The 144,179-nt window shown below is 36.1% G+C and overlaps 9 protein-coding genes and 3 long non-coding RNA genes across 26 annotated transcripts in view; 5 read left to right on the forward strand and 7 right to left on the reverse strand.

Moving 5' to 3' along the window:
* Positions 1-1,838: 1,838 nt before the first annotated feature.
* LOC143895335 (uncharacterized) lies at positions 1,839-8,999 on the reverse strand. The gene is made up of 8 exons (XM_077402389.1): positions 8,378-8,999; positions 7,850-8,262; positions 7,181-7,756; positions 6,784-7,039; positions 6,389-6,633; positions 6,049-6,313; positions 3,504-5,208; positions 1,839-3,420 (listed from the first exon to the last, which is right to left on the reverse strand). The coding sequence occupies exons 4-6, from the start codon at positions 6,814-6,816 to the stop codon at positions 6,307-6,309; spliced, it is 285 nt and encodes a 94-aa protein (XP_077258515.1). The 5' UTR covers positions 6,817-7,039; positions 7,181-7,756; positions 7,850-8,262; positions 8,378-8,999; the 3' UTR covers positions 1,839-3,420; positions 3,504-5,208; positions 6,049-6,306.
* Positions 9,000-9,068: 69 nt separating this feature from the next.
* Positions 9,069-10,952, reverse strand: LOC143895336 (uncharacterized). Its single transcript, XM_077402390.1, has 2 exons — positions 9,325-10,952; positions 9,069-9,208 (listed from the first exon to the last, which is right to left on the reverse strand). Exon 1 carries the CDS (start codon positions 10,446-10,448, stop codon positions 9,729-9,731), a length of 720 nt encoding a protein of 239 aa, XP_077258516.1. The 5' UTR covers positions 10,449-10,952; the 3' UTR covers positions 9,069-9,208; positions 9,325-9,728.
* Positions 10,953-22,745: 11,793 nt separating this feature from the next.
* Urm1 (Ubiquitin-related modifier 1) lies at positions 22,746-89,520 on the reverse strand. Of its 7 annotated transcripts, XM_077402367.1 has the most exons (6): positions 89,182-89,510; positions 89,025-89,089; positions 88,858-88,939; positions 71,031-71,079; positions 66,766-66,837; positions 66,594-66,667 (listed from the first exon to the last, which is right to left on the reverse strand). In XM_077402367.1, exons 1-5 carry the CDS (start codon positions 89,220-89,222, stop codon positions 66,769-66,771), a joined length of 306 nt encoding a protein of 101 aa, XP_077258493.1. In that variant the 5' UTR covers positions 89,223-89,510; the 3' UTR covers positions 66,594-66,667; positions 66,766-66,768. The 7 variants fall into 7 exon arrangements, with proteins under 7 accessions (XP_077258490.1, XP_077258491.1, XP_077258494.1 ...); XM_077402364.1 differs by lacking the exons at positions 66,594-66,667; positions 71,031-71,079 and adding an exon at positions 22,746-22,881 and having other exon boundaries at positions 89,182-89,520; XM_077402365.1 differs by lacking the exons at positions 66,594-66,667; positions 71,031-71,079 and adding an exon at positions 54,994-55,122 and having other exon boundaries at positions 89,182-89,519.
* On the forward strand, positions 32,350-34,746 carry LOC143895337 (uncharacterized). Its single transcript, XM_077402391.1, has 4 exons — positions 32,350-32,933; positions 33,019-33,210; positions 33,321-33,503; positions 33,615-34,746. Exons 1-4 carry the CDS (start codon positions 32,681-32,683, stop codon positions 33,797-33,799), a joined length of 813 nt encoding a protein of 270 aa, XP_077258517.1. The 5' UTR covers positions 32,350-32,680; the 3' UTR covers positions 33,800-34,746.
* On the forward strand, positions 72,331-74,388 carry LOC143895330 (uncharacterized). The gene is made up of 3 exons (XR_013256283.1): positions 72,331-73,498; positions 73,801-73,881; positions 74,150-74,388. It is a non-coding gene; the product is annotated as an uncharacterized LOC143895330 (long non-coding RNA).
* On the reverse strand, positions 81,676-84,166 carry LOC143895334 (uncharacterized). Of its 3 annotated transcripts, none has more exons than XR_013256286.1 (4): positions 83,176-84,166; positions 82,966-83,026; positions 81,876-82,053; positions 81,676-81,780 (listed from the first exon to the last, which is right to left on the reverse strand). It is a non-coding gene; the product is annotated as an uncharacterized LOC143895334 (long non-coding RNA). The 3 variants fall into 3 exon arrangements; XR_013256284.1 differs by having other exon boundaries at positions 81,697-81,776; XR_013256285.1 differs by lacking the exon at positions 81,676-81,780 and having other exon boundaries at positions 81,788-82,053.
* Positions 88,602-94,782, forward strand: LOC143895320 (uncharacterized). 3 transcript variants are annotated; one of them, XM_077402360.1, is made up of 6 exons: positions 88,602-89,036; positions 90,193-90,568; positions 90,717-93,019; positions 93,097-93,759; positions 93,843-94,060; positions 94,257-94,782. In XM_077402360.1, exons 2-6 carry the CDS (start codon positions 90,202-90,204, stop codon positions 94,387-94,389), a joined length of 3,684 nt encoding a protein of 1,227 aa, XP_077258486.1. In that variant the 5' UTR covers positions 88,602-89,036; positions 90,193-90,201; the 3' UTR covers positions 94,390-94,782. The 3 variants fall into 3 exon arrangements, with proteins under 3 accessions (XP_077258486.1, XP_077258488.1, XP_077258487.1); XM_077402362.1 differs by lacking the exon at positions 88,602-89,036 and adding an exon at positions 89,564-89,649; XM_077402361.1 differs by lacking the exon at positions 88,602-89,036 and adding an exon at positions 89,657-89,813 and having other exon boundaries at positions 89,918-90,568.
* Positions 94,783-94,793: 11 nt separating this feature from the next.
* LOC143895322 (uncharacterized) lies at positions 94,794-102,516 on the reverse strand (the record flags this gene model as incomplete). The annotated part of the gene is made up of 18 exons (XM_077402371.1): positions 94,794-95,200; positions 95,282-95,431; positions 95,495-95,677; positions 95,773-95,982; positions 96,078-96,179; positions 96,279-96,427; positions 96,508-96,736; positions 96,803-96,859; positions 97,193-97,426; positions 97,958-98,145; positions 98,279-98,610; positions 99,752-99,925; positions 100,017-100,147; positions 100,698-100,805; positions 100,887-101,044; positions 101,169-101,653; positions 101,727-101,872; positions 102,064-102,516. Coding segments are annotated over 18 exons (3,678 nt in total), but the record flags the coding sequence as incomplete, so codon positions are not given.
* A 7,106-nt stretch (positions 102,517-109,622) lies between these two features.
* LOC143895323 (uncharacterized) overlaps positions 109,623-144,179 on the forward strand; it is a 43,736-nt gene continuing 9,179 nt past the window's right edge. The window contains exons 1-2 of the mRNA XM_077402372.1: positions 109,623-109,752; positions 111,918-112,017. The gene's annotated coding sequence lies outside the window, so the exon portion shown is untranslated. The remainder of the gene's footprint in view (positions 109,753-111,917; positions 112,018-144,179) is intronic.
* LOC143895326 (uncharacterized) overlaps positions 117,252-144,179 on the forward strand; it is an 89,030-nt gene continuing 62,102 nt past the window's right edge. Inside the window, exon 1 of the long non-coding RNA XR_013256277.1 lies at positions 117,252-122,889. This is a non-coding gene — a long non-coding RNA (uncharacterized LOC143895326). The remainder of the gene's footprint in view (positions 122,890-144,179) is intronic.
* Positions 125,280-130,843, reverse strand: LOC143895331 (uncharacterized). Of its 4 annotated transcripts, none has more exons than XM_077402385.1 (11): positions 130,478-130,843; positions 129,812-130,135; positions 129,624-129,748; positions 129,002-129,223; positions 128,251-128,404; positions 127,124-127,287; positions 126,896-126,967; positions 126,577-126,750; positions 126,362-126,478; positions 126,053-126,266; positions 125,280-125,760 (listed from the first exon to the last, which is right to left on the reverse strand). In XM_077402385.1, exons 2-11 carry the CDS (start codon positions 130,098-130,100, stop codon positions 125,321-125,323), a joined length of 1,971 nt encoding a protein of 656 aa, XP_077258511.1. In that variant the 5' UTR covers positions 130,101-130,135; positions 130,478-130,843; the 3' UTR covers positions 125,280-125,320. The 4 variants fall into 4 exon arrangements, with proteins under 4 accessions (XP_077258511.1, XP_077258507.1, XP_077258508.1 ...); XM_077402381.1 differs by having other exon boundaries at positions 129,812-130,168; XM_077402382.1 differs by lacking the exon at positions 130,478-130,843 and adding an exon at positions 130,344-130,419 and having other exon boundaries at positions 129,812-130,168.
* The window catches only part of LOC143895324 (uncharacterized), a 5,655-nt gene continuing 2,476 nt past the window's right edge, over positions 141,001-144,179 (reverse strand). Inside the window, exons 2-4 of one of the 2 annotated variants that reach the window (XM_077402374.1) lie at positions 143,236-143,367; positions 142,810-143,006; positions 141,001-142,723 (exon numbers count right to left, since the gene is read on the reverse strand). In XM_077402374.1, coding sequence (XP_077258500.1) covers positions 141,638-142,723; positions 142,810-142,812 — 1,089 coding nt within the window. In that variant the 5' untranslated portion in view covers positions 142,813-143,006; positions 143,236-143,367 and the 3' untranslated portion in view covers positions 141,001-141,637. The remainder of the gene's footprint in view (positions 142,724-142,809; positions 143,007-143,235; positions 143,368-144,179) is intronic. The other variant, XM_077402375.1, reaches the window with a different exon arrangement.

Raw genomic sequence — 144,179 nt, forward strand, 5'->3', positions numbered from 1 at the left:
AAGAACAGAAAAAAGAGATAAATCGCAGAAATGTTCTTAATAAAAAAAATATTCAGATACAATTAATCTAAAAAAAGACACCGATAACTTGAATCCTATATACGATAACGTCATCTCGATGAGTGTATAATTGTTTTGTTTCTCTGCTGTTGGGTACTCTGATAACTTTGTAAGCGTTTAATATGTACGAAACTGTCAGTTCGCTTCTGACTTCCATTGCGTGAACATGTGTCGCCGCTGTGGCTCGAGAGAATTGCGATCCATATTGTAACTCATCAGCATGATACGCAATGCTAACTTTTTGGCGCCGTCGTTGGACATTCTCTGTGTAAATAAGTACTCTCCCTTAAATTTCTTGGACTTGAACATCACTTCTATTATTTATTAATTTTCTAGCCTCTCATTTGTGATGTTTCTGCCAAAATTTTCCTAAGCACTAGTATTGAGAATGTGCCGACGATGGTACTTGTTTTCTCATCAGGTATGAATTTTTGCGCCTTAAGAATTTTTCGCATTGACTTAAAAGGAATTTCTTTTATACTTTTGGAAAATTTTAACTTTCAACTCTTAAATTATTAATTTTTAATCTTATTGACTTTGTTATTTGACCTCGCGCTTGTTGTTTTTGTTTTGTCAGATCACTTGATAAGGACCCGAATCCTGGGTTGAAACGTCGTGAAGTATATGTATATTTTTACCAATTGCTGTCGATGGAATATATTATTTTTTGTAAAACATTATTGACTAAACAAACATTTATTTTTTAAATTACTAGACACTACAGACGCGCGCTTCGCGCGCGCTATTTAGCTTTAACATTATGCTATTACTATTACACTATTACCCCTTGATACACACAACTGTCAAAATATACAATGACAGCTGCAAATGAAGTAAGCGCAGCAAGAGAACCAATCGGCATCGCGGAAAAGTGACAACAATACCTATGACATGCCCTTTTTAGAAGAGGATAAATAAGGATAAAATAAGGATAAATAATGTGTTTTTTATTATGTGGATAGATAACCTCTCGAATGTGGACAGATATATAACCCCGCATATGAGGCTATCTGTCTACGCTTGACTTGCCTACTTTTAAAATGTATCTCTTTAATGGTAAAAGATTAACGATTTTAATTATGTTTTTTTTATAGCAAGGTTGAAAGTTTATATCATTAAAATTTTAGCCAAATATCTTTATTAATTTTTTAGTAAACTTGAAAAAAGCATAAAGTGTGGACACATAGCCCCGGTCTCCCCTAAATAAATTTACGAGATTGTGAGAATTTACTTCTATTAAAATAAGCAGTATACGGCGGTGTCATCTCGTCGGTATAATTGTTTATATTTGTCAATTCTCTTGGCAACCTTTTGACTCCTTGATTCTTTTCCTTTGTTAGTGTTCAGTCTCCTGAGTACTTCCACTCGTATAACATCGCATATCAAAGAGTCTCAAACTTAAGATGCTTATTAGTGGTGGAATTTTAATATTTAAGACACGTAAGAATTGATTGTCACTTTTTTTTCTCCGTATGTTGGTTTTATATAAGTGATTTCCCGTAGTTTGTGCTTTGTGACAATGCTGGGACATTCGCATGAACGCAAGGAGGTCTTGATTAACATATATGACGAGTCTTATTGATGATTAGGTAATGCTCTCTGTTTTTATGACTAATTTCTAATTTATATTTTTATGGTGTTACATCGCGATGTTCATATATTTCAGACGGCACTTGATAAGGGCTCTAAACGTGAGCCGAAACGTTGTGCACTTATGTATAATTTTAGCCAAGTAGTCGAGTAATAAAAAATTGAATTTGTTTTTAATCACTGGCGGATAAAGGTTTCTTTATATTTTTACTTTTATTATTCAAAATACATTTCAACGTCATCATTTCATAACAATTGCTCATAATAAAATGCAACTTAATATATCTCAAAGATGGTTTCGCACTTCTCACTTGCTTGATTCTGCAATTTGTAGAAAAAAAACAGCCAAAATATAAGCAATGTCAACTTACCCCTGTAGCCAATTTACCTCGGTCTTCCTTAATTAAATTTTGAGATAACAAGCAATTCGTACAAATCTACTTATGTGAGAGATCTCAACTTTATCGCAAAAATCTTAAAAAATGATAACTAACCCTGGTAGAAATTTTGACTGGGCGTTTGCATGGCACTGACCAGTGTGCCACACTGCCACTTCAGGAGCTGGCATGGCACGCTGGTAAGCGCCATCCGCGAAACGTCACGTTTTGCACGCTAGCGCCACAGATCTGATGTGGTGCTGGCATGGCGCTAACATGGCGGCAGTAAGGTATTATCATAATCTAGACATGGGACTAGCGAGTTTTTAACGAGGCACGTGTATGGCGCTAACATGGCGCCAATAAGGTACGATTTCTAAATCCATATTAAATATTATTTATTTAATTAGTTATTTTTAACAGACTGTCAATTAAACGAATAATAATTATTACTCCTAAATTGACTTACTATCTCATAAATTAGGAAACATGAAAATAAATATGTATACAATGACAAACGTGACTCTATATCAAGAGATAAAGGAAGTGGTATTAAGTTCAATAAGGTGATAAAATAACACCATTATAATTAAAAATAAAATACCTTAATATTTAGCAAATAATCGCAATCTTACACATCGACAGTTTTACAATTATTAATTTTTTATGTTCCAGATAAAAACAAAAACTTTGTACTTCTTTTCATTTAACACTATAACTATATAAAGCCTTTATTCGCGAGTACACCTAAATACATTCTAGCTCATCCTATCTTATTGTAAAAGTTCATGATGGAATTTCAGTGGTATACCCCAGTACAGAAATCAATAAAATTAAATTTTAATAAAAAATAAAAAATTGAGCAATTTATGAAATTAAAAGAAAAAAACGCAATTGAGCGCATCTCGCGTCTCCCTTTGTCTATAAATGGAAAAAAAGGCAGTCAAGTGTATGTGTCCGTCGACTATTAATTACTGATTGCAGTAAGTACGCAGAAGCAGCGAGAAGACTGTACTTTAAACTAAACGAAAATAGAACGCAGAAATAGTCTCTAAGGTGCAACTCTCCGTAAGTCCTTACCCCGCAGATTTACTACAGTTTGTTATATTATCATTTTGTCGAAGTCAAGTTAAGCTTGCTTGCGATATGATGCTCAGCTTCATTAGCTGAGTCATATAAATACTCATTGAACGGAATCTTACATTCAATAGCCCACAACCGTAGTTTTGATATTTCTTCAATTTCTTCTATACATCTATTATATTGTGCTCGTCCACATCACTCTGATCGCTATCGTTATTATCGATTTTTTCATTTACAATGTAAGTTTCTGAATCACTTCCATCGGAATCACTCAACACTTCTCCTACGTTTATATTGTCATTCGTATGATCTACATAACAAATAATAAAATATATTTCTTCATTATACATTTGCTTCGATATTATTCATTACATGATATATATGAATTATAACCTTCTGATGTTGTTTCTGAATCACTTCCATCGGAATCACTCAAACCTTCTCCTCCGTTTACATCATCCGTGTGATCTAATTGTGTGATTTTTCTTCGCACGTCGAGAAAGGGGGGTTTTATCTGTTACATTCCTCGGCTGAGGAAATAAGGTGCCTTGTACCCTAAGGTAATTAACACAAGCAATATAGACCCAGTTATTCTTTCACACTACCACCGTGATACACTTAAAATACCTTAATCTTTTTTTGATCCTTTACGAATCTTAAGCCTTGCAGATTGTGAATCCTTCCCGATTCCCAATCGTGCAGACCATTAATCCATAAAGATCTTAATCGGAAAAAATCTCTTAGCAGAGTATATATGGGACAAAGGCCGGGTGGGATTCGAACCACGGACCTTGGTGTTACTAATCATTCGCGTAGGCACTGAGCCACGCGTCATCCCCACGTCGAGAAAGGGGTTTTTCGGTCGCTCCCGGGTGGGAGCTATTTAGTGTCTTGCACCATCGGTGATTGACACATGGCCTCTTAATCTAGTTAAACACTTTGTACTTTGCATTTTGTATAACAATACTGTTTTACACTTAACCTATCTGGAATTTTTACTCGTACTATTTATATAATTCTCTTAATCGACTTAATAAATTGAAATATTATATTCAAAATTTTCCAATTTTTCCGTTTAATTAATTTAACTATATCAATCTCTTCCAAAAAAAACCAATTGCTCTCAAATCCTTATCCATCTTTATTCTCGGTTCATCATAGAGACTGCACTGTAGAATTACGTGGTTCAAATCTTCCCTCTGGTGACCACAGTCACATCTCTCACTTTCAACGTATCCCTTTCTCTTCAACGAAGAACCCAGATTATAAAAGTTATAAAGTTATAAAATATCTTTCCTTATCCAGCTTCGAAAACCATGGTTTTGTGGCCCGACGCTCATAGAAATTCGTGAAGTAGAAAATACCCTTGTACGCAGATTCTGCTACGATCGAGTTCTGCGTTGCATCCCACGTAGCTCCTTTAATACTAGTCATCATATCACCTACCGGTACGACTATAGAAGGGTCCGCTTCCTCAGTTGCAGCCTCCTTGGCTGTTGTATCCGCCAACTCATTACCGAGTATTCCCTTATGAGCGGGAATCCATACAAGTATAACTCTTTTTTCGTGTTTATAGCAAAGCTCATACAATATTCGTCTAGCTTCAATAATATATTGATTCCTATGAACATTTAATGTATTATTCCGGATACTCATCAACACTGACCTGCAGTCCGACAGTATAATCATATCTCTTGCTCTCTTCTCGATCTGGCAGAGCATCAGCTTCAACGCAGCCATCACTGCGAAGGCTTCCGCAGTGTACGACGAACACATGAAAGGAAGACTGATTTTATATGCAATCTCCTGATCACATATATAATCACGGAGGCGCCAGTAAGATCTCTTGTTATCGTCTTGAAATCCATCTGTGAAGATAATTTCTGGCAATTCCAAATCATATTGCATAGTAATCTCCCTGATCAAAATTTCATCTGAAAATTTTTTTAATTTCCTTTTCAAACCGATATCGAAATCAATTAAGGGAACGAATGTATGTTCTTCATAATTTCCCTGGAAGACCTCGAACTGCCGTGATGGGCCCAACCAGTCTCTTCTCTTCAAGGAAGACTTCCAAACTTCCGACATGAGGGAAAATCTGTATGTAAGAAGGAGAAACCGCGCATAACTTTCACAGTCACAGGAGCGCTGTAGTTTCTGACATAAGCCGTTTTGATTGTACACCATAGCCTTGTTGATAAACAATTAAAGTAATTTAAATCGACCTGACTGGCAATATATATAACGTCTTTCCGATATGAACATTGAAAAACTGTGAGCCAACTTGGTTTGTTGGATTCACACAGCAATTTTTTTCAGATCAATATCGAGACATTATTAATTTTGACCATAATTTTGGTCCGTTGATGTAATTTCTAAATTAAATAGTTTTTAATTTTATCGGAAAGACGTTATATATATTGCCAGTCAGGTCGATTTAAATTACTTTAATTGTTATTCTATGTATACTGGCGAAAGAAATTTATTATTCTGTTTATTATACACCGTCGACCTAGTAATCGGTGCTCCATCTTACAGTTGTTATTGCGATAAATATTACCACAGCCCCAGTGGTCGAATTGGCACGACACCCGCACGGTATACGGGAGGTTCCAGGTTCAAACCCTGGCTGGGGTAATATTTTTCGCAATAAAATTAAAAACTATTTAATTTAGAAATTACATCAACGGACCAAAATTATGGTCAAAATTAATAATGTCTCGATATTGATCTGAAAAAAATTGCTGTGTGAATCCGACAAACCAAGTTGGCCCACAGTTTTTCAATGTTCATATCGGAAAGACGTTATATATATTGCCAGTCAGGTCGATTTAAATTACTTTAATTGTTATTCTATATATACTGGCGAAAAAAATTTATTATTCTTGTTGATAAAGTTGCTGCCAAGCATAAAAGCCCGGTCTCAAAGAGATCTCACCTTTGCTTCTGCCACAATTACGTTGTTCGGGGTACTATTCCTGTATCCCAGTGCAGTGCGTATACCCATAAATTGAGCTCGTTCTAACTTAAGTGAATACGAGGCATCTCTGGGATAGTATATAAATAACCCGTAATCCACAACCCGTAACAGATCTAACGAGACTCTTATACAGCATCAGAGCTGTATTAGTCTCCATACCAGTAGAAACATGACAAATATATCTCATAATAGAATTGGCTCTGTTTACTTTTCCTCTTATTTCCTGTGTTTGGCGATGGAAAGTTAAACCGCTATCAAGCCAGATGCCAAGGAATTTAGCCTCACCTCTATTATATACCTTAGATCCTTGTATGTTGATAAACACGTTCTTATCCACGTATCCGCTTCTGGAAAATTCCACCAGTACTGTGTCTTCCTCGGTTCAAGGTCCAATCCAATCGTCGTGAGTCTTTCAGCGATAATGTTAACGGCACGCTCCAACAAATCTCTGTTCCTCCTTCTGCTAATCCCAGAAACGTATAGACCAATATCATCAGCAAACTCAACTGCCACCACTCCCTTGGGTAACTCCGCACATAAACCCTGCGTGAATAAAGAATACATGATAGAGCTAAGAACCGCGCCTTGCGGGAGCCCTCCGTAAACTAAGCGATCCACATTTTCTTGAGAATTAATGGTAAATCTCACTTTTCTGCAGTATAACCATTTACTGATGAATCTAACAATGTTTACCGGGCAATGAAGCGCAACCAGCTCATCCATCATGATCCAGTAATTTACACTGTCATATGCAGCGGAAACATCTAAAAAGGCTGCCAAGGTATATTCTTTTGAGCAGATAGAAGCCCGTATATCCGCCGTGATTCGCGCCAGAGGTTATCAGCGCAGGATTTACCTCGTCTGAATCCGCTCTGTGATTTGCTAAATTTTTCCTCGTTTTCCGCCCACCACATTAGTCTCTCATTAATGAGTCTCTCCATCAGTTTGCCTACACATGATGACAGTGATATAGGTCGCACCTTCTCTCGTCCTGGTTTATCAATAAATATGACCTGGTACAATTGTCAATCCTCCGGAATGATTCCCGTTCGCCATACAGAATTGTACAGGTGTAACAGGGCCTCCTTACCTGTATCCGGCAGTAGCCAAAGCATCTTGTATTCTACGCCATCCATCCCCGGCGCAGAGTCTCTTCTAGCCATGGTTATGGCCCTATCCAGTTCCGCCCTCGAGAAGGGGACATCAAACTCACAGGTGACTCTCTTGAAGTTGTCATAAGGCTTGTGAGCAGCAGTAGGGGGGGGGGACAAACTGTCCGTTGTCCTCCTAATTTCCGTTTCCCTGTCATTCGACTGCCAATTATTCCAGGAAATATTATTCCTGGCCTTCTTAAATATACGAATAGTCCTCCAAACATACCCAGGGTCCGTAAATCTATTAATTCCTTGGCAAAATTCCTTGAAATTTTTTTTCTTCTTCTCATTGAGAGTCTTTTTAACCAACGCACAACATTTTTTGTATTCAACCCAAGAGTGAATAGTTTTATGTTTCTTAAAAGCAGAAAGGGCAGATTTCCTATTTCTAATCATCTCGTCACATTGCGCATCCCACCATCTATGGGATCTCTTGTTTGTATTTGGCTTCTTATTTACCTCGGATGTTGATTTTCTTCCAGAAGCTCTAGCGATACCATTCTTGAAAATATCTATAAATGTCTTATAGTAAGAATCAATATTAAGATCAAGATTTTCCGTATTTGTTACTGAGAATGTTTCAAATTCACCAGTAATCAACTCACAATATCGCTCCCAATCCGTTATTTTAGTGGAAACACGATTGGTTAGCTTCCTGTAAATTCGTGTGTGTCGATCGATTCAAAAAGTCAATGGAAAGTGGTCACTACCCCAGTTATCGTCCTCCTGACTGCATTCCATCTCGTCAATTATGCCCATCGAACAAAACAAAAGATCCAGATTGGAGTCACGCTAGCCACTATAGCCCAGTCGTGACTTCGTATCAACGTTCACACACAGTAAATCCTTCTCGTGCATAATATCTAACAGAATATCCCCGCTCTCGTTAGTTGAGTCGCAGTTCCAGAGAGTGTTGTGTGCGTTGAAATCTCCCAGGATAATCACATCGTCCTCACCATTCCTCATAGACTTGAACACTGCTCGAAAATCCTGTCCAGCTATAGCCTTTCTCGGGTGTCTGTAAACAGCCACCAGATTAAAGTTATGATTTAGATTCTTAGTTTTAATAATAATTACGTCGTACCCAAACGGAAGAGCCGCGATGGGGACAACTTTAAAATCTATATGCGTACGGATTGAGATTGAAACTCCACCGCTGTTTAGTGGGTTGTCGCTATTCAATGTTCTAAATCCTGGGAAATAAACTTGACTGCGTGGCGATCGTTTCGTTTCTGTAAGGACCACTATATCGTAGTCCATGACTCTCTTAGTTAGCTCTTGCTTACGGCCTTTAAAACCTTGGCAATTCCATAATAATAAATTGAATTATTCCGTACCGTGGGAAAGCAAGGTTTCCCCCTCTCTGAACATCTGTGTACCATATTCCATATCGACAGTCTCTCTAGATTGCTGAGAACCTCTTTCAGATATTCCACGTACCTCTATTCTCTTGAGTGCCTCGAACAATAAATTTTTCACCTGAGGGTCTCTCTGTAACAGTAACAGGATTCCCTCGACGGTATCCCTGGCATTCGAAATCTCCGCGTCACACGTCCCGTCTTCCTTTCTCTCGCAGGATGTCGCCTCTTCGCAACTTCCTTCCTCTGATGCGTCACTGTGGCTGGCCCTAAGCGCCACACCTCTTCTATCTTTGGTAATTTCCTCTTCTCGGAGGTTAAATTGTTTATAATATGAGCGGGAGGGATTCTTCCTCCTTTTGTCCTTATGAGTAACTTCGCGGGGATATTCTACCCTGTAGTCGTTTTTTGATTCTTCACGGGGATATTCTACCCTCATTTTTTTATTTAGTGGTTTCTACCTCGTTCCGGGCGTTAGATTTGGCTTTTGCGGAGTATGTCATGCCTCCTTTGGGTTCCGGTAGGGTAGGCCATGCCCCCGGGTTCACGTATATATCATGGCTGGGCAACACAGGGGCTTCCTTGCCTTCCACTAATTTTCGTGCTCTGTAAAATGATATATTATTGTGTGCTTTCACAACATTAATATTCTAATTTTTATTAAAAATAGGGCATCCTCTAAACGTGGATCTATGAGAGCCTTCACAATTACAACACTTAACCGGTTTCGTGCATTGACCATGGGCCTTGTCGCCACATATAATGCATTTCGTCTCGCTCTTACATGCATTCTTTGTGTGTCCAAATCTGAAACAATTATAGCATTGTCTAACTTGCATAATGTAAGGCCGAACTCTCAGGCCAACCATATTATTAAATATTCTCAGTCCTCTCAGTTTATTATCTCTAAAAGTAATGATAATATTGTCAATTTCTGCCAAAGAGGCAGTCTTATTTGTAGCGTCCCACTTACGTCTATACATTCGTTCCAAACTAACTATGTTTGTTCTATCGCTAATAGCTGCCCACAAATCAGGGATCGTAGAGGGCCAATCTGTTATTACACCTTTACAAAAAATTTAGTGTTTTTCTATATTAGCAGTTATCTTTTTAATCTTAAGATTCTCTATTTTTTTTTCAGCGCAGAATTTGCCGATAATCCATTTTCAAAATCTGCTTCGGCCGAAAAATGATTTAACATAACAACGTTAATTGGACGGATCTTTAATTCAGTTAAAATCATCCATATCTTAATATGATTCCTACCTTTTTTCGTTAGTGTTTGCTCTGGGGGGAGCCGGAGGGTCAATGATACCTTACCCTCTTGATCGTCAGCGAATCTAGTTTGAATATGCTCCACTTCATTCACAGGTGTTGCACTCTCAATCAACTCCGATCCACGTACCCTGAATATCTTTCTTTCCACCGTTGTCTGTCTGTTAAGCCTTTCCGCATCTCCCATATTCATAGATGGCACTTGTGAGTTGAGCACACCCGCATCACGTGCACAGTCGGGCGGTGCCTCGTGGTCACTCGTGAACGCACTCGAACTTTCTGGGACTTGACTAGTCAAAACTTTATTGCCCCTTTCCCTTTTGTCGTCCGACACATCCTCCGATTTATTTGCGTCGCCCGTCTTTTGCCTCTTAGCACCTCCACGGACTCCTCGACGCACATCCTCTCTTGCTTCTTTCTCCTTTGATCTTACGGCGTTCACTCCCTCGACGAATTTGTTGAAGGCCCTCTCTGACACGCCGGGATTGACTAGATCGTTGGTTGCTTTATCCGAATCTGCGGGTAGATGCCCGACTTCCTCTCTCTCTTCGTCCGAGATCTCCATTTCCATTCGTCTCTTATTAAACGGAAAGAAAGAGAACGAACAGTATTTAATTGCTCCCCCTCCGAGAGGGGAGCCTACAGATTACTAGAACTTCTTTATTCCCTCCCAGAGATTCCGGCCCAAATAACACCGAAAACCTGATTTCAAAATCGCATTGACTAAAACTATCCTTATGCGCAACTACGACTATTCCAGAATAGGTTAAGTGCCAGCTCGCGCTAACACGTCCGTCTCGTACGGCCGCTCAACCGGAACTCCAGGTCGAGAAAGCTGACAGGTTAGGTTATGTTGTAACGCCAGACAAGCGTCGTAATTGTAAAGAGTTCAAGCTGAATCAACTCATACGATGAGCTTACTATAGCGATTACGACGAGCGTTACGACCGCTTACGATGAACATTACGATAGATGTAGTTGTTACAGTAAACATGTAAACATTACCGCACTGTTTCGACTCGTGTGTGGGACTGTGGAATCGGCCATCCATCGGGCACAGATGACGCGCACGCAATGGGCCACTTTGCACGCATTTGTGTAATATAAAATAAGGTGTGTAACACGTGCGGATAACTTCTCGCACTTGTTACACAAATAACTATTATATAGATATATATTTTGGCATAGATATACGCGGTTTACGACGACTTCATTGCTTACGATCACGATCAAAACATTACGATAGATGTAGTTGTAGCCAGCTATCAGTTCTTCTAAAACTGATTAGCGCCCAATTTAATTATTTATTATTTATTGCCAAACCAAATTATTTATTTACCATTTATTTATTATTATTTATTATCATTTATTATTATTTATTATTATTTATTATCATTTATTGCCAGATAAATTAATAGAGCCCTGCCAGCCGAAGGACCCCGGCCGCGGCAGAAGTAAAGGATAAAATAATCCTGTCTCAATTTTAACGTACAAATTTCTAAAACAATTAAGAAGTCGATCTAGAAGCCAAAGAGAAGAATCTCGACAGCACCTATAATGTGGCGCAAGTGTGGATCGCATTAGAAACTTAGTCAAATTCAGACTTGCGCCCGTTCAATTTTATGTAAATGCCATATTATGCGCGGACATCGCCCTGATATGGCTCTCTCTAGTTTTTTAAGATAAAGCTATGGCGTGGCAAACTTGCATGGCGCTGACAAGTGTCGTGGCGCTGGCAAGGCAATTTCTATCAGGGAAGCAGTAACACGAATTATTATCCCCTCGTTGAATTGAGTAGGTACTGCGTTGCCGTCCCCTCATTGATAAGATCTTAACAAAAGACGTTTTATAGTAAAGAGCGACACGGGTAGTTGCCTCACGAAGAGGCCGACCTCGTTTGTTTGAAACGTGCGCAAATAAAATTGGAGGGAAGAGTCGTCCCGCCGGTGGAAACGCGTGATTACGATAATTCCATCAAGGATCTTTGTCCTGTCGTTGAAACACTAGCCGTCGCCGACGGTCGTCAGCGGAAAGAGACTTTTAAAGGATAGTTTGTTTATTCCAGTCACAATGTGAGTCACTGCCAACCCTCCGCTCCTGCGACGTTGCATCCGACGACGTAGTGACGCTAATGCATATTCAATGTTACGCCCATGCCTGGAATTTCTAACGGAACTCTATCGAAGCGAGTCTTCTCGAAGAACGATGTCTCGCACTTATCGATTTATTCAAGAGCATTCATTAGTATGAAGTGTACATACGTTGTTGCGCATGTATATTGATGAATAGCTCCTCGTCGCAGTCGATCACAGATTTATGGATAAAAGAAATTAGGATTGACACTTTTGGCGTGACACAAAATTCCGTTGGTTTCAGAAATTCCTTCGTTTGCATATTTAATTAATATATATATATATATGGAGTGATTACTATAAATAAGTTACCAAACTTTGCGGGTGTATTTGTTGAGCGATTCGTTGGAGCCGACTTTTCTTTAGAAAAAATTTAATTAGATGCCACTTTTCACAACTTCTTAAGCTTCAATATTAAATATCTTAATAATTACGTTTTAAATTAAAACTGTTGAAATAAATTATACGTACATTTAAACAGAGAGAATAAGCTTTTGTTTTATTTATTTCGTCTCACTCATAATTTGCGAAAGAACCATTTTTGTGATGATACTTTTAATATAAAATATGAAATATTTCGTAAAGTATTCATTTTTCAATGATTTTACCTGAATACTTTTATACGTAGAATAATAAAAGGAATCGATTGTTGCAAAGAAAACATTTTTGATTATTAATTACAATACATTGATAATTTCTGAAAGAAAATCAATTCCAAATTAATAAAAATATATACTCGCAAAGTTTACTGATCTATTTTAAAATTTCTCTATAATTACATGATAGTATAAAACGTTTACTAAACTATAATAATAATTACTAATACACTGGACATTTTGGCGCATTAGCTTTAGCCCCAAAATTTGCTGCAACGAATAAACTAAAAATGCTCGTAAAAATGGTTGCAAGACATGTGACGTGGAACGTGTAAAATAGTTATTACTTATTATTTGTTTTATTTCATCACCATACATACGGAGTACTACAGCCTTCAGTAAAGAAATTCTTTGCATTTTCTCGATCGTATTATAACTGCGTGCGAAAGCTAGAAAGGTCTTTTTAATGAGTATTCTCACATAAAAATGCGCATACACATTCAATTACATTTACACATTTACACATTTACATTTACATTTACATTTTATGATTTTGAGAAATTTACGTCATCACAGACACCAGTGCAAAACTCTTTGTTATATTTAATCTAAAAATTAAACATGTTAACATTAATTGTAAAATTTATAAAATTAACTGATATTAATACATTTTTTATAAAAATATATATTAATCGACTAATAATGTAATAATGCTATTTGTTAGATTTAGATTTAAGACTTTAGATCAAATATAACGAAAATTTTGCACTAATATCTGTAATACGCAAACTTCTCAAAATTATGAAATGTAAATGCGATAGTAAAAATGTGATTGTAAATAAGAATAGGAATAGGATCATTTATTGCTCGACTACCTGGCTACAATATAATTCGGCGCACTACGTTTCGGCTCACGGTTAGAGCTCTTATCAAGTGCTGTCTGAAATGCATGAAACGTCACAATATGTATCAACTAAATAAATTATAAATTAGTCACTAAGTAAAAAATATTACCTAATAGTCAAGATGACTCGTCATACTTAATATAAGACCCCCTTGCATTTATGGGAATGTCCCCGCATTGTCACGAAGCGCAACTGTGAGTTTTGAATTATAAAACCTAAAATTACGGTAATTATGTACATGGAGAAGGTCACCTTGGATGACCTTAATTTTTAAGTATGTTGTCAAAGTCACCCTCCTGAGTGATCTTCAGAAGGTTTCAGCTCGTTGTTTATTGAAAAGTTATTAACAAATAAAATGTGAGAAATGTAGCAGTTATTTTTGAGTATTAAAAGGCATAAATGACTAATATGTCGAAATAGTACATGCATAAACAAAGAAAAGTTATTTAAAGCAGCAAATCGTTGTTTTTGGCCCCACCATCCACGAGTTCACGCGTTTTCGGGTTTATAACTTCCCACGCGTGGAAGTGGTCATATTTTATTCATTTATGCCTTTTAATACTCAAAATAACTGCTACATTTCTCAAATTCTTTTTGTCCTAATTCGTAAGATCACTTTATGTTATGTAACAAAGTAGCTCAAAGCGAGTAGTTACTCGCCAAATGCGTTTGTTTATTAATATATTTCAGCCTTCAAATCAAAACTGATGCCATTATCAGTATTAAATGCAACTGGCTGACCCGGCGAACTTCGTACCGCCTAACCTCCCTCCCTCCCTCCCTCCCTCCCTCCCTCCCTCCCTCCCTCCCGCCCTCTTTCTCCTGCTCTCTCTATCTCTCTCTCTCTCTCTCTCTCTCTCTCTCTCTCTCTCTCTCTCTCCCTCTCTCCCTCCCTCCCTCCCTCCCTCCCTCTCTCCCTCTCCCCCTCTCCCTCTCTCTCTCCCTCTTCCTCTCTCTCTCTCCCTCTCCCTCTCCCTCCCTCCTCCCCCCTCTCTCTCTCTCTCTCTCCCTCTCTCTCTTTCTCTCCCTCTCTCTCTTGACAGGAAGAACAACGGTACCTGCAAAAATGAGTCCGGCGGCAAGCAACGGGAATAAAGTAGCAGGCACGAGTGGAGCAAAAATGAGTCCGGCGGCAAGCAGCGGGAATAAAGTAGCAGGCACGAGTAGAGCAGGGGATATCGATAGAAAAATAGATATGCTGGTAAGAGCAGTGAAAGAATTAAAAGATGAGACAGCACGTAAAAAGGAGATCAAGTCAATGATAAAAGAAATAGTTTGTGAGGAGATGGAAGGCATTAAACAGGAATTAGAAGAATTAAGACAAATGTGGATGCAAAGGGCATATGGACCATCTGGTGGAGCGTCAAGAAAATATAGCGACGTGATTAAAGACAGGAAGGAGGAAAATATCTTGATTATAAAACCTAAAATACAACAAGACAGTGAAATTACGAAGAAAATAATTAACGATAAAATTGATATAACCAAAATGAAAATAGGAATTACTAAATTAAGAAAAGGAGGTAAAGGGACAGTGATCTTAGGATGTGAGACGGAAGAAGAGAAGGAAAAGCTAAAGGCGACGGTACAAGCGGCAATGGGTGAGAAGGTCAAGGTCTCGGAGCCACAGAAGAGAAAACCTAAGATCAAAATAATTAATGTTGGTGGAGAGGAAATGAACATGGAGGATGATGAATTGTTAGATATAATCAAGAAGCAGAATAGAATTGGCGAGGAATGCTGTATGCAATCAGTGAAGAAAATTTTAAGAGGAAAAAATAAGGATATTGAGCAAGGATCCGTAATAATCGAAGTGGATGAAAGCACTCATAAATAACTAATAAGCAGAGGAAAGATAAATTTAGGATGGCGAAAGTATCCGATCTTTAATTACATTAGTGTTAAAAAATGTTTTAAATGTTGGGGATATTATCATATTGCCAAGAATTGCACGAGACAGGAAACATGCTATAAATGTGCAGGAAATCATATGGCGAACGAATGTACAACGGCAAAGAAGACATGTGTGAACTGTACCTTTTAAGAATCAGACATACAACTTGAAGATAAATGTTGAACACGAGACGCTGGATTCGGAATGTCCGACATTTAAGAAAGTATTGGGGGAGGAGAAAAAAAGAGCCGGCTGGGAAGCTACAATATAGCAATCACAGGAAAAAGCTGACTTACTCTGGTATACGAAGGCACAAGGCTGTCTGGCGCATAAGGATAAAATTCGACATCAGGTTATGAAGAGGGTGAATCCAGCGATTCGAGAGTTATCCGAGACTAGATTGACTATAGAAAGTAATGATAGTGAAGTCAAAGCGTTTGATACAATAGATAGAGTAAGGCTAGCGGAAAAATTATATCAGTTTTGTACCGGGGTATAGTGGTGTAAAGGTGTGACAGCAGTAGAGTATCATTCGCCGAGTGCGTCAAATGGCGATTTTGTGAGATTTTTGGAACATATGGTCGAAGATTTAATAATAAAGTATGACTGTATAGTGATAGGGAACTTTAATATAGGTATAGTAGAGCGATGATAGAATTAATTTTTTCGAATAAGGAAATAAAGGGACAAGTGAATGAGTAACTTATAATAACGAACTATGCATGGCTAAAGGTGGAATTTAAAATATGAATAAAAAGAGAAATAAATATAAAAAATTTAACGTCGATAATTTTGTAATATTAGAAGACAGGGTAGAACATTTATGTGATAGGATAGAAATGTGTTTTAATATGAATAAAAAAAGAGAGATAAATATAAAGAAGTTAATTGTACCTCATGTAGAGGATTTAATTTAAGGAAAAACGTAGGTTAAGAGAATTTATTGTACCTCATGTAGAGGACTTAATTTTAGGAAAAACCAAGTTATGTAAATAGCCGAGAAGGCTAATAAAGCTCAATCAATCAATCTCTGGAAAATTTCGTCTCTCTCTCCCTCTCTCTCCCCTCCCTCTCCCTCCCTATTTCCCGAAAAATTGAAGAAATTAGAAAAACCGGTTTCCAGAATATCAGTAACGAAAAACTATACAGCCTATAGCACTCCCCGGGAAATTCTACCTCTACTTCATATACAATACTTTCAAAATCTGTCCAGCCGTTCTTGAGTTATAAATGGTGTAACTAACCCGACTTTGTTTTATATATATAAATATTGCCTTTAGATTTTAATATTGAAGTCAATAAAAAATGAAATTGTGCAATTAATTCATTGTTTTGGTTACAACTTTAACATTTATCAAAATCCCACAGTTTCTTTTTCGAAAATAATTATTGGACTTAATTTAATTCTTTATGCCCTAAATATCGCATACAAATTAACAAATATATGCATGAGCAGCAAAAATTCACTTTTAAAAAATAACTATTATCTATATTAGAACATGTATTAAATCTATTAGAACATAAATATTGTATCTGTAAATATTCTCTATTAGAACACACTCTTCGTAAGAGTTTAAAACAACTTAAAATTATATTAATTTAAATTTCTTTTTAAACTATATATATATATATATATATACAAGAAGAAAAGAGTAAAATAAAAAAAATTAAACAAATATTAACTGATGCAATAGTTTAACAACATATACCATATACAATTTGTCTATGCATTTTCTTGAAGCTTTCATGTATACATGAATATTTAAAAAAATTGGAGTATATATTATTAAAATAACATATTCTTGAGACGAAATTAAGTCAAAAAGTCCTGGTACCACTTTTCCCTCTGACAAACAATTATTGAGATATCGTAAGCTAAATATTGAAAAATTTATCAAGTTTTCCTTGAATATCTCAAAAGGTATTAGGCAAATAGAAAATTGTTTAAGACAAAAGTTGTTCAAATTAATTAGTAGAAAAATATGATACAATAAAAAATTGGGGTTTCTACTAAAGAAAATCAAATTGGGTCTTATTGGGTCTAAAGTAGGCGCCAGACCCAAAAGTTAGTCAGTTTATTTGATGGCCTCCTCCAAACTATATAATTTTTGTCTGAAATATTTTTGTCTGCCCCCTGCACCCTGTAATACAGGGAGTCCCATTTTAAAGAACCCAGTCCAATATCTCGAAAACTGAGCCCGGCAGACAAAAATGTTTCAGACAAAAGTTGCATGGTTTGGAGGGGGCCACATGATAAAAATATGGATTTGACCTTGAGTGACTTTTTCAAGGCCAGGTCAATGTGATCAATGTTTTCTTAAATAGAACTTTTTATTTTTGCTTCTTCATAGAGAAAGTTTTGTTTTTGTAAAAAAATTTTTTTTTGTTTTTCCGAACGTGTTCAGAATGTTCTAAAATGTCGAAAAATTGTAATTTTAAAAAATGTCTGTATGTATGTATGTGTGTGTATGTGTGTGGTATGTGTATGTATGTATGTGTATGTGTGTGTGTATGTGTGTATGTTCCAAATTTACCGAAATTTCTATAACTCTAGAACTAATCAACCAAATCTTAACGAATTATATATGAAATAGGGGTAGAAAAAACTGAAGAATATAATAGAATTAATAAAAATTGCTAATAATCAAGGGGTTCTTTTTTAATAAAATTTTAAATTTGCAGAAATGTTTGTTTATGCTTTAATTTCCGCAAATTTGGAGATATCGATCTATTTCTAATTTTATTATATTTTTCAGTCTTTTTTCTACCCCTATATGTTTCATATATAATTCTTTAAGATTTGGTTGATTAAACTCAGCTTTATACGCGATTAAAGGTCCCTAATTTTTAGAAAATGTCTGTAATAGCTCTAACTTCCGCAAATTTTAAAATATCGGTCTATTTTTAATTTTATTATATTTTTCAGTCTTTTTTATTTTTATTTCATATATAATTCTTTAAGGCCGACATTCATAGTCGGGTCTTATATCCAAGATCGTCTTATAAGGCGTCATTAGCCAATCAGAGGGCCGTATTAGCATCTTAAGACATCACTTCCTCTATGAGGAAGCCAAGTGCAAATTTCTAATTTGCACAATTTTTTAAAAAATGTCTGTATATATGTATGTGTGTGTGTGTATGTGTGTATTTTATTGCATATTTTTGTAGCCCTTGTCAAGACGTTTTTAAAACACCATAGTAAAGATCTGTTTCGTTAAGACTTTCTTGAGATATATTTCAAATTTTGTCATGATATTTTTAATACAAAATATGAAATATCTCGTAAAATATTTATTTTTTGATGATATCACTTGATACATTTATACATAGAATAATAAAAAATTTGATTACATGTTGTAGACGCATTCAATTTTACAAAATTGCAAATGTAAAAATTAATATCAAGAGTCAAGAGACACGGTAGTGTCTCGCGCCAAATACACGCGGAGCGAGACCGATCGTGATTCTTTTACGCGACGCGACGGGTTGCGAGTACCCAAGATGTTGAGATCTCGATAACGAGTGAACGGATCAAGTTCTAAGTACCTCAAGCAACGGTGTTCTTAGTAATTGTCGTTTTGACCGCCATTGTCGTCCAAAGTGAGTATATCAAATTGTGTATTTCACATATATATTTATCAGATTTATCTGTTCTTTTTAGCTAAACTTCTTGCACAGTTTAGCTTTTCTCTTTTTCTTTCTAACGTGAATAGAATATCATTAAATGAAGGTTGGTATTGAATTTGGCGATAATCGGGAAAGGGGTTCTTTTTTATAAAATTTTGAATTTTATGATTCCCGGCGATTCTATATAGATATGCCACTGGAATCCTTTCCTCCCTCAAATTACATGACGTATAATATCCTTTTCTCTTTACGATATGATTGACAATGAGACTTAAAGAAAGTACAACCCAAAAGCATATAATTATTTACCTTTATAATATAATTTCTAAAATTTTTGCAAAAGTTATATAAAAATAAAAAACGTGTGCAAATTATGAATTTGCACATTGTTTTATCAACATTTTATTTTGCTCATAAAGCTTCCTGTAAGGAAGCCAAACTAATCTATATCATATATATCATATATACCTATAAGTGTCTGATTTCTGTCTGTATGTCTGACCGCAAACTACTCATTCATTAATGAATCAATTCTTAAAAAATTTATATAAAATAAGGGTAGAAATTTCCGGGAATAGTGGGGTTAATTTTTCGTTACCAATTTTTTTTAAACCGGTTGCGTAATTTTTCCAATTTTTCGGGAATTAATTGACCGAATCTTAAAGAATTATATATGACAGAACTAAAGAATGTAATAGAATTAGAAAAATTGCTAATAATAAAGGGGTTTCTGATTTCTGTTTAAAAAAATGTACGTGATTGCTCTAATTTCTGCAAATTTTGAGATATTAAGCTGAATTTTTTTAATGGATAATTTTTTGCTACCGATTTTTTTGAAACTAATTTCGAAATTTTTCGAGAAATAACAACCATTAATAGACCAATTTTCTTGCCAAAATTTTTTAAATTTTTTGAGGATATGTTTAATTTTTTATTAATGGATCGATTTTCTTGAAACCGGTGCCAAAGTTTTTCTAATTTTTGGAGGATGGCGATTATGTGTACAATTTTCATATGGGTTTAATTTTTCATTAATGTACCGATTTTTTGGAAATTACAAGTACTATTAATTAAAAATTTTTTGACTGCGAACTATTCATCATTCAATTAATAGACCGATTTTCTTCAAAACGGTGCCCAAATTTTTCTAATTTTTCGGGGATGGCAATGATGTGTGTAATTTTTCATATTTTTCATTAATGTACTGATTTTTTGGAAACTGCATTATATGTACTATCAAATTATTTTATTTCTAAATATTTTCTCTCGCAAATATTTTTTTTAACGAAGAACTTATCAAGAGACACGGTAGTGTCTCGCGCCAATATTATTTACAGTAAAATACGTGAAATGCGTGATGCTATGGAGAAACAGTGGACTGAAATAGAGACTGAAACCGTCGATGACTGACGAAGAAAAACGGCGAGGTGAGATCGTTGTCTACGACTACCACATCCTCCGCCGACAAATCACTGCCGAAAATGAATCCAGTTAAATGGACGGTAATGAGAGATGTTTTTGAGATTTTTTCATTAAAAAAAATATTTGAATATCTTCACACGAGCGAAATTTCATGAAAAATTATATGTGTTTCACGTAGGTGGGTGGTGGGTGAAGTGTGCGACTTCATACGTGGTCTACCGGGATGCGCCGATTACGCGGAAAACTTCGCTATCCAGGAGCAGATTGATGGCCAAGCTCTTATGCTGCTGAAAGAAGATCATCTCTTGTCGGCGATGAGTATCAAATTAGGCCCGGCATTAAAAATCGTCGCGAGAATCGATTCGATGCACGTAGAATCGAATTCGAATCCTTAGAATAATTCATCGACTTCTCTGATGTATCTCTAGAACAATTTATATAATTTAATTGTATAATTTTAATTATACATATAATTTAGTTTAGTTTTCATAAGTAAATTACGAAAGAAACAAAACAATATCTATCCATTTTTTTATTTCGAATGTATGGATAAAAGTAAAAAAAAAACAATATGCCTAAAATATTAATTGTTATTTTATTTTACGGTGAAAAGTGAGAATACTTATATACTGTACGCATGGCGGATACTCGTAAATATAATGATTCTAAAGGTCAAATTTTGTTTGGATAAACAGTTCTTTAAAATTTCCAAAAAAATTAGCGTTATTCAAGAGTATCATCCGTACGTTATTTATAATCGAATTCAAGGTATTAATACACGTAGACACCGAAAACTACGGAGCGCACTATGAGGACCTTGTCATCGGCAACCTGGGACACGTAGACATCGAATTCAACGTATTATTACACCTGGACACCGAAAACTATGAAGCGCACTATCTGGACCTCGTCATCGGCAACCTGGGATACCTAGACATCGAATTCAAGCTTGATTCATAAGAATCGACTTAAAAATTCCCTAGCGGCACTTTCTGCCAAGCGTAGAGAACCTTCTTTTCCGTTGATTCAATATATATTATTACCTAATTTACCTAAATAGAAATCTTCCTCCTGACCGATAAGTCTATCGACCTAATTTCGAAATACGCGCGCGATATCGAAACTGGCGATACCTGCGCCGCCAGCGTCGAAAAAGTGAAAGGGACGTTTCTCTGATAATCATAATAATATTGAGACGTCGGCGTTAGGAGGAGAAGAAGGAGGAGGAGGAGGAGGAGGAGGAGGAGGAGGAGGAAAAGTATCTTAAAAATAAATTTTCACATTTGGACTTTGCGTCGCAATATCTCCGCTCGTAGGGCATGTAGCGGAATATTATGAGAAAAACCTCCCCCCTAATTGGACCCCAAACTATCGATCAAGCCTACTTAGAACTTGATTCGTTTACTCGTTATCGAGATCTCAACATCTCGGGTACTCGCAACCCGTCGCGTCGCGTAAAAGAGTCACGGTCGGTCTCGCTCCGCGTGTACTTGGCGCGAGACACTACCGTGTCTCTTGATTTGATTTTTAATATATTTAATTGCGGTATGATAACGATTTAAACAAATTAAGGATATTCGTATTCTTTTTTTCTTTTAGGATTACATTATCGAGTATACGTTTATTTTACGCACAAAAATCGAATTCAGGTGGAAACATAATTGTACTCTCAAGATAGTAATACTATGTTAAATGCGTGAAATTTGTTCAATTGTATTGTATTCTGGGCTCGGGACTGATTGAGCGAATATAATTTTTCTAGCTCTACCGGGAATCGAACCCGAGACTTTTGGCTCAATAGACCAGTGCGCTGTCTATTAGGCCACGCACGTCCTCAGTTTTCTTCGAAACAGAATAGACGCTATAGATGGTATGCATAAAGCTTCTAGAACATTCTCACACATGTCTTAAAGATGTCATAAACATGTTCAAAAAACGTGAAAAGTAGGAATTTTAAAATTTCTTTATCATTAAAAAAACGTTTCTATAATAGTTTTTTAAATGTTATTTTATCGGAAAAGAAACGTTCCATCAAACGTTTTTCGAATGGACATTTTTACTCATGAAAAACTTTTCTAGAAATCGGTTATAAAACGTTTCGAAAAACGCTTATAAAACATTTCTGAAACGTGTATGTGCTACCTGGATCTTTCTTTGCTTCTCTTTCCCAACGGCTCGTTCCTCCTGCTTATCGTACAGTTCTTTCATTGTTTTGTGTTTTCTCATTCTATCTTATTCATTTCTCTTCTACGCTCTTCTAGTATCGCGTCTTCTGACTCATTCTTTATTTTGTCTTGTGTGTGATACTTTATTGCTCTCCTTCCTGCTTCCAGGCTTATTTTTTCTATTGTTGCTTCCTCTCTAACTATGTATCCTGGAGTACACTTGTCGCATCCTAAGATCCATCTTATGTATTTTTCCTGCAGACCTGTGAAGTTAGCACCCAATTTTTAAAATTCTAAAAGTTGTTCCGGGTTGTTCTAGACTTGTTCTAGACTTGTTCTAAATTGTTCCAGAAAATCAAATTATTAAAATAAAAATGTTCGCAAAAAATTAATAAAAACGATTTTCTGACCTAAAACACCATTTTTCGAAAATCAAACTTTTCAAGATTGTTCCAGGTTGTTCTAGTTGTTCTAAACATTGTTCCTGAATATTAGTTTGATTGGTCAAAACTTGAAATATTGAAAAAAGAAAAATTTTGGAAATAACAGGTTTTGGCTATTTATTTGTAAATAAAATGACTTACAAAACTGTTGATTTAAAACATCTTTATAACCGGGTAGAACAACTCAAAACAAAATTTTTAAGACCAAAACAAGAACTTAAAGAGTAATTTACTCTTCATCGGAAATATTATTTTTCGATTTTCTTGGTTAAAAATCTTGTTCCAGGCTTCCCGTGCTAAAACTATCATGTTTTCCACTAGAACAACTCGTTCCACTTCTATTGATAATTTTTTATAACAAAAAGATGTTTACGAGAATAAATTTTGATAAAATTTGAATTTGATTCAATGTGTACATTGAGATTCTTTCTTCCTTAATTTCATGGTTTCTATTCGCCCTTGGAATGCTCCGTTAAGTCCGAAACATTTAAAAATTCACAGAGAAATTCGAAAGAAATATCTTCTTGTATATAATAAGTATATGCATGTTTTTTTCTCCAACGTAAAAAGAAAAAGAGGAAAGATAAACCGTGCAAGGAGTACAGCTAAATAGAACAGGCCTTACATTTCCATAATTTTTCTATTATTATTATTTCTATCGATATTTTTTTAAGTATCTCTTGATATATTCAATTTCTGTCGTTACTACAATTGGTGTTGTTTCAATATTTCTTCTTGTCTAAAATTGATGCTTCTCAAACTCATTTATTTCACTTTTATAAAATCTATGAAATAAAGTACTACTAGTTAATTTGTATTAATGCATTAATTAATTTTGAAGTGAAAAGCACCTCTAAAGATGTGCTTGGCAGTTACGGTTGTTAAAAAAAAAGTTGCATAACTTTTAACTTTTTGGCAACAGCAACTGGCAATTGGCAATCAGAAATAACACTGTAACGATGCACCCCCGAACATGCATCGTTCCGGCGCAAACACCTCGCCGAAACCACACCGTCGACCACCCGCGGGGTAAAGACCGGGCACGGTGTGCCCATATTTTTAATCGTTTAAACACGTAATATTAGGAAGTCCGCGAACAGACTTAACGCGGCAACCGCCTCACCGCGCCGAGCGGTGCCGAAGGCGGCCGAACGCCGCCAAACGCGATCGCAGCATCGGGACGCCGTAACCACCGAACGTTTCGCCGCACCGTCCCGGCACTCGCAACCGCCGTCGCTACCCCCACCACGCCGCGACGCCGCAGCAACGCCGCCGCGACGCGTATATAAGCCCGGCGTTGCTGGCACAGAACGCGATTCCCGATCACCCGTCTTTCCGACAACACCGATCCTAAATTCCTGCACCAAGCCAGTCCGAACGTAAGGTAGAGCGCCTCTGGCATTCTCTGTCTTCGCCGAGTGTGTCTCGGCAAAGGACCAGCTTCTCTCTATTAGACAAAACCTCCTGGATTCCTGCACTAAGCCAGTCCAAACGTAAAGTAGAGCGCCTCTGGCATTCTCTGTTTTCGCCGAGTGTGTCTCGGCTAAACGACCAGCTTTGCGCAGTTATCCGAATCACCCGAAGCCTGTCCGGACAAGAGGATAGAGCGCCCCCGGCATTCTCTGTCTTCGCCGAGTGTGTCTCGGCCGGCGACCCGCTTCAACCGCGTTACCCACGCTTCACGATCCATATCGCCGCCGCGTCTCGCGCCATTTTTCCGCGCTCCGGGCCACGCCGACCGGGAAACCGGCACCACCCGGACCAATACCTACCACTATGCAATCCGGCCCACGCAACGAACGACAAGCGCCGGCTCCGCCCCGCACCTACCGCGGGTTTCCCCGCGCCACCCGCGGCCGAACCAACGACGCCTCACACGCACGCCCAACCGTCGAAAACCGCGCGGACATACGCGAGCGAACCCAGCCTAAGCAATACACGCGTGCCGACCCCTTGCAAATGTCGCGAGGGTATATTGTGAAATAATAAACGTTACTATTGTCAGTTAACCGAGACACGCCTTCATTTCGCTAACTTTGCCACCCGTCTGCTTCTCCGCACCTCCTTCGAACCCAGGCCCGCCGCGAGCTAGATCCGCGCTTCGAAGACAGGTTGTTTTATGGCGCCCGAACAGGGACCCGACCGTAAGAAGTAGACCCGGGAGAACGGCAAGATGAAGGAGTTTTACTACCGGCTTAGTAAGAGCGATCTCGCGCACGAAATGGAAATACTCGGACTCGACACCGAGGGCAGCCTCGACGACCTCCGGAAACGATTGAGTAAATTCATCGATGAAAAGCCCGAGATGTTCGAAGCACGGGACACCCTCCACCTCCCGCCCCCAGCTATAACCCTAAATCAAGACTTTCCGCTCACCCCGGTAACAGTGATACACACCGACTCCCCGAGTAATCCGTCCACAGAAATCATGAACCAAATGCGAAAGTGGGGGTTGCACTTCGAAGGGAAAGACCCGTGGGCATTCATGGAGCGAATCGACGAACTGCGGGCCGTTTACGAGTTTTCCGACGCGCACTGGCTACGCGGGCTGCCCGAATTACTCCGGGGGGACGCCTTACTGTGGTATCGAAATAACCGCGACAACTGGACCCGCTGGGCGGAATTCATAACCGATTTTAAGGATATATTCCTGCCGCGACGATACCGACTGCAGCTAACAAACAAAATCCGCGACCGCGTACAAAAAGAGGGGGAACCGTACGTAAAATACGCGACGCAAATACTGACCCTTATGCGTAAGGCGGGGGGCTACTCGACTGAAGAACAAGTCGAGCAGCTCTACAAAAATATGCACCCCGACTATCAAAACCGCATCTGGCGGAGCGATGTGCGCAGTCCCCGGGAGCTGCAGCAGCGGGCAGGGGAATTCGAGCGATTGCAGCAAAATCGCAGGAAACACAGCGCCGCGAAAAGCACCGTCGCCGACCCACCGACCACCGCCGCCGTATACAACCGAAGCGAGTGCTGCTGGCGCTGCAAACAGCGCGGGCACACGCGCTTCGACTGCCGGCGCCCCGCCCGTAGTTCTGCTCGCAATGCGGCAAAGACGGCGTCCTGACAAAGGAGTGCCACTCGCCTCCGGGAAACGACACCGGGACCGCGGAAACTCCGGCCACCCTCCGGTCCTCCCCGTAAAGTTCACGCCCCGGCCGCACCTAAAGACGCGCATCCGAGACCGTCCGCTGGACGCCCTGCTCGACACCGGATCAGACATCTCCTTCGTCAACGAGCACACCGCCCAACTCGCGCAGAGCCTCGGCTTCCCCGTGACCCCGGAGGAAGGGCAAGTCCAGCTCGCCAACGGACAGCATATCACGTTACCAGGCCGCGTCCGGCTACCAATTCAGACCACCGGCAAAACAATCTGGCATTCGTTTACAATTATGCCAAACCTGAGAAGCGCGGTACTACTCGGGGTCGATTTCTGAGCGAAGTTAGGACGCGCCATCCCCGCGCCCGTCGATTCGGGACCCCGCGACCAGACCCCCGCCATCGCAATGACCGAGGGCATCGCGCCACACACCCCAGCCGAAGTTAAGGAACTCCGGGAATTCCTCGCGGAAGAACTCCCGCTCTTCGACTAAGTATGCGGGCCAACTGACAAAACGGCCCACCACATCCGAGTCAAAGAAAACGTCGAGCCGATTAAACAACGGTACCGACCGCGCAATCCAGCCATGCAGGCCATCATTAACGCCGAGGTCGAAAAAATGGAACGGGAAGGAATAATAGAGCGATCGAATAGTGCGTGGAGCTCCCCGGTGGTCGTGGTACGGAAAAAAGACGGGAGCCACCGATTCTGCATCGATTTTAGACGGGTTAACGACGCGACCGAAACCGACGCCTACCCCCTCCCTCAAATCACCGCGACGCTCGACAAATTACGCGGGGCGAAATACCTGACTACGCTCGACCTCAAGAGCGGGTACTGGCAGGTGCCGCTCACCCCACCCAGCCGACCGATCACTGCGTTTACCGTACCGGGGAAGGGGCTCTACCACTTTAAAGTAATGCCGTTCGGCCTACACTCCGCTCCCGCGACATTCCAGCGGCTGCTAGATACCGTGCTCGGGCCGGAACTCGAACCTCACGTCTTCGTATACCTCGACGATATTATCATTATCACGGAAACATTCGAAGAACACCTCCGGATTTTACGCGAAGTATTCCGGCGCTTCCGCACAGCAAGTTTACGACTCAACCCAGACAAATGCAGATTTTGCGTCGACCGCCTACAATATCTCGGCCATATAGTCGATTGCGAAGGGATCCGTACCGACCCGGAGAAAGTGCGGGCAGTCGCCCAGTGGCCGCGGCCGAAAACCGTAAAACAAATCCGGCAATTCCTGGGGGTAGCATCGTGGTACCGACGGTTCATCTAAGACTTCGCGACCATCGCCGCGCCGCTCACCGCCCTGACGCAAAAGCACGCCCGCTGGAGCTGGGGAGAGGCAGAGGATACCGCGTTCGAGAAATTAAAAGATACCTTGACCTCCGCGCCGGTCCTCACGTGCCCAGATTTCACGCGCCGCTTCATCCTACAAACCGACGCAAGCACGACCGGCCTCGGGGCCGTGCTCACGCAAAACTTTCCGGAGGGGGAGAAAGTTATCGCATACGCCAGCCGCACATTGAATCAGGCCGAACGGAATTACAGCGCGACCGAGCTCGAATGCCTTGCCGTAATCTGGGGAATCCGGAGAATGCGCGAATATCTAAAAGGATACTCATTCACAGTAATTACCGACCACCAATCTCTCTGCTGGCTGCAAAAATTAGATGCACCCACCGGCAGGTTGGGACGCTGGGCATTCGAGCTCCAACAATACAATATGGACATCAAGTACCGCAAGGGAGCCCTCACCCTGGTCGCGGACGCCCTGAGGAAACGCCGATACTCAGGAAACGGGCCAAGACTGGCACGAGTTTCGGCTTGCCGACGTTTAATGCCCAAGCCTGGCCCAACTACTACCCGAATTTGGGTAGCCGAGGCTCGGCAAGCAAGTGCCGCCCAATATTGGGCCAAAGCTTGATAGCCAGTCCTTATTCTTTATTATTATTATTATTATTAAATTTACAATTAAATTTTTTTTTAAATAATTAAAAATATATATAATTTTTAATAATATAAAATATATAATTTTAAAAAAATATTTTTTTGAACTTATATTGAAATAGGTCATAACACTGAATCCTTGTCATAAATAAGAAAAGACTTTGGACGAAAGTTTGTAAGTGTTTCGTGCGCGACCGAGGTACCCTCGGGACACGAAGTATGCCGAGACCACCCTGTCCAGGGCGCGGGGCAAGAACCAAGGAGGTAGCGAAAAGAGGGTTCAAAAAACGCTCGCCGGGTTATTCTGACAAACACACTTTATTGCACATAGAGTACTTCTCGCACTCACGCACCCGAGCACCCGGAGCATTCGCGGGATGGCGGGACGGAAATCTTGAGTCGCTCCTTCTGTCTGCGTGGCTCGCGAAACGGAAATCTTGTAGAGCGGTAGATGACCGCCCTCGCGTTCGGAGATCTTGCTCTCGGTCGACGGATATCTTGGCGCGAAGCAGACGAGCGACCGCGGTCACGAGGTGCGAGATGCTCAGGCTTTCCTTTTGGCTCGGGTACGCGATAGTGAGTTCGCGTTTTACACAATCACTATACGCTTTATTCACGCTGATGGTCCGTGTTCACGAACGGCGCGGCACGACAAAATGGCCGCGAGAGAGGGGTCGATATCGGGATCGAACTCCCTGCGCTGAGTTATTGAGAAGTGCTCGCTTGCACTGACGCTCGGTTATCACAACACTTGTTGCGATTCGAGATATTTCACGCGGCGATCTCACGGATGCGGCTCGCGATGAAACTTGATTACGGACTTCACGCACTGGCGGTCGAGACCACTCCCGATAGGCACAATGTCGCGAACGCCCGGCTCGATGTATCTCTTTTCGCGGCAGAGAACAGAAGAGAGCGCGGATCGATATCGATTATCCTTCGTCCCGAGAGGAGACCCTCGGCGGGAGTATGGGCCTCACGAAGGGCGAATCACATGGATCCGCGATGTAACGCGTTGCGCGGTATACATATTTAGGAATACGCGTGCGCGTTTTGCAATCGCGCTGTCGAAACGGTAGCGCGATACTCGGGTGATCTCGGATAAAGTCGAGTCAAGCCCGAGGGTTGTTTGTGCTTGCGCCAGGAGCGATTACTTTCGCGACAGCGCCCTGCCACCTGATTTTACCTTAATCCTAAACAGTAAGCTAATGTATAAAAAGAAAAATGTGCGTACGTATGCGTGTGTGCATGCGCGTGTGTAGATGTGTGAATCGAAAATTTTTATCTTGTTGGAAAGCTCCCACTGTGTAGTCTTGACAAAAATCACTGCTATATATACAGTAAAAAACACGCGAAAAACACTTAGCTTTTTATTATGTCGTCAAATTCATATAAGCGTGTGAAAAAATGGCGATATATGCAGCAGAAGAAAAAATCAAAATCAGTACCAAGTGATAATGAGTGCAATGATGAACCAAATGATGGTGAGATAAACAGAACACCAAATGTTGAAAGTGAGGTTAGGATTGAGTCCGGGCAACGTGAGTTGAATATCAGTAGGCAATCTTTAAGTTCTCAAGATTTAGAAATTCCATCAGAAATCAATTTTGATCCGAATTCAATAATCAGCGATTGTGACATGATCAGTGATCATGATATTATTGTCTCTACTGATTCGTCAATTGTTAATGAACCACCTGTGCTAATTGGAATAAAGCAAAAAATTCGTGACTGGGCACTACGTAATCGAACTAATGTAACGCTCACTGCAGTGACCGATTTGCTAAACGTATTAAGAAGTATAGGCCACATGTCATTGCCGAAGACTGCCGAGACTTTATTGGGGACAATGCATTGCAGGACACTTCAGGAAATGCCAGGCATCAACAATATTGTTGAAGAGTATACATATTTAGGCATCAAAAAAGGCCTTATACGTATTATTTCCCCGAATGTATACACCGAAGAACATATTTCTCTCTTAATACATGTTGACGGAATGCAAATTTACCACAACTCTCCGAAACAAGTTTGGCCTATTGCTGTCAAGGTTTATCATCCAAATTATATTGCTAAACCTTTTGTAGCAGCAATTTATTGCGGAGATTCTAAACCTCTTTCTGCTGAAAATTATTTTTCTGATTTTGTAGAAGAAGCAAATGACTTGATTGAAAATGGAATAGAATTACACGGAAAAAAATACTCAATTGAAATAATGGCCATAGTAGCTGATTCTCCTGCCAGAGCATTTTTGAAGTGTTGTAAAGCACCTGGAACATTTTATGCCTGTGAAAGATGTACAACAAAAGGCATATCAGTAGGAATTGGAAGATCTAAAAAACGAGTGTATCCTCAAACTGATGCTGAATTGCGCACGTGACAATCATTTGAAGAAAAACTTCAACGCGAGCATCACCATGAAGATTGTAATTCACCGATAGTTTTGATGAAGAATATTGATCCAATCAAGCAGGTAGTTCTAGAAGTAATGCATTTATTTTATTTAAATAATATGAAATGGCTATTAGATAAGTGGACATCAAGAAATGAAGCAACACGCATGAAATTGGCTGATCTTAAACGTCTTCAAACTATAATGACACAATTGGCTAATGATATTCCGCGTGAATTTCAGAGGAAGAAATTTGATGTGCATCATATTTGTCGATGGAAGGCATCACAGTTTAAGTTTATACTCAATTATTGTGGAGCTGTAGTATTGAAAAATATCTTACCAAGTCATTATTATCGTCATTTTTTGCTCCTCGTGTTTGCAAGTCGCATCTTAAACAATAAAGAACTCATTGCGGATTCAACTAATTATGCCAATGACTTGCTGAAAAAATTTTTTGATCTGTTACCTTCTCTGTATGGAATAGGTAGCCAAGTTTTGAGTTGGCATAATATTATTCACGTTGCTGATGATGCCAAGCATTTTAAAATACCACTGAATGATCTTTCGGGTTTTTGGGGCGAAAGTTACATAGGTTTATTCAAAAAACTCATTAAATCAACGAATAAACCACTTACACAAATTGTGAACCGACTTGATGAGCTAGAATCTAGTGAACGGATGATAATTAAAAAAAAAATACTTATGTAGTGATTGGATCATCTCCAAGAATCCTGAAATAATTTTTTTTCGTAACAAAGAATATGTAACAGCAAGCCAAATCAACATACGTTGTATTACTCTAAAAACTAGGCATCCAGATAATACTGTGCAGTTACATAGTGGTAAAGTCTTTACTATCTCAAAAATATTTCTCGGAGTAGGAACACCAAAATATTTCAATAATCTTGACAATATCTATATTATGGGACAGGAAGAATGTGACACAGGAGAAGTTTTTGATTTTCCGGATTCTTCAATAAATGCGGGAATAACTTTAGTCAACGAATTTTCAACTACAATAAAATACGAAGTTGCAACAAACATCAAATACAAATGTGCTTTGTTACATGTCGAAGGAAAAAAATATTAATTTACTCTTCTTCATGAATAAACTGTACTAGTGCCGCTACTAAAGAGAAGACCGAGGGGAGGGATGTCATTGCGGGAAAACTAGCTTAACATGTAGCTAGAGTGATAATTCAACAATCATAGTTAATAATTGATTTTACGGTAAAATTAATGTAAACGATTTTCCGCGGCCCCACGATGAGTTCGAATTTTCCGCTAAATTTCCCGAGACGCCGGCGCCACAGCCAACGCACCGCAACCAATGAGGAGACAGGCCCGCGGACAGGCCAATGAGAGACTCTGCACTTACGCAAGAAGAAGGCGGGAACGGTTGTTGAGCTACGAGCACGCGACCCTCCCGACCGGTATATTACATCGAAAGTATTCGGGTGAATAAAAGGCACTTATTGTGATTGCGAGCGATCGAGCGATTGAGTACGCGTGGTAACGACTCACGACATTGCACAATTCAACTCTTGCAGATTCGCGCGGTGCGGCGCGACGCGGCGTGGTCCGCACGTTGTGTACAAGTGTATCTCGATTCTCGCGTCGTTGCTTCGTCTCCGTCCCTCGGTCCCGCGATTGAGTTGTTATATCGTGTTCCCGAGCAGAGTTGCTTACATTAATAATAGTTAATACTCGTCAATATAATTGGTGTATGTGGTAAATAGACATTAAATAGCTTTTATAATTATAACGTAAACCTAACCTCAAAGATTCGTGCATGCCAATTATTTACATAATTACATATATATATAGAGGGAAAGAGAAACAGAGAAAGAGAGGCGGCTCGCTCGCGTGGAACCCGGAGGAGCGTGTAAGCGGTCCGGCGACGGGATTATATTAAAAAAGATCGAGAGCGAAAGAGCGTGAGTCACGCGACAACGTCGGCAACGGCAGGACGACGGGAGTGTATTATCTCTCGTCCCGTCACCGCTCTTTTCCCGTTTGTTTATCTATCGATTTCGCTCGTGTATCAGAAAACGCCGGTAGCCAGCCACCCGGTGGCTCATCGCTCCAATAGGAAGTGGCCTTGCCCGCCTCGCCTCACGTTCGGAGACGTTCTCAAGTCACCAAAAATGGCAAATTCATCATTGGATCCACAAAATCCCAAAGAACCGTATGCAATAGTTCAATTCGATGACATAGACGAGGAGGGAAAATTATGCATCGATTTAGTATTAAAAAAGTGGTTCATAACGCGTGGCAATAAAAACATGTGCAAATATCCACCTGAAGCTCAGTACCATTTACGAGATCAATTCCTTGAAGAGTTCAGAACGCCAGAAAAATTGTGGCCCTGCGTTCCCTACACATTCATTGTTGGTGCAGGTAAATCTTGCTTAATTAATCATGCTTTTTTATTTATTTGTTCAATAAACAGATATAAAAAATTCAATTTGTCTTTTATTGCTAGAAAACGTGGCACAGGGTCATAGACGATTACAAAGAGCACACTTTACCAAAGATTGTCAAACCACTGATATGGAAGGCAAAAAATCTGCTAAAGCACCACTACTATTATCTAAATCTCAGATTAGTGAAACTCTTCATGACAGACTCCCAATGCGTTCTAACTCTGCACTTCAAAGGAAAAATACACCCACTGGTAATTTCTTCTTATAATGCAAATAAATTTTAATTACTATCGATAATTTCCCAAACTTTTTATTTGAAAATCATTAACAAATATGTACTTATTAATTAAATTTTCTTTAGGCACACGATCAAAGTCAGAGTCACGATTCAACAGAATAAACGTAATTGCAAGTGATTCTGACAGTGAACATGAGGAGCATAGATCCACTTATTCCTCACATTTATCACCATTGAGAAAGTCGCACAATACTGATAAGGCATATCAGACAAAGCAATCTTCATCAAATTCTAAGAAGATTAATGGTAAAATTTATTTACAGCTTCTCACTATTTTTCACATAATAAATCATGAATTTAATTAATTCCAATTTATGTAACAATAATGAAAAATGACATACATTTTTGTATTGATAGCAAGCAATCCAAGGAAGCAATTATTTAAAAGCGTAGAGTCAAAACAGAGTGAAGATGACAGTACGTTAAATGTATTAACTCCTAATAAAAGACCGACATCAATGTCGCAACAGTTACTAACACTATCAATAAAAGAAAAATCCAAAGGAGGTGAAAAAGTATCCAATGGTAAGAAACAAAATTAAAAGTCCACTTTTGAATAATTCTTAACATATTTTTTTTGAAAATCTAGATTGTCGACTGCTGATAATATCGAACCATTCGAAGACTTAAAAAACTATATTGAGAAGAAAATTGAAAATCTAAGAGAAAGAATTGGATACGATTTAAGGACGAAAATAAATGAGTTGAAAAATACGATTATTGGTGCGGATTTGACTTCTGCAGCTGGACCTAATTTAACTTCAACGAAAACACGTCTGTCTGTCAAAGTTCCAATTGAAACGTTGAATGAATTTTTGAACTATGAGAATGTGCTGAAAAACGATAAAGATGAGATTGAGGCATTGGTATATATATAACGTATTTAACATCTTTAATAAATATTCTTATTTTTTTATTTTTTTCTCAATTTTACTTCTTCTTTATACAGCAAATGTTCTTCAGAGTACTAATTAACTCACAAACTAAGGCGAATTCATGCATTGCGACAATAATGGTGACTACTTTGCATAAAGCAGTGGAATTAGAATATTCTGGCTTTGGTCGAAGCGTTGCTGGAAATTCAAAACGAAATTTCAATACTACTAAAACGTGTATTATTATGAAAGAAGCAATAATGGATAAATTGGGGGAAGGATTAGAGACAGCAAATTTGCAATCAAAGATTAGCAAATGGTTGTCAGGTGCTAAGGATCGTCAGGGCGGCAGGAAATTTCGTTAATCTAAAGCCAAAAAAGATCGCAATTTTAAGTAGAAACATTGCTTTAAGTTTAAAGATGTTAAAAGGTAAAGTTTAATGGGACTCTGTTAAGACTAACAGAATTATTATTTTTTGTTTCAGCTTTGTGCTTTGTGTTTATTTTATTGTATTAGAAAATCTTTATAAATGCGTCTTTTAAGAAATGTGAACATACTTATACTAATAATATTAAAATATCTATACTTTAATAAGTTTCGGATTTAAAAATATATATATTAAAAAATTGATTGATTAATTTTGAAAAATTAATAAAAAAATAACTGTAGCGGAGTTTTATCATTTAAATTCTAAACCTCTTTCTGCTGAAAATTATTTTTCTGATTATGGGCCAATTATGGAGCACGTAAGTATATAGGGTATGCCGGTTCTGGATCAAGGCGTGGTGCTCGCGCGGAGTGCGGGGCGAGGAGATCTCGGCGGCGCGGGGATCTCGGTGTGGAGAGGGGATGACGTCATCGGCGTGGAGGGGATGACGGCGTGTTTGCATTATTAATTAAATTAAGTAATAAAAAATTATATTAATTTATATAGGTTATAAATAATTAAATTAATTGAGTTAGGTTATGATTAATTATAACTTAATTTAATTAATTTAATTATTTATAACCTATAAGTTAATATAATTTTTTATAACCTAATTTAATTAATGATGCAAACACGCCGTCATCCCCTCCACGCCAATGACGTCATCTCCTCTCCGCACCGAAATCCCCGCGCCGCCGAGATCTCCTCGCCCCACACCCCGCGCGAGCACCTAGCCTTGATCTAGAACCGGCATAGTATCTACTCACGTAAACGCCGTTGTATGGCCCAAGACTGGTGGCCCAAGGTTTGGCCGAAGCTTGTAGCCAGTGTCGGGCCGATGTTATCATCCCGTCATACAACCAAAACTGGGCCAGTCGAGGCTAAGAAACGGCGCCCAAGATTGGCAACCTGGGTGCCCAGGCTTGGGCCAAAGCTGGCCCATTTTCGAATTCCTACCTGATGTCGCGTCAAAACACCGCCGCCGTCGTCACGACCCCGCCTCGCTGCTCGTGGTACCGCCGGACGCTACGAGCAGTGCAAAACACTCCCCGGGAATACCCCGATTACGAGGTGAGGAACGGGAAACTGTACCGGCACATACTGCACAACCTCGACTTTAACGAAACCCCGCCCGAAGCCCAATGGAAAGAATGCGTGGCTAAGGAACTGCGCCCCGAGATCCTCCACCAAAATTACGACGCCCCCACCGCCGGACATCTCGGCATCGCGAAAACGATCGCTCGCGTCGCCCAGTTATATTACTGGCCCGGCATGTTCCGGGAAATCGCACAATATGTACAAAACTGCCCTCGGTGTCTAAAGCACAAAGTCGCGCAAACCCGACCGGCGGAAACACTGCACGCCACGTCCGTCACCCGCCCGTAGCAACAAGTCACCCTCGACCTAATCGGACCGCTGCCGCGATCGAAGCAAGGCCACACATGGCTCCTGACAATGCAGGACCGCTTCTCCAAGTGGTTGGAGATGCGCCACCTGCGTCGCGCCACCGCCACCGCCGTAACCACGCACATCGCCGAAGCGATTATATTCCGCCACGGTTGCCCCGACACGATATTATCGGACAACGGCACGCAGCTCCGTTCCAGTAAACTCGCAAAAATGCTCGCCGCCCATGACGTCCGACACGTATACGCACCGGTTCACGCGCCGCATTGCAACCCGGTCGAGCGAACAAACCGGGTTGTAAAAACAATGATTTCGCAATACGTCGACCAAAACCACCGTAATTTGGATGAGCGCATCCCCGAACTCCAATTCGCGTACAATACAGCCCGCCACGAAGCCACCGGCTACACCCCCGCGTATCTCATATTCGGCCGAGAACCAATCTTCCCTCTCAACCGGGAGACCGCTCCAAGCACCGCGGCCGCTCCACCGGACGAAACGAGCCGACACCTCGAGGAGGCCTACGAGCTCGTACGAATACATTTGGCGCGAGCGTTTTAGAGACAGAAAAAATACTATAATTTACAACGCCGACAATGGGCACCGAAAGTCGGGGAGTGGGTATGGAAACGCGAATACCCACTCTCCAATAAAGCCGCCGCATTTAACGCCAAACTAGCGCCAAAGTTCCGCGGCCCCCTCGAGGTGCGCCGAATTGTATCACCGGTAATCGTCAATCTCCGCGACAGAAGCAGCAAGTGGAGCCGCCACATCCACGTACAAGATTTAAAACCCGCGCCCACCGCCCCCGCGCCTAACGACAACGAAGAAGGCAATGACACCAAAACCGACGCCGGCGAAAACAACGAACCTGACATCGAGGAGGACAGCAATACCGAAACAGAAACCGACAACGATGACAACACGGAACCGGGGGATAACGGCAATAACAATAACAACGAAACAAATTCGAAGGACGACGACGAAGCAGAAGATTAGGCAAAAAACAAATCGCCCCACTCCCAAAAAGGAAAATAAATACTGGCGCCGAAAACGAAAAAGCTCACAGACGAGCCATGGCATCCGTCCAGAGTGAAACGTCGATCGAGAGAGATATCCTCGAGGAAATCAACAAGATCCTCGCCGAGCCAGAGGAGTATGACCCGGCCCACCCGGACATCGGGCATACCTGGTCGAGGCTCTTTAACCGAGGGTCCGCCGCCGCCGCCGCCCTCGCCAAGAGTACCGAACCCGCAGGCGTACCGCTGACACGGAAAAACGTGCCAACGATCGGCTGCACGATCCAGCGGTCCGACGAGCAGCAACGGCGGAAATTAGAGTGGCTCACCACCCCGCCACCTCCACTGAGCCAGCCGAAACCGCGAGCCGTGCCGAAAATAACTAGGGTGGAGAGGACGAAAGTCGACCTGAAGGCCATACGGGGCCGTCCAAGACCCCTGGCACCGCCACCGACACCGGCCAACAACCCGCCGGCGCCGGCGAGACCTCCGCCGATACCGACCACCGGCCCGACGGCACCTCCAGAGGCAGCCACAACAAAGATTCTTGCGCCGCCGCCGCCGCAACCAGCACCAGTCGAGGTCCGACCACTACGGGCGGAAGGGACCCAGCCACCACCCCCGATCCCGGTAGCCGTAGAGGACGGGCACGTCATATGGGTGCCCCACTACCACGCGCACGTCTCCCGGCAGCACAAAACGCGGTCGGGAGGCAAGCGATGGCACATCCGGTTTAATGCGACCGGCTCCGTCCGCAGCATTCGGGAAATCAGGTCGAAAACGTAGAGCGCCGAATTCGCGCTTTCCAAGAAGGGAGGTGATGTAACAATGCACCCCCGAACATGCATCGTTCCGGCGCAAACACCTCGCCGAAGCCACCCCGCCGACCACCCGCGGGGTGAAAACCGGTCACGGTGTGCCCATATTTTTAATCGTTTAAACACGTAATATTAGGAAGTCCGCGAACGGACTTAACGCGGCAACCGCCTCACCGCGCCGAGCGGTGCCGAAGGCGGCCGAACGCCGCCGAACGCGATCGCAGCGTCGGGACGCCGTAACCACCGATCGTTCCGCCGCACCGTCCCGGCGCTCGCGACCGCCGTCGCTACCCCCACCACGCCGCGACGCCGCAGCGACGCCGCCGCGACGCGTATATAAGCCCGGCGTCGCTGGCACAGAACGCGATTCCCGATCACCCGTCTTTCCGACGACACCGATCCTGAATTCCTGCACCAAGCCAGTCCGAACGTAAGGTAGAGCGCCTCTGGCATTCTCTGTCTTCGCCGAGTGTGTCTCGGCAAAGGACCAGCTTCTCTCTATTAGCAAAAGCCTCCTGGATTCCTGCACTAAGCCAGTCCGAACGTAAGGTAGAGCGCCTCTGGCATTCTCTGTCTTCGCCGAGTGTATTTCGGCTAAACGACCAGCTTTGCGCAGTTATCCGAATCACCCGAAGCCTGTCCGGACAAGAGGATAGAGCGCCTCCGGCATTCTCTATCTTCGCCGAGTGTGTCTCGGCCGGCGACCCGCTTCAACCGCGTTACCCACGCTTCACGATCCATATCGCCGCCGCGCCTCGCGCCATTTTTCCGCGCTCCGGGCCACGCCGACCGGGAAACCGGCACCACCCGGGCCGATACCTACCACTACGCAATCCGGCCCACGCGACGAACGACAAGCGCCGGCTCCGCCCCGCACCTACCGCGGGTTTCCCCGCGCCACCCGCGGCCGAACCAACGACGCCTCACACGCACGCCCAACCGTCGAAAACCGTGCGGACACACGCGAGCAAACCCAGCCTAAGCAGTACACGCGTGCCGACCCCTTGCGCATGTCGCGAGGGTATATTGTGAAATAATAAACGTTACTATTGTCAGTTAACCGAGACACGCCTTCATTTCGCTAACCTCGCCACCCGTCTACTTCTCCGCACCTCCTTCGAACCCAGGCCCGCCGCGAGCTAGATCCGCGCTTCGAAGTCAGGTCGTTTTAACACTTTTCAACTTGCAGTTGCCAACCTTCGCAAATGGCGACGGAACGTCATTGCGACGTATTGTAGAATAGCACTAAATTGTTTTGTTTATGTATTGTAGAATAGCACTTAAGATGATAATTTATGGGACCAGAGAGAAACTTGAGAACAGCTGTCCCTTTGTACCCTCTTTCTCAGAACGCATTTCCCGACGCTACCTGAGAAAGTGCAACTCATCTACGTCGTTTCGCTTGGTAACGGTACATGGTTTGTGTTTATGCTATCATGTTCGAACTACTCACAATCAGAAGAGAATCGAGATAAGAGTCAGATGAAATTGATACATAACTGAATATTTGTTTTCGATTTCGACCAAAATTGAAAAAGATTGTTTCTCTCAGTTGAACTTTCTCAAGTAGCGTCGGAAACTGGATTTTCAGAAAAAATAAAAGGTACAAAGGGATAGCTATTCTACGGTTCTTTCTGGTCCCATAAATTATCATCTTTAGTGCCATTTTACAATATGTCGCAATGATGTTCCGTCGCTAGTCGCGAAGGATGGCAACTGCTAGTTGAAAAATGTTATTTCCGATTGCCGATTGCCAGTTGCTGTTGCCAAAAAATTAAAAGTTATGCAACTTTTTTTTTAACAACCGTAACTGCCAAGCACATCTTTAGAGGTGCTTTTCACTTCAAAATTAATGCAAATGCGACCTAAAATACATTACATCTTGTTAGATATTATTTTGGATGTGCGCAGGTGTCGAAAAATTGGAATTAGCCGAATGATAAAAAACACAACTTTAATTTAATATAACTGTAATCAGTATTACAATGTCACGCTCGCATGTCTTCTCACGAACGCTACCAAAAGACGAGTGTAATAGTCGGGTGTTTTTGACGCGCGCTAAAAAGAATACCAACCGAAAAATACTACTACGAGACGTGCGCGTGTGGTTGTGAGCGCCGCTGTGCCCAAACGAATCTTATTGGATAAAATCACTAGAGACGCGCGCTTATTTAAACACGAAAACTAAAATCTATAGGAACTTAACACATCTGATAACATTATATCTGTCAAAATATAAATCGAACTGAGGTTGTGTTTGATTGAAAACTGTTCAGGTTTAACGATATTCTGGCCATGTTTAATATAATGGAGTTCGATGATAATGTGATATTTAAATACACGTCTCACAAAAATTAAAGAAACACTAAATTTTTTTTAAAAATAGGCAAAATTCAAGCAGCTGTAACTTTGTTAAAAATGAACAAAATTTAAATTTAAACAAGATAAAAATAGTGCAAATTAAAAATTTGCACTTGGTTTCCTCATAGAGGAAGTGATGTCTTAAAATCACGGTCTTACATACAGGTCTCTTAACTCTGATGTGTGTATGTGCCAAATTTACCGAAATTTCTATTACTCCAGAACTAATTAACCAAATCTTAACGAATTGTATATGAAATAGGGGTAAAATTTTCCGGGGAGTACTACAGAGTGTATAGTTTTTTGTTACCGATTTTCTGGAAACTGTTTTTTTTTTATTTTTCTAATTCTTAAGTAAAAAAATTTGACGAATCAAAAAGAACCCCTTGATTATTAGCAATTTTTATTAATTCTATATATTCTTCAGTTTTTTCTACCCTTATTTCATATATAATTTGTTAAGATTTGGTTGCTTAGTTCTGGAGTTATAGAAATTTCGGTAAATTTGACACATACATACACACATACACATACACACATACACACATACACACATACATACACACATACCGACATTTTTTAAAATAGCGATTTTTCAACGTTTTAGAACATTCTGAACACATTGGCAAAAGCAACTTAAAAAAATTTTTTTTTACGAAAACAAAGCTTCCTCTATGAGGAAGCAAAAAAGAATTTAAAGTTTAAAATTCTACTTTTGGAAAATTACTATTATTTTTTAGTTTCTGTGAGTTTAGTAATTTTTACATATAGAAAACTACAAGCTGGACAAAATAGAAAATTTTCCTCTTACTTTGTGGGCCTGTCGCGTGCACAAAAAAAATATGCGAAAATTTTCGACTTCCTAACGTGACAGCTTAAAGTTTTCCTTGCAAAATCTTTTTTTTTAATGTTTCTACAATTTTTTGTTACTGAGATATTGTGAATTAAATAAAAAATAAGCATTTTGTCTTTGATTGCTCATAACTCCCTTAAAAATCATCGTATCACAATTCAAAAAACAGATTCTTAAAGATGAAACTTTGTTCTATTGAACGATATAATTGCCAAATTATTTTAAATAACATGTAGACATGATACAAATGGATAAAAATAATGTAAAAATTAGCGATTTTTCTCTTTTTCATTTTGACCAAGAAAACAATTCTGCAGAACAACAACACAAATTTATTCTTTACGTTTTTTTGTACTTTTAAGTACCTTGTATTTAAAAAAAATTTGCCAAATAGCTATGAGATTTTTTTCATGGTGGCCACTATGATTTTATGGAGCAAAAACGTACAAAAGATTGTAAAATTGCTTAAGGTATTCCTTTCACGAAGGAGCGTATTTTGTAGGCGCTTAAGCAGGGTCTCAGCAAACTCTTGTATATTGCATTGAACCTATATAAAATCAAGTTATAATTGATTATTATGTTTAATTATAAGAAAAAGTGAAAATATTATATGTATTTAGAAATTTTTCATTTTTCGGTAAATTTTACTGTCAGAACAATATGGCAACGCTGCGCTTTTCAGGGCGCTGATTGTAAAATGTGAAATGGACTCGCTAGAACTCGACAAATGATGATTTTAAGTTAGGGTCTTCAGGAAATGAATTGTAGGGCTTTAAAAGAGCTACAAAATGAGAGGTTAGTAAATCATGTACGGTCAAAATTCGCCGAGTTATTGCAAAAAAAACAAAATTTTTCATTCCTCCTTCCTTCCTTAAAAACCCATCGGTCCGATTAACCCGACAACTCAGAAATAAGCTCTTCTACATCTCCCCAACAACCCTAAAAAGGTTTCATTGATACCGCTTCACTTCCGAGCAAAAGCCTTTTTTTTTGTCTAATTTGACTGGACTATATAGCGCACTCCACACTCGCGCACGTATTTCGCGGAACTCGCAAAAAGAAAGGGAACTCAAAAGAACTTAAGAAATGCGTTTATTCCAAGCTCGTAAAACAGAACGCGTGCGGATTCCAAAAATCCGCCAGACAAAAAATCAATAAATCCATCAACAAACTCCCGTTGTCAAGGAGCGCGCTTCACAGCTTTCCGCGACTTCTCTACTCAGTGTCCAGCACGGGCGTAACAATATTCTTACGTATTTTAAGTCGTAGAATCCAAAAATGGCCATAAAAATTGGCAACTTTTCTAAATCCATTATATTCTTCAGTTTTTTCTACTCCTATTTCATATATAATACTTCAAGATTTGGTTGATTAGACCCAGCTTTATTAGGCTTCTATGTATGCACGTATTCCTAGCAAATAACGTATGTAACTCAAGAACTAATCAACCAAATTTTAAAGTATTATATATAAAATAGGAGTAGAAAAGATTGAAGAATATAATAGGAATAAAAAAAAATTGTCAATATAATAAAAAAATGTACAAATTAGAAATTACGGCTACGCCAACTGTCCTTCGTTGAATACTTGAACATGAAATAGTGACAACTGACGTAGCCTTACGTCAACTGTCCTTTGCTGAATACTTTAACATCAACTAGTGACAGTAGACAGTAGACAGTAGACGTAGTTCTACGTTGTTGGTTGCCTTGTTACTGTCCCTTATAAAAAAATGTGCCCTTCATTGCCATTAAAAAATGCCATTAAATTCCCATTGTTTCAGTCGCAATGGAAATGAAGGCATTTTTGCCAAAGATAAAAAGTTCCACACAAAATCCCATTGGTGTTGCTATTGGTATTGCCACTGGTTTTGCGGTTGGTATTGCCATTGGTATTGCCATTATTATTGCCATTGGTATTAACACTGGCAATACCAATGGGATTTTGTGTGGAAATTTTTATCTTTGGCAAAAATGCCTTTATTTTCATTGCGCCTGGAACAATAAGAATTCAATAGCATTTTAATAAATGGTATTATTTTGTCTTTAATATAAATGCCTTCATTTCCCATTGCTTTTGGTTCAACGGACAATCTAATAAGAGCTCTTGCCTTAGGCGACTAGAGCCTGAAAATATCTGCCTCGGTCCCGTAGGGGCCTTATACATATACCAGTCCGTGCCGAACCTTGAATTTGAGAGGATGCATAAACGATGCGACGCTTAACGGCGTCGATGCGAACTGCCGGTAATACAGTTACCGTGCGGGCGTGATGATGATGCTGTGCTCGTTTTTTTTCGGGTTTACTCTTATTTCACGGTCAGACTGCAGATCAATTTATAAAATTTCATTAAATATGTAGTGTATATATTATATTCCTTTACACTGCTTTATTTCACAATACAAGTATACAAATTTATAAAAATTACTAATTGAAAAAAACAAGGACAAAATATTTTCGAAAAGAGTAGGATTTTATTCTAAGACGTACCATTAAGTTGTATAATTTTATAACGGAAATAAAATATTACAAAAAAATAATTTTGTGCTGTTCATTTAAAATATGCAGTTAATTATAGTGTAAAAAATAAAAAAGTTTATATAAAATATGGAAGCCTTTAAGGGCCGGTTGTTCCAACCAGTTGGTAAACTAACTAATTGTTAAATCATATATATGTATTTGTATATCTTTTACATTAGACAAAAATAGACATATAATTAGTTAGCTTACCAACAGGTTGGAACAACCCCTAAATGACTGTTATATAATGTGCTAGATATATAATAAAAACAAATTAATTTGAGAGGTCAAATATCTGAATGTATTTTAGATGTATCAGTTTATTGCATGTCCCCGTAGGGTTCCCTGGTAACCATCTCCGATAGAAAACGATAAAAAAATTTCTTATCGTTTTTAATACGGTTAGTGAATCGTTTATTTACGGTACTCTATCAGAAACTCACGTTACAAAATACTTGGGATCCTATCGTAAATGTCTTATCAGCTATACATCAGTTTTTATCGTTTTTAATATGGTTAGTGAATCGTTTATTTACGGTATTCTATCAGAAACTCACGTTACAAAATACTTGGAATCTTATCGTAAATGTCTTCTCAGCTGCACATCAGTTTCTATCGTTTTTAATATGGTTAGTGAATCGTTTATTTACGGTACTCTATCAGAAACTCACGTTACAAAATACTTGGAATCCTATTGTAAATATCTTATCAGCTATATATCAGTTTCTATCGTTTTTAATATAATTAGTGAATCATTTATTTACGGTATTTTATCAAAAACTCACGTTGCAAAATACTTGGGATTCTATCGGAAATTTCTTATTACCTTTATATCGGTCTCAATCAGTTTTTAACATAATTGAAGTTTCGTTTATTCACGATACTCTATAAGAAATTCTCGATACAATACACATGGGCTTGCATCCTAAATTTCTTATTAGTGGTGCATCGGTTTCTATAATTTTTAATGGTATTAAAGTAGCTATAATTGTCTTTTTAATATGGTTAATAGTGAACCGTTTATTTACGATGCCCTGTCAGAAAAAAATTGGAAAAATTTGAAATTTCTCAGCTATATATCAAATCAGTCAGAACATTTTTAGATGTTTGCTACTCTGCATGCCACCGGATTATAACCGTGTAAAAGAAAAATAAACCGTATCAGAGATCTTTAAGAAAGAACTGCATTTTTTTGAAATAATTAAGCTTCCACCTTTGCGACAACAGCACCAGGAAGCCAAAGGCCAAAATTTTCACGGTTATTAGAGAAATAAAAACAACATTTACATTAGAAACGTCTTATTTAAAATTGCACTAAAATACAAATAAAATATTTTATTATTTTAATCTTAATAACAAATCACACACACACACACACACACACATAAAAATACTTCGACGAACTTTGTTTTCGAAGATGATAAGTTGTATGTCGGAAAATCCTGATAAGAAACGATAGATGTATCGGTTCGGTTAAGTCGTATAAATATCGACGAGATGTCTATCGTTTTAACTTTATACAAACATATACAAAGTAGAAGGTTTTCAAACGATTCAATTTATATCATTAATATACGATAGAAAACGAACCGATTTGCTGCCATAAAGAAGATGATAAGTTGTATGTCAGAAAATCCCGATAGGAAACGATAGATGTATCGGTTCGGTTAAGTCATATAAATATCGATAAGATGTCTATCATTTTATTCTTATATATCCGTATTAATGCATACGGTAAAATTATTACCATAAATAACGATACATATTATATCGTGTATATACGATTGATTCAGATGGGCAATAATTGTACATATAGAAAACAATTTATAACTATAAAATTTGTATAGTTATTTTCTTATTCGGACCTAAAACGATAGAAACCGATTCGATTCGATTAATGTTTTATCTGTCTTCTAAATATGCAACGATAGAACCGATAAGATACGATTAAAAACGATACAGATATAGCCGTTTTTAATCGTTTTCTATCGGATATGGTTACCAGGGTTTACAAGGCGTTTTTTCTGAGGAACGTACCTGTTCGAGATTCCGTTAACGTTGCGCCGTTGGCTCAGAGGGCAGCATCGATCGGGTAACGACGTTCGATCACCGCGATAGCTCGCGCCCGCACGAGCGCGCTCATCGCCAACGTCTTCTTCACTTTGTGCAAAATGGCCGCGCGGAGACTAGTCGCGTAACGTGTGCTTTGTACGTTTCGCATTGTAACTCCGGTTAATCGTGCACATCGCAGTAACCACACTGATTAGATAGTCTCGTATAGTGTGAAATAGAACGCTCATCAACTCTGGTGCCTCAACACGACAGCTCAAGCTCACACGGGCGCGAGTGCCGACCGCCACGTGTCCCAAGGCTCACGGGCGACTCACCACACGAAGAGGACGGCAATTAATATAATTGTCTCTCGCTTATAAGGACAAGCAAAACATCTTATTTGTTCACCGTTCATCCATCTCAGGTCAGATTGTATTAATTTTGACGCATTAAAGACGGCTCAGACTGTGGTCTGAGTTACACAAAAAATAAGTAAAGAATTAGTGACCACCTTCCACGCGCGTCCTTCTCATCCCGCTTCCATCGTCGGGATTAATCAGCGATTTCGCGAACAGTACCCAAACCTCTTATACAAGAATTCCTCTTCGTTCATACCCTGGCCATGTGCGACCTCACATTTAATCTTTTTCCCTTCCCTTAACCCTCTCCTCTTCTTTCACGTCTTCGTTCGTCTCCCTCCTCCTCATTCTGTCTCAGTTCTTCCTTCCTGTCTACTTCCTGCCCTGGTTCTGTTGATCCTCTTCCACGCTCCTGCGGAGATTTTCCTCCAACTCTCTCATGATCTCCTCCTCCTCCAACCTCCTCTCACTCCTGCTCTCCTCCTCTCCACCACTCTCTCTCCTAATCTCTCTTCCCACTCCGCTCTCTCTCTTATCCTCGCCTCCACCAATCCGTCCTCAACTATCTTTACCCTTAACCAATTTCTCGCTTTCCTTCTTGCCTCTAGAACCCTTCCCTTCTCCTCCTCATTCCCGCGCCTAGCCATCACCGTTATCCAATCCCACTTAGCCCTCCTCCCATTTTCCTTCATCCTCCTTCCCTTCTATCTCCCTTCCGTCCACCCACAATCTCCTGTTTTCCACCCTCTCCTCCAACTCTTTCGTGATCTCCTCCTTCTCCGACCTCCTCTCACCCCTACTCTCCTCCCCTCTCTCTCCTAATCTCCCTTCCCACTCCGCTCTCTCTCTTATCGTCTCCTCCACCGATCTCCACTATCTTTACCCTTAACCTATTTCCCGCTTTTCTTCTTGCCTCTCGATCCCTCCACTTCTCCTCCTCATTCCCCAGCCTAACCAGCAACGTTATCAAATCCCACTCAGACCTCCTCCCCTTTTCCTTCATCCCCCTTCCATTCCATCTCCCTTTCATCTCCCTCACTCTCCTCTACCCCCTAAGTGCGTTATCCGTGTGTGTGTGTGTGTGTGCGCCCGTCCAACCTTTGTCCTCCCCCTTCTTCTCCCCAGCTTACTTTACTCTCTCTTTGACTCCACCTGCTCTTACTTTCCCTCTCTTCTGCTTTCTTCTACGCCTTTCTGCAATTCTCCGGAATTCCCTCTTCCCTTTTCTGCTTTTCGCTTTCTGGCCTCTCCGTCATACGTTCTCTTCGCCATCGGCCATACCGCTACCTGCAATACCTGCATGCCATCTACGGACTTTGGCCGTTCACCTCCTCGATCAACTCATCCTCTCGATTCATCGATTTCACCCGCTCCATCTCATTGGCCGTCGTGTTGAGTTCTTGTGCGCTCGCCTTAAACCGTTCGTCTCTTGCGCCATCTCCTCCGTCGCCGATATCACCTCTCTCTTCCTTACCGGCCTGCTCTGCCCGCCGCGCACTCCAGCGTATCGCGTCCTACCGCCCCGCGGTGGTGCCAACGTACTCTTTCGGAGCCGTCGACTCCCCGCGCCGGCTCTGACCGATGCCTCCCCTGCACTTCCTTCTCGCCGACAGCCAACCCGCGTGTCCCACGATATCCTCTTCCGTCCGCCGCCTCTCACCTCTTCCGTCTCTGGCGTCCTCCCCCCACTTCCTCATCGTCATCTTAACCTCACTTTCAGCACTCTTCTTCCTTCTCGATTTCCGACCGCATTTCCTCGAATCCGCCCTCACTTCCAATGCCTTCGCTTTTTCTCAACCTCCTTCACCTTTTCCTTTATTCCTGCCCTCCACCCCTTCACACACCCACGTCCACAGCACTCTTTCCGCCTCCTCCAACTTTCCACCTGTTCACCCGCCGAGAGCTAACGGGTGACCTCTGAATGTATTTTAGATTATATTTTTTATATTTATTACTTGGTATTATTTTCAGCTTTATTTAAACTTGTCTTTTTATTATCTTACTTTTTAAATAACGTTTTATTTTACATGTATCAAATTTTTTACCTTTTCATATTTTTATTATTTCAACTTTTTAAACCTCTCTTTTATTTACCAATTATTATTTTTAAGTTTTCGTTTTTTTAATTATATATATGTATATGTATATACAGGGTGCTCCATTTTAATCGATCACTCCCAAAAACTTTTTTAATTTGTAATTCTAGAAAGAAATATTTCAGACGAAAGTTGTTTGGTTTGAAAGAAGATTTTAATGTAAGTCGTGTCACACATGTCGTCATTTTCAAGAAATTTTAATTGTGTGTGTGCGTGTGTGGCGTGTGGGCGTGTGTGCGTGTGTGCGTGTGTGCGTGTGTGCGTGCGTGTGCGCGTGTGCGCGTGCGCGTGCGCGTGCGCGTGCGTGTGCGTGTGCGTGTGCGTGTGCGTGTGCGTGTGCGTGTGCGTGTGCGTGTGCGTGTGCGTGTGCGTGTGCGTGTGCGTGTGCGTGTGCGTGTGCGTGTGCGTGTGCGTGTGCGTGTGCGTGTGCGTGTGCGTGTGCGTGTGTGTGTGTGTGTGTGTGTGTGTGTGTGTGTGTGTGTGTGTGTGAACACGTCAAAAATATTATCCTTTCTCAGCCTATATCTCCGAAGCTATTTGAGTCCGTCCGGGAAGACTCCTTTAACGACATATTTAAAAATGAACCAAATCGGAGAGCTGCCCCTTTTACGCATAATTACCAATATGTTTCTTCCAAGATAGGTTAGACATAAAAATTGCGCCCAGATTTTTCGCTTTACTCACAAAAGTAGAGGCCTTTGGTTTACTATAATGGGTGGTAGAAAGTTAATCTATATCATCAAATAGATATTAATCTATGTCATTAACATAAGTTTGGTTAGCGAATATAAGTACTTTCGATTTGGTAAGATTGAGTTTAAGTCCATTTAAGTTAGCATAATCGAAAATAGCTTTCGGATCCCGTGAGAGAGAGAGAGAGAGAGAGAGAGAGAGAGAGAGAGAGAGAGAGAGAAAGAGAGAGAGAGAGAGGCAGAGAAGGACAGACAAAATTGGATAGAGTGAGAGAGGATACCTTTGTGTTTGGAAATACGTTCTCTGAAATAATGTGTTTTACTTGCTCTTTTTACCATCGCAAACATGAATCTTTTCAAAATTAGATTTTAATATTGAAAACTACATTAAATAAAATTATATAATTTAATCGTCCTTTTTGCTATAATTTTAACATTTATTAAAATATTACAATTTTTCTTAAATAATTATTAGGATTAATTAGATCAAGTTTAGCCAAAATAAATAAATAAATAAATATGATAAACGTGTACGAGAAGTATGTGTCATGTTTAGGTCTAAATTAAAAATATTATTTGTTTTTTTAATCTTATTATATTCCGAGATCTATCAGCGGCAAGTTTATTTTTTTAATTCAACTAAATATTAGATATATACACTTAAATATCTCTTGGTGAGTTAAAAATATTTAATTTTTTTAAAATGTTTATCATATTTTTTTCTTCTTTGTATTTGCGTAATTTTACAATTTTTATACTTTTTTTGAAAAACATTTTTAACATTTTTTAAGTTATAAAATGTTGAACAACACTTATTTTTCACCTAAACATTTTTCTTATAGAAATCAACACCAATTTATATGTTGTAATGCATAATTATTTTATATTTTTGAGTGGATATATTAAAATAATTTTGGATGCTGTTTGGATGCTGTACAACATTGCAGTTTTTTATACTACCTACATGCATTTGGCGACTTTTTTTACATTTTTTTAGAAAGATAATTGTTTAATAATATAATTCTTTTTTTTAGTATGTTAAACATTTTTAAGCAATATATTATTTCAAAACAGTATAATATTTTTATTATATGTAGTCTGCAATACCTATTTTATTTGTTTTAAGACTACGTTATTATCCATCCATGTGATCACGATATCTTTAATAATTATTTCATTCATATAATTACAAAAATAATTTTGCTGTCTCTTTTTCCAAAACCCTTTTCTTTCTATCGCTCACGTACTCTCGCTCTCGCTTCCTCACACACGTTCCCTCATTTTCGCTCCTTCGTTCATGCTTTCTCGCTCTCACTCCTTCACTTTAGCTCGAATATCTTTTCTTTTTCTACGAAACGCTACATGGTCTGACAATGAGTCATCTAGTGATAGAAAGAAATATAAAATAATCTTTCTCCCAGCCTGACTTATTGGCCTGATTTATCTGCAGGGTCAATAATAACGCTCGCGCATGCCGTGCATCGGAAATATTGCTTCTCACAATCAATCAGTTTTATACGTGCATATATATGGATACGATAGAGACATTAGATAGAGTCATAGAGACGCTGGCAATATTTTGTCAACAATTTTTTTTAATGCAGCGCTATATAGCAAAAAACCTTGCTTGCATAGTATCTAAAAGGTGAAAAGGACAACGAAAAATGGTAACGACGTATCGGACTTTGCATGGTAATATCTCTGCTCGTAGGACAAGTAGACAAAAAATGAAAAAAATTTTATTACATAAACATAATTCAAACCCAAGCTATCGATTGGGTCTACTCGGAACTTGATCGCGGTTCAACCGTTAAAGAGATTCGATAATGTAAGGCTTTCTCAATCGTCGGTTCGCGTATAGATATACGGTCTATCTCGCTGTGCGTGCACTAAAAAAATTTTTTTTAACCCAAATAATATTAATTAGATGGCTACTAACAGTTTATTTACTTAATACACATATTTATGTAGAATTATATATTTTTATTTAAATAGAATAAATGCTTACTTCAATTAAAAAATAATAATAATTTTAAGTAAATGTATATTTACTTCGTTATAAAATTGTTTCTTTCAGTATACACTTAACATGAAACATCACTGTACCTCTTAATATCTTAGATCGAGAAGAAGAAATGGCGTTTTGTCTAGAAGCTGAAGAAAGGAAATGTCTGTGATATATCATTTATGCTCATAGTCGCACAATAAAGAAATCAAAGAGTCAACATTATTTAGGCTGTGTTCCGTTACTCACTGCCAGTACTGAAAATCTATAATATGACGTAAACTACACATTTTTAGTACTGCAGGCAGTGAATATCGGAACGCAGCCTTAGTGTTTAATAATAAAAGTATACTTGTGCACAAATAGTGTCCAAAACTGTTTACTGTAGCGTTTATTACCGATGTGTTGCTTTAATTTTAAAAATATATTAGTGCGTGAACTGTTTCTTAGCTTTTCAAAAATGACTCTTTACTCTTGAGGCAATTTCATTCGTGAGTGGCCATATCGCGTCGTATTATTCGAAACGAGCGTCGTAGCTTGTCGAATAAATATCGTCGAAAAATAAATAAGGAGGCAATAAAGATCTACGACGTCAACTTGAAGCCGTTCGAGCGGATGCAGTTAAGCGTTAAATCCTTAGTATGTGCCAGGAATTGACAATTTCGTTTGCCATCATAAATATCGTAACTGAGCATGTATTATGGTACTTTTCGGAATGGATTCCGACCGGAATTGCTTAGTTATTTCTTAGATTTCTATTGTGTTTTCTAGGGAAAACGGAACATATCCGATCGGAATCCATTCCAAACAATTTCATAATACGTGCCCTCTGATTACAGCTGATTGCTATTCTAATAATGCTTAATGCTTCTGTATTCGTATCTTCTGTATATCTCTTTTTTCCTGGTGATAATTCAATAATAATAAATGTTTTAAAAGGTATATAAAAAAATTTTGTTTTGTATTATTGCCCTATTTTATTTATATTGCATTAACTCAATAACCGTATAAATGACGAATCTATAATCTTCAAGTTATTATTGTGAGAATTTGACTATTATCGAAATATGAGAAGTTATTCATGACTTATCGATCCTAATCGATGCTTAGAAGCTTCTTAGAACTCTCTTGCTAATCACTTTCCGTTCTGACATTAATACGAAACGTTGCCCGCAATTGAGTCACATAAATCTGCTTATCAAATTACAAGTAGAACGTCCCCACTAACTACATAATTAGACGAAAAAAAACATCCCAGTAAGCATAACTTCTGCATGTCTTTCAAATTTTTCCTACAGCTCTCCAATAGGAAGTTATATACATCTATGGCTGCGGTAAACTTGATGCTACAAATGCTTCAAAGCATTCCTCTTCTCCTTTCTTTCAACGAAGAAAGAAGAAGAAGAAGAACGCTTCAAAGTATTGGTAGCGTCAAGTTGACCGTAGCCTATGTCGACGGATCAAATAGAGATGTTCTTACCATAAAACTTTTGTATTAAACATTTTTTGATATCTCGAATATATACTTTTCAAGATATATCGAAAAAATAAAAAAAACCACTCTACATATGAGAGGTAGTTTCACCCCTTAGAATCATGAAGTTCCTTTTTAGTAATCGTCATGACATTTTACTATATGAAGATAATATTATATCATATACAGCTAATTTTACTTATCTCATTAAAAAAAAAAGCTAAAAAGTTTAATTATAATAAGACAGGCTGTTCTATTTTTATTAATTATTACTAATTATTTATTATTAATGACTATTTATTATTAATTACATATAACAGCCCTCACCCGACGCAGCCAGGTTTGTAGCCGTCGGGGCTCTAAGTTTTACAAAAAAAAAGAAAGTATTCGTTGGGCGCCAACCAATTTTTATAAAATTGGTAAAGAAATACACAATACACTCAATACAGTACTCAAGAGTGGATAGTTGGAGGGACCCTCAGATATGACTGAATTATTCGAGATATTTATATATAATTAAACCAAATATATCACATTAATCACATATCAAATATAGAAACTTGCACATTGTTTCCTCGTAGTTTTTAATTGTGCAAGTAAAAACTTGCACATTGCTTCCTCATAGTTCCTAAGTGTGCAAGTTTTTATTTTATTCGAGGTATAATTATCGGTATTTATTTGTTTTGGCTTCCTCATAGAGGAAGCTTTGTTAGCAAAGGTTCTGATTTCACACTTAACTCTTTTGGGGACTGCGTAAATAATTATGTACATTCACTAAAAAATACTAAAAATACTTGTCCACTTAAAAACTAAAACAATATGCAGATTTCTACTTACACATTTGGTTGATCAGATCAAGTTTTATAAAGCTTCTATGTATGTACGAATTCTTCGAAATTTCAAATGTGTGTAATACGAGATCTGATCAATCAAATTTTAATGAATTATATATGAAATAGGGGTAGAAAAAACTGGAAAATATAATAAAATTAAAAATAAATCGCTATCTCAAATATTGAGAAAGCGGCAGCGTAAAACACATTTTTCAAAAAAAGGAAAATCTGCATAAAATCTATACCGGTAGACCGATTTCAATAAAATTTGAGGAGGACATACTTTCTATGATACTCTATTTGTGTGCAAAAATTCAAACTGGTATCTAAAAAATTGTAGAAGTAGATGCGTGTACAAAAATCCGTACACACACACACACACACACACACACACACACACACACACACACACACACACACACACACACACACACACACACATACATACATACTTCCGGACATTTTTTACTAATATGATTTTTCGACATTTTAGAATATTCTAAACCTATTTCCATCAAAATCTCGAAAAAAAAATTTTTCACCATTACAAAGCTTCCTCTATGAGGAAGCAATATACTAAACATTATATAATTAAATCAGATTATGACTCAAGCAGGAGAATAAAGATTTTTCACAACACCTCCACGGAAAGTTCGACTTTCCATGCTTGTAGAGAGGGGCGAAAGTGACCAATTTCACGCCAGGACGGCACAGCGGGCGGGAAGTAACCATTTTCCTCCCTAGGGCAAAAAGTGACCACTTCCCTCCCAGTTAAAGCGAAGGCGGCAAATCACACTCGTCTGAAAAAGCTTTCGCCCCGAGGTGCACAATATACTATATTATTACTTACAGAGTCACCGACAGGAATTTCTTATATCGACAAATTCTTATTAAATATATATAGTTTTATACAATATAACTTCGATGATACAGCTTTCAATATAACTCAATCACTTTATTCTTTCCGGAGAATGAGCTTTCCGGCAATCCGGTACTCCGGCGAAGGCCCAGCACAGGCCGCGTTGATAGCTGGCGCGTGCGCGTCTCGTTAATTTCGCCGGTGGGCCTAATGATATTCGGGCAGTCCCGTCAATTTCCCGGCTTTCTCCGGCGACAGCTGGTTCGGCGTCCTTGTCCGCCTTATTGGAATCTAAGTGTAGCTGATATCGCTGTCTTCTCCTCGCTCTTACAATTGCTGGCACGGGTCGTTTTCCCACCGCGATAGTTCCTTTTATATCGTATCTCGTCTACTTTAAGCTTTTCAAAATAATACGTTTCTTGCTCGCCTGAGTCACTCTAAGTATTAACACATTTATAGGTACAGAATAACAATATTATATATACGCCAAAAGAACTCCCGACGAGTCGGATCACGTCGATGTTGAAGGAAATATAATTATACTGTTACAATAATTTCTGAGATAATATAATAATGTATTAGTCACTAATTTGTAAAAAAATGGTTGATCCATTTATTATCAACTTATCAATTTAATCTAAAATATTCAATACAATAAATTACTGTATAACATTTAGAGATTAAATGCGAGTATATCTTAATGAAAAGTCATTTAAGATCACTGAAATCACTCAAGAATGACTTGATCCTCGCAGCCAGTGTCGTTAGACTGGAGAAGAAGCACAGACCTCGGCAGAAGCAGTTCTTCGCTAGCCGGCTTATGTGGTATAGAATAACGTTCCACAATCACGCGATGGCTCTCCACCTTTTAACCCCCGGGCTAAGTACGTCTTAGTTACCGCGCAGTGAGAGCTATCTCTTTTCTTTCTTTCTTTCTTCCTTCCTCCCTTCTTTCCCTTTTTCTCGCTTCATGCGGTAATTCTCCGCGCTCGTACATCTTCATTCGCTTCGTCATCTCTCTTAAACATTTTAGATTTTATCACAAAGTGCATCCTCTTGCACATTCAAGACACTGTTTATAATCAACGAGCTTTCGTCGCGTCACGTAAAAGCGTGTCAGTATAAAATAAACCATCTTCTCAATTTTATTGCGCTTTTTACGAACCGATGTTCCTAAAATGGAATTTTCTGGCGGCAAGAAGCAACGCGTAAAATCTACGGAAACAAAAGATTTTTCACGATATTACACAGTGTATTGAAATTCCTAGAAAAATGAGTGGAAGTGATGTATTATACAATATATGTTTAGTCTCATTTTTTAAACGATAGACGATTTAAACACTGAAAAAATGCTTGGTTGTAATAATCCATGTTTGGTTAATGTTATCAAGAACCTTGATGAAATAGTTTCAACTATAAACGTATAGGTGATTGCAACAAAATAATTTGGTTAATGTTAACAAATAATTCAAGCAAAACCTGATATAATTTGGTTAATATTAGCAAAGTTTGATAATTATTATCAAGTAATGATAAATGTAACCAACTTGCTTACTAAATAATTCACTGTCGGCAAAACAATCAGATAAGGCTTTTTAAGACAATTTAGTACTAATTATCAAACTTGTTTGTTAATTATCACTAAACTATAATAATTATCACAAAATTGTTTGATAATAAGTATTATACTACATAATTTAGTTGGCTCGACTAAACGCAAAATTAGCTTTTTTTAAATGTTAATAATTATTACAAAATGTTTTGTTATTACTATTACAATTAATAATAATAATCAAATATTTAAAGAAAAACCTATTACTAAATGCATCTCACGAATTTACCAAGAACTTTTTTTCAGTAAAGGAAAAAGACGAATCTATTATCACACAAAATTATGAATATCTTTTTACAATTAAGTAAAAAAAGATTAATTATTAATTTTTTAAAAAAGCATTGTATGAAATGCACAGGGAAAAAATGTCCAAACTGCACTTTATTCTATATGTACTTTTTACAGAAAATAATGTGACATATACATAACATTGCAATTGTTGTCTTTTTTGTTAAAAAGATTGTCTCATTTTTGCATAGTAGCTACACAATAACATAATATAAGATATATTTTGGTAATAACAAAGAGAATATACATGTGATATTTTTTCCTGTCAAACATTATCGGACATAAAATTCCCATAATACAGCATGTAAACTTTAATATCTTTGCACGACGGAGTGAAATAGCATTGAGACCGGAAAAAATTATCACCGTGGAGCACGTTACAAAGTTCCATGCAACTTCGTGAGCGAAGCGCCACTTCTCTCCTGGGTTATGGCGCGGTATCCCTCTCATCTATAAATTATAATATGTAAATTGTGTGTATATATAGCGGTAACTGAAGAGGGAGAAGGAGGGATGGTGTACTCGATATGCATTTACGGTGGTAGAGATAGGTGGTCTGGCAATTACAGCGGCTTACTGTACATACAAATGGCGTTCTCTGTTTAGTACCATTTACCACCCTCTCTGGCATGGCCGAGGCAACCCCGCACACCAAAATTCACCCTACCGAAAGTCGCAGTTATATGAAACCCAGGCACCACCGAGAAATTACTAAAGTAAGAAGTCGTCTTGATAGTCTGGCGCGCAATCTTCTTTTTTCCCCACTTCCCTCGTGCCAACCGGGGCCATTGTTTAAAGTCCTTGTGTTTGTCCTTATGGAATTTCTCCTTCGCCCGAGGAATTTTCCGACCAAACAGGATGCAACCATTGAATAAAATATTTTCGTATGCATAAAAAGAGAGTTTATCTTCATTATAATTTGTAATCATTAATCAAGTTGCAAACTAGAGATTTATTTAATATCGTTATGTGATAATCTTTTCAATCTTTATATAAGACTAGCCAGCCCCGCGGCTTCGCCCGCAGTCCTTATTTTTTTATTCTCATTCTTTTAGTCTTATTTTTTTACTTTTATATTTATTTATAACACTTCTGGATACATAATGTTTTTTATTTTCCTACTTCGATCAAAGCAATAAAATCGGTTCATTAACCCTCAATTAGCACACCTTGGTTGGGCCACCTCAGATGCCACACTAGTGCGATTTGAGATTTTGACAACTTTTAACTGTCGTATCTCAGTCATTTTTAATAAAAATTTATGTAAAATTTCCCTGGCAATCGAGTAGTGCACTTTATTTTAGGAAAAATAAATGATTTTTATATAAAAAATTGAAATATATAAGTGCTGAACGAAATAAAAGTGCTGCGAATTAGCACATGTGTGCTAATTGAGGGTTAATGCAATGATCGCAAAAAGATGCACATTTCGGGCCGATTTCTAAAACGACGCTTACTGTCCCGCCACACACTACAGCTCGAGTACAAATTAAACCCATCGTCGCAATCCCCAAAAAATTAGAAAAATTTTTGCATTGGTCTCTAGAAAATCGTTAAACATTTTTTTTATCGTCATAAAAATGAAACTCCATGGTAGCCTATTTCATGTATAACATTCTTTAAGATTTGGTTCATTAATGAATGAGTAGTTCGCGAACAAACAAACACTCAAACCAAATATAGAATCACATGTTAAAATGGCTCAGTCGCTTCGGAGAACATCCTAACAAAAAATCGAATTCCATGGTGACCATGCCCGGAAATTTCTACCCCTATTTCATATATAATTCTTTAAAATTTGGACCATTAATGAATAATGAGTAGTTCGCGAAAAAACAGACAATCAAACAAACTTTTTCTCTTTATATAATTATAATAATATATAGAGATTACACACAATATTATACGTAGGATTCAGGATAATTTACTCTACAATGCTATAAACTATGCTATCATTATGCATAAAATATACTGTATTGATTTTCTTTACTTTAGCTTGCTTTTCAGTCATTATAAATTTTCATTAAAATCGTCAAAAAAGTTTTTTATTAAAAATGTAATACATGGAGTTAGAAAATAAGATCTTATCAGAAGTATACTTTGCTTTATTTTGTCAGCATTAGTCATTTAGTTCACAACTACAACGATGTACACTTCGATCCTTCATGGTTCGAGTACTGTGCATTATTTTCGAGAAAAATAGTAAAAATCGGAATTGATCGTCCAGTAAATGTGTTATAAATTTTAACACAAATTTATTAAAGGAAATGTGCGCCGTAAACTAATTGATTTTTATCTGTAAATGGAATTTTTAATATACTTTTAAAGCGTTCGATATAAAGTTATCTGAGTTAACTGAGTTGTTACTTGAAGTCTCTAGTTGCATTATGTTGAGTGGCATTGTTATGTGAGTATGTGACACGAACAGTTCAAACTGGTGTGTGTTTCAGATATGCGTACCAAACAAGAACAGTAATTGAATTTTTTACCGTGGAAAAAATAAGTTCTAATGGCTGCGTTCAGCAAAGAAAATAGCTCAATGTGTGCTCAATGATTCTTTATTACAATTTTTATTGTTTCTACACTTGGATCTAAAGAAGAAAGCAAGGACCAGTCCGAGACCAGTCATTTAAAAAAAATCACTGATTGCTCGCTGAGTTGCTTTTTCTACTGAACGCAGCCATTGAAACCCGTTCGCGTGTCAGAAATGTTTATGATAACACTATTTCTGAAATGCGAATAGATTTCAATAAGACTCATTTCTTCCACGGCAAAAAGTTCATTCGCCGCCCTTGTTTGCTACGCATATCTGAAACACAGTTTAAACTGCTTGTGTGATACACTCACGTAACTGATCACAACACCACTCAACATAATGCAACTTATAGAAATTTCAAGTAACAACTCAGTAAAATGTAAAATTTTCTACAGCGCCAGGTTCAAAAGAAAAAAATCAGAAAGCATTACTTTCGTATACCGACCTTCGTATTATTCAATACGCCGTGTATGTATATACATACCTACATGATTTTGGTTTCGTGTGAATGCAAAACTTTAAGTAATATCTGCGCATCTCGCGCCGAGGTATGAGAGACTCGTGTGATACTGGAAATATAGAGTAATACCGAAAATTGATGATAGCTTAAATGCATCCTGGATTTCACTCGTTTTAACAGTTATTTACGATCGCTCGCAGAACATGTGAAAACGTATGTATGTACGTAAAAGAAACGTACTATAATAACCGCGTACGTTCCAATCAACGATCGTCAATATAGAAATTTTATTTTATCAATGTTTAGTTAAGAAAAAAATTAAAGTAGTAAAACACAGTATTCATAGTTATGTACACATTAGAAATAAAACGTAATAGATATGTGGCGCACACGTAAACATTTATTTTATTTCGGAGATACACATATTGAATTATTTATTTATATATTTATACGAAACACTGTACAACAATTTCAAAAAAAGTAAAAAATATAAATTTTTTATCCATATCTCTTCCATTTATAAAAGAAATATATTTCTGCATAAAAAAGAAAGAGAAAAATTGCTTTAAAACTTTGAGTTAAAATATGAGCATTACCTTACATGTCCAATCATTGATACGTATTTACCGCACAATTACATTGGCGCACATTACTCAGGGCTATGTGCTCGTTACGAGTAAATAACTAAAATAGACATAGAGAGGTACCTAGTTAAGATTCGGGTCAGCGGCGCCGGCTTGTCCCCTGCTTCTCTCGGGCATCGACGAAACGTCGACGAAGGGGCGGAAGAAAGAGCAGAAGGGGTGACGGAAAGGACGCTGGACAAATTATCTGCCATCCTCGCCCCCGTCCTCCCGGCCGTTCTACGCGTAGTCAGGCTATCCTGCCATCCTGCGGAGGAAATCCCTCCGCGAAAACCCCGCGCTCTAATAGCCGCCCGTGGGGACGCGACGGGACTCCCGATGGACCGGACGAAATCTCGTGCATTGTGCAATCCACCGTCATCCGCCCCATCCCCCCGCCACGGCCGCCCTTAACATACACTCCAGAGACCGTCATGCCCGCGAGGGGTAGAGTGCACACGCTCCTTCCAATTTGCCAAGGTTGTGCATTCGACGGGAGATCGGAAGATATTAGGGGAAGAAAATTCCTTCTCTTCTACTTCACTCTCCCTTCTCTTTCGCCTCCGCCTCCCCCTCTCTCTCTCTCTCTTTCTCTATTATCCCATCTTTTCTTGCGTCGTCTACTTTGTAAGCGCATAGGTGCGCCGGATCTCCGCACTGCGTGGTCTTTTGACTTCTATATCGTTGTGTACAATACGTGACAATGAGGAGTGAAAATAGTGCTCAGTGCACGTGGACTGAAAAAACTGATTGTTATGTGCGTTATGTATTGTGTTTCTAATGCACCATACGTCTTCACATTGCATAATATATTCTTCGTAAAGCTTATAAGGTTAAAAATGACGCGATACAAATTAGTGAAAATTAATTTATGTACTTTATGTACTTTTGCAAATAAATTATTGTACCTACTTATGCACAAATTATATACAAATTAATTTGCATAAATTATTGTTCATAAGTAAATTAAAAAGAATAAGATAAGAATAGTATATTTTTATATTTGAAAAAGATATGCATATATAAGGAAATAAATTTTGTAATAAAGTAAAATAAGCGGATTTTGCTCTGTATTATATTCTATAGATCTATATTACTCTGTGTTGTAATTAAAAAAAAAAAAAGAAAAAGAACAAACTTTTTTGCAAACTACAAGATAAAACTGCGTAGAAATGTATAGAAATGCATAGAAAATTGCATAGAAATACTTTAATTAATTGACACGGGAGATCAATGGAATTTAACGGAACGTACAGGTCTAACGATCGAGACGTGTTGAGCATATGTGAACGAAAGGAAAAACGAGCGTTAGTCGCGCTAGTCTTATGACAAAGGCGTTTCCCTTTATAGGACGAATTAAGTCGGTTTTACGAGCTGAGTGTCAGGATCTCTTTTTATGACCAGCTATACTCCCACTGATCAAATGATTCTACGAGATGTACTCGTAACCACGCCTTTTTTAGCGATATGTCATGTTTATCCGTAAATCGATATTATATCGCACATCATTCTTGTATCACTGCTAAAAATTTGTGATCTTATTTAATTAAATATATTATCGCCCAAGAAATATGCTAAATTTATTCGATTTTCCCTTGACACTATAATAATAGAACTTGTTGTTTCATAACATTATTCGTTAACCTATCCGATAAAGCAGAATTGGAATAATAGTCGCAATTAATTGAAACATCAATTCATTAATATATCAATAACATTTGGGAGAATATAATAAATGTAAAATTTTAAACTATCACAAAATTTTATTGCTGTTTAAATGTCCCCAAAACTGAAATAAAAAATATAAACAATAGTTTTATGAAATTAAGGATACTCTTCTTAAATAAAATCTCTTACAAAAGTGTTTAGCATATCATATTCTTTGGCGTTGAAAAATCCGCGTTCAAATAAAACGTACAAAACACGTAAAAAATTATACATTGTATATCTTTTATATTAAGCCACTCTGCAACTGTGTTGAACTCATTATTGTCGGGGGGGGGGGCATTCGCAAACATTTCTTTGTAAGAAAACGTTTTTTACGTTTTTCTCGGATCTCGGAGAATAAGAAGGAGATAGTTTAGCAAAAAAAGACGTTGTAGAAAGGGCCATCGTTGAAATCTTTGACGCGGTAGGTCGGGGGTAAGTCTGCGATGATCAGCCACAGAAATCGCGGAGCAAAGAACAGTGGGGGTCTCGCTTGAAGAAAATGTAACGCGATAGTGTCTACTTAGCTACGGCTCATAAAACGACTCAGTTTATGCTGATGGTCCACGTCTCGAAGACATTTTTACAAAAAAAGAAGAAGGCGGGAAGGCTGGTAACAGCAACAACGAATGGTGTGTAGGTGGGAAGGCATCAAGCGAAAAGAGAACACGAAAATGGTAGGCCAGTTGAGGATAGGACTCGATCCTGTCGAAATGATTTTGGGCTCGTAGCCAAGCTCAAGCTGGCAGGTGTTATATACGCGCAAGATTATTCGTTCTTACGAACGAATCTCGCTCGATCTATTACGGTGCATGACCTATAGAGGTACTACTACTGTGCGCGGATCCTTGCCTCGTTCCCGATCGAAAGGAAACCACGATACTTTAACGGCGAGTTTGCAATTTTCAAGTGGGCCGCTTTTATCGCAAAAATGCAAGTGCTACTTGTGTGAAAGATAACGTACGAAATATTTAAGAATTTGCTAAAACGGCAATAATATCGTGTTATTCAAAGCATATTAATTTGGAAAAATGGACTGCTTTCAAAAATTTGGAAATATAGAATAATTATTCTTATACCCCTAGAGAAATGTCTCGTGTATGATGTAATAATTGATAATGTCTTTGTAAATCTTCTAGTCGCAATACACAATTGTTTGATACACAAAATGTTACGCTGTGATTATAATCTTGTTATACGTTATAATTAAATTGATATTAATGGTGGTTGTACCGTTCTGGCTTTGGTTAAAACTGCGTTATGTCCGAAAGTAACAGCACGTGTTTTGTCAAGGCAAAGAATAATTGTACGTAAAATTCACTTAAAAAAATAATATTATGGGCAATCGATTCAGTCCTATCCGATTACGACGTTTCCCTTGTTAATTTGATTGTATATCATGTACGGTCGTATTTTTATTTATTTATTGTATTATAAATTAATATAAAATTTTCTCCGTGTTGGTACGTTTATAAATGTGGTGTTTAATTGTGTACGTACAGGAATCGAAATACAAAAGTCGCGTACCGGCGACGCCAGATAGGAAGAAAGTAAGAGGATTAATCCTATTAATATAGCCAAATGGCCTGATGGTGGTAAACTGAAATAAATATAATAACACTCGCAAGGGTGTCGTAGGTTAAATGTAATTCTACACTTATATAAGTACTGCCAAATAATTACCGATGACAGAGAGAAAAGAGATATTCCGCGAACTCTGGATTTTGTCTCAACCTCGATAATTTAAAACAATTTCAATGTATTCCGCCTGAAACTGTGATCAGCGCGGCGCGGCGGCGCGAGATTCGGCTGCTTAAATAGCAAGAAATAGGGAAAAAGATACGAAATACGAGGGCGAGCCGTTAAAAGTTAAAGTTACAGTTGGCGCGTTAGCGCCAAACTGTTTCGATATAATGGCCAAAGTTCCCCGCCGTCCCGTTCCCGTTTTCGTCGTACACCTTTATTATTTTATATTTCGCGGCGTCGCGCGCGCACCAGTTGGAGATAACAGAAATTATATCTGCGTTTAAAAGTAGAACAACTGTTAGAGACGTCGCGGAACTTTAATACTATGGCAATGCCAGGCCGATTTCATCTTCGCGAGAATCCAGACCTCTCGCCCTCGAGTCTAATTCCCCGCGAGTCTGTGCACGTGTCTGATTTCCAACGGTGTAGACGGAGCCATGCAAACATTTAAATTCGCGCAGGGGATATATTGATTTAAATTCAATATAAGGTAGGGATGGAAAATATTTCTTCGGAGAATTTTAAGGAATGGAGCTAAAACGATCGACCAGAGAAGAAGCATTCGCTAAGAGTGTCGAAGTATTTTTCATTTCTATACCTCGCAGAGTTTTGTTTAGAGATAATTATCGCATGGGTATAGAAATCGTGCGCGGGGATTCACAATTATTGTAGAAAAGCACGTTCTTCATCTATGTTTGAGACAATAGCCCTTATAGAAGAATATCGCAAAATATCTGCCATATATAATGACATTTTTTAATCTTAAGCTTAGACAAGCTTAAAATTACATGCACGCATACATTGCTAAGTCTATTTTAAGTTAAATAAAGAATAAAAATTATCCACGTTCAGTAGCTTCGAAAGCTTATAGTTCGAGAAAGGATCTTTCTTTTCCATTACACGCAACATAGAAAATATTCTTCCATAAAGATTTTCGTTTCACATTTAAATAAGGAATTCCCCCGGCCTCCTCCCTCTCCTCCCGTTTCACACGCCACTCACGAACCACCCCGGAAGTATGGAGCTATACGCGTGGAGATTATGGACTATGAAATACGCGCGTGGGGTTGCTCTCACTCAGACGAGCATCAACGGGAACGGGGGCGAGCAGCGCGAGTAAATACGAAAAGCCCCGTGTTATTCGCACAAAACGGGGCGAACCGGGGCGTCGTGCATTAGCAAGGCGTTTCTTCGCATGCGTCATCTGGGTACGAGGTGTACCTTGCAATTGCGGATTAGCCGGAGACCGGACATTCGCGGCCGGAACGTTTCACCATCCGTTTGGTCTCTATAACCTGCCATCCCACCCTGTCGCGGCCGACTTGTTACAAGCACGTACAAGCGTGTTTCCTCGAGCGTCCGGCAAACACGCACGAATGGCATCGTCGCGGCGCGCGGCACGTACGTAACGCGCAATCCCGCCCGCTATACGCACGTATAACCGTATATAATATAGTGGATCCGCAGCGTCCGTAATGTAATCACGGGTGACACAATTAATCACTGGACCATCCAACCCCGCCAGGCCATTAGCGATTGCGACACACTCAGGCTCCCGTTGATATAGGCGGATGCATTTCGCATACTCGCGCACATGCACTGCGCGCGTGCACGCGCGCGCGAAAGGATCATCGGAAAGTACGCGGGAAGAAGGGGGAGGAGAGAGTGAAGAGCAAGAGAGATCGATGCTCGTTAGGATCTTTCCCTCCTCCCCTTACGGATTTTCCGCGTGGCTCATGCGCGTGATTAATTGGTGCCATTGTATATCGCTAGATTATTATACGGTATATAGTGGTGGATCCCATCGATCCGCCACGTCGGCGATTGATTGGTTCCGATGTCGCGAAATCTATTTCATAGATGCGTCGACTAACTACGAGTTCGATATGTACTAACGAGGCACAACTCACCTCTCCCTCCATTCGCTTTAATTAGAAGCCACTTGTCCTCATCATTCGAGATTTACAAAGCTCACGAAGATCCGACGAATGTATCAATGTTTAAAGATACCTTACTGTGAAACACGTAGAAATATTTAGAACAATGCACATAAAATATTGTATAACGTTTTTACGAATAAATAGTTTTTTAATATGTGCATGTAAATTCTTTTATAAAAGACCTAAGAATAGCAAGTGTGTTTCTTATAGTTATAAGCAACTTTTATAAAATAACTTTTGCTTATAGATATCGTTAAAAAAAAAGAATGACTTTTTAATATATCATTATCTCAAATTTTTAATTAAGTTTTCGATTCATATATAAAATTCAAACAAAATAATATATTATAGTAAGATAGATTTGTGCATTGTATACCTATTTAAAATTATAGTTAAACATATTAAGGAATGTTTTTTTTTGGTGTTTGTGATTGAAATTTCTAGAGGCATCAAACATATTTGCCGATATAAAACACAACTTATTAGCAATTTCGCAATCTTTGTGACAAAATTTTCCTATCGATTTTCCATCAGTCAACTCTTTCCTTTCAGTAAAATAGAAATGCGTGCTACTTCGTGTTGTTACGCAATTTCAAAGCAATTCAAAGCGTAAAGCTATTGGAGCTTGTAATGTAAGAGGTACGCATTGCTGTCAAATTGCGCTCGCAGCTAGGAGACTTAGAGGAAGAGGATGCGTGGTTTCAAAAAACAAGTGTGACAATAGTATTGCAGATTGGAATGCCAATAAAATACCTGTAAAAGACTTATAAACGTTGATCAGAAAATAATTTCACAGTTTAAATACTTTATGTAATATAAATTATATGTAAAAAAAATCCATTATTCGTCTACAAATATTTCAATTTATCAAAAACACATTTTTTTCAAACTTTGGCAAATTTCGTTTTTAATTAAATACCCATCAAATTGCATCACACGCAAGTCTGATAAACGTGATATTCGAATAAATATCTCACTTTGCGTTACATTAAAAAAAAATGGTAACGCGAAACCAACAAGGGAAACATGCAATTCACGTGTGACTATAAAATAAAGTCGAATGATATACATGACCACTAAGAGCCGATATCACAGTCTCCGATTAACGTGATCCTCCGATTAAACTCACTCTTCGTCTCTTTCTAGGCGGACAATTAGAAAGAGATGCAGAGTGAGTTTAATCGGAGGATCACGTTAATCGGAGACTATAATATCGGCCCTAATTGATGCAATTTAAAACTTTCGATTAACTCGTGCACATAAACATGATAACTTATTATTATTCACAGATCACATGCTAGTTTGCAAATTAACATGTAAAAACTGAATATAGTATTTAAACCAATTAAACTTAAAAAATATGAATTATTTTTGCTTGATAGCAAAACTATCAAAATTCAATCAAAAATTCCGAGAGTTCAATTTCAGGACTAGCAACGCCGTATATACGTATAAAAATACTTACGTATGTTAAGAATTTTTAATGCAAAAATATTCCATTCTAATAAAAATATAATTTGCAAGACACGAATTTAATCCCAAGGCAACTATAAGGGATAAATAAATCGCAATATTGTGTCGTTTTTTACAGGACAAAAATCTTCATACAATGACAAATAATTTTAAAAACCGATCCGGTCCTTTCGAATAAAGATTAGGCAAGGGACTTCAACTCTTTTCCTTGAAAATTTCCTTAAAAATATAATGAAACCAGTTTGAAAGCTTTAGCCGACCCAGGATTATAATGTAATAAAATAAACAAACATTGTCATAATTATTGTTTAAAACTAATATATACTTTGAAAACAAGTATTTTATTTTTCCACGTCGCGTTTAAAATGCGACAGTCTGAAATATAAAATATTTTACAAATATATATTACAAAAGTTTACAATGCTTGAATGGACATTTATTCTTAGTCGATTTTCAGTATCGGAAATTTGTACCTTCTATCCTCCGTGTAGCGTCGAGATAAAGAGCACCTTGTCCCGCGGGCATAGTTTATAATCGCCTTCACCCTGAAATTATATTTCTTATATATCTCTGATCAATCGCGAGCGGCGCAAAATATAATATGGCTAAAATCCTCTGTGAAATGACGCGACAAGAAATAGATAAGCTTTAAAAAAGTATTTTATCTCACATATATCGATCTATGTATTCTTTAAGAAATTTAAAGCCGATTTATCCTAGTCAAAATATAATTATATGCTATTTCTTCGTGCAATTTTTTACCATAGAATTTTAAATAAACCTGAAAAAAATAAGTAGATAGTTTTCAATATTGTATTTAATTCCCAAACTAAAATTCTGTTATATCTTTTTTGGTAAAGTTTTTGAAATTATTAAGATTTCGTCACTTGCATCCCAAAAATTTAAGTTATGAAAATCTTTATAGACCTCTAGTCTTATTTATAACTTAAATAGTATTTATACCTCGATATTTTTACGAAAAATCTGAGTTAATCAAAGAATCCATAGATGAAAGTTCGATGAATCTGAAATGCCCTATGCAGAGTGTTATATGACATAATATATAAACTAAAAAAGCATGTTTCTGATATAAATTGAAGTAGAAAATGTCCTATAAACATGGGTCCAATTCGAAATAGTTATCCAACTACAAGTGTTTAAAGTTTATAAATTAATAGCACATTTTTTTGGAACATGTTTTTTATTAAAAACGGAAAATAAGACAACATAAAAATTGCATAAACTGACATTCTTGACGGTATTAATACGCAGTATGAAATCATGCTCCTTTAATAAAATTTGTACAATATATCATGTACGTACTCTGTATACTTGCCCCTGCTATCAATAATGAAGACAGACTCTGACTCTTTGCGGAGATTTCATCTTTAACTTTGCATTTGTGCCTTTCAACGTTTTCCTTTAGCTATCGATAGCAAGGATATCCATTACATCGACATGCAAGAGCCGAAAAAGTTGAGCTAGACGTTCACGAGCGCGACTGTATTATGGGAAGAAAAGGACGTGGGTGGCAAAAGAAGCGAGCAAAAAGGGAAACGGATGACACGTATATGCGCCTTGAGGAGAGAAGCGAGCCGTGCGAAAAGACGCGGAAACGCAAAAGCCGAAGCCGGAGCGGAGAAGCTTCGCCAAGGAGCGGCAGTATTATCATAATAATGGCCAGAGCCATCATCTTTTCCCTCGTTCCGACGCTCCCCGGCGCTGCAGCATCTTCCCGCTCGAGCGTTACCCCGGCGAGAATCGCGTCTCTCCTCCTAATAGCCGCGGCGTGTACATTTACAAATTTAAAATGATAATTCTCTCTCCGTGGGTGTGGCAAACCGAGGTCATTTGCGCCCTTTCAGCGTCCGCGGAGTTCGCTCCCGCGGCACCCTATAGCTACCGCGCAAGCGGCAACAACGACGGCGGCGACGGTCGCCGACAGGCCGATTATGCCGTTTGTAAAAACCGGTCACGGGGTATCCCGTTTATCAGACGCCAGAAACAGCCGTGCGTCACTGTGGGAGTTGGCGACGCGGGAAAAGAAATATCGCGCGAAGGGTATATCGTTCGCCTATATCTGCCACATTTCTCCGCGCGTTTGAGATTAATATTTTAAACCGTCGCTCGGCAATCTTTCAGCACTCAGCGATCGAATTCTTGATTTTATTAATCCTAAAATGCGCAAACGTGGCTTTTACACGATCTCTTTCGTGTAGAGTATTTGTATATATTCCGTTCGAAACTGTTTAATACTTTTCGCTAATATAGATGTAACTTTATCACAAAATATTTCATAAAGTCATATTGATGCTTATATATGTATAATGCAGTTATCATATAGCGTGAGAACAATGTTACTTAATAATAATATAGTTTTGTAAATATTATACGATATATGTCATAAGCAAAATTATTAATCTCGACAACGTAAAGCGTATGTGACCGATGTGGCCTGAACGGAAAAGCAATCCTTTACTGAAAAACAGGTCGGTAAGAAATGTATTAAATTAAAATCCTATTTTTACTCGTAACTTACGTTTCGTAGTTTTCAGCCTAGTCTTACGATAACTTTCGAAAATATTTGGAATTCTTTTTTTAAACAATTAAACTTTTTATTTCATCCGGCTACACTTGGCAAATAATTATTGTGATGATTCGACCATTAATTTTGGTCCTTTAATCGTCAAAACGTTAATAATAATCTTTGATACTTATTGTATAAACATCTCACTTTTAAAATAATTTAAATTAAATTAAATTATTAAATTTATTGCGAAAAACATTACCTCAGCCCTACGCGGAATGAGGGAAGTTCCAGGTTCGAACCCTGGCTGAGGTAATGTTTTTCGCAATAAAAATAATTTAATTTAATTTATAAATTATTTTAAAAATAAGATGCATATATGCATATATATATATATATATATATATATATATATATATATATGTAGGTCCGGAAGTATGTTCCGGGACTTTTATTTTTGATATCGGTATATTCCGGGACATTTGGCAGTTTCCAGGACTGTACATTTCAAAAAACGTAAACAGTCCCGGAACATACCTCTGGACCTACATATATATATATATATATATAAGTAACAAAGATTATTAACGTCTTGACGATTAAAGGACCAAAACCAATAGTCGAATCGTCACGATGATTATTTGCCAACTATAGCCGGATGAAATAAAAAGTTTAATTGTTTGTTTTATTGTTGGCAGTTTAAGAATGTACTTTAGATTCTCTTTTTATTCTTATAATTCTTTTCCGCAATACTTCGTTATAATGTATGTTGTATCCTACCGCGTGTCGCAAATACGCAAAAGAAAAGTGATTGGCGTAAAAAAATTATACACAAAATAAATATTAAAATAGCTCAATTATATAATATAGAAAACTTGTATAAATCTTACGAAAATTTAATTAACAATCATTGGACGAAGGAAAAGTTAACTTTTATGGAATATTCATATTTAAATATATCCCTAATAAATTTTAATAATTTTAGAAAGATCTGAGAATATAAATCTCGTCTTTAAAAAATTCGTTCGCCGAACACGGTGCATTAACTTCTCATATCAGTATAACGACTTAAGAATCGCGTAGCTATAAGTAATCCATTCAATCCTTTTCGAATTTAAATCCATCTGCCATTCTCTCTCCCTCTCGTTGCGCATTTAAATCTATATTTAAAAGGTTTTCCTCAAGAATGAAGTTTTAATAATTCCAGTTTATTTTTAAGACGTACGCAAAATCTTTATCTCGAGAGAAAATTTAGTATAGAAAAAAAAAAATCAAATATAATATAAATTTAATTTTACAAATGTTAAAATAAATTCAAGAAACTTTACAGTTATCACAAAAATCTAACAGATAATTTTTAATTTATTCTACACTCGTTTTATATTCCCAACAATATTATTTTACAATTATCCATGACTTCGCGTAAGTAAAACATAAAAAAATTTAATAACTTTTATTTTGCTCGTAAAAAATAGCATTGGTTAGAAGATCAATTAAGTAAAGTATTTTTTTAGAAATTTTTTGTAGGGATACGAAGACAGCGAATTATAGGTTTAACGTTAAAAACTTTGCATATGTATTTTTAGTCTTATTATATAAGAATATATTTTTATTTTCTAAGTAAAAAAACGCTCTTTTTTTATTATGTTATATATATAGAATTTTTCATTTTGAACAGATAATAACCATACTTCTTTTAAAAATAAGAAAATCTTTGGTTTTTGCGTATTAGATACCTAGAACAGCTCATATACACCATTTATATGCGTTTTTTTGCAAGCACAGTGATCAGGATATAACATAAAAAAAGCGTTACTTAGAAAATAAAAATATATTCTTTAAATAATTCGCTTTTTCCGTTTCCCTACAAAAAATTCACAAAAAATACCTTTTTTACGACTTTTTAAATCAGAATACCCCCTTAAACAAAAAAAATAATGTTCTTCGATTTTTTAACTAAAAACGATAAAACAATCATTATGTTTACTTGTTTAGATTCATATAATAACGTAAGACATCGATTCCAAATTGACCGAGCAACACGTATAGTTTTTGAAAATTCTTACTTCGTGAAACTTTTGTCAAAAAAATTTCACATCAGTCATGGAACACACGATTTTCACATTCCTTCACAAAAATTGTTCAAATATCTGTGTGATATCCAAGGAGAAGTGCGCAATGGCTGAAACAGACGCTATGCGTAAAACTCACCAGCAATTCCCAGTCGGCGTCATTTACCAGAACCAGAATGCCCGGCCTCCTAAACAAACAAGATACATTTCTCAAATCGAATCGCGCGTTTCGCCGCCCTCGGGCGGCGTAGTGCGTACTGCGTGTATAAAACTTTAGGGTGCAAACCCATGCAGCGGAACGGCGCGGGCGTACGCAGAAAATCGCGGGATGAGAGCCTTGACCAATCACAAATGCAGTTTCGTGATTTTCAGTGACTTTCCGCGGTTTTTAGCGGATAGTTTTAATTTTCTTCGCGGAACTGCGCAATTCCATATGTGTATATACATATATACACACACACATCATAAAAATGATAAAATAAAAGTGATCAAACTGATCAAGAAATTGATAGGTGACTACCTTCGTGTCATAACTTCACCATACGGTAACCTATTAACAGTTATCGGTGATATCGGTTAGGTTAGCGGTACCACATTCGCAACATATATCTGTTACGCGAAATCACTGACCCTTAGGTCCCCATGCGGCGAAATGAGCAAAGCGTAACACGACTAGTATGTCTCAATTATTACTTTTTATTCTTTTTAACCATTCTATTGAGAAGTAATTATTATTATCATGTTCATAAATGTTGCATTTAATTGAAGTTTGAACACATTTCAAATGGAGACTCGTGATTGGTTGCGCGCAATCCGCGCTCTCGATACGCTTCATGGGTACTACATAGGGATCGTGAATCCGCGTAACGAAAACAGCGGAAAGCTTATGATTGGTCAAGGCTCTCGTTCCGCGATTTTCTGCGTACGCCGTTCCGCTGCATGGGTTTGCACCCTACAGATCTCGCGTTAACGCGCTCTCCATCAATTACGGGAAGTTGGTAACAAACGTAAAACGAATGCGAGACGACAAGCGAACGAGATCATTCATCATGCTAAACTTTCACTCGTAACGACAAGAATTTCAAAATAAACGTATCGCCAGAGTCATTCAGCCGATTAGCTGATACCATTCGAATCTATAGAAACCGGCCAATCGACACGACTGCGACTTTTGCAGCCGACTTTACTATGTTCCGTACACCATTTAAGGTTGATGGCAGAGAACGAAACGTAGATCGTGAATCGTGAAAAGCAATCGTGTGGATGCGTATAGTTACGTATACGGTTTCTCTGCCTTGCTTTACGTCTACGATTACGATAGATGTAAGAACCTACGTTTCGTTCTCTGCCATCAATCTAAGCGTTTTAATCCTTAATTTCGCGATTTTCTTTTTTTTTTCTTCTTACTTGTATTATTCTTAAACGTTAAATCCGTTTCACGTGCAAATTGACGTAAAGCATGTAAAGGCATCTCGACCAAATAGATAACACAAACAGCAATATTGTTTTGTGGATATTAGAATTTGTAGATACTTATTCAAATATCGATTAAAGACGATCGATGTTTCCATTGTTAACTTACTTCATTTTGCCGGAAAAAAATGTAAAAAGAAGATAAAATCGAGAGAAATGTATAAAGCGCTGCGTACGTGACTATTAGTGACCATTTTAGGCACATAAAAATAACGCTCAAAAGATGATATCTCACAAATACAAGCACAAATCCAATCATTCCGATTATTATTATGCCATTGCACTAATCAGCAACAAATGGCATGCAAAACGGCCATCTTAACACGCGATATCAATCCAATAAATCATACAATTCCCGCGACGTGTTTGCGAAATTGCGTTTACGACGGATGTACAGTGTCGAGATTTCCTCTTATTTTTCCTCTACAATTGTTAAGGACAACTCATCAACACTAATTTAATTACCGAAATAAAATACGCTGGGTCAATAACGGCCGGGAAGAAACTGAGTTAAATGTTGTCACTGTACCTATATATCATAAGTTCTTGCCACACAGTTTTCAAACGGCTACAAAAGATACAGCTATCAAAGAAATCACTCTATGCACAATTCCATATCAAGAGACACGGTAGTGTCTCGCGCCAAGTACACGCGGAGCGAGACCGACCGTGACTCATTTACGCGACGCGACGGGTTGCGAGTACCCGAGATGTTGAGATCTCGATAACGAGTGAACGGATCAAGTTCTAAGTAGGCTTGATCGATAGCTTGGGGTCCAATTAGGGGGGGGGGGGTTTCTCTCATAATATTCCGCTACGTGCCCTACGAGCGGAGATATTGCGACGCAAAGTCCAAATGCGAAAATTTATTTTTAAGATACGTCGTCTACGTCGACCGCTTTTCTTTATAACATACATGTAACAAACAGAGAACGTCACTTTCACTTTTTCGACACTGGCGGCTAGCGGCGTTAGTGTCGCAGTGCAGTGCAGTGCAGACAGTGCGTTCGTTTAGAGCGCTATCCTGTCAGTCAGTTCATCATCTGATCAGTTAACCTATCTCGATCGATCGAGAGACACGGTAGTACGCGCGGAGCGAGACCGATCGTGTGACTCTTTATTACGCGTCGCGAGGTAAGGTGCGACAACGCGCGCATACGCGCGTACGCGAAACGGCAGTAACACCGTAATCGTGCCGGCGATATACTGAATTGAATTGCTTCGTGCTTATCTAAAGATTTCGTATCCCTACATTGGGTGCGTTCAGCCGATACTCCGCTAGCCTAGCAATCGTGAGTAGTCGCTCGTTTTCGCTCGTTTCCTCTCCTTTGACCCAATGGATTAAAAGGAGAGGAAACGAGCGACTGCTCACGATTGCTAGGCTAGCGGAGTATCGGTTGAACGCACCCATCGTGTTACTATCGCTGCCGGAAAAGAAGGTTCTCTACGCTTGGCAGAAAGTGACGACTGACACGTTCGATCCCGACTTCGTTGATCGCAGAAGAGCTCAACTCGAGGTACGTTTCCGATTTGCAAGTAAAAAATTTTGTGCGATGAATGTTGTACCCAATTATAACCTCAAATAAAGTTGTGCACGTTGCTGAAAGATATATATATATATCTTGATATATAGGCTACGGTCAACGTGATACAAATGCTCTGGAGCGTTCTTCTTCTCTTTCTTTCTTCATTGAAAGAAAAGAGAAGAGGAATGCTTCGAAGCATTTGTAGTGTCACGTTGACCGTAGCCATAATATCATATTAATACATTATTTTATTTTTTAGGTCAAGGATTGCCATTTAAAGCTGGTACGTTTGATGGGGCTGTCAGTATTTCTGCGCTTGTGGTTGTGCTATGCAAGCAAAACTTTGCACAATCCTACAAGACATTTATATCGTTTCTTATCAACGTTGTATGCATGTCTGTCAAGAAGCGCAAGAGCAGTGTTACAATTCTATCCAGAGAACGGTGAGAACAGGTTGTTGATATTATATATATCTTGATATATAGGCTACGGTCAACGTGATACAAATGCTCTGGAGCGTTCTTCTTCTCCTTCTTTCTTCATTGAAAGAAAAGAAAAGAGGAATGCTTCGAAACATTTGTAGTGTCACGTTGATCGTAGCCATAATATCATATTGATATATTATTTTATTTTTAGACGTAGCTGTTGATCCGTACAAAATTACCTTTTAAAAAAAAAGGTAAAAAAGAGCGCCAAGTATACGCATAATAGTGTATATGTATTATGTTGTTACCCTGTTATGTTGTTATGTTACCTCGAAAAATAACAAAGTGGTAGTATTATACCTCCAAATAGCTTTAACCTGTACATACTGTTTATACCTCGGTTTATACAATGCGTAATATACTACAAAAAGGCGTGATATCCGCACAAAATCACCTTTTTTAAAAAAAGGTAAAAAAAGGCGCCAAGTACACGTATAGTAGTGTATATGTTGTTACCTAAAAAAAAAAGAGTGGTAGTATTATTCCTCAAAAAAACCTAAGTAACAAGTTTTAGATCTTTATATCTCGAAAAATCTCGAAAAAATCTAAGCAGTAGTATCTTTATTTCCGAAAAATTAAAACCCAAGTGATACACGTCACAAAATTATGTTACCTTATCAAAAAGAAGAGTCGCGCTTCAAGTGGATCTATTACAATTACAAAAAAGAAATGATATCTCTTTAAATTAGAGCGCCAATTACAGAGAGAACATGTATATTGCCTCAAAAAATAATTGTTGCACTACTTTGAAAAATCTTTACATTGTGTCAATTAGAAAAGAATGTATAATAACAATTTTATAAGATTAAAAAATTTTATTTAAATTTAACAAGGGAATACAAGATATTTAAATACAAAGTTATTTACATGTATATTTTTTAATGGCCACAAAGAATTACAGAGGTAACAGTACAAAATAAAAATATTTTATTAAAATACATAAATTTTTCTTGTAAAAAAACTTGGGCGCTGCTAGACCTTTTAAATAAATAAGGACAACAATAAATAAAAATAATTCAGAGAAGAATGCAATGGGAGTAATATTAAATGATTATCAGCGTGGATGTGGGAGTGAGTGATATGGGTGTGCGTGACTACGCGGACGGCGGATAATGCGGTTTATAATTAAGTATAGAATAAGTTTATTTATTTATTTAAAATTTCGAGGTCTAGCAGCGCCAAGTTTTTTTACAAGAAAAATTTATGTATTTTAATAAAATATTTTTATTTTGTACTGTTACCTCTGTAATTCTTTGTGGCCATTAAAAAATACACATGTAAATAACTTTGTATTTAAATATCTTGTATTCCCTTGTTAAATTTAAATACAATTTTTTAATCTTATAAAATTGTTATTATACATTCTTTTCTAATTGACACAATGTAAAGATTTTTTAAAGTAGTGCAACAATTATTTTTTGAGGCAATATACATGTTCTCTCTGTAATTGGCGCTCTAATTTAAAGAGATATCATTTCTTTTTTGTAATTGTAATAGATCACTTGAAGCGCGACTCTTCTTTTTGATAAGGTAACATAATTTTGTGACGTGTATCACTTGGGTTATAATTTTTCGGAAATAAAGATACTACTGCTTAGATTTTTTCGATATTTTTCGAGATATAAAGATCTAAAACTTGTTACTTAGGTTTTTTCGAGGTATAATACTACCACTCGTTTTTTTTTTAGGTAACAACATATACACTACTATACGTGTACTTGGCGCCTTTTTTTTACCTTTTTTAAAAAAAGGTTTATATTTACGTTGGATGTGCCGCGACGTGAGACGTTTAAGGCTAGTAGTAGTATTCATACTCCTATCTTATATTTAACCCTTTGTTGCACAAATTTGTCTGTTAAACATATTTTGCTGAATTGTAGTATATAATAGTTTTTAGAGTTGCTATTTACAAATTTGAAATAAAAATTTAATAAGTCAAAATGATGGGGATTCAATATAGCAACCAAATTGAAAAAAAATTAACTATGGCTTATTTACGTAAAAAATTTTATACGTAAGCAAATCTTGCAAAGTGTTAAATTCCGATTGTAATAAAATTTTATTTTAGAAGTGATAGATGAATTTAGAATTTACCAGTGGCAAGATCAAAACACAGAAAAATAATTACATATTTATGTTATTCTGTACACAAGCAGTCTCAGGAACATAATGATACCAATGTATAAACATGTGTTACACAAATCAATTATAAAATACGTAAAAACATAGAAAAACTGTGAAGAAATTTGTGTCCTTATATATATATATAAGAACACTGTAACAAAAAGGTTAAGATCGTCTTAAATACAATCTCTTAAGACTGTCCATGACCAGCCCTTACAAAAAAGTATTACTAGCTGGTTAGTAATAAATACTTATTTTGTGTATTAATAATACTAAAATTAAGTATTTATTAGTACTTGAATCACTGTGATCCAAGTAGTATTTTATTACTGGTCAGTAACCATGTGAAATTAATCACTGACCAATACTACAATTTGTATAGAAACATTATAATGGGTAATTCCTGATAATATTAAGGAAAAGAGATAAAAGTAAGGCACAAATACATTTTATATGAAGGTCTGTACTAATTCGTCGTGATAAAAGTGTACAAGTTTTGAAATAGTATTGAAGATATTATTTTAATATCCAATTCAAAATTTTATTACTCTTTTTAAACTGAATTTGTTTCTTAAGATTATTTTTAAAAAATTATATATTTGTGCTGGTTATGACACATGTAGACTATATATAACACTTACATCAAATTAAGAAGTAGTCTACCACGTAAGAGAGGCGCGTGACCAGCCATAGCAAGAGCACGTGAGTCGCGTGTACGCTCGGCATTATTAGTATTTTTACACCGCAAGAATCAATCGGGACCTCTCCCAAGGTCACATTTGTCGGTCTTCCGACCATGGAAGCGGATAAGTCGATAGATAACCTGGGAAACAGCATCTCTTGGCATAAGGAAGTAACGAATGAGGAGGTAACCTCAAAACCGATGTGCACGGTAATAGACAACACGTTACTTAAAGATATCGCAAACGACGCAAACGTTCTAAAGTCAAACAACGATATGCCTCTAAAATCAAAAGGAATAAATAAACTTAAACTAAATCCGAAGCCCAATCTGTCGGCAGCTAAGAAGAGAAAATGTAAGACAGACAAAGAAAACAGCTCGTTTCTAACCGCATCGGGCGCAATGATAACAGACGACTTCCTAAAGGAAATATCAACTCTTAGGGAAGAAAATGAAAAACTTAAAGCGCTGATAGATAAGGATACACAAATGAACAGTCGCGTTAAATCTGTGACTGATCAGGAAAACTATTCACCAAATATTAGTACTAACAACAGATTTGAACCGCTTATGGACAGCCAACATTCAAACAAAGATATGGATATGGATGAGAATACAAATAAATCATTCTCACGATTATTAAAAGAAAAAAACAGTAAGAAAATGGATACCAGGACATCCACCTGCAAGCAGGAAGCTCAATCACACATTTCCCCTTCGATTTCCCAGAAAAAGATGTCGTCGAATGGCACAACCCCGATAAATAGCAAACCAACGAAGCCTCCACCTATCAACATTTATCATCAAGACCCCAAGGACACTTGGAGACTCACTAAAAAACATATAGCGGACGCCAACTTCCAGATCAAGAGAATCAACGTCAATAAACACATACTACAAATGGACAACGTTGAAAACTATAATAAAATAAAAGAAGCATTAATAGATTCCAAAACAAACTTTTTCTCGTTTACGCCAAAAACGGAGAAAAACTTTACATACTTATTAAAAGGCTTAGATCAATCATTCGAGCCTCAAGAAGTACACAATGAACTGCTACAACAAGGGATCCAAGAAATCACCTTCCAGAAAGTCGCTAGGTTTACGACAAAGAGGTCGAGCAACGAAGGAAGGACACTGCCATTCTTCTTAGTTCAGATTGCGGCGGGGAGTAACACCAGCCAATTGAAAAAGATACGGACTCTGTTTCATCTGATAATCGACTGGGAAAAGCTGAAAAGAAAAGACACCATACAATGCAAGAAATGCCAAAGGATAGGTCATACAGCAACCAACTGCAATCTGCAATATAGATGCGTTAAGTGCAAAGAGGAACACAACCCAGGTGAATGTAAAGCCTCTCTTAAAATAGCGTTGAAGATCTTTATTGTATAAACTGCAATAGTACTGGTCATCCAGCTTCATACAGAGGATGTCCCAAACTAATAGAATTCAAAAATAGAATAACTATTAAACAAGCTAACTTGAAACAAACTAAAGAAAGAAAAATTGATTCTATTAATAGATTAGTTTCGCCCAACATAACATTTGCCGACTCAGTTAAAGGTAAATCAGACAGAAATATTAACAATCACATTCATTTGGACGCGCAAATAAACGACATGGATAGTAATGCACATAATAGCACTAACTACAATTTTAGCACTCCACAGATTCACACGAGATTAGACAAGCTCGAGAATGCAATTAAATTTATTAATAATAGATTATAGATTCATTAGCTAATCTAATTGAGAAATTACTTCTTATTAAAAACTAAATTTATGGATCAGCTCGTTCATACTATTAATAAACATAAAATTATAGTGTTAAACGTAAATTCTATAATTAGCAATTATAAAAGAATTCTATTATTAGAACTGATTAAGAATAAGAACCCAGACATACTACTCATTAACGAAACTAAACTAAACAAAAAACATACGCTTTATTTTAAAAATTACAATATTATTAGAACAGACAGAGAAGGGAGTAATAGAGGAGGCGGTACAGCAATAATAATTAAGAAAAACATAGAGTACTCTCATATTTACACCAGTTTTGTCAACGAGACGCTTGAATACACAGCAATTTCGATTAAATTAAAAAATAATAGAAAATTAATTATAGTTTCAGTTTACGCAAAAAAAGGCAAGCAAAGCGAATTCATAGAAGGTCTTAATCACCTTTGTACTCAACTAGATATAAGTAACCTTTCAAATTACTTTATAATTGCAGGCGATTACAACGCAAAGCATACTGACTGGGGTAACTCAAATAATAACGAACGAGGGGTATCATTCAAGAACTGGTTAGATGATTCTGATATTCGCTACAAATTGAAACTGTATAGGCCAGATTTCCCTTCTTACCCTAGAGGAGAATCATTTATAGATCTAGTGTTGTCTGATTCTAGACTGCAATTGTTTACAGACCCAGCCAGTAATTTATACACCCTTCCTTTTGACAGCGATCATAAGGCAATTTCATTTAAATTCGCTATAGATAATAATGAAATCTTATTACACAATTCAAATCCCGCGATCAACTTGAATTATAACAAAGCAGACTGGAAAAAGTTTCAAGACATTCTAACTCGTTCGGACATTGATATACCTAACGACAGAAACTTAAGCTTAGAAGAAATAGATTCATTTACAGACATTATCGAAGCTAATATTTTATCTGCAATTGAAGAATCAATTCCGAAAATAAAAAATACAAACTCAGTAGATAAATATATGAACTCTAGAATTAGTAATTTAAAGAAAGCTAAAAGTTCCATTTTAACGCGAATACATAGATGGGAAAGGAAATTTATACCTCCAGACGATGAGATTAGAAACCTCAAAAGACTCATGAAGAAATTAAAAGATGAATTGGGAAAGGAGGTTACCAGGTCTATGAACAATTATTGGGAGAAAAGGGTTAGTAATATAACGTATAAAAATTCTAAAAAGTTCTTCCCAGAAATTAACAAAATATTCCGCAACAAAAACCAGTTAGATATTCCGCCTTTAAAAGTGCCTGAAAATAAAAAAAATTTATTAGAACAAATTAATATAGATACGAACACACTGATGAAAGACTCAAAAAATAACTTTATAATACAAGAACCAGTACAGAAGTTAGACGTACTCGGTTCCCATTTCGCCACGATTAACAACCAAAATAATGATATGGGCAAACCGCGTCTTAACGAAATCATCAAAAAAGTAACGGATGATATTAAAAAAGAAATGGAATTGGATATAATTGACAATAACTCGATATGTACCTTTAGCGAAAAAAATCCGGCTGATTTACCTAAAGAAGAACATATTACCCCATTCTATTTTACTGATAAAATATCATTAACTAAAAAGTTTAGAAATCTGAACAACAAGAAGTCTTCGGGTGTGGATAACATTCCAAATATAGCTCTTAAACACTTACCTGCGAAAATTATATACTTCTATGCTATACTTTTTAACAATATGCTTAATTACTCTTACTTTCCGTTGAAATGGAAGGAAGCCAAAGTGATTTCTTTACTAAAAAAAGGCAAAGACAAGTCACTACCTTCGAGCTATAGACCCATTAGTTTGTTGCCAAATATAGGCAAGGTGTACGAAATGGTGAATAACGACACCATTACAATGTTTTGTAAAGAACATGAGGTGTTTCCAGAGAATCAGTTTGGCTTCCGCGCAAAACATTTCACACTACATGCGATCAATAAATTAGCATCCGACATTAACTGGGCCTTAAATAATGACGATTGTATAGGCGCTTGCTTGGTGGATCTCGAGAAGGCATTCGATACAGTGTGGCAAGAAGGCCTAATTTTTAAGTTGAAAAAGTATAACTTTCCACTAAGATTAATTAAGCTAATTTGGAATATGATTAAAGACAGATCATTCCGAACAACGTCATTTAATGCAGTGGCCTCCATAAAACACATTTTATTAATGGCCTTCAACAGAGTACAATCAATTCGCCTGCTCTTTTTAATATATATACCGCAGATCTCCTCAAATTGTTTGGAGAGCAAAACACTCATTGTAGCTTATTAGCATACGCAAACGATCTAATTATATACTTTGTGAATAGGAAACCTGATTTTATCAAAGAGATTCTACAAAAAGCAATTGATAAAATATTCGATTTCTACCATACTTGGAAACTCAAAGTTAACACAGATAAATGCGAAACCATCCTGTTTAGACCAGCGATCACAAGGGCAAAGTACCCTATCCCACAACAATACAAAAAATTCTGTTTAAATGATCCTAAAGCTGAAAATATAACAATTGCACATAAAAAAATAGTCAAATATCTTGGTTTACACATAGATGATAGATTTTTATTTGATAAACATGTCGAGTCACAACTTAAGAAGGCAAAACAAACTTTTATAAGTTTGGGTCGGCTTTTTTACTCGAATATTCTTAACAGCAGGGTTAAAGTAATTTGCTACCAAGCGCTCATCAGGCCAATTATCGCGTACGGTTTCCAGATTTGGTACAACATTAGTGCCTCACAAATGGAGCAAATAAGAGTCTTTGAGCGGAAGTGTTTGAGAGCATGCCTTGGAAAATACAGGTCTCAGGAGTCTCTCTAATTACAAAAAATATATAAAAAATAAAATTATTTATAATTTAGCAAACATATCAAGATTCGATAATTTCGTAATCAAGCTTACGAGAAATTACTTTGCGAATGCGGCTTTAATCAAAGAGAACAGCTTAATCTTTCCAATGCCCTTCCCAGATGATAGTTATATTAAAGGAACATTAAATTCAGGATTTGTCCCTCCTGAGGCCTTCCCGTATCTTGACAAGCACGGTTACATTCAAGATAAAATGATGGTGCCTATCATTTATCACATACCTAGACGGAAAAACAAAAAATTATTGGGTAGACTTCCGAAAACGGCCCCCCTCCGATTTCGATGAAACTTTGTGAGAAGCTTCGTTTTGGGTTAAAATGAAAGTCCTTAAAAGGAATTTTGGCGACTCCTATGATAAAGCCATTTTTTTAAATAAAATGATAAAAAATATAGGAAAATCTTCATAATTCTACAGGATGTTATAAATTGAATATATACTGTTTGTATTTAATGATTTAATGTTTTTATTTTTCCACGCAAACCAAGATTCACGCGCACACCCCCCCCCCATGCTTTCGGGGGAGGTGCGGTAGTCCCGAAATAGTTCACGCATATACTTTCCACGCACACCCCCCCATGCTTTCGGGGGAGGTGCGGTAGTCCCGAAATAGTTCACGCATACACTTTCCACGCACACCCCCCCCCCCATGCTTTCGGGGGAGGTGCGGTAGTCCCGAAATAGTTCACGCATACACTTTCCACGCACACCCCCCCCCCATGCTTTCGGGGGAGGTGTGGTAGTCCCGAAATAGTTCACGCATACACTTTCCATGCGAACCGAGATGTCACATGGGTTCGTGGCGCGCTTTACAAGCTTGTTTATATATATACATACTAGCTTCTGACCTTGATTATTTAAATACAAACAGTATATATTCAATTTATAACATCCTGTAGAATTATGAAAATTTTCCTATATTTTTTATCATTTTATTTAAAAAAATGGCTTTATCATAGGAGTCGCCAAAATTCCTTTTAAGGGCTTTCATTTTGATCCAAAACAAAGCTTTTCACAAAGTTTCATCGAAATCGGAGGGGGGCCGTTTTCGGAAGTTTATCCTTATTATTTAATTATCCGAGTAATTTAAGCAGCATAGATAATAAGTCTCTCCTAAGATATAATATAGACTTACCAGATAAAGATACCTGCGACATGTACCTGGTTAAGAATAAAGAAAAGTATTGGTGGCGATCCTAAGAGTAGTACCCGATAAGTAGCGAGTAAGCATTTTATTTTATTTTTATTGACTATAGAGTCTCTAATTTTCTGTTTTGTTTTACTGTAGTTTATTTTTGTACATAACCCACAAAACCTAAAATAAAATAGCTAGTTTTTTACTCACCTTTTTCTAGCATACTTTTATAATGAGTTACGGAACACACTAGACTTAAGTGCAACACAATAAGATATTGTTTATTTTTTATTACCAAAGACTAATATGTATTCGATTGCGAGAGCCCAAGCTGGGCCAGACTGATTGTACCCTAGTTCATATGAATTTTCTTGTTTATTGGAAATATATGTAATCCCGACAATTTTTATGGTGTGCAATAAACATATTAAAAAAAAAAAAAAAACCACGTAAGGCAGTTGGCTCACGATCCAGAGGTCCCGAGTTCATTCCCACCAAGGTAAGTGTGTTTTTTAAATACGAGAAAATATTTATAATTATAGACTGCATCTTAAGAAACAAATTTAGTTATAAAAAAGTAATAAAATTTCGAAAAAAAATAATTTTTTTTTATGCCGGGTAAATATCGGAAATCGAAATATCGGTGAGTAATTCAATACTAAGCACCAGTAGTTCTGTGTAGTATTAATCACTACCTATAATATTTATCACTACCAGTATTTTCCCAGTATTTCCCAAATAAATATTGACAGTATTAAATCACTGAGATTTTAAGTATTTAGTCAGTAATACTTTTTTGTAAGGGAGACTTAAGACAATCTTGAATATGAGATCGGACTGTGAATACCCGTCTAAATTTCAACTCGAGAGACAACAATCGCGCTCCTCGCGACACGTTTCTCCACGCGGTGCTTCCCGCCATCGCTGTCGTTGCCAGTGTACGAGCTTCTAAATGATAATTACTCCATTCAGCAGAAAAAGCAGCTCAGTAAGCGCTTAGTGATTCTTTATTGTTATTAATTTCTACGTTTAGATTCAGCGAAGAACCAAAGGCAAGCACTAATCACATTAAAAGATCACTGAGCGCTTACTAAACTGCTTTTTCCACTGGACGCAGCCAATAAAGTTATTACTATAAAGAGTGCGAAAAATGTAGATGTAAAAATGTAAAGCATAGAATAAAGTTGCTCCGATCACATGAGTGTATAAAATTTTGTTTCAATAAAAAAAACGTCGATATTGATTTTGTGTCCCTATGATAAAACATTGATTTTGTGAGATATCAATTTCTATTAATTCCATTAATAATGAAATTATTTGTATATTAAAATGACGAGAATAAAAAATGTAAGTATGTAGATAAAGTGTAAGATATAAAATAAGATCGCTATATAATGGAATTGATTTCTTCAAATAAAAGTTTGGACTTCGCCATTTTCAGATTAACTATGACTTTTGAAAAATATTCAAATTAGTTTAGCACCTATATCTACGTAATTTATTGATATAAAAATGAGTTTAATTCAATAGTTCATATGTATATAAATGTATAAATTAGTATATAATATTATCTATTATAAACAATATAATTTATTATATATATATACACTGCTCAAAAAAATTAGGGGATTATTTTTTGTCAGTAAATTTTTGCCCATTTTTAAACTGTGATTACTTAGCGAATATTTAACAAAAAAGTTTTTAAAAAGATTTTACAGGGCAAACCCTCTACTATAAAGTGATTTTGTTCAATTTTCACTTAGGTTTTAATACTCAAATATAAGGCGTGGTCAGCTTTGAATAAGGACGTATTTGAGATATCCAAAATCTTGAAATTTGCAGTTTTTCACTGCCTAACAACAAAATTGGCAAACATAATCATTAATATCATCTCAAAGTACGGACTTTACCCTTTCAAATAAAAAAAAAATTGTTTTACGCCGATTATTTAGCGAAATATCGCAATTTAAAGTAACCCCTTTTTTTATGATTTCAGCACAATATCGGCATTTGTGTAATTTGATGTGCACCACGGTAAGGTTGCTCGGTTGGATTTGGCACATCATGTATGTATGAGCCTATCTTGCACGGAGGGGCGCAGCTATCGGAAAAACATTCCATGCTTCATCATGGCTCTAGTGGACTCGAATCTGGTTCCTCAGATTACGAGTCTGGCGCTCTACCACTAGACCACACTGCCGCCTAATTACATTATTACTAATAACTTGTATAAAGCCTTGTGTACACGATACTAAAAATCGGTCCGAGTTTCGGTTTAAGCCAATGAAACTGCTGCTTTTCTGTAAGAGCTGCAAGTTGATTATTGGCTTAAACCGAAACTCGGACCGATTTCTAGTACCGTGTACACAAGGCTTAAGAGGATCCTAAAGTCGTCTGTAATACCTACACTCGTATTTTAACAATATTTGCCAATATTTGCTTCGTATAAAAATTCTACAACTTGAGGTTACAAAATGAGGGTGCAGGTCCATTCAGTAGACATCAAGGAATATCATACCGCGCGTTTGTAGAATTAGGCTGAGACTCCAAACAAAAAAGTTAAACGAAAAGTACGATTATGTGAACGTACGATGTCGGCACGTAGCCGATGGTCCAATGAGGAAAATTCGTTTCCGAAAAAGAAATTCTCTCATTGGACCATCGGCTACGTTCACGTAATCGTACTTTTCGTTTAACTTTTTTGTTACTTTTTAGATACTCATTTAACTTTTTAAATACTCCACAGCCAATAAAACGAGTCGTACAGCATCTAAAGATAAACTTAAGATAATCTTAAATATAAGACCGGTTCTCTCTACATTGGTCGTATCGTAGCATAATTCATACGAAATTGACCAATAATAGGTAAATTTAAAAAGAATAAATAATCGACTGTGATTGATTAATTTCTTACAAATTATGCTACGATACGACATACGACATAAGTAGAACTGGGGTAAGATCTGACTATGAGTGCGTTCCGTTTTACGCATGATGCGCATTGCATCACTTATCCTTATTTAACATTTGGTAAACAACAAGGATAAATAGTACATTATGCGCATCATGCACAAAACGAAACGCACTCTATGAATACCGGCTTAATACAAACTTTCGACTTGCGTCGCGCAGTTCATAGGCCTGGATCTACATTCAGTCGCAGTCGTAAGAGTTGTAATGCTAGGTCTACAATGCGAGTCGTAAATTCGTGAGTCGTAAGAATTGACCAATCACAAACAAATTTGAGGAGAATAATCGACTGTGATTGGTCAATTCTTACGATTCACGACTTTACGACTCGCATTGTAGACCTAGCATTAGAAATTGACCAATCACAGTTTATTATTCTTCAATCGCAAGGAGAATAATAGACTGTGATTGGTCAATTTCTTACGACTCTTAGGCCCGGTCTACAATCAGTCGTATGTTGGAGTCGGATGTCGGCACGTAGCCGATGGTCTAATAAAGAAAATTCGTTTCCGAAAAAGAAATTCTCTCATTGGACCATCGGCTACGTTGCGACATCCGACTCCGACATACGACTGATTGTAGACCGGGCCTTATGCCCGTATCAGACTACGGATTAGGATTAAGATTGGATTGAAATTTGACCAATCAGAGCAAAGTTTATTAAACTTGAGATCAATTTTCTCTATTCTGATTAATTAAATTTTAATCCAATCTCAATCCCAATCCGTAGTCTATACGGACTTTAGGGTGCGGTCACATGGACTGGGGCTCGATTCTCTAACGAGAAACGTATGCGCAAACTCTGCTCTAACAAAAAAGGTGCAAATTGATTGGCTATCGCACAGTTTTTAGCCAATAAGCTTGCAGCTTTTCTGTTAGAGCAGAGTTTACGCATACGTTTGTCGTTAGAGAATCAGGCCCTTGATATTTTCCGCGTAATACGTATCGCGTAACCAATCAGAAGCGCAAATATGCGTAATCAAAAATGCGAAACGCTTCTAATTGGTTACGCGGTTACGCGTTAGGGTGCATCCCCATGGAGAAAGAAATAGCGGAACGGAATTAAAACGGAATTCCTTTGATTGGCTAATACCCCATCTTGAGAGTCCCCACCTAGAGATTAGCCAATCAGAGTAATTCCGTTTTAATTCCGTTCCGCTATTTCTCTCTCCATGAGGATGCAGCCTTATAGTCCAGTCAAAATATGGAAAAAAGGGGGGTACCTAGAAAAAATTGCAACACAAGGTTTTATTACGTCATTGTGTTCAGAAAAATATACTGAACAACATATTCAAATTCCGCCATTTTCCGCTATCCCTAAGTATGTTTTTTATTAACAATTTATAAACAAATTCGTTTTTCTCCACAAATACGATAAATTTTAAAATTTTTGTAGAGATCAAAGTTGTAGAACAGACAAATATCTACAAAAAATGTTCTTATGAATTTTTTGAAATATGAGATATGAAATATGAGATATTTATGAGAAAAACGAATTTGTTTATAAATTGTTAATAAAAAACATACTTATAAGGGATAGCGGAAAATAGCGAAATTTGAATATGTTGTTCAGTATATTTTTCTGAACACAATGACGTAATAAAACTTTGTATTGCAATTTTTTCTAGGTCTAATTGTATTTTGACTGGACTATTACGCGGAAAATACATGCCATGTAACTTCAGCCTAAAGGCCATCGCACACAAAATGCATAGCTTAGCATAAGTTTAGCATAAGCATAGCATAAGACCGCTAAACCAATGAGCATCCAGCATAAAATCGCCATATTGATTTACATAAGATGCTCATTGGTCCAGCGGTCTTATGCTATGCTTATGCAGCCTATGCAATTTTGTGTGCGATGGCCTTTAAGCGGAAAGCACACACTTCTGCATAACGCATAATGCGTAAGCATAAGGGTGCTGTCACATGGCAGTCAGAAATTCGGAAAACGGAATCTCGGAAAAGTAATGATTTTTGTGACTGGGCTCCCCATGGACTGATATTTCCGGAATAAGTAAAAATTGAAAAAATGATTTTTATTGTTTTAGAAAAAAAAAGATACTTACCGTAGTAGTAGAGTCTATTAAAAAATAAAACTTCAACGTATTTTTTATTATACTCTAAAATTATATAAAAATTTCTTTAATTTAAAAATATGTTAAGGTTAGAATGCCATTTAGTTTTCCGTAAAAGTCGTTCCATGGGGAGCCCGGCCCTTGAAAAATCGCACCGATCGAGCTGACTCTGATTGGTTGACCCCCTCTCCATTACTTTTCCGAGATTCCGTTTTCCGAATTTCTGACTGCCATGTGACAGCATCCTTAGAAAATTGATTGGTCCATACACATGTGCATAAGGAAATAGACCAATCACAGTCGAGTATCCTCCTCAAATTCGATTGTGATTGGTCCATTTCCTACGACTCACGACCCACGACTCGCATTGTAGACCCCCCCCCCCATTAGGCTGCGTTTGGATTCCCCAACCGAGTGTTGAAAATCTTAGGATTTGTAGCACTCGGGTAGGAAATTCGAACGCAGCCTAGTAGATGTTGAAAAAAGACAGAATGATGCCTGTGTCGACTTGTCGCTATATGAAAAGCAGCCACTATAGGTCGATGATCATAGGCATATGCCTATAGGCGCGATGCGCGCCGCGCGGCCGCCATCTTTGTTCACGATGTCGACCGATGTTATTCATTCACACGGGACAGTGTGAGTAAACGTGACGCGTTTACGCGCGGAGTGAACTTGCGGCTTGCGGCTACCTGCGCGGGATCAACTGGCACGGCGTAAACACCGTGGAGTTCTTTGACGCACGGCCGCGCGGGCCGCGAAACGTCAGAGGTAGTACGCGATCCGCGTTGTCCGACACACGCGCGCATTCCGAGTGCACGAACGTAGTTTTTTTTACACTTACACTGTGTCACCCTGCATAAAGAGTTCCGGCCGCTCCGTCAAAAGGTTATCCCGCAGCCAGCCCAGCAGCCGCTTAAGCGTCCCTGCGAAATTAATCACGGGTTACATTAGCGAGGGGAGAAAACGAGCACTGATACGCAAAGGGGCTCGCGACGTGACGTTGCTTACATTCCTCGCCAGGTAAGTCCACTTCGTGCCGCTTCCTACCGTCGAACAGCAGTTCCGCCCCACCCCTGCGAACATTTGATCAAATGTATGATTGTTAACCCCGCGCGACGATAATCGTCGCGGTCGCGTATCGGAATTCCAATCTTCTTGACCTTACCCGAATTCGACGGTGAGAGGGAGTCCATTCGCCGTCATCATGCGTCGAAATCGAGATTTGAAGGACGCCTCTCTTTTTCTCTCTCTCACTCTCGGTCGCTCGCTTTAATGAGGTTAGAATCGGATTTCCGCGGGCGCGTTTGCACGGTGCCTTCACGAGTCGTTCGGCGATGATCGGCGTGGAGTGCCGGGTACGTTGACGCGCGGAAGAAAAGAGGAAAGGGAGAATCGCTACGAATTTCCGGATTTCGTACGCGCCAAGGGCCGAAATCGATTGGCGTGATAAAACGAATTGGCAAGAGCTCTCTCGTGCGTCTGCAGTTGTGCACGTATGTATGCATACACAGCATACATACAACTGATACAACTTACATACGTGCGATTCTCTACCACGCATGCGCGCGAGTGGCGTTAACCTCGGCATAGTCGGCATTACCGCGGTGCGTTTTGTACATACGCGGTGCGAAAAGTAGGTATTTCTCCGTTGTACATTTAAAGTCGGTTATCGCTTAAGTGATCCTCGAATCTCGGACAGACATATCGAACCCTCGATTATTAACCTGGCGGACGCGTGAAGGTTCAAGCGAGGCTCGCGGGTGAAACTGGACAGGTCCGCTCGGCTCTCGCCATCACGTATGTACGGTCCTGCGACGTGCGGGTCATTAATCTTGCGAGAATAATGGCTCGGTTTTGAAAGAAAGAGAACACATCTAACGGTTGATTGTCCGTTCCGCTAGCCGTCCACGTTGCTAAACGAGAACGCGAATCATTCGCGACATGGCGCGTCACGAACAATGCGACGCGACACACGTCGAAAGCGCGGCCCGTAATGGCGGCTGATAAACGCTGATTAAAAAGTGTTTTCTGTCGCGCGCCGCGTAACTCACCGGGCCAGCAAGCGCTTGGAAGTTGGAGATCTGGAACGTTGTCATCCCGATGCCTCCGATCGTCGGGTAATCAACAGCGATACGTTACCAATCGATAATAATCCGTGGTTTCATCTCGCCCACAGCTTCCCACGATGTCGGAGAACAGCGAGCACTCGCCCGACGACACCGAAGCGGAGACAAAGGCGATGGAACCTAACGACTCATCCAAGAGCGAAGTAAAATTTATGATGAATCAGACGGACGCGGCTCTGCTCGAGGACGAAGAAATGCCGACGTACATCAGTGTGTCCAGTACCACAAGACCGGATGATTCGGATGTTGTTAACGCGAAACAGCCAGAGAATGAGTCCTCGCGAGAGGTGGACAGAGACCGGAGCTCGAGCCCATATCCCAGCGACGATCAAGGAGCGAGTAGTGTGTATGTTTTGTCATCCGGAGAAGAAACTGATCATCCTTATAACGACGAGGATGATGAAGAAGAGTATGGCGATAGCGACGGTAAGTTGATAAAAGAATGTACAAATAATAAAGAAATTGGATTGGCTTGGTTTATCTCGAGTAGATAGACGATGTCTTGCACTTAATATTGATATATAATTGTATTTTTTTTTGTATATATTTTTATAGAATCATTATATTGTTATAGAAATGGAAAATTTGGAACTTGACAATGAATTTGATTCGGAGCGTCCAAGAGACATGAAGCATTTGATGGATGACGAGGATGATGATGACGAAGACGACGAAGATGAGGAAGATGATGAAGACAGTCCTAGACAAATGCATAATGATGATGACGGTATCGATGATAATTATGAGGCTATTACGATGGATTATTACGATGGAAGATCTGATGATTTTATCTTAAATAAGAGATTGAAAAATCGTTACAAGGAAAAGAGTCTTTCTCTTCAAGATTTGAATACGTACGAGAATAATATAAATACTGAATATTTTAAGAGAAGACACTCGCAAGCTTTAAAGCCAAATTATCTAAATATTCCAGAACAAGCTATTGTATATTCTATGATCCAGAAAAAGCAACCAATGCCGGGAAAATATCATTATGTACAAAGCAAAGTTAAACGTTATATCAAAGATATAAAGGAACAAAATAGGCGTTCTATGGAAAAACATATAAAACAGCATCAGGAAGATGCGATTTACAGTATAAGTAACGATTATAAAAACGATGATACAGAAAAGACGAAGCCTACAGCGACTAACAAGACGATAAAAGATTATGCCGAAAGAACGATAAAAGAGTTAGAAATCGCAGAAATATGCGACAGTAACATGGATAAAGTGGCCTACAATGCTAGTACTTCGCCACAAATGATGTTAAATGGACAAGATAATCAAAATTGTTTGGAATCAATACATGAAGAATCTGTACAAAATGAAGTCCAAATAAGTATACCATTTGAGTCGACACAGAATGAAAGAGATCTTGCAAACACCGATAATAAGATACAAAAGCAAAATGGAACAATCGAAGTTAAACAACTTAAGTTTAATTACCCTGACAGAGAAATTTCACATTTCGGAAATGCTATACAACCACCTCTTATCCAAAATGGTCATCAAGAAGTACCAACGGTACTTTACAATTTGCGAACCTTAAGTTATGAGGAGTATATGCATGGCACTTCTGATTCTTGTCAAAAAACTGATCTAAATAGAAATGCACATGTTATTGAACAAGAATCTGTTCAACCTGAAACATATAATTCAGATCTAATGGATATATCCACAGATAATGAAGACACTTGTCCTTTAAGGATTGAGGATATAAAAAGCATTAAGACGATGTCAGATGAAGTAAAAAATAATAATGAACAAATAACTTTTGAAAAAACAAATGAATTTAATAAGGCTGCTTTGAACACTTCAGAAGTTACCGCATTACAAAAGAAATTAACACAGAAAACTGTAAAATACAACGGTTTGCTTGATACATATCAAAAACAGCTTATGGAAAATATAAAAATGAAACAGGAATTAGATGAATTGAGAAAAGCCTTAGCAAAATATGAGAAAGAAAACAAACCGGAACAGAAGGTTGCATCAGTTCAGACAGACTTTATTATCGATTCTATATCTAATCAACATCAAGATCAAACGGAACCTACACAGGTCAAGCAATCTAACAATAAAGTATCGGGTAGTAGTGTCGTTTCAACGCTAAGTTCTATAGATCAGTGGAGTTCTAGTGCCGGTAATTTATCAATATCCATGAAACCACCGGAAGTAACAAAAACATTACATTCTGACGATAGTATGATACTGACTGATGGTACACCACGGAAAACAACACTTTCACTATCACGCGCATTTATTACTTCATCCCGAATCTTGCAAACTCTTTCAAGTATTACACAGGGGAAAACAAATCCAGAAAGTCCATTGACACAAAATTCAAAGAAAAGATTAAACGAAAGTGTAACAATGGATCTGCAAAGTGACGATAATAGCTATCAATGTCAACCTTCTAGCTCCAAGAAAAGAAAGATTACGGACCACCTTGGGCCACCTAATTTTCTACAATCCTTTAAAACTTCCCAAACTGCTGCGGAATCACATCCAAAGTTAAATGAGATACCTAATGCAGAATCCCAGTTTAAAAATGCATGTGATTCGATAAATAAAAATGTAGATTTGCAAGCAAATTCATCTCATGCTAATACAAGTCAATTAGGAGCTACTACATCTACAATGGAAAGCAAGACGGATACCATTGATGATCCAGACGATAATGTAAAATGCTTTGTATATCGTGAAGATGAAAACAGTAAAGATCGTAGTTTTTTAATTCTAGCACAGGAGCCTGAAAAGGATAAGACTATTAATGAAAAAGGACGTATTCGAGAATGTGGTCCATACTTACTTGGTAATGTAGAAGTAAGAATGTCTGAAATAAACGGAACAATCAACATTTGGGGTAAAGAGGTAAGTGATTTTATAAGTTCTAGCTTAAAAAAATATATTTCAAGATTATCATAATCAAACTAAAATGTATTTTTCAGATCAGTCAAGAATCCACTGCTGAGACTGAAAATGAGGCAGAAACATCTACTAAAATGAAAGATAAAAATTATCACTGCTGGCAAAAAACACCGCATACCAGATTCAATGGCAGTAATTTAGTATGTTCAACAAGTAAAAAATCAAAAAGTCCAAGTGCGTGTATTTCCTCTTGCGAAGATCGTGATCTCTCAAAACATCGTAAAGAATGGTTAAGATACAAACGAACACATCCTCAAGAAAAATTACATTCCTGCTACATTCACAATACAGACGTGTCAGAGCAGAAGTGCAATTGCTCCTTGCACAAGGAAAGGCAAAAATTCGAAGATAATTTTAATTGTAGCAAAGAAAAATTAAGTACATCCCAGGAACATCGACGAAGTTTTTTAAAAAATTTAGAGCCTAACAAGCATTTATATGAAAATATCGCTTCAGAAAACAACGAGCACAACTGTAGAAATTGCACGGCATGTCATCATTCACTGCATAATTCAGATAATTGTCAAGAAAGTCATAAATGTTGTAACACGTTGAAAGAAACTTGTGAGCCATTAATAATGAATACAGATCGAGAATATAATGAATCATGTAATCACTCGTCTCCCAATGTTCTACATGAAGAAGAGCCATTAATAACGTTAAAACAAGGTGAAACACTAGAGGTGAGTTTACAAATAATTCTATGAATATTCCAAAATTTGTATGATCATAATTTTGACTATGAGTATAACTATTTCTTTTTCAGACGAGACGACGAAGATTAACTGGGAGAAGGGTACGAGGAATTTTAATGGATCTTATACGAGGGTGTGGAGATTGCTATAATCCTAATGTATCCAGTAATAGCAAAAGCTGTATGCATAAGAAGGAATCTTATTTAAGGAGTTGTTCTCCACAAATCAAAATTTCGCCGTGCGCATCTCCAGAACCATCATGTTCTAATTCAGGACAACCTGCTGGAAGGTGTGCTTTCAAATATTTCGTAAAAATTTTTCAATATGTGTTTCAGAATTGTGATGGCATATAAATGTAACATTTTTATTTGTGAAATTTACTATTTTTTGTTAGTAAAAATGGATTTATCAGATTTTAATAAGAATAAATATCTATTTTTTAAATATTTGACTTAATATATCAAGATTGTTTTACTTGTTCACAGATGCTGCCATGTTTACGCACAGCGAATTGAATCTCAACTGGAAGAATTTCGAACGGAGATGGAAAGGATGCGATCGCGTTCAGATGCTATTCTTAATATGCTCAATATGCTTCATTCAGTGGATATAGACTAAAGGAATCAATTTTAATATTAATTATTTCTTTTTCATATGTACATATATCATATTTTGATTGTTTTAGTTTTTTTCTTAACCACTATGGAACCACATGCCTCGTCCTACTTCATTGCTTATAAAAGAAGTATAGTCGATTTGTTAAATAAAATATATATAATAATATGAGAGATATGTTTATACATCCAATATATGCATAGCTACGGTGATACATGTCACTTTTTTGTTAAAGTTTCTAATAAGATAGCGTTGTGTATCTACATTCATAATATATTTTCCATGTGAAGAAATTAGTCTGTGTGAAATAAGTATACGATAAGTATTACAGTTAAGTTATGTGTTAAAAATAATGAAATAAGTAATCGCCATACAGTAAATATACTTGACTCTTGAGTTTGTCTTTTATATTTCAGATATGTCGTTTATAATTTACATACTTATAAAAAAGATGACAGTATAACAGTTATTTATCAATTAACGTTGTCAATTGTATCAAAATGTTATCATTTAAAGTATATAAATGCATAACAAGGCTTGTGTGCGTCGTCGAGTAGCATATTTTAATTTTGCTATGTTGAACAAAAATATATAGCATTATTATGGAAAAATTATGTGCACACATTTAATAGTTGCAATCGCAGGAATCATCTACCGGCAAAGCACTTGTCGGTGTTTCTCCTTGACCGAGAAAGATATTAGTGTAAGAAGTCTTGAGGTAGTTCACGTGACCTTGTAACGATTTTATACGGCCTTGCGCGTGTTTAAATGCCTCGTTCAAGTTAGTTATTTGACTTTGCATCTTTTGCCTGATCTGCATACGTTAACGAGAAATGTGTCGTAAATACACTCCTATGCCTATTTAACATTTCCACGTAGTATTTATAATTGTTACCTCGTCCCTATCCCGTTGCGCGGCACGTGCTGTTGCTCTACACTGAGCCAATTGCCTCTCCATTTCGGCGATCTGGCCTTGCATCGATCTTCGCATGGTTTCGCATCGCTCCTTTGTTCTCGCCACTTGTCGAGCGGAATCCTCCCTTACCTTAAACAGAAAGAGACTTTAGTATTCCCGAATAATCTTATTTATCTCCAAGTCTATACGTACCTGTTCTAACATCGATGACAACTGTGTGTTCTCGTGCATTTTCTCGTCAATGCGCTTTTGCATCTGCGCCCCGTGTTCCTCAAATCGTGCCAATGTGTTTTTCATTCTTTCGTTTTCGTTTCGCAACTCGCTGCACTTTCTTTCCATCTCTTCGGATTTGCCGGATCCGAATCCCCTTTCATCCTATATAAGCGATTGAGATTATTTTTAATAAAAATAAAATTTTTATGAAGCTGTAGTTATAAATAACGACAAATTACGAGCTAAATAATCGGAACCTGAAGTGTCTGATGCTCGTTGCGCAATACGTCCAATTGATTTTGCAAGGTTTGAATCTTATCTTTGCACCCTAGTAATTCCCGCGACAGATCCTCGCAACTACGTTCGGCGACCAAGCGCATCTTTTGCGCGTCCTGCATCTTTATTTGCATCTGTTTCAAGATATCGGGCAACGGTGCAAGTTCGGCTAATTTTTCTTGAAATTGATTCTAATTGAATTGCATTAACATATAAATTGAGAATATAGCTTTATAATTTACATAATTTGAATAACAAATTGCATTAGAACTAGTATTTGATATACTTTAACACGTCCGATTTCCAAAGTAACATTCTCATTCATTCGCGCATTGTCCATTTCCATAAGATCTAATTGTCTGCGCTGTTCTTCAACTTGTTGCTGGGCCTAAGATCACATTAATTTTGTCTTTATAATTTAATCATTTATGCTTAAGAATAAATGTCGAATATAATTTATTTAAAAAATCGTAACGATGACACCAACTTGCAAATATTTATTGCGATAATCCTCCAATTGAGCAGCTTGATCTTGAATCAAAGAACGAAGCTCCTCTAATTCATCTTGCGCTTCTCGAAAGCGTTGCTTTGCCACCATCAGAGCCTGTTCCTGCTCGATGAGATGTTCCTTATGACCTGTCTCAAAATTAATGCATTTTGTTACGTACATTAAATTGGATATTTATGTACCATTTTTCTATAGTGAAATGAATTACCCTCGAATTTTCCCTTTTCCGCTTCTAGAAACTTTAGTCGCTCTTGAACATCTATCAGCTTTATCTCCATTCGTTCCTTCTCTTCCTTTGCATCGCGCGTATCTTGCTTGAGCTTCTCCGCTTCTGTTCTCATACACGATACCTCGCACAACTTACTTTTATAATCATCTTGAAGTCGAGCGTATTGTTCGCGAAGATCGCGCAATTGCTGAGCGCAAGTACTGGTTCCCTTCGGTCATAAATTACGTTATTGCGATTATCCAAAGTGTGCAAAATAAATTCTATATAGTCTTACCATGGCTGCGTTTGTGCAAGAACCAGTGCACATCGGAGGCACAGCTTGTGTAGTTATCTGTATTTGATATAAAAAATATATTACTCTTTGTTTGCTGCTGTCTATTAATTTTGTAATAAAAAAAACGAACAACAAAATATTACGACTTAATTGTGAAAAACACATTATATATATATAATTGTAAAAATATATTAAATTAAAAAGAGGTATAATACGTATGTACAAACTCGTATTATTTGAAAAGTGAGTATTGCTTGAAAAATTTGGATAAAATACAATGTACTACTATATATAAAAATATATATATATTATACTACTATAAATAAAAAAAAAAAATATATATATATATATATATATATAATATAGTATAGATACAAGCTGTATAGATACTTGAGCGAGAGGCATCGCAGACACAGCAGGTACTTTTGACGAAATAGACGGAAGTCCCAGGGTGGGTGTTACGCATGTCGAAGTCGGAGGTGGGCAACAAGCGCACGGTGCGCAAGGTCCTGTACATTTGAGCAATTTACGTTGCTGTTCCAGTTGTTGTCGCTCCCGTTGTACGTTTGCTAATTCGATCTGCATGTTACGTACCTCAGTTTCCATACTGCCTAATTGTTGTTCCTGAAGTTGTAAAATAAACTCTAGATTGCATTCTATAGATTTAATCAATCGGTTTTTAACTAATTTTTATAGAGAACATTAGAAATAGAATTTATTATTTTGCTACCTTATATAATTGATATACGGACAATACTAGATAAAGAATTGATTAGTTTTAAAATAGAAAATATGTATAAAATATAAGAATTATTATCTCTTCTCACCGTGTCATAATTTATCAGACACTATATAATCATGCTATAAATTCTGTTTCTAAGAAAAATGGATTTATTTAATAACTAAAGTAAAAAGCATCGTAAAATGTATACTCGATAAAATAGGTATATATTTCGTGTTGCTTTTTATATTTTAGTTATGAAATAAATCCACTTTTTTTAGGAACATAATTTATGACACGATGTATGTATATTTAAGAAAATATAAAAATTACTTCTTAAAAAAAAGGTTTTTTAATTATTTTTTTACAATGTTCTTAACTTTTATTACATATGAAAAGGATCACACTCATTTCCAACAGTTCTTAAAACTTACTAATTGTTTAGTGCTAGTGCCATAGGTCGCAAGTTTATCTCCCAATTCTGCAGGACATGTTTCTCGAGGAAGCAATGGCTTGACAATGGTTGGACCTCGGGAACACATCTCCACGTTTTGCAAATCGTTGCTATCTGTGCGATAACGCTCCTTGATTGGCGATCCACCTCCTGTAAGTCTCGGTGAATCTGCGAGATTAAACATTCTTTCTTTACTAGTAAAATTCATCACATTCACGAGTCTTTTTTAACAAATAATATGCAGAACATTTTGTTTCTAACGGTTCAACTAGATATTATGATTAATACTAGTTATTCTTACTGCATGCGGTTTCTGTAGTTGGCGACAAGGTGTCAGTGAACGATGATCGAAAACAGCATTTGCATCGGTAGTAAACGTCGTCCCGGAGTTGCGCGTTAGCTTGTGGACGCGAGGATAATACCGGCGACGTTGATGGAGGAAACGGAGTAACACCTGGACAGGTGTAACAGCAAGTAGGTCTAATCACTAGCTGATTCAAAGTGGCCAATTGGCGACTCAACTCCATATTTTCTTTGATAATTATACGCATTTCTGCCTGCAGGCCGCATACCTTCCTCTGTAAACTCTCGAGAGCTGTATCTTTTTCTAATAAGGCTTCTTCTAACTTGTACCTGTTTGCAGGACAATACAGCTTTCCATACACTCTTGAGCTTTCGTTTTATTTTAATATCAGAAGTACTTTATTTTAATTTTTCGCTATATAAAATCAGAATGTATAATTGAAATGGGATAAAAAGATGGGAAAAAATGGGATCATTTCAAGCTCAAGATGTTACAAAACTTTCAAAAATGACCATCAACGTGCACATTTAATTCATTGTTATGAGATCGATATACCGTAAAACCGGGTTACGTATAAGTGACATATAACATCGTGAAATCGTCACCGAGGGAACCGTACAATCAAGCATTTTATTCGATCTTCTATTATTTATTATGCAAATAAAATAACCCAGATAGCAAAACGTGTCTGAGCAAAATCGCGCAAACCTGTGATTGCTTATGATGTTGTGGCAACTTGCCGTACTTTGCTTCAATTGATTTCGAGTAATTTAATATTTGAAGCAACACACAGGGTATATGTATTGCCAGCAATTTGTCGGCAAGAGAGCAGCATCAAATTTACTTCGCGTTGCTAACAATATGACAGCATTGTGTGATCCTATGAATTATTACAGCAACATGACAGCAACAGCTCGAATTTTGAATCATACGATTTTAGACCGCAGCATAAGTTGCCAACAAGTTGCTGGCAAGTTGCTATACAAAATTGTTATATCATGAAGGCATCAACTTGCCGACAAATGCGGACTCAGTTGCCACAATTCTGATAGCAATACACACATATGTTGTCGGCAATAGGCCAACAATGCAGACACGTTGCTATCTGGGAACTATCGAGTATTAAATTTCTTTTCATACTGAGTGTTCTGAAAAAGTCGATCAACGCAATTGTTTTTGCTTTACCCAAAACTATAATAACCATTTTAATTTCAGTTAAAAAAAATTAAATTTTGTTTATTTTCAAAATATGCAGATATCTGAAACAAATATAAATTTAAACTTCACGTTTTGTGCTATTTTCAAATACTCACCTATATACCTCAAAATATAATCAGATATAAGATATTTTTTGTAAATTTTTTATATACATAGAAATTTTATCATCAGATAAAATATGATCCGTTTGCTTTATATATTATAGATATTAAATTTGTTTAAAATTTACATATTATAAAAAGGTAAACATACTTTCCATTTTCCAGTTGCGCATTTTCTTTAACCAATTTTTCCTGCATCGTTAACGACTCTGTTAGTTTACCAGTTAACTTTTCAAAACACTTTTCTCTTTCTTTCTGTTCGGTGTCCGCTACCACGAGTTTTGGAAGCACGTCCGTGTAACCGCAAACAATTATTCTCGGAAGTCTAGTAAGAATATGCGATCGAGATTAGCTAGCAACAAATTGTTGTATATAACTATATATACATATAGTTATAAGAATAAAATGTAACTTACTTATCTTCGGGATATTGTATTTGCGGTATCTCGAAGTGATCTTCTTCTAGAATCTTTTTGAATGTTTCTTCGTCTCTTTCTTTAATCTCAATTTCTTCTATTTCACCGAGCCGTTCTACTTCTTCTCGCGCCTGCAATATATTTATCGCGTTATATTTTTAACAATTACTTTTATTTATTGCTTATTTCATTTATTTCATTTTATTGGCACGCAATTATTGCAGAATTCCATGTCAAGTATATCGCGGAGATATGTAAAATATCACATGTAAAATAATTTAGGCAGAATTATACTAAATACATCTTTTAACCCTTAAATTCCACACCTCTCAAGAATCTCGTAAATAACATGAGGGGTCTAAAAGACCCCAGCATGAAAAATGTCTCCTTACTCATTGATTTTTTGATCTTTAGTTATGAAAATTTTTTTCAATGTTGTTCAAGACTTAGAAAAGAGAATAAAATGCTTATATTGTTAAAATTTCAATTTCAACATAGTATAAAAAATTAAGTAAACTGAGTACTGCTAAGTGTACAAACGGATAGGTCAATCACTCAACTATCATCAATGGGAGCATGAGCTCCATTTTTGGCAAGAACATTTGAAAATATATCATTGTAAAGGGTCTGGGGGCCGCTGAACCCCAGGGGGCATTTAAGGGTTAAATTTTTTTGTAATACTTTTTGAAATTTTTGCGTTAACTGCTCCAGTTCAGCTACTTTTGACGTGAGAACATCTTGTTTTTCTTGAATTATTAGCGTATCTGCTTCTTCTGTTAACTCGGGTTTCTGCAAATTAAGGAAAATGAGATATAAATTATCATAATTATCTCATTAACAACGTTGTACCAAATAACAATGAAACGTTACCTCCGATAATTCAGAAACTTCACGTTTTAATTGTTGGATTTCATCTGTTAGCAGAATGCATCTCTCATTCATTACTTTTAATTCTATGATTAGGTCATCGGTTAAAAGAGGTGAACTGATTATTGGTTGCACAAATTCCTTAGATTTTATCACTTTATCTGCAATTTTGAAATATAATATTAGAGTAAGTGAGAGAAAGAAAGAGAGAGAGAGAGAGAGAGAGAGAGAGAGAGAGAAATGGTTAGATGTTATAAATTTATATTTCAAGTAATTGAAATATACCTTCCACATCATCAAGTGGGATAGGAGAGGGTGAAAGTTTTTCTGGTAAATCATTTCCATCTTTAACTTTTTCTTTTATTTCCTCTTCATTTTTATCATTGCTTTTGTTTTTGTCATCAATGTCTCCTTCAACTTTATCTTCATTATCAGTTTTATTTCCTTCAACTTTGTCTTTGTCAGCAGCTTTATTTCCTTCAACTTTGCCTTCGTCATCAGTTTTATTTCCTTCAACTGTGTCTTTGTCATCAGTCTTATTTTCTTCAACTTTGTCTTTATTAGCTTTATCTTCTACAGTTTCATTTTTATCTTTATTCTTATCTTCACGCTCATCTTTATTCTTTTTTTCGGTTTTTATTTGATCTTTTCTAAGATCTTCTATCGTTGCAGCAGATCCCTCGTCTACAATAACATCTTCAACTGGTTTCTTTTCTTTTTTTTCTTCTTCTCGTATTTCGCTATGTGATATTTTGTTTTCGGCCATATTTCTACATACATATATTTTATTATTTTGTAATGTTAATAGATACAAATATATTATAAAAACAAAATAATTATTACCTTGATCGGTTTTGTTGATTGTGAATTAAATCGTTTAGTTGAAATTCCACCGATTTCGACACTTCCAACGGAAATTTTTTTTCTTTGATTGCCTTTATCTGATTTTTTGCATTTTGTTCAACTTTGACTCCGTCATGTTTTTCGTACTGAAAGAAGTATTAATTTTATTATCATATTATGAAATGATATAAATTATCAGCTTTATTTTTATTTTTTAACAATGTATATTTTGAATAATGCAAAATTAATTCTTATAAAGTACAAAGACGAGTAATCAATTAAATAATTGGAGAATAGACGTAAATAAAATACTACGATACAATAGCGTAATAACCACCTTGAAAACAAACTGCTTGAGGTTTGTTGTCCGTGGCGAAAAAGATTGCAGAAACAGTGTTTCTACATGAGGTTCTGATTTTGTAGCATTAGATATTTTGACTGACTTTTGTTTGTAACAATGAAATGCTAAAGGAAATACATCATGCAAATTCAATGGTTTCTTCAAGTCGAAGAGAGATTCCAGCGAAGCAAACGTGTCTTTCTTTAAGCATGATATATTATCATAATATCCATCATTTTGCTGAAGCTTAGAACAGCTTTGTTTGAAGCTTTGTCTCTTCGAATCATGAGAACTCTTTGCTTTGGTCGGCAAACGTTCGTGCGTATGAGAATATTTTTGTGGAGAAGAATAGTTTTTTGCACGTGGTCGTCGTTTCTGCACAATAGGAGCAACTTTTGTACATAAACATTTTTTTGAAAATTTAATTTTATAATATTTAAATCTTTTATGTCAATGTAAAATATTTTATTAAGATTATATAAAATAAAATATCTTAATAAAAGCGATATCTGATATAATTATTATAAGCATTACACATATTTATATGATATTGTTATATTATAACAAAATATTTATTTTAATATCATTATTTAATATTTCGCAAATTTTTGCTCTTTAAATAGGATAACTAAAATTTTAAACGTATCCAAAAACATATCTAAATGAGGTTAAATGTAATGATAATAAGATGTCACACTGGTCACACATATGGTTTTTAAAGATTAATCACGAAACATACACGGTATACGCACTTTGGTAATTATGGAGGAGAGGGGCTTCCTTACCGATTTGGCTAAAATTTTACAATTTTGTGTATTTTGGTGCGTAAAACATAAATCTGTAAGTTAGAACTATCGCTCTTAATTAGGAAAAAAGTTTTATGCACCATAAAATACACAAAATTGTAAGTTTTAGCCAAATCGGTGAGGAAACTCCTCTCTTTCATAATTACCCGCGCTTTATATAAAGAAAAAAATATTTTATTTAGAAATATTAATTTTACCTTCATATTTTTACCTTCAAATCACAGGACCGATTTTTGCTTGATCTAGCAAGATATAATAATGATGTATGTGCAGCACAATTGTAACCTGCAATTTCTCCGTTATTTCCTGTGACAAAACTACTTATATCGTCAAATTGTGAGTGGTAATTTGAGTGGAGAAATATTTTTGTGTGACTAATCGGAAAGATTGTATATATAAAATATAACACATAATATACATATGAAAAGAAATTAAATATCTCATATAATGTCACTGTCGAATATTTTGCTTACTTCAAAATATTTCGCAGTTCTTTTTACCGAATACGTATACGTAATACGTAATACGTGTGTCAATTATTTTTATTTTATGTGTTCTAACGTATATGTATCTTTCACCTATTTTCCTTTTTCTGTTTGTTTCGATGCTTGTGAATATCAATAATCTGCAAGATCCGTTATATCTATAATAAAAAAATATCCGTACATATAAAGCAATATAGATATCCACCAGTACATCGAGAAGAAATCAACAGATAGGTTTATGAATTATTAGAAAACGATATTATCTAACGATCAAAACCACTGACTCACAGAAAAGTGTACAAGTATAAATTTGCACATTGCTTTTTCATAGTTTTTAAGTGTGCAAATTATAAATTTGAACATTATTTCCTCACAATTTTTAAGTGTGCAAATTATAAATTTGCACGTTGCTTAAGCAACATTTTATTTCGCTCATAAAGCTTTCTCTACGAGGAAGCCAAATTAATAAATATCTACTAATAATTATGCATAAAAAAAACAGGTTTCTTCAAAAGAAGAAGCTTAAAGCCCCTTGCACAATAGGCGATAGCGATAGCGATAGCGACAACGACAAAGCTATACCGACAAAGGTATAGCTTTGTCGGCAACTTTGTCGCTGTCGCTATCGGTATTGCTATCGCCTATTGTGCAAGAGGCTTTATGAGCGAAATAAAATGTTCCTTAAGCAACGTGCAAATTAATATTTTGCATATTTAAAAATTGTGAGGAAATAATGTTCAAATTTATAATTTGCACACTTAAAAATAACTATGAGAAAGCAATGTGCAAGTTTTTGCACACTTTTAGATTTTATCATCGACTAGATATTTTGAGAATATTTATAGCAAAATGTTCAAGATCTTTTAATGTCTCAAAAGTTTTTCGCGAAAAATTCTATAAATATAAATATGTATAGATAAACATAATAATTGTAATTTGTAGATGTAATGTATAAAAATCCATTCTTAGCCAATAACTTTTTATTAATAACGCCTTTTTATTGAAGAAACATTTTTTTAAAAACCCTCTGAAGAATTTTATGGGCATAATTACGTATTAGTTCAACGTCCATGTTTCGTGGATATGTTGGAGTATCACTCATAGCGGTTGCATCATCAAAACAATGGCTGCTCTTAGGCGTACGTCTCTCCGTGTCGTCTTATACATTTGACTTTAGATAAGCGCCGCGAAGAAAGAATACCTTTTCAACTCATTGTCGGCGAATATTTACGGTCATAACGTCATGGTGAATCTTGGGTGGTGAATAAATCTTGGTTATAAAAAATACATATATAGTTTGTGTAGTACTTTTTTATTCTTTTTTTATAAATATAAATATAAAATAAATTAAATAAAAATTAAAAGAACACTACAAAATATAATATTTCTGCAATTATTAATATTTAATTATTATTATGTAAATTTAATAAATGTTATTATTGTTTGAGAATGCAATAACTTTAAAAATAACACTCATCACAGACGCCGTGACATTTTTATCAATTCCTGTCTCTATATGTTTATACATATCAATGAGCTTCAACTGTTCTCGCAACTTCAGCAAAACCTCTTCGACAACTGATGTTTGGAGACGTGTGTTGATTTCAAACTCGCAATTAAAACTGGACCAAACGGAAGCCGCTATAATCTCCCCAGGTAGCAGGATGACGTAAGACGTCTTAATGACGTTTTATTGACGATAGAGACGTCATTAAGACGTTATTAATACGTCATTTGACGTCACTCTGCTACCTGGGTCACTAGCAAGGCATCGAAAAATTCAGTCACAATTTAACAATTCCGCGAAGCCAGTTAATGATAATAAATGATAAATATATCATTTCCGCTCGCTGTTTTACTTCCGCCAAGTGTGCCCAAAGTGTCTGGCATATTCTTTGTTTATCGCATAAAAAACCCCGGAATTTTCATGGTTTATTCATCAGGCAGTTGTCAGTCGATCATCGGTCAGTCGACGCGAGCAGTCTAAATTACAGTAAACGAAAATGTATAAACGTTAGCGATTTCCGGGACACTTTCACCACTCGGTCTACCCCTAAATTCTAAATCTTATTTAAATTTTGTTGTCGCGAATGCTACTTCCTTTTTCACGCGCTGCGCGAACAATTACGCTAAAGTTAATTTTGTTTAATATAAGAAAGATCACGCAAGCTCTCGATTAAGCGGACATATAATATAGTGATAAATGTCCATCAGCAATCGCGCTTTTAAGGATATATCGGTTGCCATCTTATCGTCACTTGATATTATAAAGAAAATATTATAGCTTATTAGCTCGTCACCCCTAATATTTATCGTGACGGACATTATCACCGGAAATGCTTGAAAGAAATGATCCTTCTTCGTGACGCTTATCTGAAGTCCAAAGTCCAATATAAGACGATCGATACATCGCAAGAAACACAAGCTGTGTAAGCACTCTGTATACTGATATAATGCACTGTATTGTAGGCATGCTTCTTGGTCCACAGTTTGGTCTGGCATTGCCGACGTGCTAGTAATCGTGTATCCGGTACGCGAGGTACATGCTTCTGCACATTTTGCAGTCGTTCGTAATTCGACGTCTGCAAATGCGAGTCGGGATACCGCGGCTCGTTATGTGATACCAGTGAGAACAGCCTCATTTTTACAGTAATAATAACGGCGGAACATGCATTCCGGTAATACCTGGTGACACGAATACTCTTTTAGTGCACGTATTTTTCATTTGCGATGCAACTGTTCAACCCGACATGAATAACAACGTGTTAGAGTAACACGAGGGAGATAGCGAACGACGTATGAAATAACGAGAATATTACTAAAGATGTTGTATGTTTTACAATTTAGTAATAATGACACTTCGCGTTCACGAAGGAAATTTAAAAATACGTAATCGCGAATCAAAATACTTAGCGTAAATACATTTTTATCGCGTTTAAAAGTTATGCATTTACACAGTAATCATTACGCATAGCGCAGAATGTATTTTATTTACGCAATGTTTGTATATGCTTACTTAATTGAACGCAATCTTTTGGTTAAGTGCGTTTCCATACTTTTTTCTCACTATATACATATATTAAATTATTTAATATAGAAGATACGGAAAAATGTTTCAGATAAAACTTGCATAGTTTGTAGAGGAACAAATAATGGTGAAATTAATTTGCGAAAAAATTGATCTATCAAGCAAAAACGGAGCAACTAGCAATGAGAAAATAATAATAAAACTTTAATTTATCTTTGTCTTAACATTTAATGACTATATATGTATATAAGAAGGCTTTCATTTTTCAGAAAAATATGTTTTACGCTGTAACTTTCTCAATATTTGAGATATCGGTCTATTTTTAATTCTATTATATTCTTCAGTCTTTTTTCTACCCCTATTTCATATATAATTTTTTAAGATTTAGTTGATTAAATCCAGCTTTATAAGGGTCCTATATTTGTACGGATTCACCGAAATTTCAAATGTCTGTATTTCAAGAATTAATCAACCAAATCTTAAAGAATTCTATATGAAATAAAGGTAGAAAAGATTAAACAATATAATCAAATTATTTAGAAATTGCTAATATAATAAAAAAAAGTGTGTAAGTTTGAAAGTTGCACATTTTGCTTTCTAGGTACGGATTCTTCGTAATTTCAAACGGTTATAGCTCAAGAACTAATCAACCAAATCTTAAAAAATTAGATATGAAATAGGCGTAGAAAAAAGACTGAAGAATATAATAGAATTAAAAATAGACCGATATCTCAAATATTGAGAAAGTTACAGCGTAAAACGCATCTTTCTAAAAAATAAAAACTCCCCTAAAATTTATACCGTTTAACGGATTTTAAGAAAATTAGAGGAGAACATACTTTCTATCATACTCTATTTGTGTACAAAATTTCAGCCCGGTATCTAAAAAATTATAGAAGTAGATGTGTGTACAAAAATCCGTACGCACACACATACACACACACACCCATATACGAGGTTTACAAAAACAAAGCTTTTTTTTATGAGGAAGCAATAAATAAATAAAGAAAAAAATTAGGGCTATATTCACATGAGGCAATATATATGAATCGCACACACGTTGTTATAACGACCAACAAAGTAAATCAGGTCGATAACCCATATATCAAAAAAAAAAAACCGTAGGATTATCTAATCCCATTTTGAAAATGTACCCTAGGACGTCATTCTTAAAGGCACAATGCCAGGCAATAGGCAGAAACATAATTTCCGACGCGTTGAATTTCTATTGCCTGTACCTGATGTTATACTTTAAAAGTTTTTGACTGTAATTGGCTGCAGATTTGCTTACTGCTTAAATTTTACTGCTTAAGTTTTTTTGTGTGTGCCTTACATGTTTGCCTTATAGGGGATATATCTCATTATAATAGGGGAGACCGGGGCAAACTCGACACCAGAGGGGGGGGGCAAACTTGACACTAGGCTTTTTGCTAATTTAAATCTATCGTAGAAACTTGCCTTTTTACTGTAAATGTGTGTCTTTATGTGCCAGTATTATCAACGGAATTTGGTGACATTCTGAGTTATGGTGTAATTTTTAGCGCGACATAAGGCGTTTTTGATGATGAATAGTAATTCTGATCTCTCGAAAATTTCTACTCTTTCATCGAGCTTTACTTTTGTGAATCTACCGGTAAGTGATTTTGATGGGAAATTCGATGCTTTATACGAATCTGATAATAGTTTTTGCATATTTTCAAAAATTTTATAATTTTGGTTTTGGAGTAACAAAAGTGAAAAACGAAGTTCGGGGCAAAGTCGACACCACGCCGTTTTATCGGCTTCTAATAACAAACAATGCTTGTTTTTGCGTCACTTTTCTTTTCCTGGGGGCAAAACTAAGCGACGTACAGCAAAATTTCCTTAAGCAATTTTGTATCTGAAGGAACAATGTGTTTTCTGTTCGTCGAGCAACACACATCGTACGTCGGTTTTTTTCCGGTTTTTCAGATTCTCCAATTATTTGTGTGCCTTGTAATGGGTAAATCCTCGCGCAGGAAACGCTCTAGATCTCCTAGAAGCAACAAAAGGCACAAACGCACCTCATCGCGAAATTCTTCACGCGATGGAAGAGGACTTCGCAGATCGGATAAAGTTAGGTTAGGTTAGGTTAGGTTCTCAAGAAGTCTCCCGCCCAATTTCTCTAGATCGTATTCTAGAGCTCATAACCGATCAGGGAAATCGGATCGCAATGATCGAGGCGAACGTGCAGGTTCCCGTGACGGCCCCGGCTAACACAAACGCGGGCGCGCCGCCAAAAGGTCTGGACGCTCCCGGGGTGGCTGCCTTGCCTCATAGGGATAGGGGCCTTGTGGACGACACGGCAGTGCAGGAAGAACAGGAGAGCCGAGCGGTATCCGGGCTCGAATTCCGTTCTGTTACAACCGCAATCGATCCAGCCGGAGGAGGTTAGGTCGACGTTACCGACCGACTCGGGGTTGCAAACGGAAGGTAAGCGCTTAAAAGAGGTCTCGGACGGTTCTCTTGAACCGGAGCGTCGTACCAGGTGCGTTCCTTTGTCGACCCTTTTTGGTGGCCGGGCCACAAATTGGCATAGAGGGAACGATTCCGATCGGGACCTTGAGAGCGTTTACTCTTTTCAGCTTCCGTTTTTTGGCTCAGGCGTAGACACGCGTAACTGCAATGTATCCTTCGCCCCCCTCTCACCTCCTGATGAAAGTGGGAATAAGGCTCGTAGCAGGGCTTCCGAGCTAGTTGGCCCTTGTGCGGAGCCCTCTGTTGCCTCGACGTGGGACCAGACGGCGCTCGTTTTTGCTCGTGACACTGTTCACAAGGGTCTTCCGGACACTCTGAGGTCAAAACTTCTCACCGAGCGCGAGGTTAAAGGGTTCTCGATATTAGGGCCGCCGAAGCTAAATAAAATATTACTTCCGACCTTGAGGGGGCCCACATCCGCTCTCAAACGAGACAAAGCGCAAGCAGCGCATCAGTCGCAGCTGGCAGCGGCTTTTAATGCCTTAGGCTCAGGTGTCTCGAAGTTTTTATCAGAGGAGTCGGACCAAATATTACCTGAAAAGACAAAGAAGCTGTTGCATCTTATGGCTGAAGGCATCCAGCTATTGGCTGATCTCCAATACCGTCTCTTGCTACAGAGACGGGCTTTTATTAAACCAGCTCTAATCTTTTTAGGCAAAAATACGGCGGACTCGGCGCCGATCGACGATTGGCTATTTGGTAGTTCTTTCGCCGAGGAAATCAGGGAAGCCAAGGCCTGCACAAAAGTATAGCTAAGGAGCTAACCTACAAACACTCGCCGGAACAACCCGCCACATCGAAGGAGTGGGGCATGGTCGAGGGACAGATCTCGGAGGTCAGCGCCTCGCTCCCGACATCGTCGCTAATCGAGGTGAGATGTTCAGGCAGGTTAACGAATTTTGCTCACGTCTGGAAGCGTATTACATCGGACCCTGAAGTTCTCAGCGCAGTACAGGGATATAAGATTCCCTTCTTTTCTACGCTAATAAGGCGCCCGTTCCTCGGTAAACCTACTTTTACCTCTTCAGTCGAGTCTCAGTGCGAGGCAGAAATCTAGCGCCTTCTTAACAAGGGAGCCATTACTCAGGTGGAACCATCGGAGGATCAATTTCTGTCCTCCTTTTTCCTGATTGAAAAACCTTCAGGTGGGATGCGTTTTATTTTAAATTTAAAGGATCTAAATTCTTACATTTCCCCGCTGCATTTTAAGTTAGAAGATTGGCGCACGGTAGTTTGCCTCATGCTGCCAGGATCACAAATGGCCTCTCTCGACCTCGAAGATGCGTACCTACTAGTGGCATTTACCCGGAGCACAGGAAATTTTTACGTTTCCAGTGGAGGGGAAAAACTTTCCAATTTTTGGCCTTGCCCTTGGGACTTGCTACTGCCCCTTACATATTCACTAGGTTACTTCGCCCCGTAGTTGCCTCTCCGATCTCAGGGTTATGAATCAGTTTTGAATCTGGACGATTTTCTTCTGCTGACTCCGTCCAAAGCCGTTTGCCGGCTTAACGTCCAGGCTCACATCGACCTTCTCACCTCTCTAGGATTTATCATCAATTTTCAGAAATCTGAACTTGAACCGTCTCATGAGCGCAAGTATTTGGGTTTTGTGTTTAACTCCTTCCAGCAGTCAGTTGCTATTCCAGAGCAACGTAGACGTAATCTTTGCTCTCTCGTGTCTTCTCTGTCGAGAAGTTCTCATTGCACGATTCAAGTTTTTGCGAGCATGATTGGTTCTCTGGTATCGATTTGCCCAGCAGTTCAATACGGCCTACTGTATACCAAGTCTTTCGAGAGAGCGAAATATCTTGTTTTGCAGAAATCCGAGAATAATTTCGCTGCGGTAATGAAATTCCCCTCTTCTCTCAACGAGAATTTTCGCTGGTGGCTGTCGATCCTATCTAATCATTATTAGAAAAATTTCATTCGAACAGGTAATTATTCGACAAAAATATTTTCAGATGCCTCTGTCACCAGCTGGGGGGCCGCATGCGGAACCAATAATACCCATGGATAATGGTCCGAGGAGGAGCGTCGCCTGCATATCAATGTGCTTGAATTAACGGCTTTTTACGCCTTTAAATTATTTGCGGCCACATGCCGTGACTGCGACATCCTTCTAAGGCTGGACAACACGACAACACGACGGACGAAAGAAATATTTTTCTTTTCGCTTCCCACATACCCTCGTCGGAGAACGTTGTCGCGGATAGTGAATCTCGTCGTTTGGATACAAACACCGAATGGTCATTGTCTAAATCGGTTTTCAGAGCGATTTTTCGACGGTTCGGTCCCTTCGAAATTGACCTCTTTGCTTTCGCTTTAAACGCAAAATGTGATACGTACGTTTCTTGGCTACCAGATCCCGGATCCTTTGCAGTGGATGCTTTTACTTTATCTCGGGAGGGGCTCTTTTTCTACGCCTTTTCCCCCTTTATTTTAGTTACCAGGGTATTGCGAAAAATTATTGACGATAGAGCGGAGGGAGTGATAGTGGTGCCTTGGTGGCCCTCGCAACCCTGGTTCCCTTTTTTGCAGCGCATGTTAATCGAAGAACCTCTGATTCTTTCTCCATCTAATAATCTTCTCTCCGCTCCTCTTAGGTCTCAACATCCGTTGGCGAACTCCCTTTCCCTGGTAGCAGGGAGATTATCTAGCAAAAAACAATCCAATTCTCACTGCGGGTACCAACTCGGTACTCCCTTAAGTAATTTATTTTTGAGGGCCAAGTAATTCGCGTGGTGAACAGCTACAAAGTATAATCCATCCGGACCCTCGGCATAATTTACTGATTAAACGAACTCACCGAGTGAAGTTCGATCGTAATTATGCTGGAGGGTCTCGTCCGGATGGACCTCCCTCCCCAGTTCTTATTAGACCTTGCTCTTTCCCACCCATTAACTTTAGTTGGCGACTTACCGGCCTTCACTGTTTCGAAATATGAAGAAAGATGGCGGTTGCGCGCGGACCTAGGACTGTGCGCAAGCCCACGGCAGCGATTGGAGCGCTCAAGGCGCCCCTTTTTTCTTCTAGGGATAAAATTCTGTTGGCTCGACGTGCAGGGAAGCACGACTACAAAGTATAATCCATCCGGACGAGACCCTCCAGCATAATTACGATCGAACTTCACTCGGTGAGTTTGTTTAATCAGTAAATTAAACACATTATATTTATGTAAATAACTTTTTTATTTATTTACATATATCTATTTTTTATTAATTTTGTGCGTGCGTGCGTGCGTGTGTGCAGGGTGTTGTAAGTATACAAACTTGGGGATATTTCTTGTCTTATTTTAAGAAGAACAGATCCTATAAACACACACATCTTTGTTTTCAAAATACAGGGTGTCATATGTCTTTTAAAATTCGAAAGTTGAAAAACGTTGCCCCGTTTTTACAATATTATTGTCAGTTATATACCATTGTAAAATAATATACTATTGTAAAGTTGCTTCTCTCTATTTCCAAATTAACTTAAAAGTGAGCAAAAGAATATTTTTGAAAGTAAAAAGTAGCAAAAAAGTAGCAAATAATTTTAACATTAATTTTGTACTTTGACTTATATGTTATTTTTTATTAACTGGAAAAAAAAATTTTTAAACTTATTTCGCGAGCAAAAAATACGGGACTTGGATATCTTGAGAGTAAATAATTCGGGGGAGAGCAAATAATTTAAACATTGTAATGCTCTAATAATGCGAGAAACTAATTTCTTTACGGCTCTTTACTTTAAGCAAAAAAATTACTTAAAAAAAAGCAAAATAGCAAATAATTAGCAAATTAATTCTATATATAATTTATTGTGTTTTTATAAATTGGCTTAGATAACTTAATATACCTTAATATACCTTACTATACCTTCACGTAGGGCTACTTCGATGCGGGATTAAAGGCCAATTGTAAATAGAGTAAATGGGGTGATATTTTTCGCAATAAATTCTTTGTAGTGATTAAAAATACTTATTAACATTATTATTAAATTGATTATTAATTTAATTATGTGGTTGTATTATTTTATACTACATTACTTGAGACTGCATTTCAAAATTGACAGTAATCGGTGCGTGTAGATTGCTGAGCGGAAAAATGTATATATACGCAAAGTTTTTATTAGACACAAAGATCCAGTCCAATTGTATAAAACATATTTTTATTTACTTTTAGTATTCACTCAACTTGACACGGCAACCCAGAGTGCTTCAAATATTCTCTGGGTTTCTGTAGAATGTCAAGTACCACTTGTAATTTGATCTCCTGCCGTTTCAAAATCGTGTTGCTCTCCATAAAACTAAAAAAAATCGGCCATCGAGACTCTCGAAATGCTTTGTCAGGCTTTTGATAATGAAGCTCTATAGGTCTAGGTTATACATAGGGATAGGCACTTTATGCTTTTGAACAGCTATAGATTATGCCAGAAAAAAATGCCTGATTATGCCCTCATTATGCGCAAAAAATCTAGTGATTATGCGCCAATTATGCGGGCTAGATCCGCTATTTATGCGCGATTATGCGATTTCAACTTTTCACGTAATATGTGTCACAGCCCATGACGACTTGTGTGAAAAATGGGAAATATAGGAATTGAGTCATTTTAAATAAACTAATAAAGGCAAATAAGAGCTAGTTCACAACGATGGTCGGGCGACAGTAATAAACTAAAAAATTGCAATAATAAATTAATTAATATAATTATATTAATTAAAGTAATTTAAATCGACCTGACTGGCAATATATATAACGTCTTTCCGATATGAACATTGAAAAACTGTGAGCCAACTTGGTTTGTCGAATTCACACAGCACTTTTTTCAGATCGATATCGAGACATTATTAATTTCGACCATAGTTTTGGTCTGTTGATGTAATTTCTAAATTAAATAGTTTTTAATTTTATTGCGAAAAATATTACCCCAGCCAGGGTTTGAACCTGGAACCTCCCGTATACCGTGCGGGTGTCGTGCCAATTCGACCACTGGGGCTGTGGTAATATTTATCGCAATAACAACTGTAAGATGGAGCACCGATTACTAGGTCGACGGTGTATAATAAACAGAATAATAAATTTCTTTCGCCAGTATATAGAATAACAATTAAAGTAATTTAAATCGACCTGACTGGCAATATATATAACGTCTTTCCGATATGAACATTGAAAAACTGTGAGCCAACTTGGTTTGTCGGATTCACACAGCACTTTTTTCAGATCGATATCGAGACATTATTAATTTCGACCATAGTTTTGGTCCGTTGATGTAATTTCTAAATTAAATAGTTTTTAATTTTATTGCGAAAAATATTACCCCAGCCAGGGTTTGAACCTGGAACCTCCCGTATACCGTGCGGGTGTCGTGCCAATTCAATGTTCATATCGGAAAGACGTTATATATATTGCCAGTCAGGTCGATTTAAATTACTTTAATTGTTATTCTATATACTGGCGAAAGAAAAATAATTATATTATATTAATTTATTATATTATATTAATATAATTCATTATATTAATTCTCAATTATTATTGCAATTTTAGTTTATTACTGTCGCCCGACTATCGTTGTGAACTAGCTTTTATTTGCCTTTGTTAGTTTATTTATTGTTATTGAGAACTTTATCCTTAAGTCATTTTAACAACTCTTTTCAAATAAAAATTTAAAAAATTTTGTATTTTAATGTGTGAGAAGGAAAGGACGCGATGAATAACACAAAAATAAAGTGTTGGATATTAAAACACATATAATTACTCAATAAAAATAAAACACAGAATGCTTCAACACAGTCAAGTCAAGACTAGCGTATCGGGTATAGTACATTGAACAAAAACTTCCAATTAAAATCTGAATAAAATATTGAAATATTTTACTATTCCTCTACAAAACTAGGAAACTTAAAAAAGAACTGTAAGAAAACATAAGTAAGATGGTTCTCAGAACAATGGAATGTAAATTCCTATCACATTGTAATGAACAAATAAACAATCACTATATTAATCAGGTTTTGATAAAATCTCACAAAAAAGTAACATAAAACGCAACATAAGATTTATATGTCGTCCAGATCATCGCCAAAATACATGCAAACCATAATTTCTGTATTGTCCGCTTTCAGTCTGCATCGCTTAGGACTTAGTACATCTCCATAGGCAGAAATAGCTCTTTCACTATCTACATTAGAGACAGGCATATGAATGACTTGTAGACATGTAACAGCAAACTCACTATGATGAGTTCTCATTCCAATCAATATTTGCTCAACAATATCCATTGTAGCACCTTTATTCTTAGAGTGAAAGGTTTTAGAAACTTCTTGTACCTGATCTATGTGCCCAGTTTATGTGCCCAGCATTGGATGTGGACCATATTAAGGTTCACCAATTCTTTCAAGAGTCGCACGCAAAGATTCATGTAGGTAGCACTATCAGATGTTGTCCCAACAACGTCCTCAAAATTGACATCAAAGGAATTTAGTGTCTGTATAATAGTTTTGGAGCACTGGTCTCCAGTGCAGGCAGAGAGATTCTTTACTGAAGAAACTAATAGTTTAGGCTCACTGCTTGTATTACTGGGCAACACCTTAAAAAGATTTACAAAAACTGCTTCCCCCTTTCTATTTGTTGCTTTGTCACACTGAACAACTATTTTTTTGCCTTGAATGTTTGCCTTCATCTTTTCATCATATTCTCCTTTAATTTTCGGAAGATAATGCTGTCTTAGCCACTTTACATTCGGCAAATCACCCCTACCTAAAATTATTATGTATATAAATATCATGTTAAATATTATGAACAAGATTCAAGTCAGTAATGTTTTCACTGTTTTGGAAGTTATGATTTCCCTTCTGAAAGAAATTAGCGAATGGACTGCAAATTAGGATTAAACTGTTGGACTTTTACTTACCTTTGACATAAGTTCCAAGCCATTTTCTAATGGCTGGATGATCAAGCTTGTGGAGCGGTACATTTGCTTTCAGAAAACTGTTTAAAGTGGACATGATAAAATCTTCTTTGTCTGTTTTAATTTTTTTAGCATGCTCTACAGATTCGGTAATTGAAGCTTGCCGTTTATTTTTGCTTGCTTCAGAAAGTTTGCTAGTCTTATGACCTTTGGAGACACAGTGGTTGTCAACTATACTCTTCTTTTCCCAGCACACTCTCACATTACAATGTTTACACATCATAATTTTCTTTTTAGGATCAAATATGTACATCCCCTCTCGCTCATACTCGTGGACCCTATTGTAGATGGTATTTTTTCTGTTCCCGGCCATGGTTCATTTTACTTCTGTTGCTTCTGTTCAAGGATTTGTATCTTATATTGTATCTTATATTGTATCTTATATTGTATCTTATATTGTATCTTAACCTTAACCGGCGTCGTCGACACTCACAACACGGCACTTCAGTGTGATTCGAGCATAAGACCGTGTTCTTTCTAACCTAGCAATCCTAGCGACCCTAGCGTTGAAGAAATCAACCTCAAGCACTTCGTTTTCGATTTCTTCAAAGAATTATCAGTCTATTCCTTCTCTAGAACGTTGATATGTATCTTATATATGTATTTTTGATATGTATCTTTCATAAGTTAAAGAATGGAAAAACACGTTCAATTTAGCGAAATAATCATGACTTCTATATACAGAATAAAAAGAAAATCAAATAAATAATAAAATAAAATTAATATTTTATATAAATAAAATCAATAATTTATCGCAAATTAAATAGATTAAATTGACAAGGAAACTTCGCCTGAAACTATAATATATAATATTATATAAAACACTGAAACACACACACACACAGGTGAATAAATTTAGAAATTTTTAGTTGGCGCTAAAATTATTACAATATTGTTTGAAGAATTATAAGTACGGTCAGAATAAAAATATTTTTATTTTATAATATTAAGTAACGCAACAGATATTCTTTTATATAAGAAATGCAAAAAAATAATTTTTGAAAAAATTATTTCTTGCGGTCAAATATACATAGGTGCTCTTATTATGAAATTTTTTACTCATAGGGAAGATAAATCGATGAATTTAGAAATTTTTCGTTACCCGCCCAAAAATGGTTCTTACAACCCTCATATGTAGAGCGGCTTTTTGCTTTTCTCAATATATCTTTAAAAGTATTTGAGATATCAAAAAATATTTCAAATAAAAGTTTCATGGTAAAAACATCTCTATTTAACCACATTAATACAATAAAAAAAAAAAAAATTTTCTAATTTTTTATAAAAATTTTGTTTAAAAATTATTTTAAAAAAATATTATTAATGTTGTTATATATAGAAGAAATTTTACTATAAAACTTTTATACGAAACATTTTTTGATATTTCAAATATTTTTTGAGATATATCGAGAAAAGTAAAAGCCGCTTTACATACAAGGGGTAGTTTCACCCCTTAAAACCGTTTTTGGACAGTAACGAAAAATTTCGAAATTCATCTTTTTACCCCCCTCCCCCCTTACATATATAGAAAGTTTCATTAAAATCAGAGTTTTCGAATTCGCGAGGTCCTCTTGTAAGCATTTGCACAAGAGAATTTACGTCAATTGGCCCGGATAAAGATTTCTGAATTTTGTTTTCTTTCTTCCGTGGCGGTTTACTCTCGAATTTGTTTCTCTCTCTCTAGTTATTTTTGCCTGAGCTCATATTCTGTATCGCTATATAGTGGCGGTATGCGAACGCGTAGAATGCGCCATGTTACACGAGGTGGTATCCAATCAATCAGTTCAACTATACCACCGATGCCATCAAAATTTTATGTCATGTCTAGATGTAAAGGAACGTGATATACTCCTTTTCTTTATTGGTCAGTCTGTCTACACAGGCTTTACCGTGGGATGTCTGAAGTACAGTAACTGATTTGATAGGATTTCTTTAAATTAACCAATTGAATTTAAACTACTTAGTGGAATCAGAAAATTCTAGCCTGGAATCCTGACTGTATTGTCATAGGATAGAAACGGATGTGTCGCTGCCAGAGGTTCCTTTTTAACTGGTAGAGTTACACTTCAGAATTTCTCAAATCTGAATTTATTAATACTTTTTGACACAAGTACGGTACTGTAGAAAATGTACAAAATGAAACTCAGTGATTAATACAAACACACTGAGTTTAAAATTAAACTCAGTGAATACAGTGAAATTAACTTAGTGAACGCAGTAAAATTAACTCAGTGAACGCAGTATTAATATTTTAAAATTTAAAATTAACTTAACATAAAAACTTAGTGAACGCAATGAATATTATAATCTTAAAATTTGAACTCAGTAAACGCAGTGATATTATTTTTAAAATTATAACGCAGTGATAATATACAATTTTACTTAAGGCGGAATAATAACATAGAGGAATCGTAATGAGATAAAATCAAAGTTGTATAGCTGATTGCTCCGAGACGATCCAGTCGCCCGTCTTTCAGTCCCTTTTTTCTTTGTGCTTCTCGTAGGGAGAGGTGGTAATTCTGTTCCCGGTATTTGATGGTGATACCGAAAGTATGTATAAACTTTGATAATGATGCGGCTACGTCGATCGATGAATGCTTCTTACATAAATAATGGACTTCTCTAATATTATTCATTTATTAAAATTAATAATTTTACTTAAACTTGGTGTTAATAATAATATGCGTAAATATATCAATTTAAAACATTAAATATTATCAATTTCTTGGACAAATTATTATTTCTTACTTAATATAGATATTCTTAAAATGCGTCAATCCTTAATTCAAGCTTGCATCCCTTGTTTGAATAGTAATATGGAAAAATAAGTAGGGAGAGTTTGAATGACGTTACAATAATCTAATTTCTATCGCATAATGAAATGGTTGGCATGGTTACACCATGGAAAGTATTCTTTGTAGTTCTCAGATAATGTGTGATTTTTGGGGGGTTTTTAATTCCATTTTAAATAACGGAAAAAAATCACCGGCGCAACATAAAAAGAACGATGAAATCGAGGGTTTTCGAGATCCGAGGCGGGTGTAAGCTAAACAACTGACTTGACGATAACTATTGTTCAGATCGTTATTGTAGATAATTTTACGTTCTACAAAAAAGGTACGTATAGTTAGTTACCCTCTCTTGCTTAGTTTTTGAGATATTTGAGAAAAAGACGTGTTTTTTGTTGGTAATATTGTTAAAAACTTTTTATTGCGTGTTAATTTTGCGAAGCAAAATAAATCCCACTTATAGCACCTCAAATCCTAAATTAGTCTAATATGACTGGCCTAAAAAGCTTTCGATCCGAAGCGCACACGATATTTTTCACAACACCTTTACGGAAATGTTCGACTTCCATGCCTGTAGAGAGGGGCAAGAATGGCCAATTTTATGCCAGTGCTTACTTTCTTCTCTAGGGAAGAAAATTGAAAGTCGAATTTTCCGTGGAGGTGGAAACATGTTTACCTATCAAAATATATACTGAGAATGAGAAAGGTTCCGTTACCATGGATAATCCGTATTATACCTATAGCTTAACGTAGTCGAGCGCTAGACACCGCTTCACGAGGAAAAATAGAACTTGGCTAATTTTACAGATTTTTTCTTTCAGAGAATACTTTTGAAATGTACCGTACATCTTTCGAAATAAGTAATAACTAAAAATTCGAATTTTTGAAAATTGTACAGTGGTGTCTCCCTTAACAATTTTATTGAATTTATTTTATTGTAAAAAATAAAAAATATTCTTATAATATGTATTAATTAAAAACAAACAGATTAATAATATAATAATAAAAATTACTTAATGTTTTAATAGTTATTAAGATGTTTATCACCTCTATATTAGAGAACTATATTAAAACATTTAAAAATATGTTTAGTTTTTTGTATGGAAAGCAAATTTAAAAAAATTAATTTTTTTTGTAAAAAATTTAATTTTTCAATAAAATTATTTTATTTGTATTTTATTAATTGTTAGTTAATTGTTATTTATTTATCAAATTTGTTCTGTTTAATTTTATATTTAAAGATCAGAACGTTAGAAATGGAAATAAGAAGTCCTTACAAGATCGCCGACGCTTAGCAGCTCGAATATTTTCGAATCCAAAAATTATATTAATCTGCTGCAAAAAATATTTTTAGTATTTATTAACTCTTGTTATGAAGAATACTGTATGTTATGTCCGTAATACAAGCGCGTAAAATAAAATTAAAACCATAGTGTGATCATTAAGAAGTTGACACCTTTAATAATTTCCACAGATGATATTTTGTTTTGTGTATGAAAAATATGAATTTTTGACAAGACATCAATTCTGCAAAATACGATAACTTCATTAATCAGAAAAATAAAATAATCTTTAAATAAGTGGTTAATTAACTAAAGATATTAAAATTAACGAGTAACAAGAAAATACAAACTTGCACATTGCTTCCTCATTATTACAGCTCGCTACCATTGCTCCTATTTTATTTCGCTTATAAAACTTCTTGAGGAAGCTTTTATTTTATTTAAGATATTTCTTTTATGAGAGACACCAAAGTTTTAAGAATTAACTAATTTTTTGGTACGAAAAAGTTAAAATGCATATCTTTGCACATTACCGAGCATATAAAGAAGAATTATGACTTTGAAAATTCAATATTTTATATGTGACGTTATCGAAAAAGTCTATTTTCCACATTTCAATGTAATAATTTGTTTATCAAATATCTTAAAATATTAAATATTAACTGCGCTACATATTCGCTAAACTCTATACTTTCGATAGTGCCGATAAAAATACAGAGTCACCAAATATTTAAACAAAATATTTATGTTAAAAGTTGACTTGAAATGTGGTTTATAGATAAATATTTTTAATGGCGACTTTCAAGGAATTATTTGGCAACGCTGCAAGCTGTGCGCTCATATGTCACACTTCAGTTCATCACGTACAGTTTATTATCAACTTTTATTTTCACAAATTGTCCCTTATTTTTGCCCACATTACTCTTTACTTTATGTTTCTTATCACTCATTATTATTATAAAATCTCTCTTTGATAAAAAGAAAATGTCACAATATTCTTTGATTAATGAAATTGACACTTACATTGACACTTTTGTTATCAACTTCACATTTTACAATCGGCGCCCTGAAAAGCGCAGCATTGCCATATTGTTCTGACAGTAAAATTTACCGAAAATGAAAAATTTCTAAATAAACATAATATTTTTACTTTTTTGTTATAATTAAACATAATAATCAATTATAACTTGATTTTATATAAGTTGAATGCAATATACAAGAGTTTGCTGAGGCCCTGCTTAAGCGCCTACAAAATACGCTCCTCCGTAAAAGGAATACCTTAATGTATAATTATTAGTATTTATTTTTTTGGGTTCCTCATAGAGGAAGCTTTGTGAGCAAAGGGTTTTACTTGCACACTTAAAAACTATAAAGAAGCAATGTGCAATTTCTCAATATTTGCGGAAGTTAGAGCAAATTTACCGAATTTTCTATAACTCCAGAACTAATCAACCAAATCTTAACGAATTATATATGAAATAGGGGTAGAAAAAAGACTGAAAAATATAATAAAATTAGAAATAAATCGATATCTCCAAATTTGCGGAAATTAAAGCATAAACAAACATTTCTGCAAATACAAAATTTTATTAAAAAAGAACCCCTTGATTATTAGCAATTTTTATTAATTCTATTATATTTTTCAGTTTTTTCTACCCCTATTTCATATATAATTCATTAAGATTTGGTTGATTAGTTCTGGAGTTATCGGTAAATTTGGCACATACAGACATACATACATACATACACACACACACACATACATACGTACAGACATTTTTTAAAACTGCAATTTTTCGACGTTTTAGAACATTCAGAAAAACAAAAAAAAATTTCTTACGAAAACAAAGCTTTCTCTATGAGGAAGCAAAAGTGAGCTTTGAGAGTCAAACGGTTAGTTGTACGTAATTTAACATTATGTAACATTTAATTATACAATGTGTATAATCCACGTGCGCAACACATGTATATGAAGAGAAGTCACCACGCTCGGACACGAGTAATAAGACTGAGGAGGAGGAACATTTAATTAACAATTCAATACAAGTTATAAATTATATGTTTTGGTTTTACTTTTAGCCATCTTCTCAGCCACACATAATAGAATAAATTAAATAATTTCACGTTCTCTGATGCCTACGTTTTTTGACGTTTGCTTGCGTAATCGTATTCTATATGCGTGAGTAGGATTATACTGGCAGATTCTTTCCTAGAAGAAATCTACTTAAACAAACCAACAATAGTTATTTGTGCAACAAGTGCTGTAAGATGAAAATTCCCATCAGGTGCGGTGACCGCTCGTTCGGCTCGTGCGTCAACTCCGCACCCTATTTTATGTTGCAAGTGCGTGAAAAGTGGTCTATCACCAACGCGTAGCGTGCGTAATGGGCCACTTTCCATGCACGTGTTACATAAAAGTTATTTGACCATTATATGGAAAACGCGATGTGCTAAATTGTAACTTATTCAACTGTCAATCGACCTACCGTCAAATACATTTTGGATAAATCAAATTAAATGCATTTCGAATAAATCATATTAAAAAAAGAAAAGAAAGAGAGGTGCATATGTGAAGAAGAGATAGAAGAAACGTTCCTGGAAAGGAGTGAGGGGCGTTGCAAAGTGACGTCATGCAACGACACTCGACATCGACGCAAGCGCGCTTCAACGCCGCCCCGCCACGATGAAGAAGGATACGCTGGTTAGGGGAGGAGCGAGGCCCGAGTCCCAAAACTCCCGGCCGGCTCGGGGTCTTCGTCCTCGGTGAGCTCAGTGGCTCACATTCAGTCTCTTCGGAGCAGTTAAAGAAATAAGAACGTCGAAAAATAATACGAGTGAATATGCGAAAAAGGAAACTTAATGTTACGGATAATTAAGTGAAGGACTGCTTGTCGTTGTGCTGGTGAAAAGACAAAAGTTCTTATATAAATGTTTTGTGCATTAGACGTAGAGGCTTATAAGCTCTTGTCGCACTGGTCGCCGTAGATTCAGGTAAGCCTCTGTCCTTCCGATTTTTTTTTATGCGTTTATAATAGAGCTGTGATGATCCGGATGATCGTATAGTTTTAGCTATTAACTGAAGTAAACTGTTTCCAAAAATGAGTAATTCAGAAGAAGAATTATTATTATTTTCAAATATTGCAAAATGGTATATTGAAAAATGCCTGCGTAAAAAATGTTAATATTCTGCACATTTTATTAATACCAAACGATATAAATTTGGGAAGTTTCATCCACACAATGACTTGAGGAAGTATCCACAAAAATTTTTTTTATGCAAATATATACAAATAACGATAAAAACTTTTGATTATATTTTACTTATAACTTTTAATTATACTTTCCAAGGTTTCTAACGAAATTAACAAAACATGGTGCAATTGTCATGCTAGGTCATCATTTCTTCATGAGGAACGATTTTCTATAGTTAATGAAAGCGTAGAAATAGAAAATTTTCCTTCTTGACACTTTCATCGCTGACTGACTAGTGAACTTATAGCTCTGTACACTACTTCAATATAAATACATACATTTAAATCAAAATGCATTTGTTCTCGCTGCTTCGCTAGTATCGCCCCTCTTATCGTTTATCACTGCTCCAACATAAACGCCCCGTAACAGCGAAGTTTCTCGGTCATCTTTCGATTCCCCACGAATTCTGATAAGTTTCCTTATATCAAGAGACACGGTAGTGTCTTGCGCCAAGTACGCGCGATATATATATATATATATATATATATATATATATATATATATATATAAAAGAAATCACAAAAAGTTTCATAAGTACCGAAATAATCACGAAAAAATGGAGCTAGCTCCCCTACTATAACGTATCTGCTGTGGATTTGCCAAAGCCCTTATAGTTTTAAAGTATTAAATTTTATGGGCTTGATGTTTAAGTTTCAATGATGTTTATATTTAGACCTAAACCAAGCATTCAGTCCTTAAAGTAAACCTAACTAGTTAACAGAAAAACTGCAATAAGCGTCACAAAGATGATATAATATAAACATCATTGAAACTTAAACATCAAGCCCATAAAATTTAATACTTTAAAACTATAAGGGCTTTGGCGAATCCGCAGCAGATACGTTATAGTAGGGGAGCTAGCTCCATTTTTTCGTGATTATTTCGGTACTTATGAAACATTTTGTGGTGATTCAGAATGTTATTTAATGATCAAAGCTCCGGGGACTGACAAAAAAGTTGGGCGCTTTGGGTGGTATAGCCACTCACTTGTGCAAAAAAAATTTTTTTTTTAAGTCATTTCGGTATGTTCATTTTGCACCATAATTCTTTGATATATTCTATGATTATTTGCAAATTGACTGACAAAAAAGTGGGTCGCTTGTGGGTGTAGGGCCGCCCAAAAATGTCATTTTTTAAAGTTATTTTGGTATGTCAGTCATTTTGCACCATAACTCTTTGATATATTCTATATTCTATGACTATTTTTGCAAATTGACTGACAAAAAAGTGGGTCGCTTGTCAGCCGTCAGACGATAGCAATGAGGAAGATGAACTAAGTATGCGTGAATTTTTTTCTTCAAAAAAGAAAAAAATCAGTAATCAAACAATCATATTAAAATTTTGAAATAATGTTACAGAATCGAATGACGACTTTTCTGAGGATGAAGATGACCTAAATGATTGTGATAAAGAAGAAGAAGAAAAAGATTCCTAGTCTTTTTATTTATTTTTTATGATGATGATTCAATGCAGCTATTTTTCATTAATATGTGTGTGTTTGTGTTTTGATTATATAATAAATGACCATAAAAAAAGATATTGGCTTCAGTTTACAATGTACTTATAGTATTATCTTAACGGCGCCTTCTGCGCGTTTACTAAATAACGTAATTCTTGCTTTAATGGAAGCCGGATTGACCCGTATTATTTTCTCCGAAAGTTATTCTACAATAAATGTTACTTTTCATTTGTTAGCTGACTGAGTTAATGATTTATGTGTCACCCCGCCGGATATCGCGCTGCCCTTCATCAACCCCGCCCTGCTATTAGGTCGAGCTAGCCGATTCCTCGCACACCAAACGTATTTTGTCTTGCGTACTTGGGAAAATTTACCTTAGAAATCTTTAAAAAAAATCTTAAAACTTACTTTAAAGAAAAACTTAAAAGAAATTAAAGGTAAATTTGGACACTTTAAAACTATTTTTTAAGGTAATCTTATAACTATAAGGCAACTTACTTCAAGGAGAATGTAAAAGGAACCTTAAAATTATGAAAAGTAAATTTCGACAATTTTAAAGTTAAAAATGCCTAAATTTACTTTTCATAATTCTAAGGTTTTTTCACAGGGATATGTAAATTTTAAGGTAAGTATTATACTGTAAGGTAAATTTGTTATTTTTTATTTATTATGAATTTTTAAAGTTTTTAAAATATTCAGTACACCCATGTTTTACAATTTCATTTTCATTTGTAACTCTGCCAGATTTATTAATTGCTGGAGAGCTTCTTGTTGATCCGGGTTTGCTACTTTGTTTAATGCTGCTAATTGTAATAAAAGAGGAGCATTATCTGTTTTTTGGTTGCTGGTATTGATCACATCAGTTTCCTGATTTTCTATCAATTGTTGCTCATCATACTGCTGAACTGCTTGTTCCTGCGGTTCTGTTTTTACAGCTACCTGCTGTGGATTATTGATTTCAACTTGCTGTTCATCAACCTGCTGCTGCCGTTGTTGCCCATTCTGTTGCTGAGCTTTTTCAGCAAGATACTCGTTTATTATTTTCTTCCCTTCTGATGTTTTGGAAAAGTTGTTGAGCTTGTTTCCAATGGCTTTGTATACATCATCTTTGATGTCATCAGGAGATTTGGAAAAATATTTGGCAATATAATCTGAAAGTCAGAAAGGAAAGTAAGATATCAATATTTAGTTCAATCAATGATACATAAAAAAAATGTATAGAATGTATAATATATTGTATAAATAATGTACATAGAAAAATGTAAGCAATAAGTATTAATCAAAATTAAACAATAAGGCAAGCTGTGTAGTTGCTTTAATTACTGCTTGATTTTGATTAGTCAAGCTGCTTACCATGCTATATACTATATACTACAGCATTTTTATAATATGCATTATAGATTGATTTATAAAAAAAAAAATTAAGAATGAAGAAAAACATACCAATTATTCCTTTCACTTTTTCCTGATCAATTGGCTGTTTTTGGAATGCATTTTTATGAGCATTTGTTTTCTTTCCTTTAAGAGAACATAAAGCCAACTCACGGATTGTGAACACCAAGCCACACAATTCTGCTGCTAAAACTGACAGTTTTGAATGACGAACTTTTTGCACAGTTGCGAGTGACAAGCTCTTTGAACCAAACGAAATCATGATCTGAAAATCACAAAAATATAAATTTAAAAAATACATGCATATATATGTTACATAAGGTAATTTAGTTTATTAATAAAAATATAAATAAATTTTACCTTTGTAGGATCATTTTCCTTATGTGATTCATCTAAGCCCCCTTGAACACCTTGGTTTGGAATAATCAATTCTTTGATGTTTGTAATAGACAAAGTTGACTCTGAAAAGGATTCGACCTAAAAAATAAACAATATATTTAATTGCCATTATTAATTATTAATAAATAGATTTGATTAAAAACTAAATTTTAATATAATATTTAATTCTTTCTTACATTTGTACTATTTTTTTCCATTAATGGTGAGACAGCTTGATGGTGATCTAATGTAGGTGATGACATGACGCTGGCGTTGATATAAGAAATTGGTGGCTTACAATTCTCCACCTTATTAGTTTGCTTAATGTGAAAATTTAAATCCGACTTATCTTGACATATTCCAATTTTGTCCTACATTTAAAAATTGGGAAAAGATGAACGTATAATTCAGGTTTTCATAACAAACTATGACAATCATTATATTATCACTAAATATATGTATTATAAATAAATATATATATATATATATATATATATATATATATATATAATCAACCTGGAAGGAGTGTTGATCTGTATTTGAACAAGTAGCTTCATTAACAGCCTTTGATTGTTTATCTCGAAGCGTCTATGTAAAGTAAGAAATACTTGTTACAAAAATAAAAGAATATGGCATAATTATGATTAAAAAAAGACAAAAATATAGACAATTAAACTATCAAAAAAATATCTAAATGCAAATGTATTTAAATTGTGTATGTGTTAATAACAAGGAAACACTCACAAAAATAGAAGAAGAAATATCCTCAGATTTCATTTCAATCATTTTTTGCTTTTTTTCAGGAATTTTACTGTTTTTCTCGCATAAACCATCTTTTTGCTTATTATGTCTACAGCATTTGCACCTTGATGATAGATCCTTTATCCTTGATTTCAGATGAGGAAATTCTGTGAATTATAGTATATTTTAGAATATGATTGGAAGTTACATTAAAACATTGTTTCTTTTTATAATTGTGAACAAACTGGTTAATAAAAAATAATGCAATAATGAATTTCTCTCTATATACAGTAAAAAATGCAGATAAAAATTTTTTCACATTTACTAAATATTTACCTCTGTTTGAATGAAACAAGGTATAAGCATTTCTTTAAGGCTCCTGGGCAATTGCCGCGGCCACGTTAGATCGTGACGTCAGAAGCGAGAAATAACACGTTGTATGTCTTGCGTTTTATTTCTAAATAAAGAAACTTTTGTGTAAAATCACACTACAGATCACTTGAGCACACTTCAAAAATAATCCGGCTGTATTCATTTTTCTCGACAGTTATTAAACAACCGTATATAAAACAAATGTGAATATGAAGCCACCGAAAAAAAGGGATGCAGCCGAATTATTTTTGAAGTATGCTAAAGTTATCTGTAGTATGATTTTACGCAAAAGCTTTTTTATTCAAAAATAATACGCAAGACGTACATCGTGTCATTTCTCGCTTCTGACGTTACATGTCCGCGGCGAGTACCCAGGAGCCTTGAAGAACAATTGTTGGGAATGACAGATTACAAAACTTGTACACAGAGTGTATGTAAGAGGTCTTCCCTTCAAAGTAGTCTTTACAATAAAATATTTATAATAAATGTGATTCTCTCAAAAGTCTGTTATCAATCAAATTATTTGATAATAGCTTGATATTGTGGACTCAATTAAAGCAAAGATATTTGAAAGATTATATGTATATATGAGGACTTCGCCTCTACATTCTAATCATATGTAATTAACACTATTAATAAGCCAATATAATGTATATGGTTTAGAGATCTTTTTCAATACTCTAAAGAACTCTTCATAAATCTTTCTTAGATTTGATTGAAATCTGCATGAACTTAATTCACACTTACAAATAACGTACCTTCAAGAATTGAGTACATGGTCTTGTAAACTTTCAAATCATTGCGAAGTTTCTTAACCTCAGTTTCAAGGATGTTGACTTTTGATAACAATTGGCTTCTTGATAACTTACTTCTTTCTGATTCCTCACCAGAATCATCTGAGCAAGAAAAGACCTAAAAGAAAGTCAAAGGAATTGTTGGTAAAGCCACGAAAATTGAATGAATTTATTAAAGTTCTTTTATGTTATTATAAATTATTATTATTATTCTTTTTATTATATCATGCTGTAGCAAAAAAGTTACAGTTGCAAAGGAAAAGGAAAAGATTAGAAAAAAAGTAGATTAATTGTAAGAGTATTTTTCATTTATACAGTTGTGCACAATTTGCATTAAGTTCTGTCTCCAGAAAAAAATTTAATTAAAAGACGATCAACTGTATGTAAATTCAAAGTGACTTAATATCTCAGACACGACTACAATTTTTGAAATTGTAAGGATTCATGCATAAAACAAAATCTCATATGGAAAAATTAATTTAAATTATTTCGCTGTTATGTCAACATCAAGTAGAAGATAGATTTGGAGATGAGTCTAAACTAAAATTTTTTTTAGCTAGTTGCTATTTCAATGAAACTATAAATTTCTAAGCTGTTTCTAAAAAAGTGATATTTAAAAAAATAAATGTTGATTTGAATAAATTATTTTAAATTATAATAAATATTTAATAGGATGACATTTTCCTTGTTTTCACGAATTTATCGTAATACTTACAATATTCGTCTGCTTTTCATTTCTCTTTCCTTTTCTCATCTGTTTTATTCCTATATTATCGACAGTCTCTTTCTTTGAAAGAGACGGCTTGACACTGTCTACAAAACCATCATCCTTTAATTTAAATTGTTTAGCCCTTACAGTTTTCATTGTCACAAAGTGTTTGTCATCTCTCTTGCTGTGTGCAAAGTTTTTCTTTCCTCCTGATGATTTGGAAAGTTTCTGCAAAATAATACATTTCTTGGCCGTAGACATATATCTAATGGATATATTTTCAAATTTATCTAACAATTATCATATAGATATATTGTGAGCTTCAATTCTTGGCTTCAATCAATACGGGCCGTAGAATAATCTTTAGTAAAATTACAGCATACAGTCTAATACTATTTAAATGAAAATATATATGTCATGCATAGTTATAGTTTATTTTTTTATCCAAAACCATTAATCACACAGAAAGCTTTTGAAACAAAAATTACACAAAAAAAATTAGATGCTTTAAACAGGGATTTGATAATTAGACTGTCGTTCTATTACAAAGAGCTTAAAAATATTACAATAGGATTCTGCATTGAACAGAAATAAATAATTACGCAAGACTACAATAAAAATAGCTTACATTAACATCAGAATTTTTATCTTCTACATCTTTTCTTTTCGCCAACTCTTTTCGTTGCTGTTTAGTTGGAAAAGACACTCCATATTTAACAATATTTTTTGAAGCTTCTACTATTTCAGCCCAATCTGAAATTGTAAAAAATTTTCAAAAATGAAAAGAAAAGAGTAAAAAAAAATAATGAAATTTACCATTGCTTTGAGCTTTCAGGATGGCCACTGTATTTATCCATTTAATGCCCGTTGAAATCTTGGCCATGGCTTCTTTAGGCTGTACATTACAATTTTCAGGCCATTTTACAGTAACCTCTCTCTCCTCTTGTATTAAGGTGCTTATCGGTACATTTGGTTCATCAAACATGAGCCAATCTGAATGTGCCACTTGAACTGGTCTATCAGCCCCGTCATTGTCTTTTACATCCTCATTTATAAATTCACACAGAACATATGTCTTGTTTTCTTCCATCTTCATCACAGACATTTAGGATGATCGCACAGCAGCAAACTTTATACAGTCTATACGGAATCACTGTTTATAACCTTTTAGCTCTTCGAAGGAATATATATAGAAGAGAAAAAGTTTACTTTATGAAAACAACATATAATGTATCTGTATATATATATATATATATATATATATATACACATAAATATATATACATATATAGGGCCGGTATCGCGGTATCACAGTCTCCGATTAACGTAATCCTCCAATTAAACTCACTCTTCGTCTCTTTCTAGGGGACAATTATAAAAAGATGCAGAGTGAGTTTAATCGGAAGATCACGTTAATCGGAGACTGTGATACCGGCCCATATACATATATGTGTATATATACATATATATATCTGTACTTACCCTGCAATGTATGCATGCAAAGTACACTTGGAGAAAACTTAACTGAACACGTACTGTATGGAAGCACGTTAAAACAATGGAGACGTTCAGGACACACTCTCACGCACTATCAATTTTCCAGAAACAATCACCTATCTTTCGACCCGTTCGACCGCGGTTTTTTCCACGCATGCGCGGCGAGAACCAATTTCGCTGAAACCATTGGGCGTATATAGAGAAGAATGCGCTCAATAGCAATCGAACGTGATTGGCTCTTGATTTTAGAACCAACAAATCAGATGTTCTGCTGAACGCAGCCATTATTGCCACAAAATATGGGCTTGTTTACAAAAACGCACAAGTTAGAATTATAGTAGAGAGTAAATTTATATTGATTAATAATATATTTATTTATAAAATAAAAAAAGAGCAATTAAACGGCAAAAGTTCTAAAATAAATTTTTAATTTTTACAAATTCTTATGTGAGTAATTAATGTAAAGAGCTCTAGAACGACTTGAGCATTATAATGACACACATCGTCAAAATAAAACTGACATTCAGGGTGTTAAAGGAGGAAGTGTTTTATTATTATTGCCTATATTTAACATTATTTGGTCCTTTGTACCGGATTATATGCATGCCTCTCTTGAAGGAGTAGTAACGACATTCCTTAAACATTGGACTAGTTATGAAAACAAAGATAAGGATTATTATTTGAACAGTAAGAAAAAAAAAATTTTGAATGACAGAATTCAATCAATAAAGCCACCAGTGGAAATAACCAGAACTCCAAGGAAAATTGATGAGCTTAGTGTATGGAAAGCGTCAGAGTTACGTAGTTTTCTCTTGTATTATTCCTTAGTGTGCTTGAAAGAACTTTTACCGTCGAAATATTTGAAGCATTGGTTTCTTTTCGTGTACAGTATGACAATTTTTCTTAAGGAAAGATTGGATGATAATGAATTTAAAAAGGGTCGAGCTGCTCTAATCAAATTTGTTGATAATATTGCAGTTGTTTATCCAGGTTCTTATTCATTATATACTTTTAATATTCATTTGTTGCTTCACATGCCAAAGGCAGTAGAGGATTTTGGAGGGCTTTGGGCTTCCTCTACGTTTCCTTTTGAACATTTTAATGGAGTTCTGACAAAACTTATAAAGGGAACACGCAGTGTTCCTCGACAGATATGTCGCTCTTTCTTGCGATTACGTTATGTTTCTCATTTGAGTTCACAAATTTTTTATCGTAATGATTGTTCTCAACCAGGAAAAGAATTATATGAATCTATGTTATGGAAATACTATTCCAGTCATAATAGCAATCTCTTCTCCAATAATTTAAGACTGTTTGGAGCACCTGAAAACTATTATCTGTCCTTAGTGGAGAAAATCACAATTCAGGAATTTCTTCAAACAAATGTGAAATCCATTGCACAGTCCTTCAAACGACTTATCTTTAAAGGCACTGTTTTCCATGCAAATGCCTATGGAGCTCTCACTGTAAGAAATAACAGCATTGCCAAAATAAATGACAATATCTTTCTAGATATTGCACGTATACTAACTGTTGATTATATTGACACAGAAAGAAAGAATTGTGTTGTATTAGGAGAACTACTCGAAGTAAGTGATGAGGATTCTTATCATGATAGAGAGCTAGACATATCGTCTAATAGCATTGTTTATGTATGTCGTAGAAGTGGACGAATAATATGTCACATGCCTCAGAGCATAATATCAAAATGTGTCTGTATTTTGTATAATGATGCTCAAATACATATTATTCCATTAGTTAATTCATTGGAGAGGGACTAATAAGGAGAATATCGTAAATAGAGTTGATAAGAAAAAATTACAACAAATTGAAAAATGTTCTTAATTCTATATATAATTTAAAATTACTGTATTCTATGTAATATATTATGACCTGCAATGCATATAATGTAAAATGTAATGTAATGTAAAAAAAATGTAATATGATAAAAATAATGTAAAAAATAATAAAAAAAATAATGTAATATGATTCCTGATTTCTATTATATAATATATTACAACTTATTTAGATTTACTTTTGACTTTTTTTATTTTCATTTATTATGATAGAAAAAGAGAATAGAAATAATTTAATTTTAATAATTATAATTTGCAATAACTTTGATAATTTTGTTCACTAGTTATAAAAGTGATATAACCACATATAACTATATATGGGCTTTGACATGTCTTCTTCTAAAAAGGAGATGTAAAGTTTATTGTTTTCGCTTTTCCGCGATGCCGATTGGTTCTCTTGCTGATGCGCTTACTTCATTTGCAGCTGTCATTGTATATTTTGACAGTTGTGCGTTCAAGGAGTTAATAGTGTAATAGTAATAGCATAATGTTAAAGCTAAATAGTGCGTGCAATAAAGCGTAAATTAGTAAATTAAAAAATTCATAACAAAAGTTGTTATATATGTTTTAATACTTTTAAGTAATTGTTTTGCGGCTTTATTTGTTAAAATACTGCAATTATTGTAAAACATGCTACTTAATATATTCAAACTTGACGATAATTTAATACAATTTTGTTTTTTACTTGGAATTCTTTATACGAATCCTTTATCCTTTATACTCGTTTTAATAGAAGCAAACTATAAAAACTAAAGAAAATCTTATAAATTATCTCTTCCTAATAAGGACAGACATATAAAAGAAGATAAATATTTATATCTTATTTTAAAACTTAAAAACACTTTAAAAATTTCAGATGCAATATAGAAATAATAATAAAGAAAATAACTTAAGAGTTATCCTCTATAACTGTAAACCTTATAACTTTAAACTACTTATAACTTTAACTTTATAACTTTAAACCTTGAAGATTTAACCACATGAGATAAATCTTCTTAAAAGTTTGCTTCTATGTAACTTTTAAGTTAAGATCAAGATTCATAAAAAAACTTTAAAGTTCAATGTTTTCTTATGATTACCTAAGATTTATTAAAATTACTTTGAAGTTACTTTTCCACTCCTTTAGAGTACCAGAATACTATTTTAAAGTCAGTTTTTAAAACCTTTAGTTTTCTAAAATTATTTTACAGTCAGTTTTGAAATACTTTGAAATTTCTTAGATTACTTTAGATTAACCTTGTACACACTTTAATTTACCTAAAAATTTATTAAGTAAACTTTTGAATTTTTAAGATTACTTTTAAGAACTTTAAAGTTATTTAAAGTATATTTTCCCAAGTCTCTCTTTAGTTTCTCGCGATTTCGCGGACGCGAATTTACGCGTCTAGCGCCCAGCAATCAAATTCGGTTAGTGGAGTGTCGGAGATGCGAGAGAATCGTTGGAGAGGCCTATCTATCATCCTTCTCTCCTTCCCTCTTTTGATTTGTCACATGACCCGGACCGCTCCGAGAGTGAAAAAGATGTGACAAAATTTGGCTGTATTTTTAATTATTTATTTGAGTATAATGGAAAGATAATAAGAATTAAAATGAGTCCTGATGATCATCAATGGTGAATTCAAAAAAGGAAAAAATTCATAAGTCGCAAACTATGGAATTTACTATATTTTATGAGGGTTTTGAGACTCACTTTTTTGTCAGTCAATTATGCTAATAGTCATAGAATATATCAAAGAATTATGTTGCAAAATGACTGCCATACCGAAATGACTGTTTTGGGCGGCCCTACATACCCACAAGCGACCCACTTTTTTGTCAGTCAATTTGCAAATAGTCATAGAATATATCAAAGAATTATGGTGCAAAATGACTGACATACCAAAATAACTACAAAAAAAAAAATAAATAAATAAATAAATAAATAAATAAATTGCACAAGTGAGTGGCTATACCACCCAAAGCGCCCCACTTTTTTGTCAGTCCCCGGAGCTTTGATTATTAAATAACATTCTGAATCACCACAAAAAGTTTCATAAGTACCGAAATAATCTCGAAAAAATGGAGCTAGCTCCCCTACTATTATCGTTATCGAGAACAAGGACAATCCGGATCAACGGACCAGAAGTTTGCAGTCGATGACGACAACATTATCGAGCACGCGAGATCTGCATTCCGCAATCTCTTCGCGCTCAAATCACATCCGATGTGTCTATATTCAATATTTAGCATCCGAGCGCGGAGAGATTGTGAAATGACGACAACGACGACAAGCTTTTCGAGTGTCATCTAAATCGTATTTCTAATAGCTTAGAAACAAATATTAGGAACTAAGTATTAACTCAAATACTACACAAATAATAGAAGAAATTGCGATATGATTTGTATAAAACATTAGATATCTAAAATTAAACGGATAAATAATACTAATCGTAAAGACATATATAATAAGTGCGATATGATTCATTCAATTAAATGGATGAATAATACTAAGAACAAATAAAAGTGCGATATGATTTGTACAAAACGTTGGATATCTTGATTAAACGGATGAATAATATTAGAAACAAATACAAGTGCGAATAATTCGTACAAAACGTTGGATATCTCAATTAAAAGGTATTCCTTTCACGGAGGAGCGTATTTTGTAGGCGCTTAAGCAGGGCCTCAGCAAACTTGTATATTGCATTAAACTTATATAAAATCAAAAGTTATAATTGATTATTATGTTTAATTATAAGAAAAAAGTGAAAATATTATGTGTATTTAGAAATTTTTCATTTTTCGGTAAATTTTACTGTCAGAACAATATGGCAACGCTGCGCTTTTCAGGGCGCCGATTGTAAAATGTAAAGTTGATAACGAAAGTGTCAATTTAAGTGTCAATTTCATTAATCAAAGAATATTGTGACATTTTCTTTTTATCAAAGAGAGATTTTATAATAATAATGAGTGATAAGAAACATAAAGTGAGGAGTAATGTGGGCAAAAATAAGGGACAATTTGTGAAAATAAAAGTTGATAATAAACCGTATGTGATGAACTGAAGTGTGACATGAGCGCACAGCTTGCGTTGCCAAATAATTCCTTGAAAGTCGCCATTAAAAATATTCATCTATAAACCACATTTTAAGTCAACTTTTAACGTAAATATTTTGTTTAAATATTTGGTGACTCTGTATTTTTATCGGCACTATCGAAAATATAGAGTTTAGCGAATATGTAGCGCAGTTAATATTTAATATCTTAAGATATTTGATAAACAAATTATTACATTGAAATGTGAAAAATAGACTTTTTCGATAACGTCACATATAAAATATCGAATTTTCAAAGTCATAATTCTTCTTTATATGTTCGGTAATGTAGTTTAATTTTTTTCTAGCGTAAAGATATGCATTTTAACTTTCTTGTACCAAAAAATTAGTTAATTCTTAAGACTTTGGCGTCATGAAAGGAATACCTTAAACAAATGAAATCATCGAATATGCGTGAGTGCAAAAAAGATGAGTTAAAATCGCAGAACAAGAGTAACTAAAACTGAAATGCTAGATAGATAGTCTCTATAAAGTAAGGGAGTAATCGAAATCAATACGTTTGACGGAATAAAACAAAAGTAAAAATCCCCGAAGAGATGTATAATATACTTTAAATAACTTTAAAGTTCTTAAAAGTAATCTTAAAAATTCAAGAGTTTACTTAATAACATTTTAGGTAAATTAAAGTGTGTACAAGGTTAATCTAAAGTAATCTAAGAAATTTCAAAGTATTTCAAAACTGACTGTAAAATAATTTTAGAAAACTAAAGGTTTTAAAAACTGACTTTAAAATAGTATTCTGGTACTCTAAAGGAGTGGAAAAGTAACTTCAAAGTAATTTTAATAAATCTTAGGTAATCATAAGAAAACATTGAACTTTAAAGTTTTTTTGTGAATCTTGATCTTAACTTAAAAGTTACATAGAAGCAAACTTTTAAGAAGATTTATCTCATGTGGTTAAATCTTCAAGGTTTAAAGTTATAAAGTTAAAGTTATAAGTATTTTAAAGTTATAAGGTTACAGTTATAGAGGATAACTCTTAAGTTATTTTCTTTATTATTATTTCTATATTGCATCTGGAATTTTTAAAGTGTTTTTAAGTTTTAAAAATAGATATAAATATTTATCTTCGTTTATATGTCTGTCCTTATTAGGAAGAGATAATTTATAAGATTTTCTTTAGTTTTTATAGTTTGCTTCTATTAAAACGAGTATAAAGGATAAAGGATTCGTATAAAGAATTCCAAGTAAAAAACAAAATTGTATTAAATTATCGTCAAGTTTGAATATATTAAGTAGCATGTTTTACAATAATTGCAGTATTTTAACAAATAGAGCCGCAAAACAATTACTTAAAAGTATTAAAACATATATAACAACTTTTGTTATGAATTTTTTAATTTACTAATTTACGCTTTGCGCGCGCTATTTAGCTTTAACATTATGCTATTACTATTACACTATTAACTCCTTGAACACACAACTGTCAAAATATACAATGACAGCTGCAAATGAAGTAAGCGCAGCAAGAGAACCAATCGGCATCGCGGAAAAGCGAGAACAATAAACTTTACATCACTTTTTTAGAAGAAGACATGTCAAAGCGCATATATAGTTATATGTGGTTATATCACTTTTATAACTAGTGAACAAAATTATCAAAGTTATTGCAAATTATAATTATTAAAATTAAATTATTTCTATTCTCTTTTTCTATATCATAATAAATAAAAATAAAAAAAGTAAAAAGTAAATCTAAAAATAAGTTGTAATATATTATATAATAAAAATCAGGAATCATATTACATTATTTTTTATATTACATTACATTTTACATTATATACATTGCAGGTCATAATATATTACATAGAATACAGTAATTTTAAATTCTATATAGAATTAAGAACATTTCAATTTGTTGTAATTTTTTCTTATCAACTCTATTTACGATATTCTCCTTATTAGTCCCTCTCCAATGAATTAACTAATGGAATAATATGTATTTGAGCATCATTATACGAAATACAGACACATTTTGATATTATGCTCTGAGGCATGTGACATCCCTGGTAACCATCTCCGATAGAAAACGATAAAAAAATTTCTTATCGTTTTTAATACGGTTAGTGAATCGTTTATTTACGGTACTCTATCAGAAACTCACGTTACAAAATACTTGGGATCCTATCGTAAATGTCTTATCAGCTATACATCAGTTTCTATCGTTTTTAATATGGTTAGTGAATCGTTTATTTACGATATTCTATCAGAAACTCACGTTACAAAATACTTGGAATCTTATCGTAAATGTCTTCTCAGCTGCACATCAGTTTCTATCGTTTTTAATATGGTTAGTGAATCGTTTATTTACGGTACTCTATCAGAAACTCACGTTACAAAATACTTTGAATCCTATCGTAAATATCTTATCAGCTATATATCAGTTTCTATTGTTTTTAATATAATTAGTGAATCATTTATTTACGGTATTTTATCAGAAACTCACGTTGCAAAATACTTGGGATTCTATCGGAAATTTCTTATTACCTTTATATCGGTCTCAATCAGTTTTTAACATAATTGAAGTTTCGTTTATTCACGATACTCTATAAAAAATTCTCGATACAATACACATGGGCTTGCATCCTAAATTTCTTATTAGTGGTGCATCGGTTTCTATAATTTTTAATGGTATTAAAGTAGCTATAATTGTCTTTTTAATATGGTTAATAGTGAACCGTTTATTTACGATGCCCTGTCAGAAAAAAATTGGAAAAATTTGAAATTTCTCAGCTATAAATCAGTCAGAACATCTTTAGATGTTTGCTACTCTGCATGCCACCGGATTATAACCGTGTAAAAGAAAAATAAACCGTATCAGAGATCTTTCTATGATAAAGAAAGAACTGCATTTTTTTTTTAAATAATTAAGCTTCCACCTTTGCGACAACAGCACCAGGAAGCCAAGGGCCAAAATTTTCACGGTTATTAGAGAAATAAAAACAACATTTACATTAGAAACGTCTTATTTAAAATTGCACTAAAATACAAATAAAATATTTTATTATTTTAATCTTAATAACAAATCACACACACACACACACACACACACATAAAAATACTTCGACGAACTTTGTTTTCGAAGATGATAAGTTGTATGTCGGAAAATCCTGATAAGAAACGATAGATGTGTCGGTTCGGTTAAGTCGTATAAATATCGACGAGATGTCTATCGTTTTAACCTTATAAAAACATATGCAAAGTAGAAGATTTTCAAACGATTCAATTTATATCATTAATATACGATAGAAAACGAACCGATTTGCTGCCGTACAGAAGATGATAAGTTGTATGTCGGAAAATCCTGATAAGAAACTGTTTCGAAATTAACGCCGCTTTAACGTCGGTTTGGACGTCGCGAGCGCGATCGAGGAAAGCGTGACGATCAACGAACGCGGCTTCAGAGAATCGATTTTAGCAACGATGAATTTCTCGTGTTGTTGTTTTTTTTTCTTGTCTGTCTGCTTACTTCTCTCTCCGATATCGCGAACTATTTTGAAAAGGAAAATATCGTAACGAAAGATAAAAGGGATAAAGTCGAAAAAGTGTGAGTTCGAAAGAGTGCGAGTTCGAAAGAGTGCGAGTTCGAAAGAGTGGAGTGCGAGATTCGACGGAGACGTACAGAAAGGATATTCGACGGAGAAAGGAGATTCGACGGAGACATTTCGAAGGGAGTTTCGAAAGGAGATTCGATGGAGTCATAGCGGATTGCTCGAATGATGGAGTCATAGCGGATTATTCGAATTCGTCGTCTTTATACGTAAGAAGGTAGATAGAAGTTTAAAGGTAAGAGTAAGCTTTACTACGATTGAGTTAACCGCGGATTCATACGTTCGAGGTCATGACGGGCAACACGATGTTGCGTGATTACCGCGTAGCTTTTTGCGATCAGCTTTATATTATGGTGAAGGACAACGAATGTTCTTGCGTACACCTTTAAAGGTGATCGAGCAGTTCGAGACTGCGATGTAAGATTCAGACCTCTTACGTGATGACGAACAGTTCGAGACTGTAAGGAGATTTCGAATGAATGTTTTTTGATACACCGCTGATGACGAATAGTTCGAAACTGTAAAGAGATTTTGAATGACGTTTTTGATACACCGCTTTGAGTTTATCATAATGCTGAATTACGTTGATACACCGAATACGCCGAATGACGAATTGATACCCCTTTTTTGAGACTTTTAAATTATTTGGATTTGTTATTTACAGATTTAACTCAGTCCTGATTTTTCTGCGCGCCATTCATCCTTGCGATCTACGATCCTGATTTTTCTGCGCGCCATTTATCCTTGCGATCTACGATTCTGATTTTCCTGCGTCCTGCGCGATAAACATCATTGATCTGCGCGCCATTCATCCTGCGTTCTACGTTCCTGATTTTTCTACGTCTTTCATATTAAACATCTTTGATCTACGCACCATTCATTCTTGTGATCTATGTTTATGCTGTTCCTAAATTCTTTGTGTTAAACTTTTTTGCTCTTTACGCTTCTTCATCATTCCTGACATTCTTAATCTCATTCGCACAACACCAACCAGATTGTCAACACATAACAGAAACGATAGATGTGTCGGTTCGGTTAAGTCGTATAAATATCGACGAGATGTCTATCGTTTTAACTTTATACAAACATATGCAAAGTAGAAGGTTTTCAAACGATTCAATTTATATCATTAATATACGATAGAAAACGAACCGATTTGCTGCCATAAAGAAGATGATAAGTTGTATGTCAGAAAATCCTGATAAGAAACGATAGATGTATTGGTTCGGTTAAGTCATATAAATATCGATAAGATGTCTATCATTTTATTCTGCTTATATATCCGTATTAATGCATACGGTAAAATTATTACCATAAATAACGATACATATTATATTGTGTATATACGATTGATTCAGATGGGCAATAATTGTACATATAGAAAACAATTCATAACTATAAAATTTGTATAGTTATTTTCTTATTCGGACCTAAAACGATAGAAACCGATTCGATTCGATTAATGTTTTATCTGTCTTCTAAATATGCAACGATAGAACCGATAAGATACGATTAAAAACGATACAGATATAGCCGTTTTTAATCGTTTTCTATCGGATATGGTTACCAGAGATATTATTCGTCCACTTCTATGACATACATAAACAATGCTATTAGACGATATGTCTAGCTCTCTATCATGATAAGAATCCTCATCACTTACTTCGAGTAGTTCTCCTAATACAACACAATTCTTTCTTTCTGTGTCAATATAATCAACAATTAGTATACGTGTAATTACTAGAAAGATATTGTTATTTATTTTGGCAATGCTGTTATTTCTTACAGTGAGAGCTCTATAGGCATTTGCATGGAAAACAGTGCCTTTAAAGATAAGTCGTTTGAAGGACTGTGCAATGGATTTCACATTTGTTTGAAGAAATTCCTGAATTGTGATTTTTTCCTAAGGATTTTCACTAAGGACAGATAATAGTTTTCAGGTGCTCCAAACAGTCTTAAATTATTGGAGAAGAGATTGCTATTATGACTGGAATAGTATTTCCATAACATAGATTCATATAATTTTTTTCCTGGTTGAGAACAATCATTACGAGAAAAAATTTGTGAACTCAAATGAGAAACATAACGTAATCGCAAGAAAGAGCGACATATCTGCCGAGGAACACACTGCGTGTTCCCTTTATAAGTTTTGTCAGAACTCCATTAAAATGCTCAAAAGGAAACGTAGAGGAAGCCCAAAGCCCTCCAAAATCCTCTACTGCCTTTGGCATGTGAAAAGCAACAAATGAGTATTAAAAGTATATAATGAATAAGAACCTGGATAAACAACTGCAATATTATCAACAAATTCGATTAGAGCAGCTCGACCCTTTTTAAATTCATTATCATCCAATCTTTCCTTAAGAAAAATTGTCATACTGTACACGAAAAGAAACCAATGCTTCAAATATTTCGACGGTAAAAGTTCTTTCAAGCACACTAAGGAATAATACAAGAGAAAACTACGTAACTCTGACGCTTTCCATACATTAAGCTCATCAATTTTCCTTGGAGTTCTGGTTATTTCCACTGGTGGCTTTATTGATTGAATTCTGTCATTCAAAAATTTTTTTTTCTTACTGTTCAAATAATAATCCTTATCTTTGTTTTCATAACTAGTCCAATGTTTAAGGAATGTCGTTACTACTCCTTCAAGGGAGGCATGCATATAATCCGGTACAAAAAAAAGGACCAAATAATGTTAAATATAGGCAATAATAATAAAACACTTCCTCCTTTAACACCCTGAATGTCAGTTTTATTTTGACGATGTGTGTCATTATAATGCTCAAGTCGTTCTAGAGCGCTTAAATGCTGCTCTTGGGACCTTGGTTCCCCTAGGCCTCCAATATACACCCTAGCACTACCTCTTTCTTTTTCAATTCGTGTACCACGATGCAAACAAAAGGAACATCCATATTTTCCATTAAATTGTTTAATTCCTTGGAGTTTTGGTCGAGCTACAGAGTCTACCGATGACAGTAATGTATGAACTTTGATATTTACAGGATATTCTCTTCCAACAACATTACAAACAATGCCCTCTGTGTGTAAACTTTCCAATTCATAAACAAATGGTTTCATAAATGTATTTATTATTGGACTGTTTTTTCCATAATATAATCCACAGAGAAGCATATTATCCTTTCGAGCTTTGAAAGGCAATTCATTGATGCAAGCTTGAATAGGCCATACACTTACGTTAGAGGATTTAAATGGCCTTACGCCATCTGTGTGCCACTGTAATGTTACATCGTCATCATCAATAACACCTCTGTTTCTAAGGTGTTTGCAAACTGTCCCATTAATTACATCATTTTCATGACATTCTTTCCGTAATTGATTTACAAGTTCATTATTACTCATAATTTGCTGTATCTGATCACTAATAGATAACTGAACGAAGAAATTACCATCATCTTTTAGAATCTTCGTAGAACAATAATGACCACATGAGCACTCAATTCCTTCATCAATATCCGGAGGCAGTAAATTTGAACATTTAGAACAAACATGCCTTATTTTCATAGAGGGAGGAGTAGGAAATTTTTTTAAAAATAAGTATTTTGAACCCAGTAAAGGTACAGGCATGTGAGAGTCGATTAGTCGTAGGAGATGTTCGATACCTTTGTCTTCCAAACCCCATCTAATAATAAAACTCATAATTAAAATATCATTTTCCTTTGCAGATATTTGAGCTCCATTATACAAGAGTTTTCTATCTTCTCTCTGTAATGAATTACACACAAAGAAACTCGCATATATCATAATAGCAATAAATATTATTTATAAAAAAATAACTTCAATATTTTTACCATTCTATAATGATCATGCTTTTGTTGAACCTCATAATTTTCTTCATTATAGTCTTGCTGAGGTTGATTATTTATATTTTCATAGAAGACATCAAATTCATTACAAAATTCATTTCTTTCGTTTCCCAAAATGTGCTATTAAGACTTATACTTTCATTGTCAGAATTGCTGGATATGTTACTGGAAGATGAAGAGTTCTATAACAAATACAATGCAAATAATAGTATAATAAATATATTGTCAAAAAAAAATTAATTTTATTTGGAAGCTGAATAGCACTAAATCATGAATATCTTCATAAGACTGCACCATTTTGCATCGCCAGCATGCATGTATGAATTACAATTTAAACACAGAACTTTTAAAAAATTTTTCTGTTTAAATTTCAAACAAATTAAAGGTTGAAAAAAGGCTCACACACGTTACCAGCATTTCAATTAATGAGTTTGATGCAAATATTGAAATATTATTATTCAAACTTTCTGTCGAGTTAACATTCTGATGACTTGAACTGCAGCACCTGTCATTCTCCATGTCATTGTTATTAGCATTAGGATCCTGAAAATGTAAAATTCAAGATTTCAAAAAACATTTATAGTTTGTGCTGAAAAACTTCTATTCATTATAATCACAAATAATAATTAATAACAATTAATTCTTTTATCAATTAATATATATATATTTCTGAAATTTTTGTATATGCGTATAAACAAATTTATGATTAATGCTTTCATTGATGCTACCCCTGGTAACCATATCCGATAGAAAACGATTAAAAACGGCTATATCTGTATCGTTTTTAATCGTATCTTATCGATTCCATCGTTGCATATTTAGAAGACAGATAAAACATTAATCGAATCGAATCGGTTTCTATCGTTTTAGGTCCGAATAAGAAAATAACTATACAAATTTTATAGTTATGAATCGTTTTCTATATATACAATTATTGCCCATCTGAATCAATCGTATATACACGATATAATATGTATCGTTATTTATGGTAATAATTTTACCGTATGCATTAATACGGATATATAAGAATAAAATGATAGACATCTTATCGATATTTATATAACTTAACCGAACCGATACATCTATCGTTTCTTATCAGGATTTTCCGACATACAACTTATCATTTTCTGTACGGCAGCAAATCGGTTCGTTTTCTATCGTATATTAATGATATAAATTGAATCGTTTGAAAACCTTCTACTTTGCATATGTTTTTATAAGGTTAAAACGATAGACATCTCGTCGATATTTATACGACTTAACCGAACCGACACATCCTTTACAAAAAAGTATTACTAGCTGGTTAGTAATAAATACTTATTTTGTGTATTAATAATACTAAAATTAAGTATTTA

Source organism: Temnothorax americanus, unplaced genomic scaffold (assembly GCF_048541705.1).
Source record: "Temnothorax americanus isolate GAGA-0224 unplaced genomic scaffold, ASM4854170v1 Scaffold152, whole genome shotgun sequence".
Lineage (NCBI taxonomy): Eukaryota > Metazoa > Arthropoda > Insecta > Hymenoptera > Formicidae > Temnothorax > Temnothorax americanus.

Coding starts and splice junctions, on each gene's coding strand:
- LOC143895335 (XM_077402389.1), bottom strand. CDS start 6,816: ATGATGGATGAGCTGGTTGCGCTTCATTGCCCG. Junction 6,634..6,783: donor TGGTTGCGCTTCATTGCCCG/GTAAACATTGTT, acceptor TTATTCACGCAG/GGTTTATGTGCGGAGTTACC.
- LOC143895336 (XM_077402390.1), bottom strand. CDS start 10,448: ATGGAAATGGAGATCTCGGACGAAGAGAGAGAGGAAGTCGGGCATCTA.
- LOC143895337 (XM_077402391.1), top strand. CDS start 32,681: ATGGCAAATTCATCATTGGATCCACAAAATCCCAAAGAACCGTATGCA. Junction 32,934..33,018: donor CACATTCATTGTTGGTGCAG/GTAAATCTTGCT, acceptor TTTTATTGCTAG/AAAACGTGGCACAGGGTCAT. Junction 33,504..33,614: donor AAATTCTAAGAAGATTAATG/GTAAAATTTATT, acceptor TTGTATTGATAG/CAAGCAATCCAAGGAAGCAA.
- Urm1 (XM_077402364.1), bottom strand. CDS start 89,222: ATGATGACGGCGAATGGACTCCCTCTCACCGTCGAATTCGG. Junction 89,090..89,181: donor CCTCTCACCGTCGAATTCGG/GTAAGGTCAAGA, acceptor AAATGTTCGCAG/GGGTGGGGCGGAACTGCTGT. Junction 88,940..89,024: donor GGACTTACCTGGCGAGGAAT/GTAAGCAACGTC, acceptor TTAATTTCGCAG/GGACGCTTAAGCGGCTGCTG.
- LOC143895320 (XM_077402360.1), top strand. CDS start 90,202: ATGTCGGAGAACAGCGAGCACTCGCCCGACGACACCGAAGCGGAGACA. Junction 90,569..90,716: donor AGAGTATGGCGATAGCGACG/GTAAGTTGATAA, acceptor ATATTGTTATAG/AAATGGAAAATTTGGAACTT. Junction 94,061..94,256: donor TCAGGACAACCTGCTGGAAG/GTGTGCTTTCAA, acceptor ACTTGTTCACAG/ATGCTGCCATGTTTACGCAC.
- LOC143895331 (XM_077402385.1), bottom strand. CDS start 130,100: ATGTCTGTGATGAAGATGGAAGAAAACAAGACATATGTTCTGTGTGAA. Junction 129,749..129,811: donor CCTGAAAGCTCAAAGCAATG/GTAAATTTCATT, acceptor TTACAATTTCAG/ATTGGGCTGAAATAGTAGAA. Junction 126,751..126,895: donor CAGATCAACACTCCTTCCAG/GTTGATTATATA, acceptor TTTTAAATGTAG/GACAAAATTGGAATATGTCA.